Raw genomic sequence first — 144,179 nt, forward strand, 5'->3', positions numbered from 1 at the left:
ATCCTTCTGGAATCCGTTTGACCCATTTTGTAAGCCTTACCATTGTGGTGGAAGTCTCTTTTGTTTAGGTTAGCTTTCCCAGTTCCAGTCTGATAGCAGAGATCACAGAGAGTCTGCAACTCCAGAAGAATTTATACCATATTGTAAGGTTCACGGCTACCCAGAAAACTTGAAATCAATCAACAGCACAAAATAAGAGACTTCAAGCAGGGACTTCTCTAAGCAGCATTTTATTTGGCCAAGCAAAAGTCTGGGTGCTCACACCATGCACCAAGAGAGAGCAGGGGGGCACACCCTTGGAGACAAAAACACAGCCTTTTATAGTATTTTTAAAAAGGCAGATCTTAGTACCATTATAATAAAGATGAGTTTTACAACCAAAGAAACTTTAGCAGAATACATTATTCCCCGCCCTTGTTTGCTTACATTAATTTAAAGGAGTTCCCCCTAACTCTTATACCTTGTCAGTCCCTGCAGACCCTTGTTCTGGGTCCTCCTGCCTTATCAGGCCTCAGACTTAGTCTCTTCGGGAGGAGTTTTCCCTATTATCTGAGCTAGCTCGTCTGTGGTTAATTGCTTCCTCTTGCAATTTCGCTAAGTGCTGTTAGTATTGAAGCTTGGCTATAGAGAACTCTGCGCATGCTCTAAAGCTATGAAGTTAATGTTGCCAATTTAGATATTGATCCCTTCAATATACTAAGAAAAAACATTTTTGGGGGGCTTAGTCTGCTGCTTGAATTGCAAATTGCTTTATAAACTCTGGTTTATGCCACAATACGTGGGAACATACCTAGCTGTGGTAAATATAATAAACTATGGGTGAGGACAGGGTTCCTCAACCTCAGCAACTTTAAGATGGGTGGACTTCAACTCCCATGCTGGCTGGGGAATTCTGGGAGTTGAAGTCCACCCATCTTAAAGTTGCTGAGGTTGAGGAACCCTGGGTCAGGATGTTGTGAGAACCAAGCTTCTGAATAGAAGTTTGGTAAGTGCAGCTTATCAGAATCATAAGGTAAAATTTCCTTTGATGTGAGCCTGATGTCTAGGAAGTACAAGGTCACGTCCGTGCAATTTTCTTCTCAGCGGTACCGAAACGGTTTCCCACGGCCTCTTCTGGGATATTGTGTGACCTGCAGCACTAAAAAAAACAGGTCATTGCATTTGCTAGAATTCCTCCTTCTGGAACACCGTTAAAGCAACTGCCTTCGGTTTCCACTTGGTCTCCCTCTGAGTTTCTGTCAACCCAAAGGGAGCCTAAAGATGCAGTTTGAAAGTCCTATACAAACTTTGAGGCATTAAACAATGATGATAATAAATAATTATTCTAAATATCAAAGCAGGGCAAGCTACTGTATATAAACAGGGAGCAAATCCCACCCTCACTAGCACTGATGAGGTTACCTAGCTGGGTAATGAAATGTCTGCAAGCAAACAACCAAACTCAGAGAGCACCAAGGACTCCACAGTTCAACCCTGAGCTCCAGATACTCTCTTCTATTGAAACTCCCATTTATCATCTCCTATTTATCATGTTCATTTATGGAGAGACATCCATTGAAACAGGTTCGCTACTTTAATGTTCAGATGTTCTAAAGCAGTGTTTTTCAAAGTGGGCAACTTTAAGATGTGTGGACTTCAACTCCCAGAATTCGTTGGCGACCCCAACGAAGTACTTTCTGCGCCTGCGCACAGCGAAATAACCTCGGCTGCCAAAGGGGGCGCTAAAGTCGCGGACGCGGCCACGCTCCAAAATCAGAAAAAACCCGTTCCTGATAAAAGTACCCCCAGAGGCTTTGACGGAACTGTAGAATTTGCGCTTGCGCAAAGGCAAATAGGCCCACTTGAAAAGCCACCGTCACTGCGCAGGCCACCAGCTGGAGGGCGATACATCCCTTTGGTGGGAGGAGCTGCGCGTGCGCAGTGCAAAAAAGGTGAAAGGGTGAAAGGTGAATAAGATGGCGCTGCCCATGATCCCAAAGTGGTCGTGCTTTGCAGGCGGTAGAAAGGCGAGCTCGCGGTCTCTCCAGGCAAGGGGTCTGTGATGGGGCTTGCTGGCTGTCTGCCAGCCTTCCAGAGAAGGATCTGGGCGACATCCGTAGGGCTCCTTCAGGGACCCACAACAAGCGAGTGCTTTGGTGGCGTGCCCGGACTCCGCACAAGGGGGCTGTTTGGGGGGTGTCTGGGACGGGGACGGGCCTCCCCCGGGGTGCCATCGCTGAACCCCCGCCTCCACGGCCCCCACCGGCCCCTCCTCGGCCGTCCCCTCAGGCTCTCCTTTGAAGGACGGCCTCGCGGCTTCGCGAAAGCGGCCAAGCCGAAGAGCCTCCGGGATATCAAGGCCGCCGACGAGGCCGCCCCCATTTTCCAGTACGTGGGAGACCGAGCCAAGAGGAAGGACCGGGTCTTCGTGTGCGGCTTCACCTACTCGGGGGCTCTGGGCATCCCTTCCTTCGTCGTCCCGGATGCAGGGAAGAGGCGAAGGCGGATCCAGCCCACGCCCTACCGCCTGGAGGTGGAGGAGAAGGTGAGGGAGGAGGGAAGGCATTCTGGGAGTCCTGTCAGGAATGAGGAGCCCGGCGGGGGGGCAGCGCCTGCTTGACTTCAGTCGCGACTAAAACCCCAGGCGAGGTCAGACCTGGTGAGGGTTGGGATGGGTGACCACTAGGAAATCCCAGGAAGGCTGGTGTCAGCCCTTCGAAGTAGTCCAGACAGGAACCCAAAACCATGTGTACTAATACTAGCTTTATTGTAAGGTTACAGCAACAGCATCTTGCACATCTGAAAGCCCTTCTCTCCTCCTTCTTTTACTCTCCAGAGAACTAGGCAGGGTTCCTTCTGAGATACTTCCCACATCTCTTTTTCTTCTGTGGTCTGAGATACCTTTGGCACGATGGTTGCCTAGGCTAAGGCTCTCCCTCCTGTCTCCCAAGGTCATTCCCACATAGCATTACATCTGGCTAGACTGGGACATCAAAAAGGAGATCCTAGAGGAAGGCAAAAACAAGCCGCTTCTGTACTACTGTGTCCATGAAATCACCCAGAATCAAGCTCTAAAAATGGAGATATCAGAGGGTGTTGCTGTTGTAGTGGCCACCTAGGCGGTAAAGGATATTTCAGTACTGCACTTGTGAAGCTTTCTTCACAAAAGAAAGAAGATCCCTTTTATATCTAGCCTTTACATCCTCACTTCTCTCTAAATGAACAACTGATCTTTGAGGGACCCCCCAAAAAGCATGCTTTGTTCATAATAAACATAATAAAAAGGAATCACATTTCAGTATATGTCTCCGTTTCATTTCTTTAACACTGTGTATCAGTTTCTTAGAACAATATATGAATTGTTTTCACAACTATAGTTCAAAAGCAGGTTTTCAAGCAGCAGCTATCGCTGTCACAGCTGTTGCTAAGAGGACAGTGATTCAGCTTGCTTTTGACATCTCAACAGCATTCCTGTCCTTGAAAATGCAAAGGAGAATTACAATTGATTTTTTGAGTTGCTGAATATGAGCCTGATTAAGTTTCTGTATATTCTTCACTTTTTTCTGATTCAAAGAGTTGGGTAGAGCTTCTCCTTCCCTCTCTTTCTTGGCATTAGAAATGTGGAACTTGTGTTCTCTATAGATGTTATTACAGTGTATCTCCTGTTATACATGATCATTGCCCTGCTAGCTTTGATGGGAGTTGTGATCCAGAAACACTGGAAAGCTATAGGTCCCCCATCTTTATTGTATGCTTGTTTGTATCAAATGAGAGCTAAACATGTGTTTATATATTGTTTTAAAGATTTCTTCTGCTGCCTGTGGCTATGGGTTTACACTTCTGTCCTCCAAAACAATGGATATTAACAAGATCTGGGGAATGGGGCTGAATAAAGATTCTCAGATTGGATTTCATAGGAGCAAGGGAGATCGATGTAAGTATACAGAACTTTGCTAATGTTTGAAATGTTGCATGCTATCCTTGTTCTTTCACTTTCATGCTTTTAATGGGATTATTACATATTTATTCCATCCTTTAGTCATATTCCCAGGATGCTTGTCAGAAAAAAAATAAAACTCTTAAACAAAATAAAAAAAAACATAGTTGGTGAAATCAGGCTAAAAAGCACTCTGCAGGCTTAACATCATATCTAAAATTCTCAATGGTTAGGAAAATGTCTTTGCATGGTACTGGAAAACCATTGGGCAGTTCTCAGGCAAACCTGTTGCAGGATAATCCTACAAGTGGACCAGATGAACATTTGGCATGATCCAATAAATATTTCTATAGATAATCACTACAAATAGACCTTACATATGCTCAGAAGTATATGACTTGGGACAATGGTTGCCCTAGTATCTTTGCTGGTGGGCTTGTGGAAGCATCTTCCTGGCTGCTATTGCAAACAGGATGCTAGCTGTGATCAGCCCACCTAGAATGGCTCTTACATTTTTAGGTTTTAAAAATGAGCATTGCAAGGCCTGTTTAGGAATACATATTAGTACTAGTGATTGTGTGCGTAACTACAAATAATAATAGTTGTACTATAAATTGCAGAAAGTCTGAATGCTAATAATTGAACATCTTGGAGTAACTTAAATCCATTTATTGTGACTTTTGTTGAGGAGTGTGAATAACTTCTGTAGCAGATTAAAGGTGCCCTCTGTGTACATGCAATGCATTGTTCTTTATTTATTTATTTATTTTTAAGCTAAAGGCTATGAATATGTCTTGGAGCCAAGCCCTGTTCCCTTGCCATTGGCCAAGCCACAGCAGAGCAGAGTTTTGCAAGTGTCCTGCGGGAGAGCGCATTCCTTGGTGCTAACAGATGCAGAAGGAGGTGTGATGATATTCTTATATTTTATGGAAAGAGACTGACACAAAGTTAATACATAAACCTGTCAGGTTTTTAAATTACTGTTTGAAAGCCGATGTAGTGTAGTGGTTAAGTATTGAGCTTTGACCTGGGAGATCCTGGTTCAAATCCATCCTTAGCTGTGGGAACTCACTGGGTGACGTTGGACCAATTGCTCTTTCTCAGGCCAACCTATCTCACGGGGTTGCTGTTGTAGGGCTAAAATGAAGGGAGATCCATAGGAGTCCATTACCAGCCATGATGATGTCAAAATGTCACTCGTGTCATGATACCATCGCAAAAATGACATGAATTGTGCAATTTATGTCAGTTGTGTCATGTCTGATGTCAGTCCATCAATCACTGCGCAGCGATGTCATGTGGTTTGCCTCATCTGTGGATGCCTATAGGGAGATTGCTGCGTCTTACGCTCTTGGAGAAAGGATGGGATATAAATCTAAAAAAAAAAAGTTCTAAATTTGTTGATTCATGCACAACTGGCTGTATTTGCACATCACGGTAAACTATAATCTGTAGTTTAGCAATCACATCATCTGGGTTTGACATGGTGCTGAACCAAAAACAAAAGCTAGATTATGGCTTAGCATTAGGTTTGATTCAATCTTAGTCATTCTTGACTAAGGATTAAGTTGGCTAGTGGTGATTTTGTGTTCTTAGATCTTCCCTGATTATGGACTTTTGTTTTATAGGAGGTCCATTTTCTCAAAGTTTTACTGGTGGCGGGGAAAGGGGAATTGGGAGCTTTTAACCTATTTTACCTACATCTTCCCTACCTCCATCTCCAAAATCAATTCCTCATGTGCTTGTGTGAAAATCCATATTTGTAGTTAAATGCACATAGTTCTGGGAGCATTTAAAAAGAAAAATTAGTTGCACATTCCGTTCCCATATTTGAGGGATGACTGAATGAAGGGAGATCATTTAGACATCTTTCTGAGCTAGGCAGGATATTGGATATTTATCTGATGGTGTCTCATAACTTTTCTTTCAGTCTTTAGCATGGGCAACAATGCTTATGGCCAGTGTGGCCGAAAAGTAATTGAAGGTGAAATATACAGGTGAGAGAACCTCTTTGGTTCCATATAATGGTTCTTGCTGGTAGTGTATATCTAAGCAGGGTTAGTTGTTGTGAGGCCTACTTTGTTTTAACTGGAGCCCTGATTCAAGTTCCACAGTTGGTGTTTTGCTTTCCAGAACATTGACATCAGAAGTTATGAAAAAAAAGCACGATATGCTATCCTTGGCTTTCCCCTCTAATTATTGCTGCATGACATCTCCCACCAGTTCCAACAGGCAGCCACCCATGATGAAGGATGCTGAGAAATGTTGCTTAGCAACGCTTGAGGGCCATAGATTCCCTATTCCTGTTTTAAAGGATGCACAGGGCTCCTCTGAGCATCTAACATGTCCCTGGAATGGAGGAGGAACTGTTCTAGTATTACAACTGATGTAGATAATTTTCTTCCTGCTGGAACTTTGAAGGAAGAAAAAAGAAAAATTCTAGCTTAAGCATTTCCCCCTCTATCTGCTGATGGGAGTGCTCTGTACCTCCTGCTTAATATTCAACTAAGATTCTTTTAATTTCCTAACAGACTGATTCTGTACCATAGTTTCAGATACTAAACAGCTCTTATTCAGTGTTAGAAATGTGCTTTGTAAAATGTTGGAAAATAAATAAAAGCACTTTGAAACATTGTCAGTAACAGGCATTTGCCCTAACTGCATTTTTAAAAGTCCCAGCTGTTCACCTTTTTGATGACTTGTTTCACTTTCTTCTTATGATTTTTTTTTTTCTGGGCAAAATGCAGCGAGAGCCAGATCATTAACAGACTGCAAGGTTTTGAAGATAGAGTGGTCCAAGTAAGTCGTCTCTGAAAACCCGTATTCTGTCTTTGAAGGAAAACGTTCTGTTGTGCTGCATCAGCTTTTGTGTGTATCTTTGAAGAGGAAAATGCCACACCCTTAATTAGACCACTAATAGGCTGGTTTAGCACCCAGACCCTAGTCTAATTTCATGTGGTGTTTGGCCTAATTTCAAACCCCTAAAGCAAGAGATCATTTCAGAACTTGGGTAGACAAAGATTCCAGAAAGAGAGAAAAGGGTCTGGGAATGGGTGTTCCTGCTCACTTTTGGTTGGGCTCCCATCTTCTGCTTGCTTCAGCTCTACCCACCATTACCTGGATTTTCTCATCTTCCCTGGCTTTCTTCAACTCAGCACCCCACAAAGATTTTGGCTGTCCATCACCCATTGCTTCCTTGCTCAGCATAGGAAGGACTCAGGTCAGGAGAAGACTGGCCCACATTGGCTACATTCACACAACAGGCTTAACCAGGTCAGCTAAAGATGTAGTAACTGCATACTTATAACATGCTAAGTTTGATTAGTATTAAACTTGGATTCATTTATTTTGGGGTTTGCTCTGTTATGAGCTCAGGAAATGGGTTAGTTCATAATCAGTTTAAATGTGCAAACACAGCCAGTGAATATTAGCAACTCCACAGCTTTTGTTCTTTATTCTAGTTTGAGAAGTCTGGTTTCATTGATTGATTTTTATTTTTTTTCTTAGCCTTATATGCCATTCCAATCATATGTGGCTGGTTCTTGTAGAAGATCTTTTAAAATTTAATAATTCCACAGTAATTCATATGAACTATATGCCTGAGTTATAATGGAAACACCTGGTTAGAGAAGATTGTTTTAATCCTGGTTTCCTCCTCATACCTTTTTAACTTTGACTCAAGATAGAGCATAAGAGCATTTGGTTGAGCAGCAAGTATAGCATTTACATTCTAAATTTTTGAATAAATCTCTATTTTTTATTTTGCCTATAGGTTGCCTGTGGGCAGGACCATAGCCTCTTCAGGACTGAGAAAGGAGATGTCTATTCTTGTGGTTGGGGAGCTGATGGCCAGACAGGTGAACTTAACTTAACTTAACCATATTTAAAAGTGCAACCAAGAAAAAAAGAACAAGAAAGAAATAGAAAAAGAGATTTACAAGCTATTTAAAATTGAATAGGAATTTTCAAATTAAGTTAACGCTACATATAAAGGGGATTTTATATCAATTTTGCCCTTTAAAACTATTGTTAAAATCAACTCAATCAATACATAGCAAAGGCAGCCAATATGGTAAGAACTGTCAATCAGAATAAATAATAGCAATTTATCCAGTCTGATAAACGATGTCCTTACTATAATAAATCAGGCAAAATCTAATATTTTAAAGCCTTACCCTAAGAGAAACCTGAATTTTGTATCTGGTACAATTTCATGTGCAGAATTAAATTCCATAAATGATTTCCAAACTGAATTAAATTCAGTATCAAACTTGTTTTTTTAAATACAAAGGTTTTTTGACAACAGTGCCTACTTTTGTAGCTTAGTCTGTTATTCTTCTAAAAAAGAATTGTACGTAATTTCAAGTTAGAAGCATAAAGTATTCTAGCAGCTGTCAGTGTACGGTGCCAACTCTGTATACTTTGTAGGAATGTAAGCCTATTAAGAGAAAAACAGCTAGCAAGAAAGTCAACGGGAAAGTTGATATTTATTGTTGTTTCATTCTGTGGTGAATCACCTTCCAGAATTGCTGTGCTTTATGACATTGTCACGAAGTGTGGAAAAAATAATCTAATGCGATTTTATTTATTTATATTTCAAATTTAGTCACTGCCCATCTCACTCAAACAGCGACTCTGGGCGCTTTACAATAAAATAAGAATAAATACTGAATAAAATACAATAAATCAGTGCTCATAAATAATGTCTTCCAAGACACTGATGGTAATGATTGTTGCATTTCTAGCAGTTTTTTTGAACCAGCTCTTGATCATAGAAATGGAGACTGATTTTGCTTCCAAAGTAGAAGTGTGTAACTATTTTGTACCTCTTAAGCAAGTTACTTTGGAAGACTGAAGGGTGCTGTGTAAAGTGAATGAAAGGCCTAGGAATGGCTACACCAATTCATTAGAAATATATGCATACTTGAATAATATTTGCATTAGATAAGTATATATAGAATTGTAATTGTTTACTGTTATAATGACATATTAACATGTTTCCTTTGTTGTATTTCTTTCACTTTTTTGTTACAGCACTTTCTATGTGTTTTTTTTCTTGTAAGTAAGTAAGTAAGTAAGTAAGTAAGGAAGGAAGGAAGGAAGGAAGGAAGGAAGGAAGGAAGGAAGGATATCTTTAGAGACATGGATGAATTGGACCAGAGGTTATCAAACTGTAGTTTATAGAAGAGCTTCTGTCTCTGTCTCACTTTTCTTCCTTCTGATGATTGAGATTAATGCCATTTTGAGCTAGATTGGATTATATAGGAGGCCAACAACATTGCTGGTGATTTTCATAACTTGATGCAGCCATTAACTTCGCCTTAAACATTATTTATCAGTAATGAAAAGTATGAAGCCCTGAATAATTAATGGATTATGCATGCATTTGCCTCTGTCTGTTTGTCCATGTGTGTAGAAGTGAACAAATTTTCTTGCTCCTTTATCTCCTTCTCAGGAGTGTCCTCAGGATGTGGTCCACAAAGTCAAGATGGTGTCTGCAAAGCTGCCATCAAAACTCTGCCTATGTTTTGTGTGTGGTGCCGCCATCTTGACTTTGTGGACCACACCCTGCAGATCCTCCCACTTCTCTTTCAGTAGAATTGAAAGGCAGTTTATAAAATGAATTGCCCCTAGTGCCAGCTCCTGAGGCGTGGGACCAATAGTGTTGGACGAGGACTAGGGAAAAGCTCACAAGGTGACATTAGATTAGCCCAGATTGCTCAGCCTAGCCTACTTTGCAGAATTGCTGTGAAGATAAAACTGGCGGGGTGGAGTCCTCTATGCTTGAGGAACAGCAGTATGTAATTATTAACAGGTTGATTTGCTATTAGTGTATATATAGCACACTGAGTTTCCTTCTCTTTCTCTCCCAACTAGGCCTAGGCCATTACAACATAGTTAGTGTTCCCACAAAACTGGGTGGAGACATTGCTGGTGTCCGCATTACACAGGTCACAACCTATGGAGATTCTTGCCTTGCTGTGTCTGAGACTGGTGAGCTCTTTGGCTGGGGAAACTCGGAATATCTACAGCTAGCTTCTGTTACTGAGACAACCCAGGTTAGAATGGTTCCACTTGCATGACCTGGCAGGCCTTTTGTTTCACAGGAAGGGAGGCTGGATTGGTGGGGGTGGGGGCTACAGTTTTTGAAGGGATCAAGCATGCATTCATCCCATGGGTAGCATGCTTTTTCCAAAACTAGGCATGGCTAAGATTGAAAGATGGATGGGCGTGGGAGAAAAATGGAATTTCATTTCATTGAAATGCCAGGATAGTTATAGAATTACATGAATTAAAAACAGTGAATATCATTTTTCAGTTTGATCGCATTAAAAATGCAGATTTCCTGGTAACCTGGAGAAGGGCTCTTGGAGGCCTGATCCAAGGTTTTTGGAGGTCAGGGACTCAAGTTCTGGACTTCTGCATTAGGTAGAAAGAGGACGCTGGTCCTAATGCTCCATAAGCTGAGATCCATACCACGCACAACATAACTTTCCAGGCATCTACCAAAGATCAGCGATCCGTGAGGCTGGAGGTATAGTAAGAAGAAATCAGAGGTGTCTATTTCTGGAGATGCCTAAAGCAACATCCTCACGCTGGAGACATATTGCTTTACCCCAGGCTCAAATAGAGGTGGTGGCTGTATACGACTTTGTGACTGTCAGCCCTTTGAGGTAGGCCAGACCAGCCACAAAGCAGATTCCACAAGTTTGATGGAACCCTACTTTATTGATGTAGGTTACAAGAACGGAATCTTGAAACCCTGAGTTTTCCATTCCCTCTCTCTTATACTCTGATGCACTGTTTCTCAACCTCAGCAACTTTAAGCCATTTGGACTTCAACGCCCAGAATTCCCTGGCCAGCATGCTCTAGTGGATTCAGGTGCAGCCAGTTTAAGCTTCTGTCTCACATTTCCTCTGTTTTCTGGGCTGAAAGCATGTTTTTGTTTTTGTAATGGTTGACTCTCCATAGTTTCTCTATTTCTGTGGCTCTCTGTAGTGACCTAGGATCAGTCCTCTGGATACAGCTGTTGTGGGATGCTGAGATTGCAGCCAAGGGATTCCCTCCAAACAGTTTGCCAGGCCCAGCTTGCAATGCTTAAGGTGGAAAGGAGAGTCTCTGCTAATATAGGAGACCAGAACCTGATTAGTGGGAAACCCATGGTATCTTGACCTGCTGGTTTACTTGGTGGGGTTACTAATATTGGTAGCTATTGACCACACACTATTTCAGGACTGGCTTTAAATCAGGGGCGTGGTTCTCCAGGTGTTGTTGAACTACCATTCCCAATAGCCTCAGCTAGTGTGGCTGGAAAGTATCATTCTGCCATATCTGGAGAGCCACGGGTTCACCATCTTTGCTCTATAAATGGGGAAGAGAAAAGAGAATTAGAGTTCCAGACTCTTGAATGCTAAACCTACTTCATCTTTGCAGAGCTCAGAATGGCACAGTGCTCAACCTTGGTGTGTGTGTGTAAATGAAATTTCATAGATGTTAAACTGGACAAGCTTTGGATTTGTCTTTGTAAAGGAGACTATAATGCTTTTTTTCAGTTCAGTTCAATACAGTTTATTTATGGTCATTGACCAGTACATAAAGCTCTTCTTTTGAAAGTCCTAAAATAACAGACATTGTCATGTTCCAAACCTCTGCCTGTTGCAGGTCAATGTGCCCAGACATCTGCCCTTCAATATTGGGAGAGTGAAGGAAGCTTCCTGTGGTGGAACTGGCAATGCCATCTTAACTGGTGAGTCTCTTTGCAAGGATCATTTTTCCCCCCTAAACCAGAATAAGTAGAAGTGAGCAATATTGTAAGTTGCAGTTCTTTACTGTGGGCTGTGCTGGCCGAGGCTAATGAGAGCAAAAGGCTGTTTTTCAGTAAGTGGATGATCTACCTGTGAGTTCAAAGCACCTTTGCAAAGCATCATGTGTGCTGGTTATGTTAGCTGACTGTTTTCTGGTTTGTCTGCTACTTTGGAGGGCATGGTCCTAAAAATGGCTTAAAACAATCTAAGCCAGTAACTTTAAGATATGTGGATTTCAACTCCCAGAATTCCCCAGCCGTCCACACATCTTAAAGTTGCTGAGGTTGAGAAACATTGATCTAAGCCAATACATAAATATACTTGGAATTAAAGCAAACCAAACAGACTTACTAAGACAGTGAATACTAAGTCTTGCTGGTTGGTGCTCATTTGTGGGCAGCTTGATTGTGGAAGTGTTCCTACAGTCTTTTTGTTCTTGATAACGACTTCTAGGTGACAACTTTGGGGGGAATGGAGAAAGTAGAGAATTCAAACGAGAGAATAAATAGAGGCAACTTATATCCTGGGTAAATTGAGTTTTCCTGAGATTGTGGAGTCACTTCAGTAGTTGTCGTGCAATCCCTGGGAAGAACCTGTTGCACAGCCCTAGTGTTTAGATGCCATGCTGTTCATAAACTATCAATCATGATGAGGCTTATTATGGTGGCCTTGCTCACGCTATGTGTTAACACAAGGGCTGTGTTTCTGCAACACTTGAACCATGGTCTGCCCACCCATCCCATTTCTGTATAGGCTCATGTCTTGTGTGAAGCCAGCTGTTGTAATCTTGCCTATTTTTATTTCTAATAATCTAGAGGAAGGCCATGTTTTTGTGTGGGGCTATGGAATTCTTGGGAAAGGACCAAATCTTATGGAAACAGCCACTCCTGAGATGATCCCACCTTCCCTTTTTGGCTTGTCAGACTTCAACCCTGACATCTTTGTGGCCCACATCCATTGTGGATTAAACCAGTTTGCAGCAATCAACAGTAAGTATCTTAGAGCAAAACTATAAGTACATCTGTTTGCAAAAAGCCTCTATATTTAGTGAGAATTACTTCAATCTCACTAAAGGGGCTTATCTTTTAGTTGTCTGGGAACTTTTAAAGTTCTGTCTTGTTCCCAGATCTGGAGTTGATTTTTTCCTGTTTCTTATAAATTATATTGTTTTGCATAAGTTTCCAGTACTGATCCCAAAGTATCTTTTGTAGTAATACATTTGATTCAGTTTTTGCTGCAAACCTTAATTATCTGTCAGCATTGGTTTCAGTTCGGGTGCCTGACTTCAGTGCCATTACATGCCATATTTGTATCATGTCTGTGATCCAAATGCCCCATTGGCTGAGCTGTTGTGACACCATAGAATGTTAATCAATATCTTAACTGTTCAGTTTCAGTGTGTCAATAATAGCTTGTTGAGAATTAACTCATCTTGGAGGAACAAAAACCAGATTAAAAAATAACCGTAGGGTCTAAAGGATAAGAGAAAATATAGAGAAACGTGAAAGAAGTGAAAATATCTATGTAGAAGAGTGATGCTTATATGGTGTAGAAGAGTGATGCTTGTTATATGGAATAAGAGTTGGGTATGTCAGGAGGAAACTCACAGTAAGTTGGGTATTTAAGTATAGTCTGCTAAAACAAGAATAGGCTCAAGAATGAATGGATCCTGGGACTTCTGGGGAAGAAATAGTGAACTGAAGATGGCTCCGCCATCACAATTGAAGGATATTTTCAATATTTTAAGAGAAGACGATAAGTTACTAAAATTGTTTATACTTGTGATGAAGGGGAAGTCATTTCTTTAAAGATGTCTTTTTGTTACTATGTTCTTATTTTTTCTCTTCTATTTTTTTCTTTTCTGCATTTTCTTTTTATTCTTTTCTTTTTTAGTCTGTATTAATTTTTAGCTTTTTAATTGTAATGTTTAATAAAATTACTATATATGTAAAAAAGAATGGGTGAATGGGTCCTGAATCAATGTGGATTGAATGTGGAAGGTGATGATGAACTGGCATCAAGTGCAAGGTGGTTCATGAGGTATGTGACAAAAAGGCAGAGAATTGCAGGAAAAATATCTATGCTGAAATCCTCGAGGGAAGAAGAGGAGGGGCTGGGTGCAAGCAGCACACTGAGCCTGGGTTAACAAAACACCTTGGCTGTGTTCACATAACACGCTGTGCCTAAACAAATCAACTATTTTAATGGTTAATGTGACAGCCTGGTTCATATCATATGCTAAGACAAAGCCCGCTGAATCACAAACTCTCCAGTTTTAACTGTTTTAACAAACCCCACTGGGGTGTGCTTCAGAAGCTAGCATAGACAGGTACATCTGTGATTACACTACGCGTGCATTGCTTTAATGTACCTGTCAAAAATTGCTCATATAAAATTCAAAACAAAAGGGAGGCGCCCAGCATTCTCTTAGTGGGGGCTCAGATTTCCTAACCGATTTTCGCCCTTTGTTTCCTATAAATGACAATAGAAGTACTTCTTTATATTGCAACCTACAAGAGGTAGCAGCCCAGCAAAATGTGGGAAATGGTAATACCTTCCCCCCCCGCAAAAATAAAGGTTTTTAAACAACAACAGAAATAATATTTTGTGTTATGGATTAACATTACAGTATCCTATGTGTCAGCACACATTAATGAACCTCTATGTTGGTATTTATGGAAAAATAGTGAATTGCAGTCTTCCCAAATGTTCATTCCTCACAGCATACTACCCACTACCTTTCTGTCAGCATTTCCACGTCTTGAAATGTCTTCATTCAATTTCCCATCTTTAGTAAAGCTGTTGAAATTCATTTACTTGTTCTGTTTTTTCACAGAACATGCAATCATTCACTCCATTTTCTGCCTCAAATGCAGCTACCTCAATCTTCGATGCATTGGTTTTGAGACTCATAGTCTTCGTTGCTTCATATGATCTAGCTTAACATTTGTTGGAAGTCACTCAGATTCTCAGCCAACAGCGTGAAATCATCCACATACATGAAAGTATGTGAACAATATTCCTAGCCAATACACCTCTAATGTCACCATAGATGCTCCTTATAGCTCTATCCATATATACATTAAACAACCAAGAGGACTTCATACAGCTTTGACTTAATCCCTGCTCATGTTGGTCATAGTTTCTTTCCATTATATACCATACTAATCACGTTCAGCAACCAGACCAGTTCTCCATATTCACCCAAAACATTCCATAATGCGAGCCTACTCTCTTTATCATAGCCTTTCTCACAATCATACGTTTCTCATGGGCCTAAAGAGCAGAAATCTGATGCGAACATCTCTTTCCTGGCACAAAGCCTCAACGCTTTCCCCAAATTTTACTCATGGCCAGTTCTTGTATCTGTTCAATCTGGGTTCTGCCACACAGCTCCCCAGGCACGCTTAGCAAACAAATACAGCTCCATTTATAGTTAGTGGGCATGGTAGGGTGAGGGGGCTGCTGCGTTCATTTTTAATTAGATGAAAAAGTAGAGGAAAATCTGAAACGGTTAACTAAGGAAACTGATTGTAAATACGTTATCCCTGAAAGTCCACAAAACCTTGAGTGACATGATTTTTTTCTATTGGTTTGCAGATCGCGGAGAACTCTTTATATGGGGCAAAAATGTGCGAGGGTGTTTGGGAATTGGCAGAATGGAAGACCAGTACTTTCCCTGGAGGGTAAGAAACATTATTATTTAAATGTACAGTGGGGCAAAAAAGTATTTAGTCAGCCACCAATTGTGCAAGTTCTCCCACTTAAAAAGATGAGAGAGGCCTGTAATTGTCATCATAGGTATACCTCAACTATGAGAGACAAAATGGGGAAAAAAATCCAGAAAATCACATTGTCTGATTTTTAAAGAATTTATTTGCAAATCATGGTGGAAAATAAGTATTTGATCAATATCAAAAGTTCATCTCAATACTTTGTTATATATCCTTCTTTGGCAATGACAGAGGTCAAACGTTTTCTGTAAGTCTTCACAAGGTTTTCACACACTGTTGCTGGTATTTTGGCCCATTCCTCCATGCAGATCTCCTCTAGAGCAGTGATGTTTTGGGGCTGTCGCTGGGCAACACGGACTTTCAACTCCCTCCAAAGGTTTTCCATGGGGTTGAGATCTGGAGACTGGCTAGGCCACTCCAGGACCTTGAAATGCTTCTTACGAAGCCACTCCTTCGTTGCCCAGGCGGTGTGTTTGGGATCATTGTCATGCTGAAAGACCCAGCCACGTTTCATCTTCAATGCCCTTGCTGATAGAAGGAGGTGTTCACTCAAAATCTCACGATACATGGCCCCATTCATTCTTTCCTTTACACGGATCAGTCGTCCTGGTCCCTTTGCAGAAAAACAGCCCCAAAGCATGATGTTTCCACCCCCATGCTTCACAGTAGGTATGGTGTTCTCTCTCCTCCAAACACGACGAGTTGAGTTTAGACCAAACATTCTACTTTGGTTTCATCTGACCATATGACATTCTCCCAATCCTCTTCTGGATCATCCAAATGCTCTCTAGCAAACTTCAGACGGGCCCAGACATGTACTGGCTTAAGCAGGGGGACACATCTGGAACTGCAGGATTTGAGTCCCTGGCGGCGTAGTGTGTTACTGATGGTAGCCTTTGTTCCTTTGGTCCCAGCTCTCTGCAGGTCATTCACTAGGTCCCCCCGTGTGGTTCTGGGATTTTTGCTCACCATTCATGTGATCATTTTGACCCCACGGGGTGAGATCTTGCGTGGAGCCCCAGATCGAGGGAGATTATCAGTGGTCTTGTATGTCTTCCATTTTCTAATTATTGCTCCCACAGTTGATTTCTTCACACCAAGCTGCTTGCCTATTGCAGATTCAGTCTTCCCAGCCTGGTGCAGGTCTACAATTTTGTTTCTGGTGTCCTTCGACAGCTCTTTGGTCTTGGCCATAGTTGAGTTTGGAGTGTGACTGTTTGAGGTTGTGGACAGGTGTCTTTTATACTGATAACAAGGTCAAACAGGTGCCATTACTACAGGTAACAAGTGGAGGACAGAGGAGCCTCTTAAAAAAGTAGTTACAGGTCTGTGAGAGCCAGACATCTTGCTTGTTTGTAGGTGACCAAATACTTATTTTCCACCATGATTTGCAAATAAATTCTTTAAAAATCAGACAATGTGATTTTCTGGATTTTTCCCCCCATTTTGTCTCTCATAGTTGAGGTATACCTATGATGAAAATTACAGGCCTCTCTCATCTTTTTAAGTGGGAGAACTTGCACAATTGGTGGCTGACTAAATACTTTTTTGCCCCACTGTATATGCCGCCCAACTCCCAGCAAGTCTGGGCGGTTTGCAAATGCTTTAAACAGACAGTAAAAAACAAGAAGGAACAAAAGAAGGCTAGAGATTGTAGAATAACAGCCTGGGTAAAAACAAAAGAAAACAATCTAGGTTAAAAGGAGGCTTCAGTCATCTTCACCAAGGCTTGGGTGAAGAACTTCAGGCCCCTTTGCAACCCCAGCAGGGTGGGGGCCATTCAGATCCTGGGGGGAGCCTCATTCTAGAGCAGTGTTTCTCAACCTTGGTGACTTTAAGATGTGTGGACTTCAACTCCCAGAATTCCCCAGCCAGCATGGCTGGCTGGGGAATTCTGGGAGTTGAAGTCCACACATCTTAAAGTCACCAAGGTTGAGAAACACTGTTCTAGAGTATTTTGAAGAGTATTTGTTTTTAAAAAAGATCCCACTGCAACTGTAGGAGGATTGGCAGCAGTGGCCTAAATAAAGGTGCCCCATCAGCAGATAATGTCTGTATTCCAGTATCCTGGGCTCCAGGAGATGAATTTGGATGTTCTTGCTTTCGATTCATTGTAGCTTGCCATGTGACCAGCATATACTATTTTTTGCCACAAGGTTTTTCCTGTTTGATTCTGGTCCTTATTAGAAGCTTTGTTTGTTTCAAACAACCACTTAGTAAAGCACAGTAGAAGCTGGCCTCTTTGAAACCTGGTTTCATCAAGGTTAACCCTGGTGGGTGGGCTCAGCATTTATCAAAGGGGAATGTTCCCAAGGCTACCTCCCAGTCATATTGGTGAAGGAGTGAGTGTGGGGCAGCGGACGGAAGCCCAAAGATGCCAGGTTGGTCATAAATTCACAGAATTAGGAGTAAGGGAAACCTGGGCCACTAGGACAGCTGATCTGGCCCATGGGGGCCCTGTGTTCTCCCTGCCAGTGTAAACTGTCCTTGGCTGTGTTCTTATCTGGTTCATCTGCTCTGCATCTTTTCCCATTTGGGAAAAGCAAGAGGGATTAAAATACATTTATCTCTGTGTCAAAAAAGGATATTCTGCACACTTGTCTATGGAGAAAAGCATTTCCTTTTCTGTGTAGTAGGTGAGGATAAGGTGTGATCTCCTGACCTATCTAATGAACAGAGGGGGAAAAAAAGCCAAATCTGTTTGATTGCTTGTTTTCTGGAAAGTAACATCAGAGTGGGGCTTCTATTCCTTAAAAGGAACACCCTCACATCCAAGCTGCTAGACCTGCTTGAGGTTTGAATCTGGCCTTCTGAGTTGTATTCAGGTCCCAAACCCTAGTTTAAACCATTGTCAAGCGTGATGTCTGATCATAACCATTACAGAGGGCTTAATCCTCTGTGGAATGAATTTGGAGATGCTTGTATGATGGCTGTCACATTTGATGTCCGTAAAGGGTTGGGATTAAGGTTGCACAGGGTGCTGCAAATGGCACCATTTTAGCACAAAAAGAAGGGTTTTGAGCCTCTTTCCAATGCTCTCCACTCATCTTCATTGATCTTGCCCAACAATTCCTTTGATGTGACTGGAAGCGTTCCTTCACTCAGCAGATAGCTTAACCTAGAGCAGTGTTTCTCATCCTTGGCAAGTTTAAGATATGTGGACTTCAACTCCCAGAATTCCCCAGCCAGCCATGCTGGCTGGGGAATTCTGGGAGTTGAAGTCCACATATCCTAAACTTGCCAAGGATGAGAAGCACTGATCTATAGAATTGGCTGGCACAAGTTCTGACGATGGCCAAAATATTTAAAATAGGATGAGACTGAATCACAGAAGAGGTTTTTTAGTGGCTTTAAGTCTTTATGTAATCTTCAGTTGCTGGAGAATCTAAGGAGGGGTGTATTGTTATCCACATATCTGTTCTTAGCTTTGCAAAGGTTTCTGGTTGCTTAGTGTGAAAAGTGGAATCCAGGCTCAAATAAGCCTTTGACCTAACCCTGCCAGAATTTTGTAGCCCCCCCCTTTTTTTTAAGTGCCATTATCTTGCAGCTTGGCATCTACAGTAGCTATCATTAGTGACGTTGTATACTACTCAGGCTGTGCATGCTTTGCTAATGACTAACAAGTGCTTTGAACGTTGCACCAGCCCAGCCCCTGTGTTTGCAGGCACTGTGAGAATCTGAATTAAGAGTTGCCTTGACTTTAAGCAGTGGATTCCTTAAAACTGGCAGCAGTATTTTATTTTTTCAGGCTCATGAACAAGTCTGCAAAAGACTGGGCTGCTTTAGAAATAACCAAGGGAGCAGTGCTTCCATGAGGTCCAAACCACTTCTTCTGAATTATTTTTGAAATGTGCATATCCCCACTAAATATACAATGAGGCCCCTAAACCAGTTGGAGCAATTCCAAGGGAGGAAAGCCAGAAGCCAGGTCTTCCGGTGGGGGTGGGGTGGGGTTTAAAAAGAAGTCAAGATGGCACCATGCAATGGAAGACCCATGCCTTTTTGACATGGGATGCACCTAAAAAGGGTGGGGCTTCAGTCACAAGCTTCGTCTTGACCTTTTTTTAACTTCTCCCAGGGGACCCCCCATCTTCCTTGATGGTGCTATTCTATAATAACATTTAAGCCTCTTTGGAGTCCCTCAGATAAAAAGTCTGGTAAATAAAAATCTGGTAAATAAAAAGTGGCTTTTCAGAGCAGGGAATTTATTCATGCGGGATGGACACATGGCACTCTTTGGCAGCCAGTGAACAGAACCACCAGGAAGCTTCTACCCAGGGCTGTGTGGATCCTGTGTATTGAGGTTCCCCAGCCGCTCGCACTATTTTGGCAGTCAAAATCTGCAGTCGCAAAATCTACATGGCATCCAGTATGAGAGGATAAGGTGCAGGGCACTACCTGGTTTTGAGGGGAAGCGACAGACACAGATGAACTCCCTGAACCCTCTGCTGGGCCACCTTGAGTGGAACCAGATGGTCCACATTAGGGGCCATGAGAGGACTTGAACGTAAGCACATTTGCAGATTTCCAGCTTTTGTCATTCTGCAGCCTGGCGTGGGAAGAAAGTAAGTGGGGCTGCCAAGAAAAGGACAGAAAGATATTGAGATTTGCTGTAAGCCAGGGAAATAGATGAACGCAAGCAGATTCTGATTTTCCTTCTCCTTTCTTCTTTAGGTGACAGTGCCAGGTGAGGTGGTGGATGTGGCCTGTGGTGTTGATCACATGGTCATTTTGGTTAAATCCTTTGTTTAGCAGTGTTCCTGCATACTCATGCCTGTCCAAATGAGTGGGGAGCCAGATCGTACGAGGCTCTGCTGGGGCACTGGCGCTGGCCTGTTTCCCTGACTGAAGCCAGGAGGACCTTCGTGAGCCAATTCGGAGAGACTTAAGTGTGCAGCAACAGTAGCCCAAGGAGCAGCTGAAGAAAGTGCAAGCGTGGCAGTGGGACATTTATTGCTAACGCCAACTGTCCTGGGTTCTTTCCAAACAAAGCACTCCTGTTTTCTCGGGTAGTGTTAGCGTGTTGCTGCTGTGAGGTCCTGAAACAGCACCAGACAAAAGAATTAGGTCTGTTCAATAGTGAAGGAGGATGTGCTGCACTGCAGGATGACCTGACACTTCCAACAGCTTTGGGAGGTACTTGTGGACCCTCAGTCTATTTTTTTTAATGAACTGAGTCTTACAAGATCACCGAGAATCTCGTAAGATTTCAGCATAATCATGTGAGGTCATGTGAGATCTTATGAGTCAGATTTGGTGATCCCAAAATTTATGAAATTTATGCCATTGTTTAACTAATAAAATTATGTATCTAATGCCAAAAATATTGCTGATCCAACACGTATTTGAGGATAATTCCTGGGAGATGAACCCTGCCTCTAAGTAGCTGTTCCGTTATTGTTCCTTCCTGAAAGAGTTCCTTTCTGAGGCCATTTTCATGGAATTCTTCCCTGGCCTGCCCCTCCTGATGTCATTCCCCCCAAAGGCTGTTGTGCGCTTCCCCTGTCTCAAGATTCCAGGTAGATTTGCTCAGACATACCAAACCATGCATCAGTGCACATGCTCTTAATGCAAGGAGGAGGCTCTCACAAAATTTCCTGGCAAGAGAAACATCATTTTCAGCCTCTGGTTGAGACAATCCAGAGGTCCCAAGTTGGAATTAACTTGAAAGCAGCACACAGACATTGGAAAACTTTTTTTTGTTGTTGTTGTTGGTGGATCAGGTTTGTCAGCATCCCCATTGCTTTGTCTGATGTGTCTGTGAGCAGGAAAACTAACAGCTCCAAGATCTGAACCAGAACAAATGATGAGTAGTCTTAATTGTGGCTTACTGAAACAAGCCAGTTTCAAGCTAAGGAACCTGAAGGGAGATTTGTTTTGCTCATTTATGTTTCCCACTCAAGGTTGAACTGCAGTTAATCGAAATGGAAGCCAGACATTGCTTTCCTTGCAGCTGATTCTTAAAGCTTGGTTAGGAAGCAGGAAGAGCCTTCCACTGAAACTGCTCCCCACCTGCCAGAAGGGATCATAATAGCACTTTACAGGCTTGGAAGCTCTCAGACCAGAAAAAAACATCAAGTCACATTGAATCCTGGAATTTAGTAGCCCTGTCATTACAAGGGAGAGCTGCAGCAAATTCTGCATTGTGGAGTAAAATTAACTGCAATTCTTACCACTATTCCAATGTCTGGCTGCTAAGTTAGCAGCTGCGAAACATATTCAGACTTCATTTGATAGTTCATTTAGAATCTCTCCCTCCTCCCTTCCCCTAAGAATATATTTTAAAGATTTTTGGGTGTTTCAGCAAATCTTAAGATTGCCTCTTCAGCTTGCAGCTAGCTCCTCTTGTGCCTGATTTTTGATGCCAACAATTGGTACCCAAAACATGAACAGAAATGGAGTAGATTATTGTTTGCACCTAGTAGAAAGCAACATGAGCATAAAGAGGGGAGAAAAGATGGGGACACCAAAACTTATTTAAATTTTGCACCAAAGATGTATTGGGAGGCTGCAGAGGGCTCTTAGAGGTATACAATTGCAGCGACACAGGTGGTTTTTCTAAGTATTCAGAAATTGTATTTTTCATTTCCAAAACACCACAGCCTGGGCTCAGCCCTTTAAATAATCCTCAATAGCTCAAGGAGGAATTACACAAACAAAAAATCAAAGTACCTTTCCCCCCACCTTGCAGCTGAACCGGATGTAAGACAGTCTTCTCCAACTTTATAGTCTCCGAAGGAGTTGGGGCTTCTGCTCGTAGAGGGGCTGGGAATTGAAAGAGTTGTAACACCCACATCATCTGGAGGGCTCCAGGTTGGTGAGCCCTTGGGTAACCTGGGCCAGTAACCCATTTTTTACAGACGCTGTTGCACCCCTTCCTGCACACAAACCTCCCCCTCCCAAGCTGGTGAAAAATGAGACATATCATGCCGGTTGAGAATTATAGGTGCTGTAGTCCAGCACATCTGGAGAGCACCGTTACTGGAATAGGTAGAAACAAACGGATGCAAAACGAACTCAGTTTTAAGCAGCCACCCTTCACCCAGACAAAGGAAATGCTGCAGAAATTCTATGTTAGGCTAGACTACTTGGGCAGGCAGCTCAGTCTTGTCTTCTCTGGCTTGTCAAGATCTCAAGCAGGGAAGGATCATTTCATTTGGACCTGCCCTGGAACTTTTCCAGTGTGCAAAATATCCCTGCTGATCGATGTGCCAGTCAGCTCCTATCATCAGTGACATCTCCTTGCAGTTGAAGGCCTCTCTGTTGTGGAGAAACAGAATGCAGGATGGAATATGCTTTTTTTTTGTTTTTTTTGGAATCCAGAAGACTTCCTTTTCATTCCTCATTTTGTGGTTATATTTCCGTATAATAATATGGAGGAAAGCAGAGAGGAACAGAAGTCCCAAGATAGACCCAAACATACATCCAAGGGAGCCTGGGACATACAGGATTAGGCAACCTTTTTTATCATTTGGGAATGCGAGAGCATGTGGTAGCTGCAATTACAAAATGGCTACCGGGTGTGTGTTCATCCACAAAATGGCAGCCACAAATGACATGGGTAATCCCAAATCATCTGCGAGTGAGCAAATAGATGAGTCTGGTATGAGGTTTTCTGCCCGTTAGCTACCTTTCAACTCAAGATTCTGTAAAAGAAAGTCAAACAGGGAAGGAAGCCTGTTGTGGCAACAAGGTAACAGTCTAGCTGTACAGTTAACCATGGTTTTCTGAATTAATCCAATTGTCTATGTCAGCACAACAGCCAGAATTGCAAATTAACCAGCCAGCGTGTGTATTTCACATTCATTCTACTTCCAGCTTGTGCAGACCTTTGTCAATGGTCATCTTAACACACTGATACTATTTTAGCCAAAACTTTGGGATAAAAGGCTATTCACAAATCATTCGTTATATACATTACCTGGTATTTCCATTGATAGAGTTTGTGAAGACTGCCATTAATGAAGATCTATTTGTGGCATTAAACACATTAAGGTTATTCTTAAAGATGGTTTTCCAAAGGATGTCCTAACATGTGTGACCTAGTGTCCCCCAGTACATTTTGATTTGGTTTCAAATCCAGAGCTTTCTATTCCTCTGTTTTCCTATCAATGGATGTTTTACTCTTTTCTTCTACTTCCTTCCCAGTAAAAACTGGAGCATTCAATTTCATTCTTCAGCTGAACCATTAACAGCACAACCAGAAGTGTTCCTGAATTTCATACTAACTAATGTGTGTAGGACTATAGTTTAAAATGGTTGGTTTACTCAAGAGGAAGCAACGCAATTCAACATTTTCCTCTCATAAGTATGCTGTTCCACCATCGATTCATAGTCTTTTGTCTCTCTTTCCCTGAAACTCATATATTGGCCAACCTTTGCACAAAAGGCTAAAATTGAATTGCTGAGAAATCTTGCTTCTGGTTGCTGACCAGCACCCTGGCACTGCCCAGCCAGGTTGGGTTACCTTGGAAGCAGCAGCTGGCAGAGCACAGCTGCCAGCATCTGGGAGGACAAGAGCCACCCTTTTTCATTGGAGGCAAGTCAGGGCCAGGACAAAGACCACTGTACACTTGGTTTGGTTTAATTTAAATGAACTTAATTCTGTTCCATTCACATGATTACTCCCTACATATTAAACAAGTTTCCCTATTGGTCACATTAACAATCTTAATTTAGTGAGCGGCAATGTTTGGAAGAGCTATACATGCTGCATCCGAGGCTTTGGGGGGCCATGGTTTGAGCCCCTGGGCTAACATAACCACAAACTTATCAGAGTGGAAAATCTTAGTGTTATATCTAAACATGGGCTCTGGCTTCTTGCTCTTCTAATCAGACCAGCTTTGTAAATCAACTCCAGACTGGGGATTTGCTAGAGCAGGGACAAACCAAGAGATACGGGGCTGGGCATGAAGCTTAATCAGGGCTCAGCAACCTTTTGATGAGACAGATCTAATCACTCGTGATAGCAGGGACACACACAGAAAAAGAGATGGATTTTGGCATTGTCACCTGAACTCTCAAGGAGATCTTATGAAATCTTGCTAGATTTGGCCATTGCAATTGAAATGTCTTTAAAGAGCTGTTTTGAATTTTATGGACACCAACGAGGAATGCCACAGGCCGAAAGGTATCCGTAGGAGCTTGTGGCTGACTCCTTGAAAAGCCACGCTGGTTGAGGAATTATGAAAATTGAAGTCCAACACATTCACAAGCCCCGGTTGAGAAATGCTACGTGAAGCCTTCCTGTTCCAGTCATTTCTGGGTACATTACCCAATCTGGCTAGCAAGAGGATCCAAAGGAGCATGAACGCGCTGCTTTTTTCTGATCAATTGGAATCATCGGCAATTCCAGCTTCCCATTTTCAGTGCGAATACGACCGTAGCGTATGCCAACTACACCAACCAAAGGAAAAAAACAAACAGCGTAATAGTGACATTTCGCTTCAGAGCTGAATGCCAAAAAACCTTCACAGTGCTTTAATCCCAAAGATTCTTTCTTCATCTCCTCCCTGCCTTGAAGATATTTTTATTACTATTTCGTAAAAAGCTATTGGGAGTTAATTGCCTATGCAATAGTCTTTTGTTTCATCACTTCTTCGTGGCATGACAATATTTCTCCCATGCTCTCTTTGGAGTAAAAAAAAAAAAAGAAGAAGAAGAATCTCCCACCCCATTCCAAGGAAATACTGAGAAGAATTCTTTGTCATAAAATACACCTGGGTCCCATTCCGAAAAAAATCCTAATATTTTTCAGGTTGACTGACTTGGAGTGCATTGATAACACCGTTGATATTTTCTTCTGGTACCTGTGGGGAAAAAGAACAAAAGGAGGCTCAAGATGGTAAACTGGGATTTGGGATTGCTTCTGCTGACCAGATTCAGCCAATCTAGTGTGTTCATGCTGTGCTGTTCTGGGTCCCCACCAAGGTGGCCCCCATGTTATCAAATGCTTTGCGTGTGTGAGGTATGGGAAGCCCCCATCTTGCTTGCATTTTGCAGAGCAGGGAAGCCGTTCTGCTCTAATGGACTGTTGGTGTGGATGGTGGATCTGGGCCATGTCTTTTGGCTTATGTTGCATTAGCTTGGGTTTATTTTTCTAGTATGTTGTTAACTACTTTCAGTTCTTGGAAGTAGGCAGTATTGATAAATTGTAATTCTTTTGGATTATGTTATGATGGTTTTATTCTTCTATTATGTAAACCATCTTGTGTCATTAGAAGTAGGCGGTATAAATAAGTTGCAATAAATAAATAAAGTTTAACTGAAATGCAAAGTTCTAAATATGAGAATTCATAATGAGCCAATTTGGGGTAGTGTTAAGGTGCTGGTTTGGAAACTGGAAGACTGTGAATTCTAGCCCTTCCTTAGCACAGAAGCCAGTTAGGTGATAGAGGTAGTCCTCGCTTAACGACCACAATACGGACTGTAAAAATTGTTGTTAAACGGGGCAATTGTTAAGTGAGTTGCACCTGATTTTATGACCTTTTGGGCAGTGGTCATTAAGCAAATCATGTGGTAATTAAGCGAATCATGCAGTTGCCCACTGATTTTGTTTGTCAGAAGCCGGCTGGGAAGGTTGCAAATGGCGATCACAGGACCCCAGGACACTACAACCGTCATACGTGAGCCGGTTGCCAAGCGCCCGGATTGTGATCATGTGACTGTGGGGTGCTGCAACAGTTGTAAGTGTGAGGACTGGTTGTAAGCCCCTTGGTTCAGCACCATTGTAACTTTGGTTGCTAAATGAATGGTCATTAAGTCTGGACTACCTGTATTGAGCTGATCTCTTTCTCTCTCAGCCCAATCCACCTCATAGAGTTGTTATAGTGGGAAGATGAGGGAGCATTATATACAGTGCCTTGTATAAAATAAAGGTGGATATAAGTGTAATAAATAATAATAAATAATTTAAGTGGGCACTGTGATGTCCTTTTGTAGGACATACTTAATGTCTAATCTGTTTTCTAATCATCTGTTTAAACATATTTTAGGCAACTAATCATATAAATGATTTTTTGCATGGAATACATCAGTCTACAAATATTTCTGATGATAGAAATGTGGAGTGGATCCAGAAACAGTGACACTTAAACCAAGGAAATGAATGGAAGCTAAGTATGTTATGACCCGCTCATTTCAGTGAGTCTACTATATTTTGAATAAACCTGGCTCCAACCCATCATTTTTAGATGCACATGTCTTAGTAGAAATTTAGACCATCAATAGATTGTCTGCATAGGAAGAAGAAAATTAAAAAACCCACAACTTTGTATTTCCGGCCACTGCTTGCATTCCCTGATCTGGAGCTCCCCTGTGTTTTCATTGAAGTGTGGGAAGGTAAGGAGAATTATGCAATGAACTGGCCCCTTGTATCAAAGGTAAGTGCAAAAGCTCTACACTCCCCATATTAACAGTTCACAATTTTTTCTTCTCCTTTTGGAAGGAGAAGATAAACAACTTACTTTTTATTGAGCCAAAGGAGAATGATCAAACCCAAATCTGGAATAAATATTTGGTGTTGCACGAGCAGGAATGAAATATGCACAGAGAAGGATTCTACCTTAGCCTTCTTCCTTGCTTTGATAAATTCTCTGCCTGGAGCTTATTTATGGGTAGACGAGCATTTAGTAATGTGAGCCTCCACCTGAACAGGTAGGACCCAGATGCAGATGTTATCACATGAGTGAGAAATAGGTCAGTGTGTTAGTTTTGAGACAGGAGTTGATGGGCTTATCTCATTGCTATGGTTAATGTTCAAGGAAAGTAAACCCAATGAATCTAATCATTTGACCTTCACTATCTGAGATCATGTTGACTTTCTGCTGTTAAGTATACACGACGGCTTCCAAGCTGGAAAAAGAGGGTGATGCTAATAGCAAAGAGAGTAAAAAAGGAGGAGCAATTTTGGCTTTTCTGCTTAAGCTTTTAATGGGTTAAAAGGTCAGGCAGTGGAAAAAAGCTTAATGCGTTGTTAACAGGAAAAATAATGGACACCCCCATGAGAATGGGGTGGGGGGTGGAATACATAATACCTGGCTTGAAAAGCCAGTTCCATTAATTTGTCCAGGCCGTGGTGTCAAATAAAGAGAAAAACTGTTGAGAACTTGTGTTAGAAAAACAAAAACAAAAAACAAAACTCCCCATAGTGACTAGGTAAAGGACTGTAAGCAAACAGGGACAAAACAAATTCTGCATTGAAACTTGCTGGGAGTGAATTTGCATGCATCGTACCCATGAGATTTATGCTGAACGAATGCGAGGTGGACAAAATTTGGCTACAGTTGGTTCTTCCCTGGGGAAAAAAATGTTTTACATTTCCTTTTTAAAGTGTACAGCGTGGCTGAAGATCATTCCAGGAGGCACTGGGGAAGAAACCTGCATTCTTCAAAGAGCCCCAAGGTTTTGCAAGTGTGCCTGGCTTTTTAATGATTAAGGAAAGAGGAACAAAAGTCCCATAACCAACACACATACTTTTCAAAAATAAATCCAAACTTCTTTCTAATTTCTTTTTTTTGGGGGGGAGGGGTTACATTTTTTTTAAAAAAAAGGCAAATCAGTACAAAAATGGATCGTCATCCCTACTGACAAGGGAAATTTGAAAGGTTTTGAAGCTTCCGGTGGAAAAGCCAAGAGATCAGGAGAATTTTTGTTCGGTAGCTTCCCTTTATATATCCCATACAAATAAGCAACACAAGAACTCTGGAGCCCTCCGGAATCTTGTTCTTTCTTATAAGGAAGATTAAGGAAATGCCTGAGGCTTAGTTGAAAAAAACACGATTCCAGCATCTCCAGGTAAGATTATTTCTGAATCTATGGACAGCTGCTTACTGCTCCATGCAGAGAGGCTTCCTCCACCTTGGGGTTCTCCTGACATGTTGGCTAAAGCTGTCTGGAGATACTCAACACATCGGAAAGGCAACGGACTGAGTAAGAACAGCATAGACATTATTGAACTCAATGAACTCACCAGCGCGTGATCAAACTTAAAAGTACTGATGTAATAGGCAGGGACGTCTGCGGCAGCCAACGGCTCAGAGATCTGGGCCACAATTCCACACTCATCTGGAGAGAAGAAAAAGTTACAGCTTCACGTTGGAGAGCTGGCTGCACTTCTCTGAGCCCCAGTAACGTCCAAATGAATTTACAGCAACACTCTATTCACGTTATTCGGAAACCTCTGCTTAAGTTTAGGCATCAGAAACCCTGTCAAGCATCATTGCAAGAGAGATTTCAACAATTCTCCCCCATCCCCAAGAACTTGTGAAATTTCAAAGCTTGTGGAGTCTGTTGCAGACTTATCTGGAAAGTTCAGGCAAAACTAGTGAAATCTCACCAGACGACCCATTTGAAATCATCTTTTTTTCCCCAAAAAACTTAACTTTAGAGCTTCACAGAGGTCCACTTGTAAGCACTGCATTGTTGGTAAATTGGCTTTACTGTTAACGCAGAGGCATGCATTTGTTTCAATTTGCATGGGACACTGGACCATATTTTCACTTGTCCTAAAGAGGGTGCCAAATATAATAAACAGATCTAAATAGCGACATGGGTTTTATCAATTCTACCAGACCGTTATTAATTAGGTGACGAGATGGACAGTTGCATCCTTCCTACGGTAGCAATTCTTTTTGGCCCCTCCAGGGCATTCTGGAAAAATAAAATGGTGGACAGTTGCAGCAGCGTCGTGGCTGTTTCATTAAAAGGAAGTGATGGAAGATGCTAAGAAGTGGCTCCTGAAGTTCGCTGTGAAGCAGCAGACAGAGGGATCTGCCCTTCCCGGCCTCTGCAGCCCTTTAGAAACACCGCCCTTCAAGGTGATAGGGATAAGATGCGAATAATACATTCTAAGAGATATTTAGTTCAGTCCCACTTGTTATCATTTGGAGATAGATATACGTGAGGTGATTTAGCTGGGGGGGCTCGCATAGCTCTGGCACTATTTTTAGAGTAAGAATTAGGATTTCAATCTTCAGAACTTGTTTGTTAGCTGGTTTTGAAACAAAGCAAAGCCTATCCCTCTGTGTTACGTGCCTGAGTGAGGGGTGTTCCAGGTGTTCTGGCCCGGGTTTTTTTACCAACCTATCTATCAGTGGGCAAGGATTATGGGAACTGAAGTCCAAAATTCTAGTAGGCTGAGAAATGAAGGATGGATGTGGTTCAGTTAACTTATCAATGCTATTTTAGTCTTCAGTTTCCCCAATGTGGTACATTCCAGATGTGCTGAAGCTACAATTCTCAGTATTCAGAGCATCTAACAACGGTTGGATTTTTTTGTTGACTTTCTGTACAGAAAATGGTCACAAGCAATAGTAAAAACTTGAAAGCTTCATTATCACTGCACTAAGTGGTCAATTTACTTTGACACTCTCTTAGAGGCCTCCTTCACCCCTGTGTTGAAGGATGTCCCAGATTTTATGTCTTCCTCCCTTCCCAGCTCCGTTATAACAAGGGCAACCTGGCATATTAGAATTGTCAACTGCAGAGATTGTAGCAATGACAATACCATTGTCTAGAAATCTTATTTTCCTGTAGCATACCTATAGCAAACCTTCCTGTAAGTAGGTTTGCAAGAAGAATTAATCGTTGCCATCATGTAAGACTAGTGGGCAAAATCTGCCTGCTTTTTCTTTCTGTCTCTGAAAAAGGGATGTTTCCAGAAGATCATCTGGAATTCCCTGCTGTGAGTTGTCCCTCTCATGTTGGTGGTTTCCTTGGCCTCAAAGCATTTGTGAATGCAGGGGAGAGCAGTTAAACAAGTCATAAACAACCATGCAGGCTACAAAGTACATAATCTTTATGGTAAGGAGAAGGTAAGAAGAAAGGAGGGGCTGAGAGAACAGGGGAAGCCTGCAGACTTACTAATGTGGGATTTATTTATTTATTAAAATGACTTCCACCAAGGCAAAGGAAACAGAGGAAGTTTTTATGTAGAAGAAAATTCTAGGCCAGGGTTTCTCAACTTCGGCAACTTTAAGATGTGTGTACTTCAACTCCCAGAATTCCCCAGCCAGCTACTCACACAACTTAAAATTGCTGAGGTTGAGAAACACTGCTCTAGATAATAGCAAGAAGGCTGCAATCAGGGCCAGCCCTACCGTTAGACTGAATGAGGTGACTGCCTCAAGCAGCAGACACTGAAATATGATTCAACTTATTTATTCAGGCATCTTCAGTACATGGAACTGGGCTAGCCAGAGGCATCATCTTAACCTTTTGCCCAAACACCAAAATGTCTTTGCTGGGCCTGGTTGCAATGGCCCCTAGCTGTGTGGAAGTCATCCAGAACTAGGTAACAATTAAAATGCGGTCACCCTAATCAGGCCAGGATGAGAACCTTCAATTCATGATGCCCATCAGCCAGCCATACTCTTTTCCATGGTACTTCATATGCCATGGCTATTCCCCCACAAGAGTTTTGTCACTTGTAACTGGGTTATTTGGTTCCTCTGCTCCCCCAGCTTGCTTTTCAACATTTTTTCTTATTCAAGTATATTTTGCACTTGAAAGGTTCCTCCAGGTTCCTCCAAGCCAGCTGCCACTTCCTTCTTGTGCACAAATGATGTCGTTTTGGGTTACATTAAACAGAGATGCACATCTTGAAGTTATAGGACTGCCCTTCCCCAAAAGCTCTTCCAAAAGTTGTCACCAAATCGTAATTCTTAACATGACCCAAACTGACAGTTGTAAAACACATGAGGAGCAATCCTATTCACTGTATTCAACTGAGTTGGCACTAAATCAAATTTATATGTTGTCCTGTGAGCCCCCCAGCACATTATTCAAAGATCAGTGTGGCTCTTGGCCTGAAAAAGGGTTATGTAATCCTAATACAGACATTGCTCAAATCTCAGAGAGATCTGGATTCAATCACCATTTGGCCATGAAGCTTTCTGAGTCACCTTCAAACAGCTATTTTCTTATAGTCTCCAATGATTGGGTAACAGAACTGCCAATCAAAACACATTATTGCAGGGTACCTCCTCCCAGTTTATATTTTTGGGAAAAGGGAGAACTACGAGGAGAGGGATTTGAGAGAAGGGGTTAGGGGGAAGGTCAGACTCTGAGCCTAAGAAAACTTCCATCTCTCTGTGACAAGTTTATGAGCAGATATTTAATGCCAGAGGAGGCAGGGATGAACTTCCTATAGATCACGGTTCCTCAATGTTGGCAACTTTAAGACGGGTGGACTTCAACTCCCAGAATTCTCTATTTATTAATAGTAGATTTAATTTTGTCATTTTAATTGAGTAACTGTTTTGTAAACTGCCCAGAGTCATTTCAGGGCTGGCTGGGGAATTCTGGGAGTTGAAGTCCACCCATCTTAAAGTTGCCAAGGTTGGGGAATCCTGCTATAGACAGGTTGTAATGTTATGGGAACCTGTTTGCAACCCTTTTAAAATTATTCAATAAAGTTAATGTTTAAATGAGGGATCCAATTAACCAAGTGACTGTGCAATTTTATATCTTTCCCAAGTTCTGCCTTATCATGTTAGAGATATATGGAAGTAGAGGAGAAAAAAGAACTTCCAAATAAGGAAAGGGCTTGATAATGACAACAAAACCAACAGATCCTTTAGAGCAGTGTTGTCCAAACTTGGCCACTTTAAGATGAGTGGACTTCAACTCCCAGAATTCCCTAGCCAGCAGACAACACTGCTTTACAGATATCCCTGGGCTGATGGGATGATCTTCCTTTAATCTGAAGGGAAGGGAAGGAAAGGATCCCCACAACAGAGAGGGGATGTGACATAACTGAGCATACTTCACAATGTGGCTGCAGGGACAGAAAGAGAAACTCCACGTTCTTTGATGGATAGAAATATATGAATAAGCTTCTCTGGATAGAAAGGCAGACTCAAATAAATAATAAATAATGAAAACACTGCATTCTATCGGCTTTATATCCACTTCCCTGACTATCAACCTGCTTCTAGATTTATTTTATTTCTTTATATATCAAATTTGTCACCGCCCATCTCATTGAAATGACTCTGAGCAGTTTACAAAACAGTTAATCAATTAAAATTACAAAATTAAATCTACTATTAATAAATAGAGAATAAATAGATCCAAGAATAATTGGCAGTCACTCAGGGAGTGTCATCAAGACACTAGCCACCCCCAGGATTGAGTAAGATTGTTATCCCCCCACGCAAGCCGGCAGAGCCAGGTCTTTAATTCTTTCTAGAAGGCTGGGAGGGTGGGGGCCCGCCGCACCTCTGGGGGGAGAATGTTCCAAAGGGCGGGGGCAACGGCAGAGAAGGCTCTCCTCCTGGGCCCCGCCAGCTGACATTCTCTCGCTGACGGGACCTGCAACGTGCCCTCTCTGCCTGACTGGGTGAGACGGGTTGATGTGACGGGGGTGAGACACTCCCTCAGGTAACCTGGACCCATGCCATGTAGGGCTTTAAAGGTGATAACCAACACTTTGAATTGGACCTGGAAGCAGACTGGGACCCATTGCAGCTCACGCAATAAAGGTGTTATATGTGCCGTTCTTGTGGCACTCAAAATTGTCTGCGCGGCTGTATTTTGAACCAGCTGTTACTTCCGGATACCCTTCAAAGGTAGAGCGCATTGCAATAGTCTAGCTGAGAGATGACCAGGGCATGAGTACTGACTGGAGAGCCTCCTGATCCAGGAAGGGGTGTAACTGGTGTAACATACAAAGGTGGGCAAGGCCCTCTTGGCTACAACTGCCACCTGCTCCTCAAGCAGGAGTTGTGAGTTCAGGAGGACCCTCAGATTATGCACCGGGTCTGTCTGGGGCAGTGCAACCCCGTCCAAAACTTAATGCAAGGTTCTGGCATTATCCTTTAAGTAGTTTAAACTGGGGATCAATAATGGTCAAATTTGGTGTTTTCCCCCAAAGGCTCCCATAAAAAGGCTTCTCCCTTCATGAAAGACATGACCCGTCCCACAACACCATTTACCAAAAGGTAAACTTGGCAAAGTTGCTTCCCTCTTCAGCTGAAGTTATTTAATGGATGATAACCAACACTTGGACTAAGTTTGGAAACACACAGGAGTCAGCATTGGTGAAAAGTAATTGGAGTACAGGTAGTCCTCGCTTAAAAACTACCCGTTCATCAACCATTCAAAGTTACGATGGTGCTGAATGAGGAGGCTTACAACTAGTCCTTGTAGTTGCGGCTATTGCAGCATTCCTGCGATCATGTGGTCGCCATTTGCGACCTTCACTGCCAGCTTCTGACAAGCAAAGTCAATGGGGAAGCTGGCAGGAGATCATAAATGGTGATTACGTGATGTTGCGCTTAACGACTGCATGGGATTTGCTTAATGATGGCAACTGGAACTACTGCAACTGCCATCGTAAGCATGTCGCTTATGACCGCGTTGCTTAGTGAAGGAGTCGCCAGTCCCAATTACTGTCGTTAAGTGAGGACTACCTGTAATACTTTCAGAATAATGAGTCCTCCTCCTCAGCCTGGAGGAGCATTTAGCAACAGTGGCAGTTTTCAGATAATCTTCCCAGAGAGACACACTTTTTGACATTATAGGATGCGTTTCAGCAACAGCAGTAAAAAAAAAAAAAAAAGGAAAACCACAAAGGGAGAGCAAAGGGGTTTCTCTTGATCCAGATGAGGCAAGAGAGAAAGCAGTGGGCCAGAGGCCAACCAGTATGATATGTAACATACCAAAGCCGAGAGGTTGCCCTCCGATGCGAACCATCTTCCAGAGTTCTCCTGATGCGCTTGTAAACAACAGATTATTAGGAAATCTAAATAAAGAAAGAGGGACAGTAAAGAGCAGAAAAAGAAAGAAATGTCAAAACAATATATATAAATAGAGGCAATAAATTCTTTGTTTAATAATTCAATGGTGGCTGAATGATGTCTTCAATATATATATATTTTGGTCTTGAATCAACAGCGCTTGATTTCAAAGGATGGTTTAGTCCAGGAAAAGGCAACATTTCTGTCTCAGGGGATATAACTGGAATTTTGAGCCCACCTCAGGAAATGGCTGCCATGGGAAACTTGTCTTTTTACAAAATGGTTGTCATTGTGCGCATGGCTAATTATAAAACATCCATTTTTCAGACGGTGAAGGAGCTCCCCAGAATGCTCCTATCCCACTCCAGTCAATCAAATCTTTATTACGGTCATAGACCAGCATATATCCCACTCCAGAGGGGCCTAAACGCATTCCTGAAAATAAGTGTAATTCTAAAGACTAGCATATTGACTGTGCAGCACACCATTTTTCTATTTGATTTTTAAAAGAAGAATATTTTAAAAAACCAGGAGAGTTATGGAGGCATCAACAGATGTTCCTACCACAGAATTAACCTTGTCGTATGATTTTGAATCAGTTGTTTTTTGTTGAGAGTTGGATGGCATACAAGTTTAATAACAAATTGTTATTGTTATTATTTCTGAATCTCACTCACTTTGAGGTAAGATAAAAACATGGTTATACATTCTGAGATTGGACTTAATTATTCTGGGACTCATTCACTTCTTGACAATGCACATAACTTTGAGACATCCAAAATTGTGATAAGCGTTTTAGGCTCTATGACAGTGTTGTCCAAACTTGGCCACTTTAAGATGAGTGGACTTCAACTGCTGGCTGGGGAATTCTGGGAGTTGAAGTCCACTCATCTTAAAGTGGCCAAGTTTGGACAACACTGCTCTATGAAGATTTGTGACGCCAGTTCCAGCCCTTACCTTTTCTGCGTCTGTACATCCATCACCAAAGAAATGTATCCCTCAATGAGAGAAAATGAGAAAAAACGAATGTGTTCAGAATCTTCATTACCTGCCACTAAATCTTTTACTCTGGAGTAAAGAAAGAGCCAAAGACAAGCATGGTTAGGGTCCATTCAGCTTACACAAAGTCTACTAGATATGGACTGAGGCTGTCAAATTACTGTTCCTAGTTAATCATGGTTTGGAGATATATTCATAATGGATTTATGGGTTCTTCCTCTGAGCAGTAGAAAGTCGAAAGGAGTTTTTCTAAACATCACTTCTCAAATTGTGGGTCTAGACCCGCCACTGGGTTTCAGCATTGCCTATAAGGGCCCTGAAACCTATCTGTTCCTAGACAGCAGTTGAGAGAAGACGTTCTAGGCAAATGGCCTGGAGGTGTGATCTTTTCAATAATAAAAATACATTATTCTTTTCTTGAAGTTAAAAGTTCCCTCACAAAAGTAAATGATGTTGTCTTTCAGTGATAATTATTTGGTGCTCCAGCCTTCTTCAAAGTAACTGCCATTTAGGGATTTTCAGCCTTTTGTAATACATCCAAGGGATAGGAAGTTTGAGAACCTATTTTCTAGATCATGTTCCCTTGGAGTTGAAGAAGACATGGCATATGCAAAATAGCTCCCTAGAATCTCAGGATGGATACATGGCTAGTGTATTGCAACCCTACATGAAAAACAATCAAATCTAGCTGTAACTTCCCTCTGAATGGGTTGGATAACAACACTTGCTGGCTGGGGATGACCAGAGCTGTAGTCCATGACATCTGGAGGCACTGGGCTAAGGAAGGCTGGTCTAGTTTGAGGACACATTTATTGAGGAAAGATCTACCCTCATCCCACTGTTATGAGAAATATTCATAATCTGATTAAAATAAGCACATTTAGAAGAGAAAAGAAGATCCCCTAGTTGGAACATACCCATTGGAGTAAAACATGACATCCATAAGGAGTGTAGCAACAGAGGGAAGGGTATCAGGGTCCAAGCTGGTGACACAGAACATGTTACTCGGACTGGAAAGGGGGTGGATGACAGGCCTCTGAACTGGAAGAGAGGGAGACCGACAGCAAAGTCTAAGGTTTCATTCTTAATGAAAGGATAAAACTGCAGCACGGATCCCACCATTTCTAGCAGCAAAAAGATGAAAACATCTACAGTCAAAACAATGCCAACTTTTTTTAGAGAGAGAAAATTAGCATGACAGGGAGAGCCTTTTCTTGGCATGCTAGTTTTCTACATGCAAGGAACATGGAATATTCAACCATCCCCACATCCTGGGTTGCAGACCAATGGCAGATCTATACAGTCTAGTGTATCTAGGGTTCCACTGCAGCGGATCTCCTTCCTGCTTTCCAAGTGTATGGGTTGAGAAACAGATCTGTCCTTGAAAAACCCTGTACAGGTATACCAACTGTTCCACCATCATTGCTATTGATAGTAGTAACCAAAAAAGAAGCATGTTGGGGAACGTTCATGATTTGCAGAATCCGCTGTTCACCCATTTCCTTGACATGACCAACATCAGGAAAACAAATGCATTAGTTCCAGAATGGGAATGTGAATTGTCCTTGCCTTTGGAGGTGAGAGAAAGGAAAAGAGAAACTCTTTTCTAAGAAAGAAACTAAGCTAAGAAGCTCTTAAAAGGTAGCTGAAAAGTGGGACAGGAATGGAAAAAAAAACATTGCTCTGGTAAACCTCTAGGCCTAGATCTATATTCAAGGCTGGAATGACACAGGCTGAATTTCACTGAGGGAAAATGCTGAAAAGCAACGATTCTTAGACACTTATCAGTGCTTTTGAAACATACCAACATCCCCACAGAGTAGGAGCAATCAGCTTCTATCAGTTGGATGAAAAAAGAAGCATTGACCCTGAAGTGGGACAATTGAAGAAGGCAAGGAAGTCCTTACCCAGTTTTGGTTTCATAAATCCATTGGTTATCCCAAGGTTATCGGCTGCCACGGTCTCCCCATTCACGACCCTGAGGATGGTGAACTCAGAAGCCAGGGTGTGCATGACAAAGGCCAGGTCCCTCTCGCGTACCTGGGGAAAAAACAAATTAAATCTCCTTAGGAGAATGAACACCTGGTCAGCTTTCAGGAATTTAACTCTTCATCAGTGGAATCCATTAATCTGGGGTAGAAGGCTGGGAGCTCTTGTAGATCACAAACATTTGCATTTGGTGTGTGAAAGCCATCAACAGATTGGGCTGTGGTGGCCATGTTTGTATTACCAGGTCACTGCCCTGTTTCTGTCTTTGCTTCACTACAGATGGGTTGAGATAACATGCTGAATTATTAGCCCTGGTTTTAAAAAAATACAATTGCAGCCTTCACGTAATATGCTACACCTGAATAACCACAAATGTTGTATGATGCCCTCAACAGGATGGCTTGGTTCAAATATCACTGAAAGACAAAAGAACCACATACAACCCAATTCCACTGTAATACAGACTAATATGTTGTGTTTGGGCCTCTTGAAATGTTCGACTGACTAGGTAAGATTTCTGAACTATTCAGAATTCTGAACTACTCACAAATGACAATTAGGTAGGCTTCTCTGTAAAGCATTTCATGTTCCTTATTCACAATCACTTCACAACCAAACCTTTCCTGTATTACTGGAAACTCTTTAAACCTGCTGAGCGTTCCAATTTTGCAACTGGTTGATGAATATTGATTGTTAAGCAAGACGCCTGTTGAATATACACATGATCACAACCTGCCACAAAACATTGCAGGACAAAATGCTGTCGGTCAGGATCCCTTCTTCCTAGTATTCCATTTCCAACCCCTATTCCTAACCCACAACAGGCAGATACTCTATCTCCACCAAACGTTTTATTACACTTTGTTACAGGTAGTCCTCATTTAGCAACTGCCTCATTTAGCAGCTGTTCACAGTTACAGTGGTGATGAAAAAGTAACTTTACAACCATTCCTCATATTTACGATCTTCGCAGATCTGTAAAGCAAAGGAAAGCTGAAGTAAGACTGTAAGCACAGTCGCAGTTTCACGTAGTGACTGCTTCGCTTAATGACCACGTTGCTTAAAGAAGACTACCTATTTTCAAAAAGCATTCAGCATTCAATTCTTCTTGAATACTTTTGGATCCTTGCTCTGCATAAGTGATTTACAACTATCAGCATTTGTTGCTGGGAAATAGAGGGAATGCTTCAGGTATCTGTTTCAGTGTTTCATCTTTTTTTTAATTAAAGAACGTTTTTTAAAAGGCATTAAAAAATCTGAAGCAGCAGCAGTACAGACATGCTTTTATAGATACATGTGTGCAAAAGACAAGATGCATTGCTCCACTTACTCAGAGAAGTTGAGAAAAGTCTGAAGGATGAGAATGTGAGATTCTAAACTTTTAACCAACAATCAAAGATTGGCAGATGATTTCAAAATATGGGCAGTAATTAATATGGGGTGAGATGGTTGTGGTTGAACTGCTATCCTTGATAATTAGGGAGAAATGCATAGTATGGTCTTCTGAGCCCAGAAGTTTGGTTCAGCTTGGTTCAAGAGAAGCAAACTGGAGTGTCAAAGCTAACTATCCACATTGCAGTAATTTATCATGGATCCAAGGAAAAATCAATGGGAAAATAGCACAAGAATTTAACTTTACCCCTTCAAATGTATGTTTAACTCTTATTAGGACCTTGGTGGAAGGAATATGTCTTCTCCCAGTATTTGCTCACATCATGTTTCCTTACCAGAATAAAGTCTGTCTGATAGGTGGAGAGCATAAACACCGAGATATTCTGATTGGCTAGTGGAGCTATGACTGATTTGGCAATTTTGGTTACACCAATGGGCTGAGAGCCGGAGAAGCCACCTCCTCCTGAGACCACGTTGAGGGCCAGCCATGTTGCATCTGCTACGCTCAAGTGTTCTGATGAAGGGAGCTCTGAAATTGAAAGGTGGAAAAGCAGATATAAACACATTTTATTTATTGACTTCCAGGGATAAGAACATAAGCATTACCCTGTTGGACTGGACCCCTGGTCCATCTAGGCCAGCAGTCTGTCCTCACAGTGGCCAACCAACAGCACAAGGAAGCCCATTAGTCTCCTAGCAGATGGCCTTCAGAGGCAATCTCATTGCCATCAAGGCATTGGTGCCTATGATGTCCATAAATTGGTCCAAACCCTCTTTGAAGCCAGCCCGGGTGGTAGCCAGCACCACATCTCGTGGATGAACTGAACCACAAAACAGTAAGGATGTTCTGAAGTACAATCAACAAAGAACATTCCCAAATATTTTAAAATCAAACTACTGCTCAAGTGTGAGTGCCTTCTTGGTCCCACAAGAATAAGTTTCTTATATCTGAGCATTCAAGGAGTATTTATGCAATGTAAATCACCAAGACTACACAATAACAACTTACCATGAGACCTTCCAGAGGCCAAAAAGCAATATTTTTATCCAGTTGTGAGAAAGATCTGTATTAGTCTAGTTACACACACACGCACACAGTGGGAATCATGACCACACATGTCCTAAAGTCACAGGAAGAGCATTAAGGTAGGATCAGGATGAAGACTGATCTAAACCAGCACTATGTCATGCAATGTAGAGATGCAGCTCCAGGATTCTGATGATGAGGACAGTGATCCACAGTATTCTTAATCTTTAGCTTTTTATTCAATCCAAAGTTTTGTGAACCAGAGTTGGCAGAATTGTCTGGTTACAGCCAAGCCAGGAACACTTTTTTTTTTAATGCTAACCTATTTAAAGGTGATTCAAACAATTTAGCATTTAGCCTATTTCTTTTCTTTTTTGAGACTTGGGCAGCACCTAACTGGCTTTGAACTTGAGAAGCTAAGCAAGATCAGACCAATTTAGATTTAGATGGGAGACCATCAGGAGATCCCAGGATTATGAGCTAGAGTGAACAGGGAAAAAAAAAAAAATCCAAGAAGGCAGTGACAATCCACTTCCATACTTTGGCCAAAATAGCCACGTAGACATGTCCTTATAGTGAGCAGGAGCTGATTTTAACTAATGGGAGACTACAATGTTGTTCTCCATTCTGATGGATATGGATTTGCAAGGAGATTTTTTTAAAAAAAAACAAGGCCCCAAGCAAAAGCCTTCTGTAGCGTTAACATGCCTTTTTGAGTGACCACCTGCCCCCAAATCCCCCCCAAGAAGCTTTAGATTACATCCTCTCCCTTTACCCCGTATCATCATTATACCCATGTATGGTTTAAAGGCCACATATATTGTGCTGTGATGACAAAGAGTTTGCTCACTCTTGGCAGACAATCGTAAAAGCCCGGTTTAACAAAATGACACTGTTAGCACGCTATCCTTCCAAACACAACACAACCGTGAGAAGCCACAAAGCTGTGTTACAACGAAGCAAAGTGCGGCCGATAAAAATGAGAAAATAATGTAATGTCAAGCTTTCTTAAAGAAAATATTCCAAAAGAAGGTGCTGTTGCATTCCCACCTTGGCTGTGGAGGAACAGCTGAGGGGGGAGGGAGAATGCCACCCCCTTTCTCTCACTCCCGTGCAGTTGCTTTACTTGTAGGAGATTCCTAGTCACCAAGGCCAGCAGGCAAGTTGTTAAATGAAAGGATAATCCAGAATGTTGGGGGGTGAAGGTGACAGAAAATGGGACACAATTAGGAAATTGGGAATGCTAAAGTATCTGATTGCGTGATGCCATTGCAGAATATTTGCAAGCCTGGTTATTAGTCTAACACAGTGTTTTTCAACCTTGCAACTTTAAGATGTGTGGACTTCAACTCTCAGAATTCCCCAGCCAGCACGGCTGGCTAGGGAATTCTGGGAGTTGAAGTCCACACATCTTAAAGTTGCCAAGATTGAGAAACACTGGCTTAAGCAATGCCCAGCAGCTGCAAGGTTTTATGCCTTTCATCCTGCAAATTCACTTTAGAGGGTTCCTTTTTCCAAACTCTCTTCACTTTTGTTCTTGGTGATCTTAGATTCTCAATGGAGCTGCATGGCCCAAAAAGAATTACTGGGGAAGGCATCACGGGGGTCAACGGAAAAATTAATTTGGCCTGACGGGAAAGTTTTGAAAAGATTTTCCTGCACAGAATGGATTTGTCAATTGTAGGAAGCAGATAAATAGATATACCCTCAAATAAGAAAAGCCATCCAAGTAGAGTTGGGGGCTGGTGCTTTTAACTGCCTGTCAGCAGCCTGCCAAACTGTGTTGCTAACATTTGATAGCAAAATATGGCATAGTGATTTTTCCCCCCCTCCTTGTGGGGGCTGAAAAATGAAGCAAATTAGATGAGCAGAGGCTTTGCAGGGCTTCTGAAGTCCATAAAAAAACAGACAGAGCTAGGATTACACTGTCATGGCCACCATCTTGATTTCTGACCACACTCTTTGGACATCCCTGCCCAAATTATAGTGTTTCAATGAGAACAGCTTAGGTTAAGGAGAAACAATGATCTTTTTATGAAAAGACAGAGTTCTATTAAGTTCTGGAGCAAACGGGCTTGCATATGTATACCCACACAGATATGTGTCAGGGTGTGTGTTTCCACTGACCTTTGGTTGCAGAATCGTAGTAAAAACAGAATTGATCCCACATTTATTTATTTAATTGATATCTATAGCCGCCCATCTCAACAAGGGACCCTGGGTGGCAAATCATGTTTCACACATGATTCAAATCACATTTGAATCACACACCCAGTGATGGAATGAGGGCTCCATAACTATTCCCCAAACAATGATACAAGCACCGAGAGTCAACATTTACTAAGAAAATACATTACATTTAAATAATGCAGTGCTTCTTCTGTGGTTAGCAACTTCCCTTAGGAGCCCTGCATCCAAATAATGATTAAAAGCTTTCTTTTTTTAAAAAAAGTCCAAATTGCAAAAGCCATATTCTGCATTAGCTTTCATGGATATGTGGAATCTGAATTTGCTAAACTACTGCAATAAAAACACAAAATCAAAATGATATTCAATTTCCCTTAGACCAATACAGGTAGTCCCCAATTTAAGAACGGGTTCCATTCCCAAGGTCTGTCCTTAAGTCAAAATTGTAAAAAAACTGGAACAGTATTAATGTATAATGCTGTATAAGTAGTATTGTGTAATTAACTCGAACCATTGTGCATTTGACTTGAATCATTGTGTATTTAACTCAAATTTTGCTACAATGGGCTCTGTTCTTAACTATGGGTCATCTGTAACCTGGGAGTTCTTAACCTGGGGACTACCCGTACTGCAGTGTGTCTTTATTCTGGTAATCAAAGCAATGTATTAGGTATGTGTGTAAATATATATTTGCCTGCATATGTATATATTATGTTTGCGTAATTGGGTTTCACAACTTCCACAAACCAAAGTTTGCTACCCTCTTGTTTGCCTAAGCAGACTGCATGTCATACACAAGGCAGCTATTGTTAAAAGAAAAAAAAATAGAAAATGATTGAACTGCAATTTCTGGACACTGTTCTTGGCAGGCTGATGGATGGAAAAGTACAATTCAGGTTTAGAGTAAAAAAAAAGCAGAGTTGAGAATGTGATCCAGAGTACCCAAGAATCACCTCCTAATTGAATGTGTGGGTGGATTTTTGCGTCCAAGAGACTGTGAAATATACAGAGTACAAAAAGTGCCATGAACTCCAAAACACAACATTACTGTATTAGTGGCTCCAGGAGGCAAAAGAATTTATTAAAAAGGAAATAAACAAGCAGGATGTTCAAATGTTCTTCACCCAGGCCTTTGGTGAGGGAGACTGAGACCCCTGGCTGCCTCACACTTGCCATCTTTTTGATCTTTAACTTTTATCTTTGATTGATTCGATTGTCATGTCTTTGTTTGATGGCTGTGAGCTGCCCAGAGCCGTTGAGAGATGACTCTGGGCATTCAAGTTTAATTCATTACATCATATTAATACTACTTATAAGATATCACTCCCCCTGCCCCATTGGCAATGATTCTTCCCACTTTCAGAACAAGTTCAGAAGTTCCTGGCTTTTTCACCCGTGGGAGAGGTCTTAGAAAGGTTCACCTGGCAAAGCGCCACCAAGGCAGACCACCACCCGTGAGTAGATTTTGACAGGCCCACGGGTGAATGGCCACCCAGCAGCGTTCGCAATGAATTTTGCAAGTAGTTTTTCCAATTCTTTTCTAATGTGTTTCTCAATCTCCTTTGATATTACTATGCTTCCATTTGGTTTGCAGTTATTATCTTGGAATTAGTACTGCGCCTGGTTGTGGGAGCAAAACAGGTAGGCTCAAAGGAGGGTTTCTGTATTGTTATGTGGGTCAGATATAGCACCTGTTATAGCTCACAGTTCCTTTGCATTCATGATTTTGCACTCATTAACCTCTGCCTACTGCATCCCCTGGCTCCCTACATCCTGTTCCCCTGGCTCCAGCCCCCGTCTCTGCCCATCCTGCTCCCTGGCTCCACCCCTGGCCTCGTCCATCCTGTTTCCTGGCTCTGCCCCTGGCTTTGCCCATCCCACCCCTGACCCCGCCCCTGGTCTCTGCCCATCGTGCCCCCAGCCCCACCCATCCTGTTCCCCTGGCTCCACCCCCATAGTCTCTGCCCATCCTGCTCCCTGGCTCCACCCCTGGCCCCATCCATCCTGTTTCCTGGCTCCGTCCCTGGCTCTGCCCATCCCACCCCTGACCCCACCCCTGGTCTCTGCCCATCGTGCCCCTGGCCCCACCCATCCTGTTCCCCTGGTTCCACCCCCGTGGTCTTTGCCCATCCTGCTCCCTGGCTCCACCTCTGGCTCTGCCCATTTTGCCCCCTGGCTCCTCCTACCTTGGCTCTGCATGCCTCTTGGCTCCACCTCTCTAGATAGCCCACCATGTCCCCAGGTTTGGCTTGCAGTCCGCTGCCCTTTATGCCCTACTGTTAGTACATCCCCCACTCCCATTTCCTGCTCTTCACAATATACTTGTTTTTCTAGTTTTCTGGTCTGAATAACTGCTGTCCAAATGTATTAACTTTCATATGCCTGCCAAGAAACATCCAAGCGCAAAAGGTAAAGCTGTTTACTTAGCATATAATATTCTATATCATATGTAATTTTGGAACATTATTTCCACTCCAGGTTTTGAGTTCTCAAAGTTCATCAAAAAAACAAAAAACAAAAAAACCCCCAACCTAACACTTCCAATAGTTTTGGGCTATGTAATCCAAAAGCGTGTGATGAAATAATAGGTCAGTCAGGCACAACATTATCCAGCAAGCTAATTTTTAGGAAAATATTTTGAAAGGTACCCCATATAGTTGAGTAACACATACGTACATTACATCTACTTTGGTTCTACCACCTTACTTACTTTGCTAAAAACAAATACTGAATTTTCTAGAATTGCACTGAAGCCAGAGGCTATAAAAAAGGAATCTTATAAATTAATATAAACATTTTTATACCCCATCTTTTTATATGCATGGTATACCTGCTTTCTGCAAACTTTAATTACAACCTCCTTTTTCCTTTTTGGTTACTATTTATTGTTACATAAATCCTATTACTAATATCATGAATCTGAACCAAAGCAAACTACAGTGGCAGTATTTAATAAGGGCTGGTTCACCCACACACGTATGTCACTTGATTAAATCAGCCCTGACAGGCAAGCGTGTGGACTAATTTCCTTGAAACATGACTAGTTTTTATATATTTTTGTGAGTTGCTAGCTATGAAGTATAATAGAAACAGGCATTATAAACCGAGGAAGAACACGTTTTTGAAAAAAAAAAATAGGGTGCATATACACTTTCAGAGGCCTGTGTATGTATGGTTGTGTAGCACTTTGGTTTATAAGTGCGGTGATCATATTTCCTTGGAAAAAATAAAGGACAAACGTGAAAAAGGGGCAAATCTCAAAGAGGTTCATAAGAATAAAAAAAAAGCAATTGTTTATCACTCTGCTTTACAAAGGAAAATTCAAGAGCACAACCTAGAAAAGTTCACAAAAACACATATTCTAATAAAAATATCTAACATCAAACAGTAGGCATACATTTACAGCATTTAAAAAAGACAATTCAATTTCCATATTTTTCACAGGAATGTGAAATGCCATCGGTATGGTAAAAGTTAAATGACCAGAATAAAGGACAAAAGTGAGTTTTTGAAAAATAAACAGATCTAAAGGTTAGCTTTCTGAAATAAAGGACTGTCCTTTATAATAAAGGAGGCATGGTCACTGTAATTCTAAGGCAAACAGGTCCTCTGGAGCGCGGGCATGAATGCAGCACCCCTCCCCTTTGCAACTCCCTTAGAGCAGCTGTGTCTTTTTCTGGGACCGTGTGGCTGCCCTCTGCAGCTACCGCACAATCCTGGGAAATGAGATGTTTGGTTTTAAGGCGTTGCAAACAGGTGTTACGCTGGCAACCCTTTGTGCTCTGAACTGCCTTTTTGCCTTCAAACACACAACCCTAAAACGTAAAGGTCTACGTTGTTTTTGCGGACCGAACTTATAATACATGGGGATCTAGCAGCTGATGGTTACATAATTTATTTTAAATTAGGGTCTTCGATTCTCATTTGTTCAATAACAGCAGCAGCAAAATAATTTCTCTCTTGCCCTAAAATATACAGGTAGTCCTCACTTAGTGACTACTCGTTCAGCGACCGCTTGAAGTTATGATAGTGCTGAACAAGGAGACTTATGACCGGTCCTTGAAGTTGTGGCCATCAATGTCCCCACAATCACGATTGAAATTTGGGCGCTTGGCAACTGGCGCACAATTATGATGGTTGCAGCATACTGCGGGCACGGGGTTGCCATATGAGACCATCACTGCCACCTTCCGACAAGCAAAGTCAATCGGGAAGCTGGCACTGCAAATGGCGATCAAGTGATGACTGCAACTGGAACTGTCAGAACTGCTGTCATAAGTGGGTGCAGTCATGTGATTTTTCACTTTATGACTGTGCTGGTTAGCAACGGAGTTCACAGGCCCAATTATGGTTGTTAATTGAGGACTACCTGTACTGCTGAGATTAAAAAAACAACTTGGAGGAACAGGAAGTGGAATTCTGTGTGTGGGAGGATCCATTCAGTTGGGGAATTCAAAACAAATTCCTGGGCAAAGACTAACTTAACTCTAGAGCCGTCTGCACACTAGTGACATTTGTTCTCTTGTTGGATCCCCCAACCCTCCTTGAAATGATACAAAACCTGTCTTTATTACTGTTCTTTTGACACCATGATGGTGGTGTGATTCTAGAAGACCCTACAAGTCACTGGGGGGGGTGTGTCCCGCTGAAGCAGAGGTCTTCTTAGACCTTGAATTCTAATAATAACAGAAAGCCAATAAATGCCACAAGCCTCTGGTATATATTGTACCTTCAGATTCTTTTCTCTTAGCACAAGGGGGAAAAAAGACTCCTAATAATTAAATTAGGAGTCTGTTCTTTCAGCTTTAGGCCTCTGCTGAGTTATTGAAAATCCAACCTTCTGTTTTCATCAAGGCAAAAATAAAACAATGATGAAAGAGAAACAATAGTTGGGAAGGAAGGAGCCTGGGGCCTAGCTACTTGTGAGACTTTTGATTGACTGATTATGTGTCATCAAATTGTTGTCGACTCTTAATGACCATAGACAGATTTTCTCCAGGAAGATTTGCCTCAAGCTCAGGGTTCCTCAACTTTGGCAACTTTAAGACAGGTGGACTTCAACTCCCAGAATTTCCCAGCCAGCCTTGCTGGGAGTTGAAGTCCACCCGTCTTAAAGTTGCCAAGGTTGAGGAACCCTGCTCAAGCTGGTCCTTCAGGTTTTCCAATGGGGCACCCATCGCCACTATAACTGAGTCCATTCACCTTGCTGTTGGCTGTCCTCTTCTCTTTTCTTCACCTAGCCCTAGCACCTTAGAACCTTCTCATCTATGAGACTGCTTCTCTCCAATTGTTTCTGCCCAGCTGGCAAGATCTAACTGAGTCGTCATGCTCTGGGTCTTTTCAGCAAAAGCAAAGGCCCCTTACAGGATCCCAAAGTCAGGCCTTCTTTGTTGCTGTCCTAGACCTGTGGAAGATCATTCCTCCCAAATCCATGAGGTCCTGACCCTGCTGTCATTTAGAAAAGCTGTGAAGACCTGGCTCTTCCAGAAGGTCGTAGGGTAGGGTGATTTGTAATTCTGCTTAGTGAGTTATATGGCACTGTTTTTCTTGATGTAGGATGTATGTGTGGGAATATACACACATATATATGCTGGTGTAGACACTTTTTCTTCTGTCTTTAGGGTTTATTATTGTGTACATCACCTAGACCTGCTTTGGCAAATAAGGAAACTAATAAATCGATCAAATAAAACAAACAAATAAGTTGGTATGTATGAATTGGGTAAGGAATTGCATTGTGTACTAGCTCATAGCCTCTGCTGTTTCAACAGCAATCTTGCTTTAATTAAAGTACTCTAGCAAGGCATCCCATTTGTCATTAAATTTGCAAAGATACATTTAGTATGTGTGGAGAGGATGTTATTATTACTCAGTGACCAGCAGGTTCCACCAACTCATTGATGGTGATCCCCCCTGCTTCTCCTATGTTACAAGTAGGCCCAAACACTTTTCCCTGACTGTGTACATGGGTGGTGTACAAATATGACAACAGTAACAATAATAAGACACAGATAAACTCCTGCATTGTTAGAATTAATTTGGAATGAATTCTTCCTCTCTGCCATCATCCTGGACTTGGAAACTTCAGGGAAGTGCTAATTTTGTCTAACTAGCAAGGGTAGATAAAACAAACGGATAACGTGAGCAATAATTTCAGGAAGAATGCAAAGACCCTGAAAACAGATCCCTCTAAAAATCACCTGAGGTGCTAATAAAGTTTCACAATCACTTATTCATCAGCACAAATCATTATTGGGTGTTGCAGTCTCAAAAGTGTTGAGCCTGCTATGAAGCAACCCTAGGATCCTCAAATAGTAGATTGAGAAAGCTCATCCTAATCTTCGCAATTTCAAAGATTTTAAGAAGGAGCAGTTTCTTCAGACCAATTTCAGGATGGCTGAAATCAGTTCTTTTGTTTTTAAATAACTGAGGTAAAGCCATTGACTATGTTGGCTGTGATTTTGAGAGTTGCTGCAACTGATGTGAAGGCTGAGGAAGACTGAAGTGGTGCTGAGGATGTTCCACTAGACCTGGAAAAAGGCTGAGGGAAAACTAGGAGACTGTGTTTCCTCCACTAAACAAAAATGGGAGAGAGTACTGAGGACACCACCTTGAGTTTCTGGAGGCTGGAGAGTGAATGAATGAATAAATATATCAATCTATATGTGGCAGCCATTCAACTTAGTTTGATGAAATGGTGACATTCATTTTTTTACACTAAACTCTCCTGAGCCAAGACTGCCTCCCAAAGCTGTTTGCAATACAAATCCATTCAATAGGTAGAATAGTTATATTTTTTCATGCACTTATTTATTTTTGTGCCTTCAAATCAGCGTTGAGTCTTGATGACTGCCTGGACTAGCCCCTGCAATTTTCTTGGCAAGATTTTTGGAAGTGGCTCACCACTGTCTTCTTCCTAAGGCTGAGAGAGAAGAACTGGCCCAAAGTCACCCAGCTGGCTTCTGTTCCAAAGGCAGGACTAGAACTCACAGTCTCCTGGTTTCTAGTCTGGTGCCTTGACTACTACACCAAACTGGCTCTCTCATTAAGTCAAAAGTGGAAATCATGGGGGCACCTCAAAGGATATTTAAAAAGGGATGGACATTAGGTTTTTTTTAATGCTGGTGCTGTAAGAAATTCGAAGTTTCTTTAACTCATATGGTTTGGTCTTGTCTGGCTTTGTTTTGGTTTCAAATTACTACCTATGTCAGTGCCATTCTGGGAAGAAATACCTTAGTTAACAACCTCAATGTAACTTTTAGAATATAGTTTAGGAACTATATTCCTAAAACATGGAATTTGTCATCTTATAAAGAATGCTGGCTTTATCAAGCCTGGGGCATGGCAAGAGAATACATTTATGTAACTGGAACAAAACTTACTCTCTTGATTTTAAGGAATGGGTACAGGATATGAATTTTTTAATCTATTTTTGAAAAGTCTCTGTGTCCTAAAAATGAGAAGATGACACAGTATGTTATTTATGGTCTTGCTTTTAACAATACCCTACTTTTCTATAAAAATAGTTGACTTTGAAAATACAGAAGCTAAAAATTTGCATAGGTTCAGTGCTGTGCCCAATTCACTTTGGCATGAGTCAACTGTATCCTTGTAGCTAACATATACCTTTGACTGAAAATGGCAGACTCTTATCTAGGATGGCTGTCCTCTTCCACTGAGCACACAGCTCCAGAAGGATCACACATGGAGTGGGGAAGGAGGAAGGAGACACCTGCCTAGACAGCCAGATCAGCCATATCAACTCTGATGATCAATGGGGTGACAGATGTTGCAGCCAGATTGTCCTCACATCTGAGCCTTGTAGCTGATGGCCTAAATCCTTGCAATGCAATCCAAATTGTCTGCCAAGACAAACCCAAAAGTGACGCAGCTTCATTGCCTCAATCTGAATGCAATAAACAGTTTCTGCCTACACAGTTGTGCTTTGGCATCAGCTGTTTGGTTGTGGAAAGTGCCAAGCGTGGATGTGTCAGGAGGGATGCAGCAGAGCCTAAAGTTAAAATTAGGACCTTTGTACCATGCCTCTGTTTTATCTCGGGGATAAGCAACATATGTCAGCAGTATAGGAATAAAGAGCTCACCAGCTGGAGATTATGAAGAAACAACCAGCCCCTGAAATGTTGCTGCGTTAGACTGTTTCAGGTCCCTTTGGGAGCCAAAAGGCTAACAAGTTTATTGTGGCTTCATTTTTTGTGATCAAACTGACCTTCCTGAATTCTGAATAGGAACAGTGAGAGTTGTAATCCTGGAGGCTAGTAGACTGGAAAGAAGCAGGCTATATTAATATATTAATCTTCAGGTTCAATCTTGCGTAATTTTAAGAAGGTAAGAAGTCCAAAGCTCCCATCCTGGTGCAACATATTCTTTGTCTAAATAGCCAATTAGATGCCTTTGGGGTGCACATAAACAGGATGTGGGAGTCATACCCTTCTCCCACTGTTATTCTCCCTCAACTGGTATTTGGAAGCATGCTGACCGCACCTTGGAAACAACCTTTCAACAGACTTGCAATCTATGAACCTATGAATGTATGCAATCCTCTTTTAAAGCCACTCAAGACCCTGGCCATCATGACTTCTGCTGAAGAATTCAACAGATTAATTATGCCTCTTGTGAAGAAGTCCTCTCTTTGGTCTGTTCTAAATCTCCTTCCAAACAGCTTCATTGGATAGGCCCTGGTTCTACTGCATGGAGAGAGGAAACTTCTCCCTGCCATGTATGTTTTTACACATTGCAATAATTTTCTCCTCAGGCACCTTTTCTTTCCAAATGTGAAGACCAGAACTGATTTTAAACTTTTGGCACTGTTTTTTATGTTCCATTTTATTCTGCACATAAAAATCCAGAGATCTGCTGGATCAGGCCAAGACCCGTTATGAGTCTCACAGAGACCAACCAGATGCCTCTGGGATGCTCACAAGCAGGAGGTGGAGATATTTCCCTTTTCCATTGTTGTTCTCCTGCAGTTGGTTTAAGAGAGATTTTGCTTTCAACCTTAAGGTAACATTAAGTCTTCAGGATCCATAGTTCATGATAAATCACTCCTCCATGAATTTCTCCCATCTCCTTTGAATTTCTCTAGATTATAGCTGAACTTAAACTTATGTCTCCAATCCAGCCTGCTCTGAATCAGAATACTCCACAAAACTATGAATTATATTTTTATATGTATAAAATAATTGTAAACCATTCTCTCCCTCTCTCTCCCCCTCTCCCTGGTCCTTGTCACTTAAATAGAGGAAAGAAACAAAAAATAACCCTACGTAAATGTATTCATTTCTTAATAAACCGATTTTCACAAGCCTGGACATAATAGGCAAATTTTAAGATAATTAGATCCTGTAGAACCAGTTTGAGAGAAGAGGAGCCATTCTTTCCAATACAACTCTTTTACATTTTAATTGCTATTAATAAATCGGTAACATCAATTATATAGCACATCCTCCTAAATAATTTCCCAATACTTTTACTGCTCCATTGGAAATAATATAACCTATAATCCTTTCAGTATAATACAGTACTAACTGCTAAAAGCGTTTAAATTTTATCACAGTTTTAAAAAAAAGTGTGTCCAAGAACTATCTTGATGTAGATTATACATCAAGTTTAATCTATTTGGTATTAAAAACCAATGATGCAATCGCTTATGGAAATCGAGTTTCAACTTTAGTGCGAGATGTACTTGGAATCCTAGAATCTCGAAGTGGAAGGAGCTATGCCGAGCACTGATGCCAACTCTCTGCAGGAAATACCCCTGACAGATTGGGCATCCAGACTCTGCTTGATGTTCCAGTGAAAGGGAGCACACCCCTTCATCTGTGTTCCATATACATACAAAGACGTAAATATATATTTCTGAGATTGCTGCACCCACATCTTTTTCTGCTTTTGAATGTATTCCCAGTTAACTCTCAGAACGCATAGAAGCATTGGATGCATCATCAGTGATGTCAACCTACTGACCATGCAAAAAGAATGCTAGGTTTCAAGTATTTATTCAAGGTGTAGCCAACCCATCAAGTCAAATGGCCAGCTGCTCACAAGGATTGAAGCCACACATGATCTACTTCATTCTAAACCTAAAGAGAGCATAAGACCAGGCACATAAAAACCATGGCAACCCACTAAGTGAGATGCAGCCTCACCGCAGGAGTTCCTTAAGATTTCCCTTCACGATTACCAATGTTCTGGCCAATCCTTATGTAGCTAAAATGTCACCACAAATGAACATATAACAGGGAGACATCAATAGTCCTGCATGCTATGACCTTAGGGAAGGACATTCACTTAGGGAGAGCTACACGTGACTTGTGGGTTGCCCACCTGTGTCTTGGCCCTCATGGGAGAATCCTCCTCAGGCAATAGGAAGAGCCAGGGAGATTTTGGAAGACCTAAGTTTCAGCATACAGAGAAGGGGTGACATCTGTGAGTGTGGAATCTATGGTCTTAGATTCTCTCCTGCATTCTTCAGAACCACCTCTAAGCCCATTAAGTGATGACATTCCTAGTAGGCAGTCAAAGGAATAATGATCTATGGCAGAATTATTGTTGCTCCTGAGTAGCCTTCTTGAACCTGACTTGACAGAACCTAAATAATTATAAGCATATTAGGTGAAGATCTCATGCCTTTAAAGCTCTTCCTCTGGGAATAACCCAGTTATCTGGAAACTATCCATTCCTTGCATGATCCTGTGACCAGCTGTTTTGAGCTTTGACCAGGATGCCTGATACGACTTCTTGGCATTGGTATGGTACTTTGATGTTCCTTCTTTTTGAACCTCTAGTTGGGGGGAAATAGATACCAGACTGTTGGCCTGCAAGGCAGTCTCTGGTTTAGAAATCATGGCTTGCATAGAATAACATGAGTATCCTTGGGATAAAACTGGATTTAGCTGTGCTTGGGGCATACTAGCCAAAATATGCAAAAACCGACCTTGCCATTATCAGGAAATGTAGCATAAGTATGACCACAGATGGTAACCTAGACTACATGGACTTTGTCTTACCACATAGTGGGTAGCAAAGACCCATATTTATGGGCCCTTCTGATGTTGCCTATACCATATGAAAGATTGCACCTTGGAATATAAGAGGAACAAATGATAAAGAACATGAATTGATGAACAACAACAACAACAAAAGATACAGTGAATCTATGAAACTAAGGGAAAGGGGAAGGATATAACGGCTCTGAATAAAAGTGGTATGATCTTGTGGAACAAAATTGAGGAATACATGCAGGGGAGTGAAGATGTAGGTTTAAATTATGAATGAAAAGGCTAAGGCATATGTCCAAATGTATGAACTAGTATCACCTAGACTACGTGGGAGTGTAAGAAAATAGGAATCCATTAGATGGTGATAGTTGCATGTTATGCTCTATGGAATGATGCTAATGTAATGTGTTTTGGGGAAAATGATGCTAGAATCTTTAAAGCGAGGTGGTTTATTAGTCTAATAACTAACTATAGGGGGATTACTTTACTAAGCATGCCTGAGATGATGTTAGGCAGAATTCTGATGAGAAAAGGCAATGAACAAAGTTTGGGAAATATGTAAGTTTGTACCAGTGGGGTGTGTTTGTGCGTGTGTGTGTGCACATGCACATGCATGCAGGCCAGCTCATTGGAAAATGTGTGTATGTGAGAAGGAGAATTCATGGTATATTTGTTGATTCAGAGAAAATATATGGTAGAGTGAATTGATTATGTGCCATCAAGTCCTGGTGCTTTCCCTCTGGAATGAGATCCCACCTGAAATCCATGTGGCTCCCACCCTTTTGATGTTCCATAAGGCCTTGAAGACTTGGTTGTTCTCCCAGACTTGGGTTAAGATGCATGGAACCTCTCATTGGATATGTTTTGTCTATGTTTTTGTATAGAACCAAATCCTATCTTATTTGTTTTGTATGGTGTTTTTATGGTTTATTATATTGTGATCTGCCCAGAATCAGTTTGGAGTCAGGCAGTGCCTAAATTGAATAAAATAAAATAAAAAGATCCTTGCTTGGAAACAAAGTGATGCCAAGGATAATGCCAGAAAAATCGACCAGGGAGGGTAATCTACAGCTGGGGCATCACCACTGAAAAATGGTCTCTAAAGGTTAATCTATTTTGGCTGTTTTAGCTCTGAACTTCTTGCAATGAGCCAAGGTTGAACAAGACTATCTAAAAGGCTTCTTTAAAATGGGGAGAACAAAGACGCCCATAGAATCATAGAGCTAGAAGGGGGCTTTTAGGTCTCTTGCTCAGTACACTTCCAAGGTATACTGAAGATGCATCTTGATCTCACTCTCCCTGATCCTAGTTGAATACCTCATCCAATATGTAACTCTGGTTTCCTGATCAGTACAGGAATCTAAATGAAAGCATCTCTGATAGATGGTTGTTTATTTCCACTTGAACAGCTCCAATGAAAGACAGTCCATCACCTCTCTTGAAATTGGGTCTAACACTGAACTGCTCTGTTTTTAAGCTTTTGATCAGAACCTAGTTTCCTGTAAATTAAATCTATTATCCCTTGTCCTACATTCTGAACAATGATCTTCTGTATGACATCCTTTCAGGTATTGGAAAAGTATCCCCCCTTCCAGTTCTCTCCTTAAGGTGAAACATACCAATCATTTTCCATTCTTCTTCATGGGAGGTGGCAATTCCCTAATCTTTCTTGTGGCCCTTCTCTGAACCTTTCTTTTTTCTAAATCCTTCTTGAGGGCCCAGTATACAAGTTGGGGTGTGTCTAAAACACCCAGATCCAGTCTGATATGAAATGACACATCCTATCCTCTTTTGTTGGGTTCTGACCTCACTTAGAGGAGGACTAACCAGATCTGAAGTTTTCTTGTTTGGCCCTGCTGTGCCCTTGAGGTCAAAGGAGATCTCACCCTGGGTGTGAGCAATTCCTTATCCCCTCTTTAAATACATGCCCCAGGACAGGATGCCCAAGATATGTGAAGCTGAAGTAACCACATAATACAATCCAAACTTGTTCAGCAGGTCCCAGTGTTGCTATAATTAGGTTTGGAAAGATAACTCACCTTTGGCTGGCACTGTTTCCTCTGATCAAGAATGTGTTTACATGAAACCCTAAATCTGCAGAAGCCAAGAGGCAGCTCAGTTGCCAGTCAAGTGCCAGATTTTTTTTCAAGCACAGATGCAATGCAAGCCGCTTTCAAGCCCTGCTAATCTGATAAGATGCCCAGGGAGTTATGGGTAAACAGTAAAAGTTAAGAGTGAGACAGGTTGCTGTCAGTGCAGAGAGGGGGAGAACAATGAGACCTCTCTTGGTTCCCTGAGGCCAAAGGTATTTGATCCTGGTGGTGGTGGGCCGTGCAGGGAAGACTGGAATCACTAAAGCCACGCAGGGTCTGAGTTAATTTTTTAAAGATGGCTTTAATTTTTTTTAAAGGGAAGCTGGCCCACCACAAAGCAAAGGGACTGTAGCGTCATCTTAATTCACAAGAAGGCTTCTGGGCCCACCTAGGCTATACGGATAAAATGAGAATGGTGGCGATCTGGGTCTGGACACTGTCCACACCTGGCTTAGATATCAGAGCTGGATGGACACAATGCAGACTGAGACTACTTGGACTCTTTCCTTAGCCTTGAAGGCGCTGTGGGAGGAATCCATAACTTGAGCCCTATGTTTAGCAAGCCATGAGTGTGCAAATCCATCTCTGGCAGTCATATTTATGAATCCCTTAAATTGAGAGAGAAACAGAGATTCCTTTCTTTCTCTGGGAGGAGGAACACACTTCCCTGGATTAAAGTTAAACCAAAGTATATTTTTAGTTGCCACTTGATTATGTAAAGTTTATTATGTAACTAACCCTAGAGTTAGGGGCATTTTGTTTGGTTGACTTAAGGCATGGCAGCATTTTGGCTCTGCTGCCTAAAGAAAAGCCCTCCCCCCTGACAGCCTTTTAAAATAGCCAGTTAGCTCCTTGAGGCACCTTAAATCACAGATAGTCCAACATAAACATTCTGAAAAGATGGACCGACTATTTGAGGTATATATATGTTTGTATGCCTACATACACACACAAGCACTTTTTTCCCCTCCTCTTACGTCTCTCAGCTTTAGCCTAGAAAAAGGAATTAACTAGGCCAAAAATAGAAAGCTTAATTTGGAGATGTTTTCCTTCTCCAGTTTTTGTACCTATCTTACAAACAGGATATTTGCTCCTAACCCCCCTAAAACAACTGCCTTATCTTTAGGCAACCTCCTGGCATCCATTCCCATGTTGTCGAGCTGCCCGGAGACTGAAGCAGAAGGCGTTGCATTTTGCATTTAAAAGGGCGGTTTTTCTAAATCCAGGTTGGGCCGTTTTTTGAAGGCTGGGGGCTATGCTTAAGGTTTTGTCTGGCAGAAGAAGAGTTATGGAAGGCGGGGCAATGGCCCCAAATCAGCGGAGCTGAATCACAGATGTTAGCGGGGTTTCTGCTTTTACTGTTTTCTAGTTTTCTCCCCCTTTACCCCTGTTTTTGGAACTGTGTTACTTTAGCTTTAAACTCTGCCACTAATTTTTCAGCTGTTGCTTTCAGAGAATGCTCTGAGGGCTGCAAGAAAAGGGTTGGGGTGTACCTGAGTATGCAAGATGTCAACTTCTAAGAAGTGCTGTCTGTGTGTTTGTGTGTAAAATGTTAGAGTCTTTTGAACAGAGCTCAACTCTGGTGACCATATGGATATCTTCCAATCATTGTCTTGGAAATAATACGGAAGTGGTGTGCAACATTGCCTTCCTCTGGGAAAACTTTTCAACTTCTCAGTCTACCCTATAATCCTAAACTCTCCTAGTGGTCTCCTCCATGCAATGACCGGTTCTGATCATGCTTAGTAATCTTCCAGACCAGGCAAGACTGCCTAGGCTCCAACCCTGTGCTATATGTCATCTTGAAGAGCAAATTGCCCTAGACCACTAGATTCCAGAAGAACAGCATTTTTAATCATACAGCAGCCTAGTGCAGTAGGTTAAAAATGGGAATATTTAACTAAGACTGAAAGAGGGGTTTAAAACTGGCTCTTCCAGTCTAAATCTGTCTTACGCATAAGAATGTAACCAACTGAAGATCTCAATTCCCAGAATTCTTAGTAAAGGCCATGTTGGCTGTAGAAATCTGGGAGCTGAAGTCCACACATCTGGAGGGGAGTAAGGTTGTGAAAGGAGAAATTCCCCAATATTTCTCTTGAAGACTTTCAGTGCTATACCTACAGTGACCATGTGTCCTTTATTTCAGAAAGCTGTCTTTTAGATTTATTTAATTTAATTATTTATTCTCTTGGTTTTCCTCTTGAATTTTCCTTTCTAGAGCTGAGTTATAAACAATTTTTTAAAATCCTTTTTCAGATCTGATCCTTTTTGTGGGTTGTCCTTTATTTTTTTCCAAGAAAATATGGTCACTGTAGCTATACCAGGAGATGCCAAGGATCTTTTGCATACTGTATAAAGCATGTGCTCGGTTGCTAACCTCTGATTTAAAAAAAAACAGTCTAGTCCTTGTACTTCTGATTTAAAAACCAATTCAAATATAAACATCTGAAGCTCCTGATCTATATCAAGCCACCCCTGACTCCCACCCCCCCTTGAAAGCAGTTGAAGTATTTGTCCACATTAGCTACTAGCAGGTTTTCTCAATTTCGGTGGGTCTTTTTAGCTCTACATGGATATTTACATAGATACATAAAGTTTATTACAATCTGAGTTCAGAAACAAACAGTGAAACAGTAGAATAATAAAGTGAAAAGTGAATTTTTAGTTTAAAGAGTCCAAATGAAAATATTACTCACGTACGCTAGAAGTCAGCTGTTTACAGATACTCATGTCTTTTGTGCAACATTATGCATAAGAATGTTCTTATCCAACCGAGAACGATTAACATAAAATTCATCAGACTAGCCTGGACTATGTGATAACAAAGAAAAAAATACAGCTTCTTCAAGTGTCATTGTCAAAAGAGCAATAGAAGAACATGCAAAAGATGGAGCTAATCATGCCAACTCCACATCCCCCCGGGCTGCAAGTGCATGAATTTGGGTCCTCTGCATGACAGTCTTCACCCTGAACATCCTGACGGTCTCCAGGTTTTTGAACAAGAGTTCTTTCCCAGTCCTATTTAGACTGAACCACCCATGTGCAAAGGACACACACTTCTCCAAACTACAACAATCTGGATGACCACCAGGTGTCAGCAAAGTGTTAAGAGTTTTAAGTGCCCCTTTCCTGCCATCTGGTGTTAGCTTGAATTTGCAGTCCAGATTTCGTGGATCGATACGAACGCAGCAAGTTCCCACATCACCCCAGGGTGGACGATTGTTTGTTACACCAACTTCACAGCCTAGTTCTGTCAATTACAGCTCAGTGACTAAGCCTGCCTTTTACATCTTTGGGAGGGAAGGTCAGCTCTATTTCTGACACAGGTGTCAGTTTTATGAAAAACTGAGGAAAAAAACAACAAAAGGAAAGGAAAATATTCTATGAGAAATCGCAAAGTTTTTTTCAGCCAGCCATGGATTTTTTTTTTTTTTTGGTCTTCTGCATCCAAGGGTATACAACTTGAGAAATGCATATGGCTATACTGTGTTAACCAGATATCCTTACAGTAGTTTAAAGCTTAATTGTGATTTTTGATTTTTCCTTTAAAAAGTGACAGGGTGCCCATGGGATGTGGTCAAAAAAGTCAATATGGTGGCCATGATGGTGTGATGAAGCGCTGTTTGTTTTCTATGGGCATTGCACATAAAAACATGTGGAGCTTTGATTGCATCATTGTGGCAGCCATCTTGACTTTTTTGACCACATTCTGTGGGCGCCCCTGAAAAGTAATACATTTTATAATTTCATAAATAAGGATACATTGAAAAACTGTAATCTCCATGTTGTTTTAGATCCCTTATTTATTTGCATCTTAATTTTTGTTCTTTAACCTTTTATTCTTCTGAGGTCTTTTATCTCTCTTTATATTTTTTCTTTAATAATAATAATAATAATAATAATAATAATATCATCTGCAAGAAATATCATTTGCCTGCAAGCAAGATCTGGTGGGACCACAAAACAAAGTAATAGAAAATGAAGACGCTAAAATGTTCTGGGACTTTAGAATTCAAGCACACAAGAACTTGCCACACAACACCCCGGACCTAACAATTGTTGATAAGAAAGTAAAAAAAAGTCTGGATAGTGCAATACCTAGAGACAACAGAAGAGAAGAGAAAGAACTGGAGAAAATCACAAAATACAAAGACCTGCAAATAGAAGTAGAACGACTATGGCAAAAGAAAGCAAAGATAGTATCAATAGTAATAGGCATCTTGGTGCAATCCCAAAACATCTGGAATACCATTTGAAGACCATCGGCATTGACAAAATCACCATCAGTCAACTGCAAAAGGCAGCTTTACTTGGAACAGCTTCCATCCTGCGACGATACCTCTAACACCATCAAACAACATCTGCCTATCCCAGGTTTTTGGGAAGGACTTGATAGGTGGATAAAAATGTCAAATCCAGTCTAAACATCTGGCTGACTGTGCGACCAACAACAACAACAATAGACAGGTGTGTGGCTCCTGAATTCTTTAATTGCACTCTCCAGAGCAATACTTGCTGAATCGTGCATGTGACAGAAGTGCATTGATGTTGAATGTACCTAATTTAATTCAGTGGTTATATTAAAATTTAGCTTTTGTCCTGCCCCTGGCCTTTCTACGTTGTCCCCTACACACCAGTCAAAGGACAAAGGACGGCCTTGCTCAGTAAAACAACTGTGCATTCCTGGCACAGAGCTTGACGCTGCCCTGTTAGCAGGCTTGGTCTCTGTGAAAACCAACCAGGAGGCTTCAGCCCATGAAAGGACAGGCATGTTTTTGAGTTCGACAGAGATTTAGCAGGAGGAACAGGTTCCCTCCAGATGCCCTTGGGAGGCAGTGTAAATTGGAGCACATTTAATTGGCAGAGAACGACGCCTGAGATTTTAACGCAAATCAGATGTAGAAAACATCCACTTTCAAGAAGTGGCTATTTCAATGCCAGTCATCTAAAAACAAAAATCACATTAAATCTCACCATTATATTGCTGAATGAAGGTTTCATCAACAAGGGTAATTCTTTTACCAGGTCTCAACACCAGCTTTTGTTCTCCAGTCATACTGAAAAGGGCTTACCACCCCTTTAAGATCTACTCTCCAAACTTTTTCCAGCAGCCTCTGACAGCAGAGGACTGTGCAATTATCAGAATGAACTTCCAGAGCTTTTTCTAAAACAGGAGCAATAAATCATTTCCCGGGTCATTGACAAGCTCTCCTTGCTGTGGCAAGGGAATGAGATGGGAGTGAGTATTTCAGGTGAACTAAAAGAAGGGAATGAGAGAATAGTGAAGCAGATTTGGGGGGGGGGGTGTCTATGCCCATTGGTGTGTTTTCTTTTCTCTGATGGAATTCTTCACCAGAGGAGTTTACATTACAACACTTTTTGTAGGATTATTTGTATTTGTTTATGCACAATATTTATAGCCGCCCCAATCCATATAGGGTGGCAAATAATTATTCCAGTCTACAATAAATGAAAGCAATCAATAATAACAACAGCAATACATTCCTAATTAAAAGCTCAGGGTTGCACTTCAATTGGCTTAACACTGTTGTTCCAACAAGTTGAACCAATGTGGTCATATACAAGTGCTCTGCTGAGTTTCACAGAACTTACTCTCAAATAACATTGCAATCACACATCATCAAATTAATTGCAATGTTCTATTAGGTTTTGTTGCTTCAGATGTCTATGCTTTTTTAAATGCCTGTTTTTATGATGTGGTTTTAAACTAGCATGTTAGATCATTTGAGTATGAATAAACAGAACTGCAAGGAAGCCCCCCCCCCCAAATAAGATTGGGTATTATCGTGAATGATGCTGGTGTAAAATTTAGCCATATTTCCTTTCCTTTTATATAAAAACATACCTGTATGCTACCTACCTACCTACCTACCTACCAACATACCAACCAACCAACCAACCAACCAACCATAATGGCTTTCCTTGGGAGTAAAATTTTGGAGGTTGCCATGTTATAAATTCTTGAATTTCAAAATGATCACCATGTCGTTGCAAGTAGATACATACCACTGATTTTTAGGTGCCATTTTAGACTGCTTTTCCCAATCTCCACCAAAGGCGGTGGGATTTGCTCCTGAATGAGTAAAAAAAAAATCGCACAATTTGTTTATTCTCTACAGCTTTTAAATGACTTGAACAATGTCTCTGCTCTTTTCATTTACCCTTCTGGTTATCTTATTGATTCTCCTCTGATGCTTATGAAGTTTTATGAGGACTTTAACTTTACTGTCTCAATATTTACTTTAATTGCGCTGATACTGTCCAGCTCTGTTGTCTTCTTGACCAAAGCAGAGCCAAACTGGGAAATCAGTGCAATCAACAATGCCAGCACTTTGCTAATGTAGTATACATACTGAGATTTGCCTGGATATGTGGCAGGAAATGCGTTGTAATTCCATGATTAATTGGCTCCACCATTTGCCATCCCCTTATCACCTGGGTGCCCATTTATGGAAAACAGGAGTTTGCCTCATACCAAATCAGACCATTGGTGCTGATTGCCCACTTCCAACAAAGTAGTATTTTCCACTGGAAAACTCATTAAGGCTTCTTATGTGCTCATTCAATTTCACTTGGAGGAGAAACCTGAAGGATGGTGGTGACCCATAGAGCTCTGCTGCAAGAATGTCCCCTCCTATCCAGCTCCATGTCTGCCTTGCTTGCCAGACAGAACTGATCTTTGCCCTGCAGCCATGGGAATATCGATCGCGTGGGAAATCTTCCATAATGTAGATATTCCTATTGAAGAATATGAAGTAAGGGGGCGGATTCCCATGCTAACGCTTATGACGCTAGTCAGTGGTGATAATTAGTAGACAGTCGGATGCCACTCTGGAAGTCTTTCCGATGGAAGAGAGGGGACAAGTGACTCAAACAAAATTAAAAGCTGCCTTCTCTTTACATGTCTCCCTTATGGGAATACATTCCCTGATGTTATTTGAGGGGGCGACAAGATTCTCCTAGCTCTATCTAACAATCATTATTCTCCATTTCTTGGGATGCCAAAGCAGATGATGACTGAATTGCTGATTTATTTATTATGTTTATAGGCCACCCGACTCCATCCCAACTCAGTTTCTGATTTCTGTAGAAGCTGCCCCCAATTATAATGGCTACATCGCCTGGCAAGCAGCGGGACAGGATAGGGCCCCCCAAACAGTGAAATAGGTGCCAAAGGACATTTATTTCTGAATATTTGGGTTTCCCACTCCCAGTCCCTGTGCCTTTGGACCAATTCCCCACTCCAAAAATGCGTCCGGTTCTACTGCCATTTGGTTGCAGTGGTAGAAACATTTAATCAATAACCCCTGCCACGTGAGAGCACCATCCCTCAAGAATGGGAGGAAAGCAGATTGCCAGTGTGTGGGGAAGAGCCTTTAGTAGCTTGGAGGATCCTACTAACCTGGGAATGGAATTGACTCTATCAAGAATAGGCAAGTTGTGTCCTTCTACCAGGAGTGTTCTGTCAGCCTTGCAAGGTAGTCCAGACAAGGAGCACATCCAGAAGTAGTAGCGATTTGTAAGGTTATATATACAGAATCTTGCAAGTCTGCGAGTCCCCTCACCTTTACAGTCCAAGAAACTAGGGAGGGTCCCTTCTGAGATGTTTACCATGCCCCCATTTCTTCTGTGGACTCAGCTGCTGCTTGTCTGACCATTGTCTGGTCTGTGGTTCTCCCTCCTGTCCCCCAAGGTCATTCCCACATACCGTTACAGTTCTGAAGTGGGCTCTGGGGGACTTGTGAGAGTTCCTTGTTAAAAAAAAAAGTAGTTCGCTAAAATTTTATATTTTGATTATGGAGGGGAGGGATGCAATGTGAGAAGGAGCACCGAGGAAGCATTTATTTCACTGTGGTCTGCTCTGCAGGGGTAAAGAAATTAAGACAGGCACTGCAAGAGCTGCAGCTTGATCCTGGGTAGATGATGCTGCCTGGGAAGGCACTTTAGGAAGACCCCAAAGGGGGCGAGCTTGTACCCTCTGTTACCTGTCACACCTGATATATAGCAGCATAAATCATCTTTGTTTCTCTCAACTAACTTGGTTCCAGGAAACAGAAGGTGACAGAAACAAGATCTCTTTGTTTTTCCAGAGCCTCCTCTGGCCAGGATTGCTGTTAAAAATCAATGAACATCTCAACAACCAGCCCTGTGTGATATTACCCAATGTTAAATGTGGCCTTGACCACTGAAAGATTCCCAAAGGTTGTGGTGTCCCTGGATGCCAAAGTGACTCTAGATATCCCCCGGGGCTGCCACCAGGTTCTCTGTTCCCCTTGACTTTAAGATTTGTTTTTTAAATTCTTGAATTAACAATAAAATAAATACTAATAAATAAACAATAAATGGGAATCCAGCATGCTGCAAAGCAGCAACAGCAGCCTTTCACACAATTATGCAGAAATGCTTCTGAACCCTACAAACATTCTTAGAAAATAAAAATGTTGGGAATCTACACACTAAGGTTCCGCTTTGGAACTCCACTTGTCTCCTCTTTTTAAAATCTGGGGTGATTAAACACAACATAGGAGCTAGAAGGGGCTACTGAGATAAGAATTACCCCGGTACATAATACTAATTATGTACCGGGGTAATTACTAATATCCAGTGTGGGAGCTTTAAGAGGAGCACATGGGGTATCTCCTGTGACGTAGGTTGGACTGAGACACAGTGCCAACCAGAGTCATCCACTGAACTTCATGGATGAGAGTAGACTAAACCCAGAGTTTCCTTGCTTTTAGTTTGCCACTAATCATCATACCATACTAGCACAAAACATGGGTATTTCAGGACTGGCTATGCAGCCACCTTGTGAAGAGGCAAACTTTTCATAACTGCCATTTTGTGAGAGTATTGATGACGTGCTTTGGGAAATGTCAAAGCCCAACTACATCACAAAATGAGAGTGTGGGATTCATAATTAATTTGACCTAATTATATCTGAGAACAAAACCTCTTCAGGGTCAGTATTCAAAGAATTGCTCCACTATCACTCATTTCTGATTCTCATTTGATCTGACTTGCAGAGTCAAATGGAGGGGGGACTTCAAAGCAGAACAAGCCTCTGTTTTATTTTGAAGCTTTTTTCCCCTGGGAATGGCTTGACTCCTTAATTGCAGTATTCATAGTTATATTTATTGGAAGCTTGAAGATCAACTGATATGAGTCTGCTCAGTATACTGCAGTTGGGTGTCTAATTAGAGAAATTAATAAGTAATTCTAGATTGCAAGAACAGAACCCAGGAATCCATGTTTAAAAGAAGACAAAGTCTGTACTGATCCTACTGCCCCAGTAGTACTTTACCCAAAGAGGTAGGATTCCTCTTTGTATCCATAGTAAACATGTCTTTCTGCAAACTAATCAGTCGTAGCAGAGAAAGGTGGGTGGGCTCCTCCTCCATCCCATCGCAGGCTAGCTATTTTCAGGTTGGAGGTTTCAATTTAAACAGAAGACTGAGAGAAATAAATAGAATCTGCACTAAATGTAATTTCTTCACACTGAGGACACCTGAAGGTCGCCAGTCCTGAATAACAGTCTTTGTGGACGTGAAGGAAGGAAGAAGAGGGCGGAGAAAAGGTGTTTTCATCTTGCATTAGAATTCCCTGCACTGAAACTTGCTTTGGGACCTCCATCCACCCTATAAACGCGTACCTCCATCTCTTTTCAGCCCTTCAAATTGTAAGCCATTTCCTTATAGGCTTAACTAGATCGCATCAGGAAAGAACCAATCTACACATCAAATTCAAGCTCCAGCACAGACGTTGAGCCAGTTACTTATCACAATCACACTCCAACACAAATCTGGGCCAATTACTACTTTGTACAGTAAATACAAGGACACTCCTCTCCTCACATACATCTGTACATATATTTGAGTAGCGTGCCATAAGGAGGGCCCACCGCAGAATCGCACCTCTCCCCAGTAAAATTTTGATATATCCCTTCTAAAAATTGCTTCCAAATTGTCATCCCAACTTATTTACTACATTAACTCTATCTCACTTAAAACAAATCAAAATTTGTTTTTGTCCTCCATCCACCTCTTTGTCCTGCCCTTCTTACTTGACAGAGCACTCCAAAGGCACTTCTGACTCTAAGCCAGAGAAAGATGGCGCACTCCTGCTTTAAAAGACTTGAAAATCTGCTGTAGGCTTCTCACAGCCCCTGGCATAAGGCAAGTTGAGTCAAAGCACCAAAGAACCTATCGTAGTAGCAGATCAGGCATGCCTCAATTTTTATTGCTCTGAGTAAATTCTTCAGCAGGATTTTATGGTACCTCAATAGTTAATATATATAATTGACTAAAAAAGAACCTTCCACCTGCAAGACATACAGATTACAAAGACATGCTATTCATCAGACACTCCTGTGCGAACTGTGAAATTTCTGAATGATTAACCACTAGTTCCCTGCTCCAGTGAGAAAAATGCATTGTTAAAAGGACACTAAACTTCAGAAACTTCTCATTGTCCTCTTGGAGATACTCACTGTCCCCACATTTTCCAACTATAGAGGGAAGATACTATTTATGTTTCAATGGTGGGGATGGGAGAATTTGTCCACACGGTCTTCAACATGGATGGAGGAGACATTCCACAGCGTCTCTGCCAAAGTTATGCAGCTTTTGGACTGGACAATGAGCGAATGGGAGACTGCTTAGAAGATTAGCTGTGTAGTCTTTACAGAGGGAAACCATCTGTGTCAAGGATTGATAACTTACTGCCCCAAATTGCTTTCTGCAACTTCCAAATCCCCTCACTTTGCACTGCTGTCCACTCTATCCTTTGCCCCCTTGACAATTATTTTCAGTTTTGCATCTCTCTATAATAGTTTACCAAATGCAAACTTGCAATATATTTGAGAAGATATACTCACAGAACTACAGCTCCCAATATTCCATAGGAAGGAAGAATGCCCATTAAAATAGTTCCCCACATACTCCTATTCCAGATCTGCTTGCTATCTCAAATCTGGCAAACAGGGTGTTTATTACATACCCCCAGGAAAGCCCACTTAAAGTTAATTTAACTTTCCCTAATCTGGCATGCTATAGGTATGTTAAGACTACAATAGCTGGGAATCCTTGGAATTGCAGTTCCAACAAACCTAGAGAATGCCTGTGTGGGTAAGGCTAATCTAATCTATGGCCTTCACCATAAAATGTGATGAGAGCTGCTACTGATTGGCTGACTGTGCCGTCAAGTTGGTGTTGACTCTTAGCAACCACATAGACAGGCTATCTCCAGGAGAATCCAACTTGGTCTTTCAGATCTTCCAATAGTGCACTCATTGCCATTGTAATTGAGTTCATCTACCTTGCTGCTGGTTGTTCTCTTTTTCTCTTTCCTTCCACCTTTCCCAGCATCATGGAATTCTCAAGAAAGCTGGGATTTTGCATAATGTGCATAATGGTCATTTGTGCCTTGAATAAGAATTCTGGGTTGATTTGTTCTATGATCCATTTGTTTATTTTCTTGGCTGTCCATGGTATTCTCAGAAGACTTCTCCAATATCTAAGTTTGAAAACATAAATGCTCTATGTTGCTTCTTCGAAGTCCAACTTTTGCTTCCATAGACTGCCAGAAGGAAAACTCTTGCCTGCACGATTCTGATCTTTGTAGACATAGATGTATCACAGCATCTAAATAACTTCTCCAAGGCCTTCATTGCTACCCTATAAAGTGCTAGTCTGCAGCATATTTCTTGACTGCTGGGTCCTTTACTGTTGATAGTTGATCCTAAAAAGCAGAAGCTATTCACCATTTCAACATTTTTGTTAGCAATTCTAAGGCTGGTTGCTGACCTGATATCATTAATGTGGTCTTCTTTATATTTAATTTTAGTTCAATTTTTTCACTGCACACCTTGACTTTCATTGTTAGAGCTAGAGCCACTGTACCTCGCTAGTGTACACTGAATGAAGTTAACAAGAAGCATTCATTCACTTGGTCCAAATGTAATTTTTAAATCATGCAGACTGGAAATTATGGCAGTTGAAAGCTGTCTTAAACCATGATTATGCAAATCTTCCCTAACTTTATACTCCCATTAGCTTTCAGTCAACATGGCCGACAGTGAGAGTCCACAATGTCTTGAGGACATCAGGTTGGAGAAGCCCAATTTAACTATGCCTTGGAGAGTCCTGGTTGTGGGCAGCACTCTTTCTTCCAACAGCACAATGATGATGAGAACCCTCCAGCTCCATTTTGGATTAATGAGAGTTTGCTATGTTTTTTGATCCTCATCAGTTCACAGTACTTAACTACAGTTTGTTTAACCAACAGTTTAAGAAGCTGGCTTGTTTCAAGGAAACAGAGCTCAGCTGTCAGAAGTAGAAACTCCCAATTCCAATCTTGTGGTTATACCAAAGAAGAAAGGAGGGAGATAACCCGAAATGAGTGGCCACTCTATATCACCCTCATACTGTATTAGAGTGCACAACTTTTTCACTTAGGGCCCAATGTAGTACACTAAAGTTACAAACCTATTTAATGCAGCAGAAGGGGAATAACTGGGGTATGTACTCAATTCAACTACTTTGAGAATTACTTTAAATCAGATCCAGGTTTTTCCCCCTGACCATATCCAATCTTTCACTCCTTCTTAGGCCCACAACTATTGCACTACAGGCCATCAGGGAAGACAGTAGTTTTATTCTCAGCAGTTTTCCTTCTGGAATTTGGTTTGTGACCAATCCACTCACTTGGACGTTGATGCCTTATAAATACAGCTGAGTGAAACACAGCCTCTTTCTCATACCCTGAATTGTAGCCCAACATGGGAGAGAATATTATTTGAAAGAAAGGAGGGAGTGGAACTGGTACTCCTCCAGGAAGCGATCATTTTTAACCTCCCCAATAATTTGCAAGAATCATGCTATGCCCAAATGCCATTATTTTCCTCCTTGGAATGAAGCAACATCATAACATAGCAACATCCTGGGGTATCAGGGAAAAAGGAGAACAGAGGCTATAGAAGTGTGAACAGTGAAAGAGAAGGCAGGCACCTTTGGATCTTTCTTTGTTGTCAACTCCTTGCCACTGGATTGACAATTCTCTTTTCATGACTTGGGCTCCAGATTATAACCAGAACCCAAAGGGAGATGCAAATGTAAAGATTCCTTCAAGTCAAGTTTGATTCTTGGTGATTGCAGTCTTCACAGAACTGTTAAGAGATTATAACCATGATAGACTACAAATGAGAGTGGACAACAGGGCCTCTGTAGTTCTAGAAACTGGGGTCTGATGCATCTAGAGGAAATCAGTTTTTTTTTAAAAAAACCAACTGCTTCCCCATTGTTCTGAAATTTTCCAGAGATGAGGAACATCTTTGTTCTAGTGAGTTCTAGTCCTGACTTAGGCATGAAAGCAGCCCAACTCACCTCACAGGGTTGTTGTTGTGGAGAAAATAGGAGGAAGGAGTATTAGGTATGTTCACCGCCTTGAGTTATTTATAAAAATAATAAAGGTGGGATAAAAAATTTTTTTAAAAAACGTGGAGAAAGTGTTGGATGAGGTACCACACTTAAGTAAAGTTGGGGCCTCTTGACTCTCAACTGAGAAGTTAAATGATAAAGTAGTAATATCTCCTTGGAATCGAACTTAACTCTTGATGACTTCAGAGATATTTTCATGTACTTTTCTTGGCAGCAAAATGGAAGTGGCTTGCCATTGCCTTCTGCAATGCTTTTTTAGCCACTATTCTAGCCTACAGTTCTGGAATCTTGGTGGTCCTCCATCTAACCAAGTGGACCCTGCTTAGTTTCCCAGAGGCTGGCTTGGTAGTGCCATCTATTGAGTCACCAGAGGAGGAGACCATACCTGAAAGAGAGCAGTGAACTATCATGAAGGATAAACGCATAGATGTGTTGCAGCAAATCCAGCCTCATTTGAAGCTAGACAAAAATGTTTTCTCCAAACTCTAATCTTTGCATATATTTCCCTGTAAGCCTAACAGATTCATTCTTACAGGACATCCAACTGATCAGCACCATCACCTCTTCCTCCTCCAACTTCTCCTGATCCAGTTCATTATCTCAGGAAATAAATTGCTCCAAGCGAACTGTGACACGTGCGTGAGGGCGACTCTCAGGCTGCTGAGGCTATTAACGTTTAAGATGCAATTAGAAGAGGGGGTAGAAAATAGCTTTAGCAGAGCATTTCTCAGGCCATTAGTTTAAAGAATTTTCCACATAATTTCTCCCTGACATTCATAAGTAGAAAGGAAAAAAAAAATCTATTTCCTCTAGTTTGCTAAATGTAGCTTGATTCTAATCAGAAACAGTAGTGGCCATCTATTTCATATGCTCCATTACGTGATGCTTTTTCTCTAAGATATGACTATATACAAAAATGGTATTATTAGCAGAAGAGTTTGTCTCCAGATTTCTAAGGTTCTAGTCCTCATCACCCAATGATCTGTGCCTTTCTTCTTGACTAATTCTACCTTCATAAAAGCTATAAAATATGGTGGTCCTCCTTCCAAGAGATACACCATGGATACTTTTGAAATAGGAAGTTTAAAGATAACATCTTTTGAATATCTATGTCTTCAGTAATATTGTGATAGTAGACACCTATTCATGTAATTAATAAATTGATTCCAACTTTGGTAGAAATTAGATCCTTCCCCCCGCTTTAATATTCTTTATTTATTTATAGAATGCATAAGGCCACCCAACAATATATTACTCTGAGTGGCGTACATCAATAAAACAAAACAAAACAAAAGCCCAATGAAAATCAAACATAAAAAAAAATAAAAATAAACCAATATAAGCAAGCACAATCACACAGATAGCCAAGGCTGGGTATAACAAGCACTCACTCTCACAGCAGAATGGGTTCATTTAACATGATGTCCTGTTAACATCCTGGCCCAATGCATGGGAGAAAAGTCGGGTCTTCACTGTTCCACAAAAGAGTGATAGGATCAGGGCCAATCTAAGAATCTTGGAATGGGGGTGGAATTCATTCCAAAGAGCAGGCACAGCAACCAAGATCCCATTAGAGGACACTGCCTCAGAGAGGGCACCTACAGCCTGCCTACCCTGTACAACCTAGCGGGATGGGCAGAAATAGATGGGCATTCCCACAAATAACCAAGCCTTGTGTCACGTCAGAGCTGGCCCAAGCGACTTTATCTGAGAGATGCCTAGAATAATCCTCACAGGGGCCTTGTATTGTATGTGTTCTTGGGTCACCTTAAAGAAGGCCATGGGCTGGCAATCTATGGATGCAGTAGAAGTGGATAAATACTCAGGTTTCAATACTCTTTTTGTCATGAGGTAGTTCTTAACACGATGATGATGATTAGAATCAACAATAAAGATGCTGAAGTGGTGGATAGCTTCTGCCTTGTAGGATCAACCCTCAATAATAAAAGAACAAGCAGTCAAGAAATATGCCACAGACTAGCACTTGGTAGGGCAGCCATGAAAGCCTGGAAAAAGATATTCAGATGCTGTGATGTGTTTATACCTACAAAGACCAGAACTGTTCACAGGCCATGGTATTCCCTGTGAAGCTCTATGGAAGCAAAAGTTGGACTTTGAAGAAGCAGGATAGGAAGAGTATTGACACTTTCAATCTCTGATGTTGGACAAGGCTCCTGAGAATACTGTGGGCAGCCAAGAAAACAACCGATGGATCACTGAACAAATCAACCCAGAGTTCTCACTTGAGGCACAAATGACCAGGCTCCAATAATTGTATTTTGCAGACATTAAACCAAGACCCATCTTTTCTGAGAACTCTATAATACTGGGAATTAATGCAAACAAAGAGAAGAAGAGGACAACAGCAAGGTGGATGGACTTTGTCATAGTGGCGATGGGTGCCCCATTGGGAGAACTGAAGGACCAGCTTGAGGACACATCACCCTGGAGAAAATCTATGTGGTTGCTAAAAGCTGATTTTGATTTGATGGCACATAACCAATCAACATCCAGCCTCTGTGATTTGGTTTGTAATATGTTGTGTGACCCCAGCTGTATTCTTTATATTAAGGTTTAATTAACCCAGTGTTGCACACGCATAGTGGCTGGAACTGGACAAAAAGATTAAGTTCTAAACCATGGTTTACAGGGGCAAGGTTCATATGGCATACAAAACCAAAATCACTGGGTTTAGAACAATATGTGAACCCATACCCACCCACAGTTTATTTACTTGCAAAGCAATTCTTGGTTCCTTTTGACCAGGTGTTTGCAAAGCTCTGCTACAAGCCTTATTTGCACAACATTTTTCCCCAGATCCTAAATTAACTGCAGAAGCTGTGTCGGTACAACATACTGATCCACAAACAAGCAAACCACATTGATCTACTGGGTTGTGAGTGGTCTGTTCTTTCATCTGGATGTTCGCTAGATGGCAGGGAAGCGATAGAAAAAATACAAAATAAATAAATACAAAATAAAATACAAAAATAAAATACAAAAATAGTCATTGAGAGTCTGCTGGTATAGAAGTTATAATAATAACAACAACAAATGAACTTTTTGTTACTATCTAGTGATCATCCTAGCCAAGAAAACAAAAAAATGTACCATAAAACAAATCAATCCAGAGTTCTCACTCAAGGCACAAATGACTAGGCTCAAAATATCATATTTTGGGCACATTATGTGAAGATCCAGCTCTCTTCCAAGTCTATAATGCTTGGAAAAGTGTAAGGAAATAGAAGAAGAGGAAGACCAGCAGCAAGGTGGATAAACTCCATTATAGCAGTGATGGGTGCACTGTTGGAAGACCTGAAGGATGAGGATGGAGCCAGATTGTCTTGGAGAAAATCTGTGTGAGTGCTAAGAGTCAAGATGACTTGATGGCATATAATCAATCAAAAATCCTTAACAAAGGTTGTTATCCGTGTTTGGTTAGGTTCACTCTTCTTTTTCTGCCAGCGGAGCTCTAAGGATCTTTTCTGCTGTTTCATTTTCTGGAGCTTGTCCAAAAACCAGGAGACTCTCCTGGATGCACAAATACCAACAATCCACATAGGGACCATCTAATTGAAGGGCACCGTCACCCATTCATTTCAAGCAGCAACCAAAGCCTCAATCAAATTATACACCAGGACCTCAGGGACAATACCAAGCTCCCTCTGAAACCCAACTAGGTCCACAAGGTTCTTGGGGCAGACCAATTAAACAGGCCCTTCCTCTCTAAGGTGGGGTGCTGCCACAGAAAACTCCAAGGCTAAGAGGAATCTGTTCAAGGGAATAATAGTACCCCCACCCAAATCCAGATCACACTATAATTGCCCCAAGATAAAAAAAACAGATCTGATGTGTGTGGAGCCCTCGGTGACCTGGGTTAGGTTCATAGTTCCCACAATGGTCTTGAAAAGACCAAACTGCTTCTGACTCCATGCCCAGAGAAGGCAGGTTGAAATTCTTCAAGACCTAAAGTCTAGGGAACTACCAGCCTGGTTGTGGTGTCTAGCAGCTCAGATAAGGAACAGCTGGACAGCAAGGAGGCTGGTAGAGTAGCAACAATCTCATCTGATCCCTACAGTGGAACATCACAAACAGGCTTTCATATCCAGCTATCAGTGGAGCAGCACCCTGAAAGCTATGAGTTTCTGTTGAGGATGGAATATTAGATCTGTCTGAGCCCACCTAGGACAGAAATGGTAAGTGGTATTTGAAACAAATTGCTGCACTGTTTAGCCAGCCAACTTACCTTGCCCTCCTCCAAAATACTATATTCCATCCTCCTCTCACTGTCCATCACATTCTGTCAAATGAGGATGATATGGCCTTATTGGCCTGGATTTTTTTTGGGGGGGGGGATCTTACTTAAATATTTATCTTAATAATTTTTCATACTACTGAAAATATTGGAATTTTCCTAAATCATCCACTGTGGCATTAATAGTGTAGTTTGGCTACTGAAATGATCTGTACTTGGGAAATGAGCTTGAAAGTTGGTATGCTCTTCCTAGGTATTGGACTACTATTCCCATTGCCTTTGATTACTGACCATGCTGGCTGGGACAGTCTGAAAAGGTCATTGAACCCATTGAAGGGGACTGGTTTGGGGAAAGATGGAAAGTAGAATGATATAAATAGTATTATAACCTTCTGGGCTGGCTAACAAAATGAATAGAATGGGGGGCTGCATTAGCTTACCTAGAAAGCCTTCTTCATCCACTATGACTGTGTAGTCTTCAGGTGTCTCAGTCAGACTGAAAAATTTGCACCTGGAAGAGAAAAGGAGAAAAAACATGTTTAGCTCCCAGTGAACCATCAAGATTAATGCATGCTTAATTAGAAACCAGACTTTCCAAATAGATCTCAGTGGGACCTTTCCTCTTGTACTGTAGATGAGCTCAAGATTACAGCCTATGCCTTCCATGTGATGGACATTTACTTGAGAGTAAATTCCAAGAAAGAAAATGAGAAGCAGTCCTGACTAAACTTGTATAACATTGGGCTGCAAGGTTTTTGTGTGCGTGTGCCTTCAAGTCAGTTTTGACTCCTGGTGACTGCCTGGACTAGTCCCTGCAGTTTTCTTGGCAAGATTTCAAAAGTGGTTTGCGATTGCCTGCTTCCTTGGAAAAGAATCAAGTTAAGTTAACTTTAAAGTAAGTCTGCAATAGATTATTTTCTTACAAATGCACCTTTAAAAACACATTTAAGCAAAGAGTATTCCAGCTAGTTACACATTATTCAAAAAAGAGATTACACATTATTAATAGGATGTTTTTAAAGGGTTATGTGAAGGTGACACCTTGCCCACATTCTTCTACACACCTAAATTTCAGCTTGTTCCACTGGTTGCCATTCTTGGGAAATGACTGCAGAACTCTACACATGCTCAGGAATTCATAAAAGCCAACCTGCTCCTGATGTGAAGGTAATGTCTACTCTCCCTGAACATGTAAGCTTTTTCTTATTTTTTATTTTTTAAAAATGGAGACTAATCTTTGTGGTGTTCTGTGAACCCGATGAACTTCCAGAGAACATCATTAGCTCTAATGATCTCTGAACTGCTGGTGGATCATTCCTTGTCCCCTGTCAAAGAAGATGCCCCCAAATCTGCCCTCGCCATACACAATTGCTTTTCTTCCTCTGTAATAATGGTAAACACTGTGCAAAACCTTTCCTTTGCTTTTCTGATTAAGAATTTCCCAATTGCTCCTGCAAGACACAGAAACTCATTTTACAAGGTTCAGCAAGAAGTCACTCTTGGGCCGCAGAACTGTCATAAAAGCAAGCAGACATAACAAAACAAAATATTGCCAAGATGATGAGTTGGGGAAGGCATCATGGAAATCTTGAATTAGATAGATGCTATTGTGCTGGGATGACCAAAAAAAAAAAAAAAAAGTGGATCTTTTCTAGGTGATTTTCTGCTTTTCTTTATTGCATCAGCTATTTATTTTATTTTATTTCTGTACCACTTACCATTAAAAGCATCTCAAGGTGGTCTACCATAAATATCAAACAATTAAAACAGATATTAAAACCATTAATGAAAGCATATATTACAACCCTTTATAAATGTACAAAACAAAATCAGCAATAACGTAAAGAACAGAGTAAAAACAGGAATACATTTACAAATCTATCTATCTATCTATCTATCTATCTATCTATCTATCTATCTATCTATCTATCTATCTATCTGTCTCACCACCCACATACTCCCTGTTGAAGGGTAAATTCCAAGGTTCCTGTTCTGCTTTTTTAGATCTCCTGATCTTTGAACTAGGCAGCAGTTTAAATAGGGGGCAGTTAACCACTTCTATTGCATCAAATAAATAAATAAATAAGTGTTGTTGTTTTTTTACATGGTGGCATTCCCATTGTATAAGCAGCTTCTTTCTACATTTTGGAAAGGAAGGAGAGGACTGTGACGGTCAAGATGTCCTCTAAGCTGTGGATTTTGGCCTAGTTAGCATGTTTTGAAAGCATGTTTACTCAGAAGCCAGACCCAATGTACTGAATGGGATTTACCCTGGACTAAGTGAAGATGGGTTCTACAGCCTTAATCGCCATTTTCCCCTCCTCCTCTTGTTGATTTAGTTGCAGCAAGGAAGGATTTCCTGTTTTCAACCACAGTAGGAGAAATTAGAATTTAGCTGCGGAAGATGTTCAAGAAAAATATGAGAAATTAATTCACAGATGAACTTTAGGTCCCTATCAGAACAAACATCTGCAGGAAAGAAATGGGTTATTTTCACCTTTGAGCTCAGCTATCATCTGAAGATCAGGAATTCCTTCAGTTACACATCTTAGCCGAAGACTTAGTTTCATTCCTCAAATAAAAACACTACAAGTCAAGCTATGGAAGAGATCTAGGAAACTTCGTAATTTCCTTCACACTTGCTCATATGCAGCTGTGAGTTCTGAGAAAGTACTTGAGAAGCGAACTGTGCTGTTTAGGATGCTTCCATGCATAGGAGGCAACCACTGCTTTTGATAGAACATATGGCGAAAAGGGACCATCACACACTGCTCTGTTCTATCTGCTTTTGGGGATATTAGTTAATCTGACTTGCTAGTGGTATCCACCATTATTTTTTCTTCTGCCTGCATGAACAGGAAAGGGCCACACAAAAGATCAGAAACAACACTTTGTTTTAACCCAGGAAACAATGGTTAATTTATGAAGATGTCTCAGATTTACATCGTTCCTTGTTCACCAATGATGGCCGTTGAGTCTTAGCATGATTGATTACATTGGCTTTAACATTTGGACTTCTACATCAGTAGTGAGCGGACTTCAGAGGTGCAAAATCTGTTTTTCTTTTACTGATAATTCCAAGGTCACCCACATGAAGTCTGACATGTAGGACATATATTGGGTCTGCACATCATTTTAAGTTGGAGGTGCACAGCCTGACAAGCCAAGTGGCACAGTAGTTAAGGCGTTGGACTGGCACCAGAGAGACACAGATTCATGTCCCCCATCAGCCATAGAAGCTCACTGTGGGTTGACTTTGGGCCAGGCACTCTCATTCAACCCAATAGCCAGTATGGTGTGGTTAAGGTGCTAGACAAGGAGTGGGAAGACTCAAGTTTTAGTTCCCCCTCATCTATGGAAGCTCTCTTGTGACTTTGGACCTGTCATTCTCTCTCAGCCAAACTTCCCTCACAGGACTGTTGTGGGAAAAACAACAACAGGAAGACAGAGTGGTGCATGTGCCGTCTTGAGCAGCTGAAAGAAAGATAGGATATAACTCTGATGAACAATTAAATAATTAGCTAGTGCTGCAAAAGCTGCCTAAGAGAAAGATTCTTAAATATAGGTCTGAAGACCAATCATACTATTTATATTTAAATTAAAATGCATATGATCTTTTCAAAAGTTTTTGTCCATTTTCCATGGCACTGTGAGTAGAAGACAACCAAGTGAAGGCTGACAGTTTTAACTCAAAAGGGCAGGGATGCACAATTTCTAAAACCTGGATTGACAGCACACCACAGGAAACTGTTCTTTACTTAATTCCTGAGTAATAATTTCTTAGATTAGCAGACAGCAATTACTAATGCATTATGCATCTTTCAGTGAGTGTTTAAAAACTATTTTAAGTTCCTTTCTCCCTTTTCATATTACACAATTCACTGGGTGATGTGACAAACGTTCACACAGCCCAGTATTTTTCCTTCCAATTTCTCTAGAAAATGAATGCTCTCTTTCCTTTAATGTTCAAGTAAGCATATTTATGCACGCTGCCCAGTTGATGGTGCTGTCAGGGCAGGATTTTGGAGCAGAAATCTGGTATCTGTTCAACAGAGTGAGCAGAAGGTCTCCAAAATGCAGTATAGCAAGCTTCCTTTTAAGTAACCTTTAATGTCACTGAAGTAATATGTGTCATTGTTGCCCAAGAACAATAAAAATTAAAGGAAGCCTCCATTATGGGTTAATCATGCCTCCTTCTCCAAAACTCCAATGAAAACTTGAGTTTACTAATTATTATGGAATAATCACTGTTGGGGTGGTGGAACTGGATTTGACTTTGTGGAAAAGGACACTCTAAAAAAGAAGATTCCTCATTACAGGTAGTCCTTGTTTAGCAGTTACGATGGTGATGAAAAAGTAGCTTTATGACCAATCCTCATATTTATGATTTTTGTAGGTCTGTAAAGCAAAGGAAAATTGAAGTAAGATCATAAGCGCAATCATGGTTTCACTAAGCGACCACTTTGCTTAATAACCAAGTTGCTGGTCCCAATTGTGGTTGCTAAACGAGGACTACCTGTATAACATTTCATTGCAGGACCTTTTATAGAATATGAACCACAAATTAAAACTCAACTCATCCTAGAGAATCAATTTAAGCATGCTTGACATGGTACAACCTAAAAATTAAGCTTCGGATGGCCTATAGAAGGCCATAAAAAAAGATGAAATGGGTCTTCCCAGGCAGCGAGTTTTAGATCTTAAACACAGCCAATAGATAGAAATCTGCTTGAATTTGTGTCTTATTGCCTTTTTCCTTTTTGGTTTGAGAAGATGCTTAGATTGGTTTGGGTATTGTGCTTTTCATATACTGAAATGTCTGCAAAGTGCTTTGGATAGATATTTTTATAGTCTGTTAGGCTGGGGGAGGATGCATATTATTTTTCAACATAATAAAATAAATACTCCCACTGCCAAAATAAGTGGAAAGCCCACTTATCTCAAACATTTCTAAAGCTACCCTGCACTTCATTGGGATGATCTCGCTTTCCAACATTCTTAGAAGGTTCTTGAGTCACCTGTGGGGTTGCTGATGTTGTATTGTACATGCACAATAAGCATCTGCATCTGGGAGAGGAAACATCTGCATCATTGAACAACTGGTCTATCTGTGGTCAGCAAACTGAATGCCATAAAGGGAGTCAATCCTGCAGATTTAGACAGAAATTTCCACTGCTTACGGAAATGGATAACTCCATTTGCCAAGTGTGATAGTAACAACAATTCTATAAGCCCTCAAAGCTTTCTGAACTTAGGGTCTTCTTCTAAATGTATTTTACCTTCTGGAATCCTCTGCCCCCTTGGCTATCTTCTCTTTCATGGCAAACGGTGAATGAATTTTATGTGCTGTGACATGATTTCTGCCACTACAAAAGATAATCAGTGGATTGGGGTTGATGTGATTTTGAAAAGGACTTTCTTCCTCTCTGGTGCTCCTTCCATTGGTTTAACAACAACAACTCCTCATCCCATTTTGTCTCAAGGAGCTCAAAATTGGACTGAACAAGAGTTCTGCATTGGTCCAAAGTGAGCCAAGCAGCTTGAACCTGGGTCTCCCCAATTGCAGCCCAATACCTTCACTATTACATCAGACTGGCTCTTGGGATGAGTGACTGGTCCAAAGTCACCCAGGGAGCTTCCATGGCTGAGGGGGACTAGAACCCAGATCTCCCCACTACTTGTCCAGCACTTTTACCACAACTGCACATTGGTTCTTAGGCTGAGACTATGTGACTGGCCCAAAGTCACCCAGTGGGCTTCCATGGCTGATGGGGGGCTAGAACCTGGATCTTTCAACTCCTAGTCCAACACCTTCACTATACTGGTCAGCTCCTCAGGCCTTATAACAAACTATGGCTCAGAGATACTGGCCTGCTTAGCACACCAGGTTACTTACACCAGAGAAAGAGCATGGACCAAATTCAGACTTCATCAGACTATGGCTTTAGTTTAGAACCTGAACTATACTTCAAGATAATTTAGGGCAAGTATATGTTTTTGTTTGTTATTTTCTCATCAATCTTACCTCATGCTCATGGCACAATGTTTTCTCTGACTAATTCAGACTTCTCTTCAGAGGCAGCCAATCCAAATCATAGTTACAAATGCCACCCAGTTCAAACCATGTTTTCTCATCTGAACCGGAAGGCTGGTAGCAAACCACAGTTTGAGTTGGCATCATGACACATCCCAGTGAAACTTCATTGCGGCTTGAGATCCAAACAGAATCATTAAAACCAAAACCAAACCAAGCTAAACTGAAAACTTTTTTCCAGCCATACAAAATACCCAATTCATTTGCTCTTCCTGAGGCAACAGCCTAGAAGCCACACTGCACTTGTCAGCCAAATAAGCAACAACAGAGGAACAGGATAAATTAAATATAGCTCATGGGACATGCCAACTATAGATTAAGACGAATTAACAAATAGAACTTAAGTAATTCTGAACCTAATCATTTGCAAAAGGTTAAACTACCACATAGTTCATGGGAAGTTAAAATCTATAGTGGAATGACTTGTGTATTAAGTGTACAAGTCACATAGGCAGATGTAGCTCATATGGAGTCTATGTACCCACAACAATCAGGATCTGTCCTTCCTATAGCCTATCAGGCCTGAACTTCCTTCTCCCTACACACACCCTTTGACTGCTTCTTCCTATTTCACTTCTGCTCCCTGACCTCTGACCATATTATAACTTTAAACTCTGGAAAAAGCGGGCAGGGAAATATCCTTTTTCCCTTCTTGGATAATGCTACAGTGCTGAAAGTTATTCAGCAATCGAGAAACCATTTTTTTCATGCAGTACATAACTAATGCCTGAAATCTGCTGCTCTAAGTTTTAAGAAGAGCTACCAGTTTAGATGACTTTCAGAAGACTAGGTGGGCCCTCAATGGCCATTAAGCCACAAGAACTTAACAACAACTTCCCTTGCTCTTTAGGGGCAACTTCCCTATATTAGTATTTGCTACAGGCCATCACCAATAGTGGAGACTTATTGTCTTCACACCCTACTTGAGATTCCAAGAAACATCTGTTTAGTTTTCACTGGAGCCTAGACAAACTTTCTGCATGATCCAGGAAGACTCTTCTGATATTAATCTGTAATCGCAAAGGATGGAACCTGCATACACAAAGATAGTGTACCCCTAATTCCAGAATCTATGGGTGTACAAGAAAGCCAGTCTAGCCCTCAAACTCTGAACTCTTTTTGAATGCATGTAGGTATAACAAACAAGATGCTGGACTAGTTCAGAGATGGGCAGTCTACAACCACCATTTGCTACTCCAAGACTGGGCAGCTACACAATGACCAAATTCCAGTGGCGTTACTGGAGGGAGAAGACTGGGAGTAGGAAGGCTCCAAGGATACTCCCCAAATATCTACTGTGAACACATTCCCTGGAGGATTTAACAGTAGATAGAGATGGAATGGTTTCTTTCTGAAGTCTCCTGTGTAATTCCAACTCTTCAAACTCAAAAAGGTTGAGGCCTAAAAATTTGGTTCACCCTTTCTGGGGATGTCAGTGTGTCATCAGAAGGCCTCCTGTAACTCTCTAGAAAGCCAGAAGATAGAGGGGTGGCAACCAAGTCCTCAAACATGGGCTTCAACAATTAAGGCTGGATTAACTGTGACTCTCAAGGTGATGCTGACTCGTCCCAGCTAGTATTGCTAATGCTTGGAGAATATGGGAGATGGGTTCCCCAAACTGCAGCAGACTTTTCATCAGATCATTTGTAGTACTTCTAACCATTTTCACAACTCATAAAAGGGGAGCAGCTGTAGCCCAACCTGCCATTTTCATTTTCCTCTTCAATTTGTTTGTTTAAAATGGCAACAGCATTATGAAAGAGTCTTCCTCATCTATTCAAGCCTCCAACAGATCTACAATGATCATTTGTAGGCAAAGCCCCCCACCTCTTGTAGAAAGGCCTGATCTTTTGCTTCTTCCCTGTTGGCCTTGTTTTTAAAGAGAAAGCAAAGAACAGGCCGTGTAATATGATATTTGCATGTCTCTCATATGCTTCCCACCCTCTTTTGCTCAACAATCCAGAATAAACTTATTTATGGCACAGTTGTTCAGGTCAATATATATGAAATTTTGTGCAAATGGAATCTTCAGAACATCCAAAACATAAGTTAGGAAGCAACTGAGAGGGAAAGGAAGCTTGCAAGAGCTGGGAAAAGTTTTACTACTTAGTTTTATATTTTTTTCTACTCAGGACACTAACTGCTATGACAAAATGCCATGCAGACAGATTGCAAAACTGAAAACCATAAACTTGGCAGTAGATGAACAAAAAGGATGCACACACAAAGGGAATGGAAAAAAAGAAAAACAAATATTTTTTTATCAGAAGCATGTTGGCTGGGGAATTCTGGGAGTTGAAGTCCACACATCTTAAAGTTGCCAAGGTTGAGAAACACTGTCCTAGAGCTTCCACATTTGAGGGCAGTATCCTATATCTGGGAATACCAGAAACAGTTTGCCTAAAACATAGTTACTGTATGGTATTTGTTCTTACAAGATGTGGCAAAGCTCTTAACTGAGTCTACAAAGGTGTGAAGAAAAATAGACATACCAAATTAATTTAATTTCTAATTTTCTGCCTCTGAATCAGAGATATCTGCCTTACTTCTTTAAACTTTAGCAAGTCAGTTCTCTAGGACCAGTAGCAGCACATTCCCAGGTTCATCTGGAGGGAAACACTAAACTTATATTTTATTTTTATTTCTTATGTTTTATTGATTTTATTGTAATTCCTTTGATTGCTGTGAGCTGCCCAGATCATTGAGACTCGGGTAGTATACAAGTCCAATCAATCAATCAATCAATCAATCAATCAATCAATCAATCAATGACAATAGAATGATAGGTTTCTGCTCACATCTATGGAAAAACACTGAGGGTAACCCTGAATGAAGGTAATACCAAAAAGGGGGACGCTAATGACATAAATGAAAGAAATAACACTTTTAGAAACAAAATAGATTTTGTATCCATAACACACTTGTGGAAGGAAGATGTTAGACCTTTGGTATGCATCTTATTCCCAGGCTAGCTGACAGATTATTTTCAAACATGGTATTAATGCACAGAGCTGATGGCTGGCAGAGGATCTGTGGTGATTCTGCTAAAACATAACATCATGGGCTTCCCATCTTCATAATTTGAGAAAGAGAGAGCAGGAGGCACCCTCGGACTCAAATAGTAGGCTTTCTTTGCTGCCTCACTATGTAAATCTGCACAAGTTGCTGGCCTGCTCTCTGCTGGGCTATACACCATCATCATTCTTGCCATCTTTTATCTTTATCTTTTATTGATATTATTGTAATTTGATTGTTGTGAGCTGCCCAGACTTGTTGAGAATCGGGTGGCATACAAGTTTAATAATTATTTATTATTATTATTGCCAGTCATAAGCAAGGCTGTGCAAGGATGAAAAGCTGCTTCATACCAAGGTGGACCATTTTTCCATCCAGCTTGGACTATACTGTTCTACCCCAACTGGCTGCTGTTTTGGATGACAATTCCTATCACTCCCAGCTATGCTGGTTGAGCATGATGGAAAGTGTAATCCAAGGCACTGGGCATGACTGAGATTGTTTTCCCAGTTCTGTGTAGACTTCTTGTGGACTACACGCATGACCTGCCCCTTGCAAAGCATGTGCTCTATCACACATCTCCGACTTCTCCCTAGATTGCTTCTATTTCTATAGTTCAAGCATTTGGCCTCTTGGGTTCAGACTGAACTACTGTTGGACTATATAGCTCAGCAGGCAAAGTGTCTGTTTGGCACGGAGAAGGTTTTAAGTTCAATCTTTGCTTCCTCCAATTAAAAGGATCTTCTAGAGGGAAGTGGGAAAAGACTCTTGTGGTGATCTGACTTAATTCAAGCTCTCTTTGCCAAGTTCCCAGCTGTCTCTTACAGAGAAAAAAAGGGAAGATTTCCTCGCACGCAGATAAATAGTAGCCTAGTGTCACAGAATGCTGACCGACATGCTCTCACAACTCAAAAGTACACACACACAATGAAAGATAAAGCTAAACCATATGTTCCACTTGGCAAGTCTGCTTGGAATGCCAGGCTACACAAACAGAGTTGGTCCTCTCTGCTCTAAAGAGACAGCAAGAAAGAGGAGTCAAAAAAGGGACAAATGCATTCTGAGTAACTACAAAGACTCAAGAGGCTGTCTTCCCACAAACATACTTATGGTGGTCAAGACCCAGCAAATATATTTGCAGAACCTGTTTAGGTTTTTTGGTAGCTTAATGATGACGTAAGGCGAGTCTGTTCTGTAAACTCAGAAAATGGGTGGAGTCTGTAACCAAGTTGTGTGAATGCTGCCAGGTTGTGCAACTGGAATATGTCAGGTGTGCACACACACATGCACACCACTACTGAACTGTTTGGTTGTGCCTGATTGAATTTCCAAAGTTGTATTTTAAAAAATGCACATCTGAAAGGGGGAAATTGGGGACACTGGGAGTTTTTATGGACTCAGGCAATGATCATTTCCCACCTCCCCAGCCCCAAAACAAACCTAAGAATAGCCCAGATGGATCAGGCAAAAGGTCCATCTAATCACTGTGCAGCTTCCCAGAGTGAGCAGTCAGATGTCTCAAGCCAGGGATTAAAACAATATTTCAACTCCGTTGCACGTTCTCAACAAAGCTGCTGGAGTAGTTTACATTTATAACTAGCTTGAGGCATTGCAATCCATACCCATCTGGAGATCACAAAAGCTCTATGGGTTAAAATGTCTAAGACATTGCTTAGTTCCAAATGTGAGAACCTCTGAACTTCTGTCCCACTATCTTACCCAGAGACTGCCCTAATCCAGCACTGTGGACTCTATCCCCAGTGATTCTTGCTATATCCTATGGCTGCAAGTTCCACAGGTTAATCATGATTCATGCTTTCTTTTCTTCTCTGTTCCCTTCTCATGAATTTCATCCAATACCTCCAAGGGTTGTGAGAAACACTATATCTCTAATCTTAGTTAGTTATTTACTCCTTTTGTAAACTTCCATCAAAACTCCCAAGCTTGTTTATAAAAATGCTTCAGCTATTCTTCAGAGGAACCATCTTACACAATTTGGCAGAAGTGGGCTTTTGTATGCAAACCTACATATTTTGGGCTGACTTGGATTAAAAATAAAACTATTCCTGCCTTTTTTGATTATCTACCATCAAGAAGGTGTCAACTCTTAGTGATCACACAGATTTTCTCCATGTTGATCTGTCCCTAACTTGGCCCTTCAATGGACTCAATTACAGCAGAGATGGGTGAACTGTTGGAAGATGTGAAGGACCAGGTTGGAATAGATCCTCCTGGAGAAAACCTACTTATGTGGTTGCCAAGAGTCGACACTGACTTGATAACACATAATCAATCAACTTGCTCCTAGTCCAGCATTATACCACACTGGCTCTTGAGAGAATGGGAGAGAATGGGATTGGCTCATCCAGGGAGCTTCTGTGGTTGAGGGGAACCAAAACCTGTGTTTCCCCAACCCTAATCCAGCACTTCAACCACTACACCACACTGCTTCCAATCACAGTCCAGCAACAGTTGGAGAAACACAATCTCCCCACTTCTGTTCTATAGCATTGTGGGAAAATAAAACTGGCATGTTTTTACTTTGGTTGAATGAAATACAGGTAAAACGAGGTGGGTTTCTGGTGAAGCCCTTGAACATCTCAGATCTAGGACATACTTATCCATACCACTGACATCAACCATTTCAGAATGAGATCGGGGAATTATATGCAATATACTTTCCACACAGAAGTGGGGTAAAATGTAGTTCAACATCACTGACGATGCCTAGTAATGGTTCTCTAGCAACTAAAATCCTTGAGGCTGAAATCTTTTTTAAATGGGAAACCAGGATTGAAAGCATGAGCAGTGCTATTCAGCTATGGATCTCTCGCACTTGCTGTTTCAATATATTATTTACTTAGTGCTGAATTTAATTTTTGGCTTTAAATTCAGGGTCATATGCTAAGAAGCAGCATTCATGAAATGCATCACCACATACTTTAATACTCGAGAGCAAAATGTTTCTTTAACACTGAGCTTCCCAAAGTGGTGCTCGTGGGTATCAACAAGCTTAAAATACCTTTCTTCATATCTGTAAGCCTCCATGGATCACGCTTGATTAAAGTGGCCATGCTCCAAAGTGAATTTCTAAATGGTAGCTGCCACTTTTCTTTTCCAAATAAAATAAAGACCCCAGAAGCAATCACAGGAGATAAAAATGACAGGTGCCTGCAGCCCAGAGTCGAAGGAAAATTACATTGGGATCAAGTAGCAGGTGTCTGTAAAATGGGTATCCGAACCGAAAACGGTGAGTTCAAAAGACCTGTTTCATGTCTCATAACTTAGATTATTCCCTTCCTAGTCTTGAAGCTTTTGGGGAACAGCTTTCTTTAGCTCAGCCATTTTGTTCTTCCCTGTACACAAATGGTTTCCTTTGCACACAAAATGGCTGTTTTGTGGCTGAGCACAAGCAACATGGCAGCCATTTTGTGGAAAGGAATCCACCTGGGCGGCAGACATTTTACGACAGATGCTCAGCGCAACAGCCATCTATCACACTTAATTTGCTGATGTATTTATCACACGTTCATCCTGCCCAATGACAGAAGTTCTCCGGGTGGTGAGCAATCCATCAAAATACGTTATTAAAAAAGTAAAATGATATTTAAAAACAAAACAAAACAAAAACCAGCAGAGAGAAAGCACAACAGATGAGCTAAAATTCAGGAACGTCACATGTTCTTCAATAACCAAAAGGAACCCGCCAGCCCCAAAGGATAAAGCTCAAATAAATAAAATAATCAGCTACGAATCACAGAGCTGCCCAAAAACATTCTCAGCAAAAGACAGCCTAAAAGAGGTCTGTTTTAAGATCTTCTAAAAATTTTTTTTTCTTTCATTATATTTAGTCTGCATTAGTTTTTATCTTTTTAATTGTAATGTTTAATAAAGTTATTATAAAAAAAGAAAAACCTGTTCCACTTGGAAGCCTATAATGCAGTGTTTCTCAACCTTGGCAACTTGAAGAGGTGTGGACTTCAACTTCCAGAATTCCCCAGCCAGCTGGAGTGTGCTGGCTGGGGAATTCTGGGAGTTGAAGTCCACACGTCTTCAAGTTGCCAAGGTTGAGAAACACTGCTATAACTGTTTGGAATGAGAAGAACGATGGGACACCAGATCTTGTGCCCATCAGCTGAACTAATCCAGTCAGTGGACATTTAAGCAGGTATTCTAAAGCAGAACTTTAAAAAAAACAAAAAACAGGTTCAAATAGATTATGGTTGTTTTTGGAAATAAACTCTCCAAATCAAGCTTGATTCCTGGTGACTTGATGGAAACATCCAAGTAATTTCTTAATCATTCCTCTGCTGCCCTTTGGAATTTTTTTTTAAAAACTTCCCATTCCAGCCTACAGGCCTGGGATTTCTTGATAGTATCCCCTCCAAGTACTAACCAGGCTTGATCCTGCTTAGCTTCTGAGCCCTGGCTGGCCAGGTACTTCCAGCTGCTTACAACAAGGTAGCTCTCTGATCTGGACAGATACCCTCTGGAATGAGACAATGGGTGGCATATAAATTTAATTATTAATAATAATAATAATTATTACACTTTTTACAGCATTGCCCTATTGTCATACAGTACATTCTGCTGAAGCTCCTCTGAAATCAGTCACTGAAGGTGGAAACAGTACAAAATGGCAGAGTATCTATTTTGCCTGCAGAAGACATTGTCTTTGATTGCTGGAATCTCCCTACAGAACTGGAAAAAAGTCCTGCCTGAATATTGCTGGCTAAAAACAAACATCAACCCTCCCTATCTGGATCTCAATTTTTCTGGATTAAATTCGATGAAATTCCCCTGTCCTCAACAGCACCACCTGAAGTAGGAAGCTGCATTTTGCAGCCTGGCCGGTCCTAGGAATGCACATTTAGATCCTTGTGAAATTCAAAATTTAAAATTGCAGTGTTAAAAGATTTAAGAAAGGGGCACGTGTATGCATCTGTGTGAGAGCGATTGAATCTTACGGAATCTAAAGGCATTTACTTATTGCAGCCTAAACATTCACAGACTGAAGTCCAACTTATTACTTGAAACTATTTCTTTTGAGGAGGAAGGCAATTTAAAAATGTTATGTCGTTTGAATTTCCTTGAAGGGCAGCCTTAATAGGTAAGGAACTAGATGTTGCTGAGTAATGTACATGCCAGTTGCAACTGAGCGCTTCAGACTATTATGGTATCTTTGCATCAACCAGATGCTGTTAAAGAATATACACAAAAATACACAAAATAATGTCTCCTAAGATGGTCTTTTGGAAAGATGTGTACCAGCAGGAAAGTGGGTACAAGTATTAAGAAAAGGAGACTCCTATTTGCATAAAATTCAAATATGCTAATTTGCCTACATGGTTGTAGACTTAGAAATAAGAGCTGTGATTTAAATGGAAAGGCATGATATGTTGCAAAAGTGGAGAACGCTGCAATCAGTTGTATACCTGCACAGTCCAGGTGCTAAGGTCAGTGGGGAACTTCAAGACCCATGTTGCTTTCTTTCCTTTTGATCCTTTATCTTCCCACTGAATTTTCCATAGAACTGCTTTCAAATATGGCAGCTCTCCCAATCTGGTGCCCTCCAGATGTGTTAAGACTCCAACTCTCAGTTCTTCTAGACATCTGGGAAAGCTGGGGATGGCAGTTCAAACACCTGGAGGCCACCAATTCAGTGAAGGCTTATTCTCCTCTGTAATGTTAATCTCTCTCATCTGTTATGTGTGCTGCCCAGCCAGAATTCAACATTCACTGTTTTCCCTCAGAATGGGCATCACAGAATTAAAAGGTGGACTGAGCCAACAACTGCCCAGTCGCTGGGAGATGTACAAATTTAATTAACAACTGTACTGGTGTTGTTATTAGGATCAATTTTATATATAAAAAGCAAGGATCTTCCTATATACATGCACAGAATCATAAATATGTGGAAAGGCCTTGGAGGATTTCTATTCCAACCACTTTCTTTGATGCAAGAAATCCATAGCACCAGAGATGGGAAACTTCAGGCCCTCCAAATGTTGTACTACATATACCAGCAGCCCCAGCTGAGAAAACCAGTGGGGAGGAATAATGGGAGCTGCAGTTCTGCAATATCTGGAGGACCATGGATTGCCCAACTGAGTTCTAGCATCCAGGACAGAGAATTGTCCAGACTTTGAAGGCCTCCAGCAAGGAGAGCCAATCATTCTTCTAGGCAAGTTTCTAGGCCAAACTACTTTTAGCATCAAGACCTTTCTCTAAGATTCAACTCAGATGAGTCCATCTGTAATTTATGCCCATCAGTTCTGGGACAGCAGATAGCACGTCTCTGTCCTCTTCTAGAGGACAGCATTTCCAATCCAAAGTATACTTCTCTGCCTCTTCCCACATTTTATAATTCATAATGCTGTCATCCAATAAATCCAAACAGTTGGGGCACCGGCTATTAGCAGCAGACCCAAATGTTTTGAAAAGGTTCACCAAAGATCCAATGTGTCCACTAGATCCAACACAGACTCTAAAATGGGGTGTTGGCTGGCTATAAAATCCATCAAGCCCATCCTTAATCCTGCCAAGACTTTTTTTTTTGGCCTTTGCTAATAGTTTTCTCACTTACCCAGTCCAGCCACTTAATTGGCTGCATTTAACAAAGCCAAGCAGTGGAAAGAATAAATACATAAATCCAGATCTTGCCTGCCAAGCAAGAGAAGACAATGGCCACCAAGACATGCTTCATTTCTTTTGGGTGGAATTAGGGGATTTATTTCTGCATGTCATGAAATCACGTACCCACCGTTGCAACTTCTCATTCCATTCTAATCACATTAAATACAACTGGCACCATATCAATCATCTGCCATACAAACTTAAAATTTCCAGCTACCTATCCCTACCTTTCATTATTGGGCATGGAACAATGATGCGGGCAACATTTTCTTTAATTGATCGGTTAAGAATTTGAAAGTTATTTAAGAGTCGTATGAAACAATTGACAGTATGACTCAGCTTGCATCCTCAAATCTGTCTACTTGAAAGCTGATTTCCCTGGATTCAGTGGGGATGACTCTCTAGTAAACATGTTCAGGATTGCAGCTTCAGTTGTATGTGCAATGACAAACTCGTTTCTGGACTGCAGCATTTCAGCTGTGTGGAGACTTCACAGGTACCATAAGATAAATTCCATATATAATAAAAAATTCCTGCGTATCAAAACAAGTGTAGTAGGAAGAATTGTGGAATCTGCTGCCAGCAGCTGTGTTTATGGCAGCCGATCTGTACGGCTATAAAAGATTTTAAAAGAGGGTGCGATGGATTCATGGAGGTTCAGACTATCAATGGCTATTAATACCATTGTGAAACCTCATTTTAACTGATTAACTAGGGGAGAGGTAGTTGTTATTCCTGAAAGTCCACTGAATCAAAGTGTATCATTTGCATAATGTCATCATTATGCAAATGACACAAATTGCAGCAGAATTTGGTGTGTTGCATGCAAAGTCTGGAAAATCAAGGTTTTACTGTATAATGACTTTTACTAGGCAATAAGCCTTACATGCTGCTTGCTGGGAAGCAACAATGACAGGGATCTTTCAGCCTTCAATTGAAGCTTGCAGTTCCCTTAAATCAGTGTTGTCCAAACTTGGCCACTTTTAAGATGAGTGGACTTCAACGCCCAGAATTCCCCAGCCAGCATGGCTGGCTGGGGAATTCTGGGAGTTCAAGTCCACTCATCTTAAAGTGGCCAAGTTTGGACAACACTGCCTTAAATGCATTCAGGCAGTCCCTGTGGGCAGAGTGATGGACTTACGGGGATGAGGACCTTTTCGGCAGGGCTGAACTTCTCAAGGATTCTGGCCTTGACTTTTTGTGGGCAAACTAGCTGCTGAAGAACCTGCTTGAGTTTTCTGAACGTAAGATATGGCTGACCAGGAAAAGATGAGGGGGCCTTTCATTGCTGGTTCGACCACTATAGGTTTCTCTCCTAGGGGAAGGGAGCTGTGTGGCCTAATGAGAAGAGGACAAAGCCTTGCTGGAGAAGCCCAGGTTGCAGCTTAAAGGCTGCGCGATGTTATTTCTCAAAGCACCTGAATAACAGGGAAGTATACAAGAACTGCCGTCTGGTTTGACTTTACTGGTAAATTAAAATTTGAATACTTCATAATAGAAATCAGCATAGGCAAATGTTATCCAAACCAATACCTTTTTAACCTTTTGTCTGGTTTTTACTTGTCAGTATCTTTTTACTGGACGGAGGAGAGTTCCTCTTTTTGGAAGCAAGCAGAATGGAGAGAGATACTTCCTGTTTTGCAAATGGAGACAAACCCTATTTTCATGTTAGCTTTGAATCAGAAACCTACTGTTTTTATTGTGCTTCTGATGAAGTTCTCATTTTCCTTTTCAAAAAACAATGCTCTGTTTACTTCCATTGTTTGTTGAATTGTATTCTCTTTTTATTGTATTCCAGTTTCTTAATTATTAAGAAAAACAATCAAATGAAAGAGAAAACTAGCAAGCCAGGGAAAAGAAGAGCAGAGAAAAGTCCAGGACAGTCCCGAAACCTTATTTTTTCCAAAGTACTGAGGAACACTAAACTTTTCCATGTAGAAACTGGTGTTCCAGGACAAACTTCCTCTTGAATACTTGCAGCTTTCTACGTGCAAGGATATATACCCATACACACACATGTATGTGTGTGTGTGTGTATATATATAATTATATTTACAACATTATGCATAATTACTTGCATTTAGGTCTCCGTAAACATGCATAGGACTGCATGGCCCGTCTCTGCAATTTAGTTTCAGTGTTTGAAACAATAAACATGCACGCAGGATGACCCTGCAAATGAGAAGAACTAAGCTATGCTGAGGCAACATTTAGAGTCAGTGGGCATATCTGGAATCTGGGGAGCATGTTGTGAACCAAAAGGAAACAAATCAGAATGCTCCCCACCACTGCTGTAGCCCTTGAGTCTTTTCTACCGTCTCAGTTTATATACATTTTGTTTCCCCTCCAGGCAGGTGGATATGCTTCCCAAAAAAGCAGAGTTGCACCAACCTACTCATCCTTTAAAATCAGTAACTGAGGTCCTTCTCCTTGGCTTCCTCTGAGCAGTTATCAAGCTGGTTAACAAAAATCGGGGCCTTTTCCACTGTGGCCCCATCACTGCAAGTTTTAAGAAAGCCTACTCTTATTTGGTTTTTCTTGAAAGGGTTTTACTGGAACATTCTGACTTTAGCTTTAATGGACTCTTTTTTCAATAAAATGCCACAATATTTGCCACTACTTAATGGTTTTATTATAAGTTGATGATTGGAAGACACCTCTAGAGTAGCATGTATGTCCTTAAAGGTGGACATATACTGGAAATATTTTTAATGAATAAATAAGTAAAAATCACCATCGTGTGGCTCAACTGCAAAGCACATCCTGTTCATGTGGGAAGCTCAATGAGTGCAGCCTAAAATCACATTAGCCTTCCTTGCAGCTACATCACACTGCTGGCTCATGTTGCTTTTATGACTGAATTTGTGTTGCAGGAATTAAGACTGGAAAAATGAACAGCACTGAATGTTGGCATTATCCATCAGGCAGGGCCACTGGGAGAATGAAACCTGGCTCCATCCACTGGATGGAGAAGGAGAAGCTGCAAGCAACTTGCTTCTCCTTCTTGGTCAGAAAGAACAGCTTCCAGTTGCTCCGGATGAAAGAGACAGACCGCGTCCCCATCCGTCAGCAAAGGAACAGGAACCACTAATTGATCTTTGATGCAAGAACACGAACAAAGGAAGATCATCCAGGCCTGAATGGCACAGACCGGTCTACTTTTAGCTCACCACTCTTTTTTTCCTTTTTCTTCTACTTCCCTTGCCTTATGTCGCTGGTCTCTTTTGGTTTGTTTGTTTTGTTTTATAAGTCTGAGAGTTGGGTTTTATTCTCTCTCTTTCAGGAGACCAAATTGTGAAAAGCACTGTAATAAATACAGAAAGAAAGCAATCAGACATTGTAAGTTTATGAATGGGATAGAAAAAAAAATCAGAGAAGTCATTTCCTTTCAAAGCACCAGTGAAATATCCAGTGGACCAGAGACAGCCCAAACCGAAAGGAAGCATATCTTCATCTAGGGCTTACTTGGTGAATGGAACTTCCTGCTACCAGATGCAGAGATAGATTCTACTTTAGCTTTAAACTGTTCCACCATCGGTTAAAAGGATCTTAAAGAGAATGAAGGAAAAGCTCATTTCAATCCAGTTCAGTCCAATGCCACGCGTAGGTTGGATTCACACAACACTCTAAGCCCATGATCTGCTTTGCCATGGTATAATCTCCACTGGCTGAGCTCACACTACTTGCAAAGCCACTAGCCTTGAATGACCAACCATGATAGTTAGGTTTACAAAATAAATCCCATTATGGAACAGTGCTCTATATGAAATAGATTACAGAGCCAGTTTTGGGGTAGTGGGATTTGAAGGAAGACCGTATTTAAACAATTTACATCCAAGCATTCTATTACTAGGCCTGTAAAGCAGGATATCTAACCAACACATAAAAATGCAAATGCGATAATCTTAGGGCTTTTAAACATTTTAAACTGTAGATTGGGTAACATACACAGATTCTTCACTGCTCATGCTAGTTACTGTCCTGGTTATTTAAAGTTTAAAGACACATGCCAGTTCAAGGTGGAAGCAATGAGACAAGAAGAAAAAGCAAATATATACTGAGAATTATTACTTCTCCAACTTTGGACCAGTTTTGGACTTTGAAGAAGCAGGATAGAGTTCTGAAGCTTTTGAACCTTGGTGTTGCAGAAGACTCATGAGAATACCACAGATAGCCAAGAAAACAAAAAAATGGGTCGTTGAATAAATCAACCCAGAGTTCTCACTTGAGGCACAAATGACCAGGCTCAAATGATCATACTTCAAATACTTTATGTGAAGACCTAGTTCTCTGGAGGAAGCTCTAATGCTAGGAAAGATGGAAGAAAGGAGAAGCAGAGGACAACCAGCAGCAAGGTAGATGGAATCAATTACAATCGTGACAGATGCAGCATTGGAAGATTTGAAGGACCGGGTTGGGGAGAGATCATCCTGGAGAAGGCCTACGTGGTCACCAGGAGTCAACACCAACTTGACGGCATATAATCAATCAATCAATCAATCAATCAATCAGTCAATCAATTTCAGCTTATAATGTCTATACTACTGTAGTGACTTCTCCCTGGACTTAAAGGACAGTATCTCCTTTTGCCAACCAGTGAGTTCTGGATATCAACAAAATGGGAGCTGTCTTCTGCAGAACCTTCACTGGTTTTCTCCCCTTTTTGATTTGTGAAGTTTTTTCCCCTACAAATTCCATGCCAAGGTCTTCTACTGTACTTGCTTTTCTCCAACCCAGCACACGCCAGATCTCGTCAGATTACAACAACTAGAAGTCTAAGCCAGCACAATCAGTCATGCTAACTGGGAATTCTGTGGTTTGTAGTCCCAACATGTCTAAGAAAAGGAAGTGCCAAGGGTATGAAAGACAAAAGAATATGTGCTCAGCCTAGCAGCTAAAACAAATGTTATCACATTCTCTGCCTGTCTCCCTTACCTCCAGCAAAGAATGCAAAGCATGGGGAAGCAATGGTTTATTGTTTAAGTCTGGTTTCCTCTAGATGTATCAGACTTCAGTTCCTAGAACTACACAGGCCCTGCTGCCTGCTCTGTCATGCGTAATCTATCATAGCTAGAGAGCATAAACATGGTGGCTTGTTTAGGTTTGGAGAAAACTGGAGCGGGGAATTAGATTTTCACCTTGCATCAGATTATGCGTCTCAAACCATATGATTTGGAAGGGAAAGGAATCAAGGACTTAATCTGAGTCCTAGAAACTTTTTTTTTCTTTTTAAATAGAAGAGTTACTCCTTTAAACAGCTAAACAAAGTACTATTAGAGACAGTTCTAAAATATCATTACCTACTTCCTATCTTCACAGAATATGTATTATGCTGTTCTGGGGTAGAAGACCTCACAGCCACTGAATGATGTGTTAGATTTACATCCCACCCTTCCTTCAAGACCACAACAGTCTTGTGAGGTAGGGTGAGCAGCCTAAAGTCACTGAGTGATCTTCTGTAGCTAAGGGCTGATTTGAACTGGGTCTTGCCAGTGCCGGTCCAACACCTTATCTGCCAAAAGTAGGGTCAGGGCAAAAACAAAATTTAATTTAAACAGAATTAATTTACTGATATGCAACAGCTAGCCAATTTTGGTTGGTATCAGAAAAGTCACGCAGGGTCAGATTATTATTATTATTAGGTTTTTATCCTGCCTTTTTAATATATATATAACTCAAAGTGACAAACGTGCCTAATAGTCCTGCCTCTTATTTTCCCCACAACAACAACCCTGTGAGGTGGGTTGGGCTGAGAGAGACTGACTGGCCCAAAGTCACCCAGCCGGCTTTCATCTGCTTAGTATTTGGATGGGAGGCCACCCAGACATCGCAGGACTGAAAGCTGGATTGGGAAGTTGTAAAAATCTTTCAGAGGAAGTAACTTCAACATCACTACCAAAAAACATGTCCACATCCATGCTTCCATCAAGATTCAAGCCCAATTTGAAGGAAACTGTCCAATATCTTCTACCATGTTAACAATTACACTTCAGCAGAATCTTTGAGAGGACCCCAGAAGTCATGGTTGCTCCAGCATGCCCCAGCTCTAGAAGTTCCATGTCCTTGGAAGCATGCACACGTGCATGCATTCCTGGTAGATATAAACTGTGAAAAACTTTCCTTTAAGGATTAAAATGCAGGTTCTGCAATACGGGTAGTCCTCACTTAATGATCCTAATTGGGACCAGAATGTCTGTCGCTAAGTGAAGCGATCATTAGGCGAAACATGTGACTGTACCGCTTAGCAACAGCAGTTCCAGTAGTCCCAGCTGTGGTCGTTAGGCCAGGACCGTGCTGTTGTTAAGCAAGTATGTCACACTTCTCTTGCTCTGCCACGCTCGCCTCCGTTTCAACTCCCCCCACCCCTCTATTTCCCCCCATGCAAGGCTTCAGGGAGGCTCCATGGAGGTCTCACGAGACTTCAGGGAGGTGGCACGGAGGCCTCGCAAAGGGCCAGCAGCTGCCTTGGCCAGGCATACCACATCAGCAGCGGGAGGAAGAAGATGGCAAAGGTCAGCTGGGGCAGCAGGGGTAGGAGGCGGAGTGCAGGGTGGCCAAAAGGGCAGGGGTGAGGGGGATAGGCGGGCAGGGGGAGTTGAAGTGCACACTGTGGTCATAAATGTGGGTGGGCTGCCAAGCGCCCAAATTTTGATCATGTGACTGCGGGGGCACTGCAACGGCCATAACTTTGAGGACCAGATGTAACTACCATTCGTTCAATGCCGTCACAACTTCAAACAGTCGCTGAATGAATGGTTGTTAAGTGAGGACTACCTGTATCTACCTGTATACTGATACTGTCCTTTAAGAGAATCCACAGCTGAGGTGTTCCAGAGTTCAAAGAGGGCAGAGTGCCAAAATAAGGTATTACAAGTGAAGTGAAGACCAATCTGGTGCAGGGCTGGAACCCAGAAGAGTCATGCTTAAGCCACAGGTAGCAATCTGGGGTGAGCCAGGAAGCCTTCAATTCCTTCCCACTTGGAGGCTTCCAGTGATCAGTCCAGGATTTTCCTAAAAAACCCCTACTATTTGCAGTTCAGTGATGTACCTCCTGGACTGCTACACAGATTCAGTCATTCCCAATAACCACAATTACAGTCTTGGAATTAAACCCAGATATAACCCTGATGACAGTCTTGGAATTGGGGGGAGGGAATCATGCCCTCCCCAGGCTTTAAACCCAGTGAGTGACCATCAACCAATCACCGCCCCTTTTTCCTGTCAAGGATTATGTGGGAATAACTGATTGGAGGCCTCAAGTCAAAGGTGGGAAGGTCTGAAGCTAGCAGTGGGTGGAGTTAGAAACAAAAATGGGTGGAGCTTCCCCTTCCCACTATGGTGGTTTCTTTTCACTGCCTAGCTGGAAAGGGGAACATCCTGTGGTCAAAAGTCTTCTAAAGTACCCCTGCACAAGAGCAAAATCAGACTAATGAATATTTAGCTATAAACCTTTCCTCCTTACTTCCTAGCACATTGTAGTTCTTAAGACATTTCTTCCTAGCTGGAAAGGAGACCACAGGGAGAAAATACCTTAAAGCAGTTGAATGCAAAGTGAGAAGGGAAGGGGCAAGAGATGTGCCCCACCTGTCATGAGCTTGTTAAAGATTATTCCTACCCTATTTAGCCAAGCAAGTGAATATTATAATATATATAATCACAACAGTGATTTGGCCCTTAGTCCAGCAAACCTTGCAGGGTTGTTCTTATGGATAAAAGGCAGAGGGAGATCCTGTTTGCAATTACAAACTCCTACAATACAATATAAACATTCTGTAATGAAATATGCTAAAATGGGTTGGGGAAGCCCTTCCATGGAAGGAGATGAGTGAAAAGAGAAGAGGATTTTCTTTCCCCCACTTGATAAATCAAAGAGAAAAAGGATGTGCCTTTCAATGTAGGCTGTTCAAAATGAAATAGCCAATAATCCTGTATGATGCCATCTTCTGCCTTGCAAATGAGTGAATAAAAGTTGCTTTCCCTATCTATCCATCCTTAAATAATAACTTCATAAGTTTTTTTTAAGAAAAAGCTTGAAGTGTTCAAATCTGAGAATTCCACCCTGCATTACAACACAAATTGGTACAATCCAGGATTCTATTGGTAAAATGCTGTATCCAGCAGAATTGATTGGTAAAGCAGCAGTTCCTGGCTATACCATATCAGGCTGACAGTGGGGGCTGAAATGTTTCAATGCACCTTAACAGGCTGGGAGGACACGATTTCTCTACAGAGAGCACCAGCATGCCAAAGAAAGGATTCAACGTTTGCTTAATTCTGAATGAACAGGGAGTTGTTTTTCATGGAGGAACTGCAGAATTATCTCAGCAGGTGGCAGCACTGGGTCAATTTTGTCTGGATGGAGAATCTAAACAAGTATAAGCCTAAACCTGGTTATACTTGGATGGGAGACCACTAGGGAATCCCAGAGCTGTAGGCTAGACTGCAAAACAAAACAAAAAACACCCCCCCCCCCTCACCACATCCCAGGAGACAATGGCAAACCACTTCCATGTTGCTGCCCAGAAGTGTATAATCACCAAAGATCAAGTTTAACTCAAAGGTACCTTACTTTGCTATAGAAATATGCAATTGTTAACCGAAGTAGCATAATTCAGGAATCTGTTTTTTCAGTTGGCTCTGTCCCTGGTATAGAATAATTATTCTGTCCCTAGGGCAATTATGTTATTGCAAGGCGCATGGGAAAGTACCAAACTCTACTGGAAAGGCTATCACCTCTGTAACATCAGAGTTAAGCATTCCATTACAAGCTTAACAATTTCATCCAAAGAATTTAGCGAGGCAGCTTTTTGCCCAGTAAAAAAACAAAACAAAACTGATAATAAAATACCATTTGAAAGCCTGATTTGAAAAGTCAAAGAAAATCACTGGAAAAAAGTTATCAATATTACTAAGCTCCTAACAAAGCAAAGAATCCAACTTTTGCATTCCCTTCGGCATGTGTTTTCAAGGATTTGCAATGTGTTAAGCTAGGATATAAAAGGCTGTTGTGCTGAGGTCTGAAATGCAATATTTTTAGACAAGGAGGATTTAAAGGTTATTGGTGACATTTTAAAAACCTTTGGGATGCTTTTCCCTCTCCCATAACACCAAAGATTAAGAATGCAACGAAGGGAGTTCTGTTGCCGTCCATCGGCAAAAAGGAACTGAGCGTTTTAAAAAAATAATTCTGTTGTTATCGTATGCATAATACCCAGTCGAGTTATTCAAAAGAAGCTGTAAACAAGTTAGCAGTGGTAACATTACACAGCAAACCACATCAACTGCCAAGCCACAAATCAAAGGGAAATTTCAACCCACTGAAGTTTTCACTGGAGATAAAGGGCAATAATGAAATTAAACTGCAAACATCCCCATTTAACCAGGCAGATTAAGATGGAAAGAAAGGGGGGGGGGAAGAAAGATTATCTTTGCATTTTTAATTTGCAATTTAGTTTTAACATGCACACATACACTCGTTTTATTAGCAGCTTCCCTGAGGGCCATCAGGGGTGTGTGGTTATTAAAAATGGTTTTTGAAGGGGGTTCTCCTCAGCATACTTAAAAGGCTACAAGCAAGAGACGAGAACTGAGTTCAGAAATGGTTTTTCTCAACTCCATCTCCTAGTCTAACTGCATTAAATAAACAGAGGTGGGTGAGGAAACCCATCTTTCTATTTACTATGTATTTGCAAGTCAAATTATTTGTGTGGGGGTGCGGGGGGGGGAAGGTAATCCAGGGATTGAACTCGCCGGTCCAAAAACACATTTTTATTTTGTTCTGCTTATTCATACACATCTATTCATCTAGCTAATCCAGATCTCTGACTTCCGTGAAAAGAACATTATTCAAAAAGAGAGAAAGAAAATAAGATTGCAGGGGATGTGCCCTCCCCCCCCCGCACACATTTATCAATAAATCCTCCTGTTCCCCAAACCTGACATGATTTTAACAGATAGGAGTAAGATATGCAACACGCAAATATCTCTCTTTCTGCTCCCTCCCGTTTTTATTGCTGTTCTTTGTTGTCCTGGGCGATGCTCCTTTCTGAGTTGTTGTTTAGACACTTGCACCTCATTATTATTAATATTCTTATTATTCTTATTCTTTTTAAAGCTGAGCTTGGAAATGGATGGAAGGGGGAGCCAGAAACCCTAACGCCAGTTTCCTTCAGCAACATCTTTTAAAGGAGAATAAAAAAATCGACTCCACTGGGGGGGGAGGGAAGAAGGGGGCGTGTTTGTGCAGAAACTCAGAGTCTCTATTGAAAAGATACTAGAAAATGAAAGAAACCATTGAGAGAGCTTCAGCAAGAAGCTGGGTGCGAGATACGTGTCTGGGTGCGTGGACACATCCACACACAAGTGTGTTAAAGGGGTTTCGTCTCCTTAACACTAAACCCTCTGTACCCCCCCGCCCCCCCCAGCCAAAGCTCTGGTGCCTGCAACTGATTTCCCCCCCCCTTTTTTTTTAAAGGCTCTTTCTGTGTCGCTTCCTTTGCAGCGCAATTTTCCTTTGCTTTTCACATTTTTTAACAATATGTGCCAACAATTGTTAGTTCTCAAGGCGCTTACCTGGTCTTGGAGGAGAGGAACGCCAGTTTGATCAGTCCATAGGTAAACAATTGGATGCTCTCTTTCGCTATACTCGCTACTTTTAAGCGGTGCTCTAAAATGTGCAATTCCATCTTTTTTTTCTTTCTCATTTGTAGTTCATCTGTTTCGATGCTCCGCTTTCTTGTGGGCTGTTTTTCTCTCCCCCCCTCCCCTTACTCAACCAGAGTATTTTTCCACTGTCTTTCCTTTTACGTTTCCAGCGCAGGCAGAAAGAAGCGGGGGGGGGGGGAGGCTAATAATGACTTTAGAAAGGGGGCGAAATATGGTATTTATTAAAAAACAGAAAGAAAATGGGGGGGGGGGATACAGGAAAGGAGTTGTTGCTAAGTCCAGAAGAAGTAGAAGGAATGAGGAAAGAAAGCAGCAGAGGAAAGAAAGAAAAAAATAAAAGGGGGGGGCAGAAGCTGGGAAGAGAGTTGGGAGCTCCGGAGTGCAGAAAAGCTGCTGCTGTTTCAGAATGTAACAAACAACTTGCCAGTCAAACGAACCCTCAGTGGGCATGCGCACAGAGCGGAGCTTGGTGGGAAATGTAGTTCGAAGGGCGGAGCGCAGCTGAGAGGTTTTTTTTTCCTCCTTTAAATAGGCAAATTGAAAAAAAGGGGGTGGCTGCTTCTCAAAATAAGAGGATGCATGTATTTTTTTTCTCTATTGATCTTTTGCTGGATGGACCTCACGCAAGCTTGGACCAATTGTTTCAGTTTCCTGATTTTTTTTTTTTTATTACTAAAAGTAGATGGTTTTCTTAATACTCTGTTAAATGCAACTTTAGTGCCTGCATTTTGTGAAGAATGGGAAATTATAGAGGTCCATCTATAGCGTGATTCCATGCAAGTTAACTCAGGAGTAAGCCCCACTGTGTTCAGTTAAATTTACTCCCAGGTAAATTGTTTTTTCACCGAAGATAAATTCCTTGTTATTTTAAAGTATTCTGTATTCTGTATATGTAAGTATGTCCTATGATTGCCGCTTTTATTTCTCAAAATATTGCTGGACCTCATTCAGCTGAAAGTCTTCTTTTGCTAAGCATTGTTTTTTACTTTCTTGGAGAAAAACTGCATTATTAATGTAGGACAATAAATAATATTCTGGTCATAACTCAGAAATGATTGAAAAATACTCTGAATATGCTTGTAAGCTATTAGTTACAGTAACAGTACAAAATACATATTCAGGCTATGTATGAGGTAACTTGAGCAAAAAATAAAATGAAACTGAGTTGGATTAATAAAGATACTTCCTTGAAATGGATTTTAAGACTTTTTTTCCTTATAGCCAACATAGTTACATAAACCATGGCTTCTGTTGCGTGAACCTAGGCACCGTGTGTCTTTATACTTAGACTAGGCTTGCAAACATTAGGTTTGCCATAAGAGACAATATGATCTGGTAAATGTTGGTGTTGTGGCATATGGCAGGCCTACCTCTTCAAGTGCTGTTGTGCCCCACCTCATTATGGAGTGTGTGTGGGGTGTGTGTGTTCCTGAGAAGGATGAGCAAAAAACACAAGGGGTTTATGCTAAGAGTATGTAGTCCCAGCAGGGTCACCCTAGGTGTGAAGATCATCCCAGCTGCCCAGCTAAACCAAGCAGGCACCTATCTTGGGCAGCGTGATATAGGAAGAAGCCAGAGGCAGATGCTCACTTTAGTGATAATGGCAAAGCCATCAATTCATACTGAGCAGGAGAAGGCAATGGTAAACCACTCCTGTATTTTACCAAGAAACCACATGGAGAGACAAGGCAGACTATATAGTGCTGGGTGATAGGCCCCTCAGGTCAGATGGCACTCAACGTGCTACTGGGAAAGAGCTGAGGACCTTTTGGAGTCCTAATGGTATTTATGACATGACTAGATTAAAGCCCTTGGGATGTCTAGTTGCTGACATTGCCCTGCAGGAAAAGAAAATCAGAAGCTGCAAAGAGAATTACAGTGGGAACATGGAATGTAAGCAGCATGAAGATGGGAAAGCTCAACACGGTGAAAGACAAAATGAATCAACTGCACATTGACATCTTAGGCATCAGCAAATTGAGATGGACTGGAACTGAACACTTTCAGTCAGAAGATCATACTGTTTACTACTCAGGACATGAAAAATAAAAAAGAAGGAGTGGTATTGCTTTCATGGTCAGGAAGGATACAGGAAAGACAGCACTTGGCTATAATCAGTCAGTGACTGAATAAAATCAGTTAGACTCCATGGACAACCCTTTAAAATTCTCCAAGTTTATGCCCCAACTGCTGACGCAGAAGAAGAGGAGGTTGATGAGTTTTATGGTCAAGTTCAATCTGAAATCAACAGAGCATGCAAGCAAGATGTGCTGCTTGTGGTTGGAGATTGGAATGCCAAAGCTGGAAATATTAAAGAGGAAAATGTACTGTAGTTGGACTATATGGCCCAGGAAACAGAAATGAAGAAGGGAAACAACTTATCAGCTAATCCAATTATTTCATCATTACTAACAGAGTTTTCAGATAACCAAAACAATGCCTATATAGTTGGACATCATCAGATAGAGTGCACAGAAAACAAATTGACTATATTATTGGTGCAGGAAGGTAGAAGAGTTTGGTTATAACCATGAAGGTGCGGCCAGGGGCTGACTGTGGAACAGATCATGAACTGCTTGTGTGCAAATTCCAAGTTAAGCTAAAGCAGCAGAAGAAAGCCAGCCAGTGTTCACAATATGATCTTGACCATATATCAACAATTTTCAAGGAGAACATCAGGTTTTGCTTTGACGTCCTGAACTTCATTGATAGGGAATCAGAGGAACTGTAGAATTAAATCAAAGAAATTGTTAAGGATGAATGTGAAAGTAGATGGCAAAGACCAAGAACAGAAAAAAGCAAACTGGGTGTCAGACCATATGGTGGAAATTGCCAAAAACAGAAGATGCTAAAACCAAGAAAGATAAAGGTCTCAGAAAGGAACTTAACAAAGAATGTCAGAGAGCTGTTAGAAGAGACAAGAAATAGTATTACAAGGATATCTGAAAAGATATCAAAGATGGAAACAGTCATGGAAAAACAAGGAAAACATTCCGAAAAATCTCTGAATTCAGAAGGAGGTTCCAACCTCAGATTGGTATAACAGATACCAATAGATAGATAATAACTGATTTCAGGAAGATCAAACAAAGATGGAAGGAATATGCTGAAATTGTGTACAGTGGAGATGTCAACACCCAAGATACCATTCCCTGCTTACAAGAACCTCTGCTACTAGAAGATGAAGTTAGATCAACACTCCAATCATTATCAGATCAGAAGATTACAGGAATTTATAGAATGTGTACAGAAATATGGCAAGCAACAGAAGAAGAAGCTGTAATATTTCTAACCAGTTATGCCAGCAAATCTGGAGAATGACACAGCGGCCAACGGATTGGAAGAGGTCTACATACCAATACCCAAAAAAGGAGATTTAACAGAATGTGCATACAATCATATCATATCCTTAATTCCGTATGCTAGCAAAATAGTGATTAAGATCATCCAATGCAGATTAGAGCCCTACATGGAAGAAGAGATGTCAGATGTTCAAGCTGGATTTAGAAAAGACTAAGGAACAAGAGACATTATTGTTGATACATGCTGGATAATTGAGAAGGCCAAAGAATACTTTGTAGTCAATGTGTGCTTCATTGATTATAGAAAGGCCTTTGTTTGTGTCAATCATGCCAAGCTGTGGTATGTGCTTAGAAAAGTGGGAATCCCAGAACATCTCATTGTCATCATGTAAAATTTATACACAAGAGAGAAAGCCACAGTAACGGATGGAACATGGCGAAACAGACTGGCTCCAGGTTGGCAAAGGACTGAGACAAGGCTGTATACTCTCCCCTCATTTATCCAATTTATATGCTGAATATATATTGAGGAATGCTGGATTGGAAGAAGATAAACTTCGTTTTTAGTTTGGAGGAAGAAACATCAATAACCTGTGTTATGCTAATGTCACTACTCAGGTGAAAATGCAAATGATCTACAAGCTCTAGTAATAAAATTCAAGGAGCACAATGAAAAAATGGGACTAAAATTAAATATAAAGACCAAACACATGACAACAGGTAGAGCAACCAGCTTTAGAATTGATAATGAAGATGTTGAGGTGGATAACTTCTGCCTTTTAGGATCAGCTATCAACAATAAAGGAACCAGCAGTCAAGAGATACACCGCAGACTAGCCCTTGGTAGAAGAGACATGAAGGGCTTTGAAAAGATATTCAGATGCTGTGATGTGTCTATACCTACAAAGAGCAATGACACCCTATTGACATGAAAGTTGGATTTTGAATAAGCAGGACAGAAAGAGTATTGATGCTTTTGAACTTTGGTGTTGGAGAAGACTCTTGAGAGTTCCGTGGACAGCCAAGAAAACAAACCAAAGGATCATTGAACAAATCAACCCAAAGTTCTCCCTTCAGGCACAAATGACCAGGCTCAAATTATAGTACTTCATTTTTATATAAATGTTATTAAAAGTTTTAAAAAGATAAAAACTAATAAAAACTAATATAAAGTAAGAGAGAGAAGAAAGGAAAAGAGAAAGAGGAAAGGCAAAAGTGCAAAAAGAAAAGATGAAAAGAAATATAAAGCAGAAGCTTCCAGTTTTCTTTGCAGCAGATACAAGTATGATTACAAAATTGTCTCTTACTCTATTGTTGCAAAAAGAAAAAGCTCTTTTTTTCCTATTATCTACTTTTTTTCCTAACCACTAAAACCACAAATCATCAGTTCATTTTTTTCTGTTTCATGCAGAAGATCTATAAGGGGTTTCCTGTCAGCAATAAATGTAGATATTGTCTTTTCTCTAATCAGGGAATTCAGTTTAGCCATCTCTGCAAGTTCCATCATCTTCACCAACCATTCCTCTAAATTAGAGTACTTTAAACATATTATGCAAAGATTTAGCTCTCTGGAGAGGCTCTGATGCTGGGAAAGGTGGCAGGAAAGAGAAAGGATGACCAGCAACAAGGTGGATGGACTTAATCACAGCAGCAATGGGTGCACCATTGGAAGACCTGAAGAACCAGATTGGAGAAGATCATTCTGGAGCAGTGTTTTGCAACCTTAGCAACTTTAAGATGAGTGGACTTCAACTCCCAGAATGCCCCTATGCTGGTTGGGGAATTCTGGGAATTGAAGTCCACTCATCTTAAAGTTGCTAAGGTTGAGAAACACTGTTCTGGAAGGTTGACACCAACTTGATGGCACATAATCAGTCAGTCATCTTGATCTTTGCAATTCATACTTGGTAACCCTAGCTTGATATTATCTACAGCCAATGGGACACTTTTTAAATCACTTCTGTATAATGGCTACGTTCACACAACACACAACTAGGTCAATTGAAGAAGTAGCTGTGTTTATACCACATGCAAAGCTGAGTTAGTTTTGACTTTCATTAGTTTTTTTTTTTTCCGACACATAACATTTGTGTGACCCCTGCCTGGCAGTATATTGTGGTTCAATATACTAGGGGTTTAATTCCTTAACTGGGCTGGGCAGATGCAAAAACAGACCATGGTTTATTGAGTAAGCCACAATTGTCTGGGTTTGCATAACACACTATGCCACAAATCATGATTTAAAATCCACAAGAGCTTGGTTTACACATCATACAAACCATACATTGGGTTTCTACAATACACCTAGCCTGCTATGAACTATTTGTGGGCATGGAATTTATCCATAGGTCTTGGGTCACCTTACACATAAAAGTGGGGTAGCCAGGTTTGGTGGGAACACAGTAGTCATTGTTTGTGGGATTTCAGTGACTACTTCAGATTCCTGGCTGTGTATGTGGAGGCTAGAAGAATGAGTTCACTTTGAAATACTACTGTCTTTCCAATACAGATTATATATAGAATTGGAGTTGAGGAAGTGACCCAATAATAAAACTTAGAACGAAGCTTGCATAGGATGCTCTGCTTTAACCTTGTTTTGACTCAAGACATAGATTCACATGACATGCTAGAGCTACTAGGTCTACATAGCAAGATATCCAATGATTTACTGAATTAATTTAATTTTCAGAGCCTGTTTGACACCCTGAATCATAAACTAACCACATGGTTGGGTTTACAGAGCACACAAAATAGTGGTTGACTAGTCTGTGATATAGTGTGTTTCATGAATGCAACCTAGGTCTTTCATTAATCTGGGTTATGGTTTCTTTGATTTTGATTGTGTTCTATGAAGAAGTCATTGGCAGTTATTAAGGCTACTATATATAGACTGCAAAAATCTGGGTGGCTACTAAAAGTACACAAAATCCCACCTTTCTGCCATCTAGTGGTTGTCTGGATTTCTGCAGCCTAAATCTGCTAGCCTAAGATATACTCCACATTACATCTTGGGATAGCATGATGTGTGCATCCATTCAGGGTCCATTAAATGGTTGGCTGTTGTTTAATGTTCCTCCTGCCATTGTGGCTAGTTTGCACAATATTTTAGGGTAGTCTAAAATGGGGTTCAGGGTGTTGTGGGAATCCAGCAAAGGGTTTAGCATGTGGAAAGGAACCAGTCTAATAGCTTAAACCACAAGATGGTTTAATTGGGTGGTCACCTGAACATAGCAGTTGAGTTGTGGAGTCCTTGGTGCTCTCTGAGCTTGCTTGTTAGCTTGTGGACATTTCATTACCTGACTAGGTAATGTCATCAGGGCAAGGGAGGGTGGGGTTTGCTGCCTGTTTATATACAGTAGCTTGCTCTGCTGTTTTGGTGGAGGTGTGGTTTCCTCCTTGGTAGTTCCTTGATTAGAGTATTGTTTTCTGCCTGATTGTTTGTTTGGGGCTGATCCCAGCTTATCCAAATGTGGGCTGCTGGAGAGGATGTGTTCTAGGCTTTTTGTTCCCCTCCTAGGTTTTTTTTATTGTCTCTTTGAATGGTTTGTAAATGTGGTTTATCTCTATGTGTCTGTTGAGGGCTGATTTGTCTGAATGCCAGGCTTCCAGGAGTTCCCTAGCATTTTTGGATCTGGCTTGGCCTAAGATGCTAATAGTTTCCCAGCTGAACCTCAGGATGAGTCTGTCCATGTGTTGTGAGATGAAGGAGTTTTTGTCCTGTCTTCTGACTGCCGTTGGTGTTTGTGTGTGTCCTCTGCTAGTCTTCTGCCTGTCTGTTCCCTTGGGTTAAGGGCTTTGAGTGTGGTGAGAAGCAAGCCTTGCAGGTTTTCAAAGCTATGCCCTGATCCTGAACCGAATTGATATAAATGGACACCCCTCCTTGTTGCTACAGGAAGAGTTGTGATGCTGGTTACAGGAGGCTACCACACCAGGCATGCCAAGATTGTGCTGAGCTCAGCAAGGCTGAAATGTTGAGAGGAAGCAGGAGCGGCTGGCAAGGACCCAGGACTCCCCAAGGCTTTTGCCATGTTCCTTCCCAGTCCTCCCACTTCGCTGTGGCTGCTCTTTGAACAAAGATTTCCGTTTATCCTCTGCTTGGCTGGCTAAAAATCTCCAATCTTTACAAAAAAAAGCCCTTTACAGAAATGGAGGGGGGAAGTGGCAGATATAACATTGCAATAAATGCTAATGCTGCATATCTCAGAGATGCAGAAAGTCTATATGTTTTGCTCCTCCCTGACATCCGGCCCCCAAACCTCTGATTTGGGATAAGATGTTGATTGCTTGTTGGATTTAATATCTTGTCCTTCTTCCTGTAGGTTCTCAAAACAGCTAACAATTTAAAACAAAATAGAAATGATTCAAAACTTGAAATGGAAGTTAAACGCTGAAAAGGCCTGGCTAAGATACAAGATAAGGTTGTAACTTTTTCCTGAAAGTTGAAAAAGCAAATGATCAATGTAAATCTGGAGGGCATGCATGCCATAGCTTGAAAGGGATGGAGAATGCAGTCTTTTTGGTTTTGCTAGGGTATTGGGGGAATCCAGCCATTGTGGGTTTATAAACCATGGTTGTGTGAATTCACCCAATTGAGGTTTATTCAATAAATCACGATTAGGCAAACATCTTCCTTTAAGCTCTCAGAGCGGAGAGATACAGATGTTATGTTATGCCCAAGTAGAAGGGTTTACATGACTTTCACCAGCTCCCCACAGAGGGGTGGAATTTCTCTATTTTTGCTAAGAAAACAACACGGATGTGTCTGTAGAGTCACCAGGAATTCAGCTTAACTTCAGGATGTCTTTAAATGCATAGAAAGCACCAAATCACTAAGCGTCAAGTCTTACATCTGTATCTCATTGAGCCTCCATGGAGCAAATGGTAACATCTGGCACTTCCCTGCCCTTATTTCCAAAACACTCCTGCAAGATAAATTAAACTCAAAGGCAATAATTAGCACTGTATTATCTGAGAAATGATTGTCGCTAGTTCTCTCCAGCCCTAAAGTGGGCTGTACCTGATAGATGATATTATATTTAATACATTGTTATGCAATGGAATTTAGTCAATGAACTCTGCATTTGTTTAGGCACACTCATACACAAAGCTGATGTATGTTGCACGGATCCTAGTTTGCACAGCTATATGGATCTGTTTGTTCCAGGTTAAAATCTGACTTTGCAGATCTTTTATGCAGTCCCTTCAGCACAGCCCTTTTGGAAACTTACGTCAATTTGTATTGTGCTTTTTTATCTGGCAATGTTCTAGGCCAGTGTTTCTCAACTTCAGCAACTTTAGGATGTGTGGACTTCAATTCCCAGAATTCCCCTGCCAACATTCCTGGTTGGGGAATTCTGGGAGTTGGAGTACACAAATCTTAAAGCTGCTGAGGTTGAAAAACACTGTTCTAAGTATACAAATAATCCAATTCACATAATAAAGTTGTGAGAGGTTGTGGGAAGGCTAGGGAATGGCTGGAAAGGAGGCAGGCAAAACCAAGAGAGCTAATTGGCAGCTTATCTCATAAATGACAACTTAGCCCAGAAGAAACCTGGGAAGAGGCATTTTTAATCAAAGAGACTCCACTTTAATTAACTATCACTATAAATGACGATGGAAAACTCCTCTTACAGATTCCAAAATTCTGTATTTACCCATCAACTAGCATTAATGACATTCCTAAAATGTCTGTAGTTCTTGCTTCCTTGATCTTGCCCAGCTGAGTGGGACTTCCCAAAAAATGACTTTCAGAGCAGACCGATGGAGGATGCCTAATGAAAACAAAAGCAGACAAAGGTCTTGGCTAGGGAAGATGGGAAGATTCATATATGCCCAGTGGGCAGGGGTGAGTTTGGAGGAAGGGAGGCCAAAGCCAAGATGGTGTGACCATGCATTCGAACCCTGGTCCTGTGTACCTTCATGCAATGCCAATGCATCTACAAAGGGGGAGGATTTTGATCACATGGTTGTGCCCACTATCTTGGCTTTCTGCCCAGCCCCCCATGGATGCCTCTGCCCATAGACATTCTGAAATAAAATAAATTCTTAAATGAAAGGAAATAAAATAAAATGGGGGGGGGGAGTGGCTATAGCCCTGCATTTGGAATTTGTTTGGAAATGTGTTCATCTGTCCAGGAATGCTGATGAGCCTGGAAATAGGGTACATCTTGGAAGAGTAGAGGGAATGATGAAGTGAGCAACCACATCAATTTGCATTCAGATAAATCAGTGGTTGTATGTGACTATCTATGACCACCATGGCAGCCATTTGGTGAGTACATGTTCCTTTCCTTCCATTATCTATTCCTGCCAAACCGTTGTGTTGCTTTTTAACCTTGCTTCTGGGTTCTGGCTCTTGATTGTTTATTCCCAGCTCCCTTTCACCCCAGATTGCAGCTGACACTCAACACTAACATGAAGCAAAGTGGAGGATAGCTGGATCACCAATATGGATTAAATTCCTTGATAGACTTGTGTTGCTGGAAAAAGATTCCAGATGTTTGCTGGGCTGCTTGCGTGCAAACTTAATTTCTGTGTGTTTGAACTACACTGGTGTCCTGAGAAAGTAGTTATTGTTAAAGGGCTGAATATTTTGATCCATTTAGTTTGTCGATTAATCAACTCAAGTTTGGGTTAATTAACTAGAGCATGGTAATTTTAAGTCAGAGGAGAATGAATTGCTTTGTGTTAGTACAATAACTCACTATAAAGAGATAATGATGTCATGTTCCTCCAGCTCACACCCTCTCATGTTGGCTTACTTAACTAGGGACAGCAGCTTAACTGAGGCTCTTCATATTGTCTGAACTCAGAGCGGCCTTATTGCTGGAGGCAGAAGCTGGAATTTGAAACTTAGCAAGGTTTGATTTTGCATTCTGGCTTCTGCAAAGCAATGGTGGCGGACAACCTGAGAGCAGATGAAATGATGAGCCACAGGTAAGCTTCTATTCCTGGTTAATGAGGCATATATGAGACATGTGTGTTAAGGACTATGGAGATAGCCTTGAAGAAGGAATTTGAGATCCTGTTATTGTATAGTTTCACAGTGATGTACTGTTGTAATAGTTCTTGTGGTATCTGACCTACCCTGAAGGGCTGACAATACATGAGCAGGATATGATGAGGCCACATACATGCTTGTTAACCCTTTACAACAGGGTTCCTCAACAACAGGGTTCCTTGCTGGCTGGGGAATTCTGGAAGTTGAAGTCCACCCGTCTTAAAGTTGCCAAGGTTGAGGAACCCTGCTTTACAATATGTGCGTGGTTCACTGAACCACAAATGAGCCAATCACCTTGCACTTTTAATGCAAACCCAGCTAGCATAGCAAGTTAATGGTTCAGTGTGTCATGTGAACCCAGGCAACTGAGTTAACCCCTGTTGTGAACATAGACTTTTTCTGTAGTCTAGAAGCTTTTCAATATGCATCTGTGGTGGAGCATAGATGAAAAATATGCTAAAGAATATGACATGCCATTCTTACTAAATTGTAGGTTTCATCGAATCAGAGTTGGAAGGGGCTATTTATAGGCCACTGAGTCCAATTACCTGCTCATTGCAAGAATCCAGATTAAAGTCTCCTTGACAGATAGCTTTCTAGCCTCCACTTGAACACATCCAGCGAAGGGGGACCCATCACCTCTCTGGGTCATTGGTTGCACTGTCAAACTGCTTTTATTGTTAAGAAGTCTTTTTCTAGCGTTCACTTAGAATTTACTTTCTTGCAATTTAAATCCATTATTCTATTTCCTGCAGTTCGGAACCACAGAAAACAGGTCTTGACCTTCTTTATGACATTCTTTCGGGTTTGAAGGCTTTTGCTTTATCCATCATTTTTTCCTAAAGGCTAAACAGATGCATTTTTTAAAATTTCTCTTCATAGAACATGATCTATCCTTGGCTTTTTCTGAAGCTGGTCCAGTTTCTGCAAATCCTTCTTAAAGAGTATTACCCACACCTAGACAAAATACTTGAGGTTGGTCTGGCCATTATAGGATAAAGTGGAGCTGTTATTTTCTGTGATTTGCAAATGATGCTTCTGATGATGCAACTTAAAACTGCATTTTCTGTTTTTTTTTTTTGAGAGTCGTATCACACTGCTTGTTTATATCTAGTTTGCTATTCCAAGATCTTTTTCACAACTCTTATTAGCAAGTCCCCATCGATACCTGTGCATCTGATTTTTGTTTCCTAAATGAAGAGCTTTGTACTTGTCTGTGTTAAATTTAATTTTGTCATTTTTTAGTCCATTTCTTTAACTCACCAAAATGGTGTCATGCTGAGTTCTGGTAATTACTGCATTCTTTTCATGGTATGCTAGATCAATATCTTTATGGATTTACTATTGAATCTTCTCAGACTACTGGCCGGTAGTTCTCTGGATCCTCTTTTTTCCCTATTTGAAGATAGAAAATATGTTTGCCCTCCTCCTTACCTCTAACATTATGTGTAAAGTTTTGGCCAGATCATCTGGAAGTTCCTTCAGTATCCTATGATGTAATTCATCTAGCCCTGGAGATTCAAACTTCTTCCAAGTCAACAGATATTCCTTGACCATGTTTCTGTCATTTGCCCTCCTCCTTACCTCTATCATGTGTTGTTTTGGCCAGATCATCTGGAAATTCCTTTAGCATCCTATGATATAATTCATCTAGCCCTGGAGATTCAAACTTCTTCCAAGTCAATAGATATTCCTTGACCGTGTTTCAAACTTCAGTCCCACCCCTTCGTTCTGGTCCTCTAATTTGCCTGGTGAAATATTTACCCTGCTGTTGGAGAAGACTGAGCTGAAAGTCAATAAGCAGGGTGGGCTTTACTGTAGTTCAAGAGCCTCTCCACTTCCCTTGTCATCGTGTGAGTGTGTGTGTGTGTGTAACTGGAGAACTGACATATGAAGATCTCCTTCCACTTCCCAACCAGAAGAGAATCATGCCCCCCTCTCTGGTAAGACAACCCACCTCTATAGTGTGGATCAGGTAGTTGCATAGGGTAAGTACATTTTTCACCATGTCTAGAAGTCTTTGAAAAAAAATTGCATGATCCTAAAGATCAGGTGCTGCAGTGTGTGGTCCATGGTCAGTAAGCAGAACTGGGCACTTGGCCCACTTCTTCCCCAATAGTTCTCTAACCCCACGGATCAGCTCTATTGGATCTGAGAAGTGGTGGCTAAAGGGGTGCTTCCCCCCCATTTCTCTTGCCATCCCTCAGAGCCCTGGCAGGTACAGGGAGAGGACTTCTTTGGAAAAACTGGATTCTCCCACTGCCAAATGGTCAATAGCCCTGGAAAACTGGCCAGGAGCCAGAAGGGGGGCCTTGGTCAATCAGTTCTGGGTAGGTGTCAGTCAGCATGTATGCCACAAATCACAGATCTTTTCTGTGGCATGGTTGGTGCTGCAAGAAGAAGGAAAACAGTTTAAAACTAGAACAGCTTAGGACAAACATAGGCTGCTTCTGCAGTAGGCTGGGGAATGAGTTGTAGGCCACATCATGAAGATAAGTTTTCCTAAAGTTAATAAGGCATCTCTATGGTGTGCTTAGCAGGATATGAGAAAGAGTCCTGAGCCTTCTCTGTCACTAAATATCATGTTAAGAATAGTTGATCCTCCACCTTCTCCCAACCACTGAAGGAGAAAGTGGTCAGGAATTTTCTGGAAGAAACATACCTGGCAGAGTTTGTCTTCAAGCAATATTGAAATAATTAAATCCCCCATCTTGAAAAACTCATGCCTCTTTGAAAAACTTGCATTTTTTGGGGGGAGATATCATTCACATGGTAGTTGTTGGTTGGGCAGGTGATTATGTTGTTGTTGTTTAGTCATTAAGTCGTGTCCGACTCTTCGTGACCCCATGAACCATATTGTGCCAGGCCTTCCTGTCCTTCACTGCCTCCCTGAGTTTGCTCAGTTTCATGCTCATTGCTTCAGTGATGCTATCTAACCATCTCATCCTCTGCCATCCCCTTCTCCTTTGGCCTTCAATCTTTCCCAGCATCAGGTCTTTTCCAAAGAGTCCTCTCTTCGCATTAGGTGACCAAAGTATCTGAGCTTGAGCTTCATTATCGATCCTTCCAATGAGCAATCAGGGTTGATTTCCTTTAAGATTGACTGGTTTGACCTCCTAGCAGTCCAGGGGACTCTCAAGAGTCTTCTCCAGCACCACAGTTCAAAGGCATCAGTTCTTCGGTGCTCAGCCTTCTTTATGGTCCAGCTCTCACAGCCATACATTACTACTGGAAAAGTCATAGCTTTGACTATGCGGATCTTTGTCGGCATGGTGATGTCTCTGCTTTTTAATATGCTATCTAGGTTTGCCATAGCTTTCCTCCCAAGGAGCAAGTGTCTTTTAATTTCATGGCTGCAGTCTCCATCTGCGGTGATCTTGGAACCCAAATAAATGAAGTCTGTTACTGCTTCCATTTCTACCCCTTCTATTTGCCAGGAATTGATGGGTCCAGATGCCATGATCTTCGTTTTTTTAATGTTGAGTTTCAAGCCAGCTTTCGCACTCTCCTCTTTCACCCTCATCAAGAGGCTCTTTAGTTCTTCTTCATTTTCTGCCATTAGGGTGGTATCATCTGCATATCTGAGGTTGATGTTTCTCCCTGCAATCTTAATTCTAGCTTGTGATTCTTCCAGCCTGGCATTTCTCATGATGTACTCTGCATATAGGTTAAATAAGCAGGGTGACAGTATACAGCCTTGTCGTACTCCTTTCCCATTTTGAACCAATCGGTTGTTCCATGACCGGTTCTAACTTGCTTCTTGGCCTGCATACAGATTTCTCAGGAGACAGGTAAGATGGTCTGGTACCCCCATCTCTTTAAGAATTTGCCAGAGTTTGTTGTGATCCACACAATCAAAGGCTTTTGCATAGTCAATGAAGCAGAAGTAGATGTTTTTCTGGAACTCTCGTGCTTTCTCCATGATCCAGCGAATGTTGGCGATTTGATCTCTAGTTCCTCTGTGAAACCCAGCTTGTACATCCGGGCAGGTGATTATAGACATCAACAAAAGTATTGCTTTTTATTTGTGTTTTCTGGGAAAGTTTTTTTCTTCTGTGAAATAAGGATCTGTTTTTCATCTTAATCTTATTCTCAGGGGGCCTGAGAATGTCTTTCAAGATTCTCTTCACCAATATTTTGAGCTTATTTTATTATTGGAGGCTAGCTTGTGCCTTCGTTGATGTGTTTTTCTATTATTCTGATGCTTCTCTGGCTTACTACATTCTGCAGTCTGAACCAATGCTATGGGAGAAATTTCCTCATGATGGATTCCCTTGACATTTTAGTTCTGTGAAGAAGTATTTGCCCCCTTTCCGATTTTCTGAATTGCTTTATATTGTTGCCATGGCATATCAGAGCTTCCTATGAATCCTACTGAGATATTAAAAAATCTAGGATCTTGGTGGTGAGATGTTCATTGTAGTGGGGTAGTCAAAGTTGGTGAGTTTTATATTGGGCAGGGCTGGCCCAAATCATCACTGGTAGTTTAATGAATTCCTGTAGAGAACATAGGGAGTGGCCTTGAAGGACAGGAAGAAAGCTGCTACCGAGGCAATGGCCAGATCAGCAGGGCTTGAGGCCAGACCAACTTGAGAAAATGTCTCAGACAAGCCCTTCCCTGGTTCACAAGAAGATGGAGGGAGGGAGGGAGGAAGGGAGGGAAGGGGGGGGGGGAACACATTCAAACTTGCAAGATTCTGTTACCAATAGAGGAGAAGTAAGATTCTGTTACTATAGTAAGAAGTATAATAAGTATAATAAGAAGTAAAATTTTGTTACTATAGCTTTTGTTAAAAAAGTAGTCCTGACCTCTACAGGGTTTCTTAATCTGATCTACCTTGTTGGGCTGACAATTCCTCAACAACTGGCACATTACATGTTAGATGACTTTGTTTATGAAAGAAACGAAACACGCACCAATCTTTGGTATTACTTGTTCACGCGGACTCCCTTTTCCACAGAATCGTAGCTCTTTACCCACAAGATCAACCCTATCCTTATTTTATTCACTTGGCTTTCTTCTGAAGGTTATTTAAAATTTCTGTTATTCTTTTTCCTTTTGCGCACAAGCACAGTATCTTCTCCTCACACTAAGGGTGGCTTCTACATTTCTCTAATACAGGAGTTGATCCTGCGTATCCCTCTTCTAAATCTTGTGAGATCTTACATGGGATTACCAAAATCTCTTATCATGCAAGATGGCCAACATTCAGTGTCATTTGGGGTCTGGTAAACTGACCCCTGGTTTCTTTCAGCCCTTAATTTTTAACCACAATCTCTTATTCTGCAAAATCTTAGCCACAATAATGCTGCCATTCTTAATAGAGAGTTCACCACCTTCTTGCCGAAGATATCTGGGAGCTGTCATGCAGAAGATGAAATAATCGTCTCTCTTTCTCCAGGGGCAAGACAAGAATTAACGGGTGAAATTTCCAGGGTTTGGCTAAATATTTTGAGAAGCGTATTGTGTGAAACCCAGTGTGCTTGGTGCACTGTATTGTGTAAAGCCAAAAAGAATGAATTAATTCAGTAAGTAGCTGAAGCAATAAAGACCTGGATCTTTAAGAGATCACTTGAAGACTCAAGTCCAAAATATGATTGTCCATAACTCTCCTATGTGTTCTTTCCTTTTATTTATGCAATTGTGATTGATCTTTCCTCCATCTTATTTATTTATTTAATTTGTATGCCGCCCATCTCCCCCAACGGGTGACTCTGGGAGGCTCACAATTAAAACCAAAGACCCAACCCATTAAAAAACAATACCATATAAATAATTAAAATTAATTAATCAATTAAAATCTGACTATAAAAACAACCCTATACATAAATACTAAAAAAAAAAAAGTTCAGGATGATGGCGGGGGCAAGGTCAATTACCCCACAAGCCACTTCCTCTGACGGGAACCCCCCTCTGGCCCCCAGGCCTTCTGGCATAGCCAGGAGTTCACATCTTTCCTGAAGGCCAGGAGAGTGGGGGCACACCACACCTTGGGAGGTAGGTTGTTCCATAGAGCAGGGGCCACTGCAAAAAAGGCCCTCTTCCTAGATCCCGGCAATCGAAATTCCTTGACAGGTGGAGTCTGCAACATGCCCCTTCTGCTGGACTGAGTGGGGCAGGCTGATATAACGGGCGAGACGGCTCCTCAGATAACGTGGTCCTGTGCCATGAAGGACTTTAAAGGTGATAACCAACACCTTGAATTGGACCTGGAAGCAAACTGGCAACCAATGCAGCTCGCATAACAGTGGTGTTATATGTGCCCCCCTGGGGCATTCAGAACTGTCCACGCCGCCGCATTCTGTGCCAGCTGAAGCTTCTGGATACTCTTCAAGGGTAGCCCCATATAGAGCGCATTGCAATAGTCCAACCAGGAGGTGATCAGGGCATGAGTGACCATGCAGAGGGCCTCCCGATCGAGGGAGGGGTGTAACTGTTGTACAACATGAAGTTGCACAAAGGCCCTCCTAGCCACGACTGCCATCTGCTCTTCGAACAGGAGTCGTGAGTCCAGAAGGACCCCCAGATTACACACCAGGTCTGACTGGGGTAGATGATAAACTCCTAGACCTTGAGGCTCCCCATACCCGCATCCACTCCGTCTTACCAGGGTTCAGTTAAAGCCTGTTGTCCCTCATCCAGGCCCCTACAGCCTCCTTATTTTCTATATTATTATTATGACATTTATATCCTGATGATTATACAGGGAGTTTTATTTGGATGTTGACTACCTAGATCAGTGTTTCTCAACCTCTGCAACTTTAAGATGGGTGGACTTCAACTCCCAGAATTCCACAGCCAGCCTTGCTGGCTGGGGAATTCTGGGAGTTGAAGTCCACCCATCTTAAAGTTGCTGAGGTTGAGAAACACTGACCTAGAGCCTCTGGCGCTGGGCAGGATATAAATGTTAGCAAATAAATAATCAAGCAAGCATGTTGTGTGACGGCAGTCTCTATGAATAACTCCAAACAGCCTTTGCAACCAAATATATTACCATGATTTATGTAACTAAATAAGCTCCTGCTTAATCACAAAGCACTTCATGAGGCAGGAGGCGTTCCATTTCACCCCACCTATGCACGCAGTGCTTCATTTATTTCTTTATTTACTTTCCCATTCTGTCTCTTTTTGGCAATGTTGTTGGTTTTGCAACATCAGCACTAAATTGTCATTGCTGATTTCATCCCCCATTAATCTGCAGGCTAAATCTAAATACTTTGGAGGGGTTTCCCCCCCCCTTTTTTTCCTTTTTCTTTTTTTAACAAAGCAGCCGTTTGAGCTTCTGGTTGGCTAAAATATGAGATAATAACATGGTGAGATAATAATTCTGTGGAACTGTTATCGCTACTGCTTCCCTTTTTAAAAAATATCCTTGGTAATGTTGCTAGTCTATTCAGAGAACGATAATTTTCTTTACATTTCAGAGACCCAAAACTTGGTGCTTCCAAATATGATGGATGGAAGAACCACAAGTGCAATATTTAATTGTTGGACTAATTGATTGAAACGTTTAGCAGGCAACAGATGTTTTTAAAATGGCCTGTTCTTAAATACAATTGCTTATAGCTGGGAGAAAAGATGCAAGACTTCTCTCTAGATGTCTGGGAGCTGTCGTGCAGAAGATGGAGCAATCGTCTCTCTTGCTCCAGGGGGCAAGATGAGAATTAATGGGTAGAAATTTCAGGTTTTGGCTAAACATTTCCTCAAATGAAAGCTGTTTGTCACTGCAAGACTGCCAAAGGAGGTGGTAAAGTCTCTTTTGCTGGAGGGATTAAAAGCAGGGGCTGGATTGCCATCTGTTGAAAATGGCATAATTCCATCCTTTGCTGAACAAGAGAGTTGTACTAGACCAGGGGAGGTATTCTTTTTTAACTTTACTAGCTGGCAACACACCCGGCTAATTCTATCTAGGCAGGGAAGCTAAGCAGGGTTGTGTCTGGTTTAATATTTGGGTGGGAGACAACCATAGACTTGACTTAAAAGTTGAAAAATAAATTCTGAAATAAGATAAGGGAATTCATTTCTGTAATGCTCCCAATAAAGTTATTTGGATGGGCCTATGAAATTAGCAACAGCCAGTTTGATATTGTGGTAAAAGGTACCAGGCTAGAAACTGGGAGACCGGGAGATCTAGACCTGCCTTAAGCAGAAGCCAGCTGGGTGACCTTGGGCCAGTCCATCTCTCTCTCAGCCCTAAGAAGGAGGCAATGCCAAACCACTTCTGAAATCTTTCCAAGAAAACTGCAGGGACTTGTCGAGGCAGTCACCAGGAATCGATCTGACTTGGTCACAACTTTCCTTATGGCGTTGCCCCTGACTCAAAGTAGACATTATTTTTAGATGTATAACTGTAATTCATATACATCATTCAGGGTACTTTACATCCATTAACATTTGTGGCAAATGAGAAATAATTTTAAAAAGAAATAAAAACAAGTCTAACAACAATGATAAAGCAATGTCTAGTAAAAAAATAATCCAGTAAGAGCAGGCAGAGAAATAGCACTTACAGCTTTAGGTAAATTTTTACACTGTGACATTCTGATCATAAACTCTGGGGTATCTGGCCAACCACAACATTCAGTAAAGAATAAATGAAAGCTAAATGAAATAGCCAGAATCTTGCAACACTTCTCATAAGGCTTTGGCATTCTCACAAGAGATCTTGTAAGATTTTACGACGTGTTGTAATATTTAAGCGTTCCTGTGAAAGATCTTGCAAGACTTTTGGACTGTGTTTTCTGAAAGTTTGCAAGATTTCAGGCAAAGTTTAATTCATTTTTTAAAAAAAAATATTTGTTGGGTCTCCTGTGCCATCCTGCAAGGAAAGGTTGACCCTGAAATATTTATTTTACTTATGTGTTAGATTTATATCCTGCACTTTCTCCTTTGGTTTTTCCCTAAAACAAACTTGTGAGCTACGTTGAACTGAGAGACAGTGTGACTGGCTTATAGTTGTCCAGTGACTTTCCGTTGGCTGAAGGTGGACTTGAACCTGGATTTCCCCAGTCTCCATCCAACATCTTAACCACTACACAATACTGGCTCCCCATTGCTAGATAATTTCCATCAGACCCAGCTGGTATGACAAAGGACAATGGGATGTGCAGTTCTGAACATCTGGCAGATGCCAGGATGCGTACTCCAGCTCAAGGCTGTCACCAGAGGGCAGGCCCCTCCACCTGTAGCATTCCAGCCGTTCCCTGGTTGGCTTTGCAGCTGTGCAATGTTGTTACTGCCTTTGCATAGCAAAGTCAATTAAATTAGGGCTTTGCAGTGTTGCAGAATGAGGCACTGCAGAAATGGTTCTACAGCAGCAACACTTGATCTTGAGTCAGGTGATTCCCCACTGGTGGACACTCCCATCTCATCCTAGCTCCTGGCAATATTGGTTCCCCTACACCTGCTGAAATTCAGATATCTTGGCTCCAGAGGACCATTTTATCATTTTAAAAAGTTCTTTATCCTAGGAAGTCCTCAGATGTGCTGAAATCACAGACAAAACAGAGGATTGTAGGGGGAACGTATCTCTGGCTCTCTGCTGCTTTCTACACTTCCTTCTTGGTCAGCTGAAGCGTTTGTTGGCTCAATCATTGAGCTCTTTGACTTAACAACAAGGCAATGGGGATATTCTTGCATCACTGTGTTTTGCTTTGTGTTTGGAAGGGTGAAATCAGGGCTGTGTGTAAGTTCCTGGAGAAGGTCACGTATAAGCTTTCTGGAGGACAGGGCTGAAGATTTGGTCCCATTTGTGAACCTCTAGTGAAGAGCAGTGCTTGCTACCTTCAATAAAAATCCATTCCTTGATAATGTCATTCTTTTACAATGTCACATCAAGATCATATTGGGATTTGTTGAACCCATGCATGAAGAACTACTTCCTTCAATGATTGTCAGCTCTTTTAAACTTCATTTCTTTTTCTTCTTACCTTGCAACTGGTTTATGATTTTAAAAGGTACCTAAGTCCTTCTTGGATCACCCAGAGCCATAACAAAATGTAAAGGGGAAAATCTCTCATTGGAAGTAAACTTTCAGCAACTTTTCATCCCTATCTTTTTATCCTCTTTCTTTTACCTCACACTTTCAGGAGGATTTGGCTTCACACAGCAGTGTAGTTAACCTGCATCTTACAAATGAACATGTTTCTGTTCCCATCTCCTTTCACTGTCTCCTTGGTTGGAAGAATGAGAAAAGAGGTCAGTAAGAACCACACAAAGACTGACACCATGGCTGTATGACAGGTGGCTGTAGCCACCAAGGGGCTAATGTGGGTCTTGGATCTATTAATATTGGCTCAGCCCTTGCTCCAGGAGAAACATTGCAAAGCCAGTTGTGAGGTTGTGAGTTAAGGGTAAATGGTTTCCCACTGGCGAGAACTCCTATCTCTGGGATCTTTCACTTCCTCCTCTAGGCCACCATCTCCTTTCACTGTCTCCTTAGTTGGAAGCATCTGAAGAGTGCCTTTCCTACCTCCTTCACACAGTGACCAGTTGAGATTTCCCGTGTTAGTTTCTCTTTGTTATGAAAAGCAAATTTGGAGAAAGAACACAAGTGGTTTATTCTGGCTACCATTTTTTCTTCTCTCCAATAGGCCAGATGGAAGAAAGGCCCCAACCTTCTGGGAGGACAATAATTATATTCACTACTGACCACTAGGAAGCACTACAGAACCAGTTCCGTTCTTATTGGAACTTGTCAGGCACAGATAGCTCCATATATTAGAACTTGCATATTGTATATTAAATCCTTTACTGGGATCTGAACTCACAGGTCTTGCACTTTGATAAACAGTTGTGTGGTAGTACAAAATGACAGAGTTTTGGGATAAAGCTGGTCTCTGTGTTTTGGAGGCATGATTGCTGCACAGATATGGCCCTGTCTCTCAAGAAGGAGGAAAGACATGATCAAAATGATTTTGGGCTGTGATTTGCAAAATAAATGGGAATGTACTACTGTATTTTAAAGATATAAATCTAGAAATGATGACTACAGCTTAAAAAAAACTGCAATACATCTCACTATGGTGGGGAAGGTGGTAATATGGCTTTCTTGCTCTATCTGCTCTCCAAGTGCTGTGGATGGGCCAATGCCAGATCTGTTGTTACCTCTTTTATTATCCTTTCAACCAGAATTAACTTACACTGAAATAGAGGACACTTAAAATGAAATCGGCAGCTCTTCATTAGAACGATGGTGAGGAATGCATGGTTCTCCAGAAGTTTGCTTGTTTGTTTATTCATTGAATTCAGACTCAAAAATGAGTTTTGTTTATAGCATGAACAGATGAAACATGATAAAAACATACAACAAATGATTGATTTACACACCATGTGCCATGGTGCCCATTCCTTCCCCAAATGCCCTCTGGAGCAGTCTTCAATGAAGATGTTTGTCCAATTTCCAGAAGTTACTCAACTAAACTCTCACCTTGATTCTTGGAGAATCAGAATGGTGGGACACCGCATCTCTGGGCTTTGCCCTTTGAAAACACAAAGACATTCTGGAGTAGTAGAAAGAATCCCAGAAGAATAACATGTTAGCAAGAGCAGCTACAACATCCATTTTCTGAATAGGTAAGCCCCCTCCTCGAAGGAAATCCTATAGGATGGTGTCAAATTCCAAAAGGTATCCAGTAACCTGAAAAGATTATCTGTCCCTGGAGTTGATAGTCCTCATGGTGAATAGCAAGAGAGTGATCTTCTGTGAATCTCCCCTCTCTTATATCTTATGCTTACAAGGAAAGGTGAGATATACATCAAACAAATAAATAATTGATAAATAAACCTTTAAGAACAATTGGTTGAGAAGAAGATGGTAGCACTCTTCAAGTTCCTGAAATACTGTTGACCAGAAGGCCATGACTTGTTGTAGTGGCAATGCGGAAGACCATTGTTATTTTCAGGCTTTTAGGTGACATGGTTCGATTTCTCCTACACGTGTTAAGAAAGCTCACTTTGAACCATAACAATGTTAGCTGTCTTGTTTTTCACTTTTAATTAGAAATGGGGGGTGGGTGGGGAGAGAAACCCTCAGGATTGTCTAGGTTAAGCACTAGCTTATCTATACAGTTCCCAGGCTCTTGATTCTTTTGATGAGGAGGTATAACATCTGGTCAAGGTCACTCTCAAAGCCCCTGACTCCAAAACAGAGTCATGGGGTTGCAGGCCAGACTTGGATAAAAAGCCCTGGCATTGCCCCTGGAATTGAGACTGTGGACACAGGTCTTGGGATTAGGAGCTGTGTTATCTAAGCCATCTTGGGGTCTATCTGCTGTCACCTGCTGGTAGCTCCTGACAGTAGGGGAAGAGTTTTATCATCTTGCTTGGTATGTTTTTATACTATGCTTTTGTATTTCTGTTTAATGCTATCTGCTAATTCTTATATTTCTGTTTAAATCTGTTTGCTAGAGTTAACAATAAAGCTTAAAATCTGCTTACCTACTGGCGTGTTCATTGTCTCTGGATCTAAAAGAACTAAAAGAACCACTTGTTTTGCACCTGGCCAATGCTTTGACAATTGGCAAAACACTTGTTGACTGTTTCCAGAGAACTGAAGATAGAACAATGGTATTAAGTTATAGGAAGGCAGATCACAGTTAAATATTAGGAAAACTGCCCTGATAGCAAGAGCAGTTTGACAGCGGAATTGAACAGCAAAGTGTTGAGCTTTGCTTTGCTTGACATGTTGCAATAATCTGGAAGTAAGGTGACGACGAGACAAAATTATGCCCGGCTCATCTCCTGAGGAGGAATGTTCAGAGGAAGAAGTTTAGGATGCTAATAATTATTGGCTTACCTCCAGTAACCCCCCATAATTTCAAGTCATATTTTGAGCCTCAATTCTTTCCTTCAGGTCCCTCCAAGATCAGGAAATCAGCAGGACACCTGAGGGGAAGCCCCAAGTTGGCTTTGAAGCCTTCATTTAGTGCTGGGAAGCTCTATCACCAGAGATTTTCCCATAAGGATAGGCCTGAGAAGACTCAGCTGATGACTAAGAATAATAGTCATACCAATAACCTCTTGGCTTATTCCTTTTCTAAAGAAGAGTTGGAACTCTCAGAGGCTGGAGAACCTGAGGAGCAATTCCAAGCCATTGGAAGGTCCAAATCTTTCATCAAACAAGGTTCCTTTGATCTATTTTTCATGAGGTGTTTTTGTCTCATAGACTTTTTCGTTGTGGCCTCCAGAATCCCTCATGGTACTCTGATGAATTTTGAATTCTTGCCATGTTGAGGTGGAAAACACATTAAAACTATAGTGTGACCCTAAAACTGGCATGTAGCAATTAAAAAACAAATACCTCAGCCTCCAAAAACAATGAACTCCCCCTGCCAGATCATGCCATCATGTATGATGTGGTTCCACACCCACTTCACCTTGCTTGTTGCAGCACTCACTATTCCAAAACTATTACACACAGCCCTTGTCCATCAAAATATTGTGCACTCCTGTTCAGGGTTTCAAGACCCCCCCTCTGGTCCAGTGAGAGGCTCTGAGTGACCTCTCAGTCTTAAGGAGTGGGTCTGAAGGGCCAAGTCCACGCAGCTACCTGCCACTAGAACGAAAGCAGAGGCCTCTTCCGGAGCAAAAAACTACCTAAAAATTGCTCTCCTTGTGAGAAGGATACCCAAGACTACTGTAGATCCATCCATTCCAACTCAGCCATTGATGCCATATTAGCTGGCAATGTGGTTTTCTGGTTGTGGGATCAACATGTGAAATCAGATTGGATGTGAGTGATCTTGCAGGATCTTCTTTACCGAGCTTTTTCCTCCAGTTCTCCTTGGAGCATTTCCTCACTTGTAACTAATTGTGGTGCAAATGTACCATGGTAACCTTTTTATTTTACCATGTCCCTGTGACATTGCCTTCATCTCATCCTTGAACTGTGTGAGATAGACTTAAGGCAACCTTAGCTGTTCTGGTTTTAAAAACAGTGTTTCCCCCCTTAAACCAGCAGCAGCCCTGACAGTGTCAAAGTGAATAAAACCTAATGCACTTTGCCAATTATTCTTTGGCTGTGCAGTGAGATGATAGTGATCCACGGGGTGCCTAGGATTTATTGGACACTTTGTTCTGGTGTGGGCAATTCCCATCCCTCAGGAGTCCCCTCAGTTGCCTTGTTTCCCCTTCTAGGCAGAAGGAGCTGGGCCCAGCCAGTAGCATTTGCAGAGGGGTGATCAATATCATCTACCTGGTGGATGGAGCATTGCAATTAAAGCATCACATAGTCAAAAGGGGTGCAGCTTGCATGGCAATGCTCTGCTCGCCACCTTCCTGATTCTGTCCCTCCCCCCCCGCCGAGATGCCACTGGGTACAGCTACCAGCCAACTCTATGCCTTCCTTCAGCTTATGGTACAGCCGTCTGCAAACTTGTTTTGAGGGCAGTTTTTAGCACTCTTTCAAAAGCTGCTCTCAAAACAAGCCTACCAAATAGCTGGTTTTCCCACTTTATCATTATGCTTCCCTGGCCCACCTAAATGGGCATTTGGCAGCTGTGGGGAGAGAAAGATTGCAGGGGTTTGAAAGAGAGTTTTCCTGCTTCCCAAGGTAGCTCTCCCAGTTTTGACAGGGCAGCAAAGCAGGAGAGGGGGCTCAGCCCTCTGTCAAAACTCGCCACCTCTCCAAACCCCATCTGTACATCAGTGTCCTAACTGGCAGTTAGCTTCCTACTGCCGGATCCTGTTCAGAAAGCAAGAGGGTAGCAAGGCCAGACTAAACCCAAATCACTGTGCTTAATGTGCCCTGTATAGGTTATTTGTGGGATATAAAATATCTTGCATAAAGACCTGTTCAGAGCAGAAACTAAGCATACCTAGGTTATGTTTGGATCCAAGGTTTTTGACTACCATTGCTACAGCACAGAATTTGGCTACCTTTCTAGAGATTTTGCTGTCCAATCGTTTAATAGGCTGGCTCTCCTGAGGATATCTGCCCATCCTTCTAGGTTAGATAGGGTGGGTGTTCTAGGTCCCCTCCCTTAAATGTTGCCACCTGATGGGACCTCAGAGGCACGTCTTCTCAGTGGCCACCCCACCCCAGCCCTTGAGAATAGCCTCCCACCTGAGATCCAAGGGATCCCTAACCTTTGGCTTCTGCAGGACCGTGAAGACCTGGCTCTTCCTCCAAGCATTGGGCTAGGATGTGGGTTGAGCTGGAGGCTCCTGGGGGAAGGGTACTTTTGTTTTTAGCTGTGTTTTCATGGATTGTGGGGGGCCACCTTGAATCATTATATAAGATAGGTGGCCATATGTCCTGTAAATAAAGAAAATAGAGAACCATAATGTGGACAACAAATTTTAAGCTGGCGTAGTTTTCTACCAATTTAAGGATGAAGATAGTACTTTAAATTGACAGTGGGGAGAAGAGCCCTTAGATCTAGCTTTGTTAAGTGTTCTTGTAGTATTGCTGACTCCTGAATTTTGATTCAGGCCGTTTATTGTTTTGCTCTGGGTGCAAGTTCCTTTGATGATCTGTGGCTCATCTTGCAGCCCTTCAACCTTTCATCACACTGGTAGTGTTTGCACAATGGGCTAAATTTTAAATTATGGTTAATTAATCACAATTGCAGTATTCTAATAATAAGCTTAACCAAAAGAAACCATATTGTGATTTAATATAGTAGCCTGCTCCACACATAACTTATCACAGCATACTCAGTGTTCGGATAATATATTAAGTTAGAAATTCTGGGGAATTCTGGGACTTGAAGTCCAGACATCTTAAAGTTGCCGAGGTTGAGAAACACTGGCTTACTGTACAGTTAGTTTATTGTTCACTGTACTGCATGAACCCGATGAATTGGGTTGAATAAATGACTGTTAACCATGTAGAAGTGTGTCGTGCAGAAGCTTTGTAATTTGTTGTGTTTTGGCATAGCCACTGTAGATTGAAAACCATGGTTTATAGTTTGGCATGTTGGATGAACACCATGTTTGTGGGACACTGAAGCAGGACAGATAGAAGCTCCTCAGACATTCCTGGATCCTGGCTGATAGTTCTAGAGGCATCTGATGGTGCGTGTGTGTGTGTGTGTTCAAAACAGCCCCATGCTGACCTGATGCAAGCTCTGACCCTTCTGTGTGTGCCTTATGTTATCGCATGGACATATTAAAGGATGTTGCACTGTGGCAATGTAGTACCGCTTTCATCATTTTGATGAAAGTGCTGGATCCTGTGGACACCTCCAAATCATTCCATCCTGAGCTTCACTGTTATAGCTTCCATACTAAGAAATGGACTTGCTCTTATATGTGGAACCAGAAAGATGACTGCAGATCCAAACCCCAATTGAACAGCACCCAGAAACAAAATGGTGGCCATTTTAGATCTTTTATCCCAGTGAAATACCAAGGACCTTTATTTCTGAGTCCTTGGCTGTCAAAAATGACCCTGCTGATGGGGCAAATCTTAATATACTTGGAACAGATTCTCTGACGTGCATGATTTCTTAAAGTGCATGGATGTGATGGTAATTTCCTGTGAACACATCACATTTGTGATACCTCCTGGCCTGCGTCGAGAGAATATCCTGGCTTACGTTGATCAGTACCTTGCTACAGTACTTTTTTGGGTCTTTAGACAGCACAGTGGGGTTTCAAAAGGCTACAGCTGGCCACTCAACTTCTCTTAGGTTACTGCTGATAAGGCAAATGTGCCCTCAACATTGTATTTGCAGAGGAACCAACTCTGCAGTCTGGAACTTGTTGCTTAATCTTTTATTTGAGTTAAGAGGCAAACCTGCGTATATCCTCCTCTAGCTCCTAGCTGTGGAGGTTGTCCTGTAAAATGGAGATGGAAGTATGCAGTAAATACAGTGCCAATGTTGTCATTCCTCCCTTCTTGATTTGCCTTCATACAGCAGATGGAAGATAGCAGATTTAAGAGGTGACGGTAAAATCTGTGGTCCTCACCATTCTGCCCTTTCAGATTGAGTATCATCTCTTCACCCTGTTATCCCTCATCTGAGGTGACCACCTAGCTTTGTATAAGGGTAGGACTGGTCCTATGTTGTGTTTAGGTTGTAACACCCACAACTGAAGCCAAGAAAGGGAGCTGAAAGAAACATGCAGTTTAACAAGCACAGAATAGTGGGATCCTGTGCCCACAAATGCTTCCCAGAAACTTTTGAAGACAGCACCCACTTAATTCTTTTTCTGAGAAACCCCAGGGATGTGTATGTTTGTAGATATTTTAAAAAAGAGATTAAAATGACACCACTCCTGCTTAATCCTAGTGATTAAAAGCCAGCCCAAACAAGCAAGGTTTACAACATTAAGATTTCAAGGGCTGTTTGGTTAAGGGGAGTGTCGTATAATAGTCTAGAGTGAACTACACTGATAAGATACTTGCTTATTATTGTTATATTTTGCTGTGTAGGAACTTTCCTTTGCATCATCCTGCACCATTTTCTGGTTCTTGTGCCCCTTATTATTTAATAGATTTCTGTTTATTTATAACATACACAGGGTGTAACAGAACTAATAATAATTTAACACACAGCTTGGCAATTTTTTTCAAGTCCCAGGTGCATAATAACCCTGATGCATTATTATTATGTTTTAATTTACAGTCAGGCCAAAAGGAAACAAATAATGCTATTTTTAACCAAAAATGAAGTGTTAAAAGAATATATTAAAAAAGAGTCTATAAGATGAGCAGAATTACCACAGTATTAAGTTGTTATTATTATAGAATGTACAGTCTTAGAGCAAAAAGGTAGAACTGAGATAAAAAAATATATTGCATAAAGGCCTGTTCAGAGCAGAAAATAAGCATATCTGGGTTACGTTTGGATCCCAGGTTTTTGACTACCATTGCTACAGCACAGAATTCGGCCACCTTTCTAGAGATATTGCTGTCCTAATCATTTAATAGGAAGTGTGGAATTGCCTGTTAGGACCAGTTTGGATAATCGGTGAAGAAATGAACTTGGTCCTCCAAGGATGATAAATGGGGCATTTTAAAAGTACTGTCTCAATTTAAGTGTCTTGAGCATTTAGATAGGGGGTACTCCTGAATCTCCCTGTCAGTACCTTGCAAGGTAGATTATTCAAGCATGCCAGAGCGAAATTTCTCCTGTGTGAGGTTGTAAATAGGTGATAAATATATTTTGGGGTGGTGAATGTTCAAGCTTGCTATAGTAGAGATGGGAAGTGTTAAGTGCATACATCAAGATCTAGGATTCCCCATTTAATCTCACTTCAGGCTTTATCTAGATCCAGCATAGATAGGGATTGGGCAGTGTTTCTCAACCTTTCAGATGGGTGAATTTTCAGACCCATCTGAAAGTCGTCTATGCTGGCTGGGGAATTCTGGGAGTTGAAGTCCACCCATCTGAAAGTCGTCAAGGTTGAGAAACACTGGACTGGGGACTGAACCTGCAATTGACCAAGGTAGATATTGTTTATTTCTTCTGCAAAGAACTGAATCTGCCTATCATACAAGCTGGGCTAGAGATTAGCCACCATAGATTTGTATGAGCTGGTACATAAACAGAGAGCCTTCGTTGGGCCTCAGCAGAAACTCATCCAAGCACATTTACAATAGAGCGAGGAACTTGGAGCAGACATCTCAGGAATTTGGACTGTACCATACTGTTTCTAATACTGATGTAAAAAACAGCCCAAATCTCTTGAATCTCTTGAACGCATTCCCAAGTCTCCTGCCAGCAGATGAGAGATGTTGAGATTGACGCAGTAGTGTTAAAAATAATAAATTAACCATCTTAGACTCTCATCAGCCGTTAAGAGCGGCTCTTCTTTTACCAACAGATTTCAGGAGTTTATTATTTGCTGGGCTGATGGTTAAGAGCACAGCCAATGATCTGTGCATGAACTAGCTGTCTTTGATAAAGATCTCAAACATTCAACATAAGGCATCTATAATCCATATTTAACTCGGAGGCTAAATCCTACGAGGAGCAGTTAAAGGAACTTGGTATGTTCAACTTAACGAAGAGAAGGCTAAGGGGAGACATGATAGCAGTCTTCTAATACATGAAGGGATGTTGCAAGGAAGAGGGAGTAGATATATTTTTCCTAGCAGCTGAGGGTAAGACAAGAACCGATGGGAGGAAGCTTTAGAGTGAGAGATCCAAACTAAAAATAAGGAGGAATTAAGCAGTGGAACAGCCTGACTTGTGAAATTATGGTGCTCCGTCACTGGAGGTTCTCAAGAAAAGACTAGACAGCCATTTGGGATGGTCTGAGGATTCCTGCATTGGGCAGGGGGTTGGCCTAGAAGACTTCCAAGGTACTTTCCAACCCCATGATTCTAAGACTTGAATGTGGATCTCCCCAGTGCTAGTTCAGCTCCTTAACCATTACACCCCACTGGCTCTCCAAAGTATATATGAATTACATAGTACATCCCTGTTTAATGTTGTCATTGAAACCCTTATACAGTGGTACCTCGGGTCACGAACGCTTCTGTTCACAACCAGTTCGGGTCATGAACAGCACTGTTCACAAAATTTTGCTTCCGTTCGTGAACTCCGCATCAGGTGACGAACAGGATCCGTGGCTGTTTTCCCTGCTGTGACACGTGGTCGTGGCTTCCTGTAGGGAGGGGGACTCTCCCTCCAAACAATAACCGCCTCCCCACCTGCCTTCCTGTCCTCCATGCCTCAAGCAAGGTTAGCGTTCTCTCTCTTCATAGTGTACTGTACTGTACTTTGTGTCATATTTTTGTGGTTTAAAAAAAAAATACACATGGTTCAGAACAGATTAACCATATTTACATTGAAACTTATGGGAAAATTTGATTCAGGTCGCGACCAAAATCGGTTGGCGACCAAATTCGTAGGGGTCAGAACGGATTAACCATATTTACATTGAACCTTATGGGAAAATTTGATTCGGGTCGTGACCAATTCAGGTCGCGACCAGAGTCACAGAACGAATTAAGTTCATAACCCGAGGTACCACTGTATTTGCACAGAATTTTGGGTTCTGATTTCTATTAAAAATTACTGTTGCCTGCCCAAGAACTTAGACCTTCAGATTAAAAGTCTGATGGTCTGGTTGAAATATTCAGATGCAGGTAATCCTTATTTAGTGACCACAATTGGGATTGGCAACTCAGTTGTTAAGCAAACTGATCACTAAGTGAAACTGCGGCTGTGCTTACAATCTTACTTCAGTTTTTCTTTGCTTTACAGACCTGCGAAGGTTGTAAATGTGAGGATTGGTTGTAAAGTTACTTTTTCATCACCGTAACTGCGAACAGTTGCTAAACAAGGCAGTTGCTAAATGAGGACTACCTGTACTTACTTCTGAATAGTGTTTCTGCATAGTAGCAGCTTTTTTAGACAATATCTTTGCTTACTATTAATAGACATATGGGCAGACCTTCAGTCCCATCATCATGGATGCCATCTTGACTTTTTTGACCATATTCTGGGACACCCCTGGTTCTAAGCACCTACATTGCTTTTAAGCTTGTGCAAGGATGCTTACACCCTCAAAACGTGGGTTATTCTGAACCAATACAGCACAACATTTCTATGTTGCTTAAGTGGTTTTTCTGAGAAAGCTACAAAAAGCAGTGTTAAAAAAAAGCTTGACTAAGAACAGTGCTGTTCAATAAATTTAAATGGACTTATTTAAGCTCTTGTTTTGGCTCTAAGCCAAAATAAAGGAACTTGAGTTACTGCTATTTAAGTGTTACTTATGGAAACAGTCACTTGCGTTAGACAGCCTCTGTTCTCACCTCCTGCAAGCAAAGATTTTCTTGTTTCAGCAAATCTTTTGGGTGGAGTGGTGTTGATGAGGCTTCAATTATCGAGCTGACTTGTGATTCTGATGTGTCTCCGTAGTTTGCCTCTGATAAATGTGGGAGTTTTTTTCTCTTTTTTTAATTGGGTAAGGGGTTGGATTTATGTGTGCTCATTTAAAATGCTGGTATCGATTTTTGGTTTTTTCTTTTTAAAACCTCCCCCCCCCCTTTTTTTTTTAAACTGCTTATCTTGCTGTTCCTCCAGGGTTCTACCGAGTCATGTTAGTGGAAGACAAATCTCAAATCAAATAAATAATGAGCTTGCTTTTTATCTTTAAAAAACAGATGGCATATTACACGTGCTCGTGCACAGATGCAAATAAGACAAAATGAAACTGAAAATGCAGCTTATTAATAGCAACGCTAGGGGTCAGTGTGATTCTGTGATGTTGATTCATTAAGCGCTTTCCTATTTTAACCTTCATTAATAAGAGAACTCTGGGTGTGTGCAACCTCCCGCACAGGTAAGTTGTTTTTGCATTTATTCATACACTTCTGTAGAAAGTGTACTCTCCTTTACTATTCCTAATTTTAACATTTTGCAAACGCACCTCCTAGTTGTTTGTTCGAGAGTGGAAACGTCTAATGAGATGCTGTAGGGCCAACCATGCGCCCGGTTGATGTGCAAGTTTGTACCTCCGATGTTCGGCAGGTTTGGGACCCGTCGTTTGAAAGGCCTTAGGACACTGTTGAGTTTGATCTAATGGGGGCATCAGGATGGGACTTAGGGGTGAAGATCCTAAGCTTTCTTTGGGCAGAATTAGCACCACATGGGCCCAAACGCAGGAGGCTGGTTCGTCTGATTTTGAATTAAGTGAAATATATACACTGTAATCTGAAAGTAGGGAAGATAACACGCCATTAGGTCCAGTGTCAGAAATGATCTAATTGCAGTGTTGTTTTAGTCGAGGTCCTAAATGTATTTTGTTTCACCTGGTTAGTAACAACTTGACAATAATGGTAGATACACGTATATTTGTAATAGAACTCCACTGTATTGACTGTGTGTGGATTTTGCTTATTTTAACTGAAGAACTGTGCTGAAGAAGTCTCAGTGTTCTAGTTCTCCTTCCGGGATGTCCACAGGAGGGTCAAAAAAGTCAAAATGGTAGCCACAGCTGTGCAATCAAAACCCCTCCTCTTTTTTACATGCATTGCAGTTTGATGCACGGTTGTGGCTTCCATCTTGACTATTTTGAACCCCCTGCAGACCCCCTGTTCCCTTTTTCATTCCCTTCTCTTCTCCTCATTTTATATTATTTCACTGACTTATCTGCTTACTTACAGGGCTTGTAGGCTGTTTCAACCACCACTGACTTTGAGTGGCAAACAATTTCCCCTCCTCACCTGGGTTAAATACAACACATGTACAACACTTTTTAAAGAACAAACCACAATCCATAACATTACATAGATACGATCTCAGGAGTAAAATACAGTCGGCTCCTCCAGAGGGTATTTGAAAGCCAACTCTTTACAGACTTTCTGAATTCCAAAAGGGAGGGGGAAGTTTCTGCAGATGGCCGTCCTGAGTGAAGGGACGCCCCCTTCTGTGCTGAAAGACAGAGGGGAGGGGGTCTGTCTTGCTTTTACTTTTCTGCCAACAACTCTGGTTGCTTTTAGGCAGAAGAATAACAGTGAGACCCTGATATCTGTTGCATTCATCACGGTCCATCGAATCAATGATTAAAAAAAAAAAAAGGCCCCAAATCTCACAAAATGGCCAGAACTCACAAGATCTCAGTAAGACATTGAAAACTTGAGATTTAGTGATCTTGAGATTTAGTGATCTTCTAAGATTTGTAATTTTTTGAGCGGGAGAATATTGTGCTAGAAAAATTGCAAATGCTGAAAGAAAGAAAGAAAGAAAGAAAGAAAGAAAGAAAGAAAGAAAGAAAGAAAGAAAGAAAGGTGGAAAGAAAGAAAGGTGGAAAGAAAGAAAGGTGGAAAGAAAGGAAGGTGGAAAGGAAGGAAGGAAGGAAGGAAGGAAGGTGGAAAGAAAGAAAGAAAGAAAGAAAGAAAGAAAGAAAGAAAGAAAGAAAGCAAGCAAGCAAGCAAGCAAGCAAGGTGGAAAGGAAGGTGGAAAGAAAGGAAGGAAGGAAGGAAGGAAGGAAGGAAAGAAGGAAAGGAAGGAAGGAAGGAAGGAAGGAAGGAAGGAAGGAAGGAAGGTGGAAAGAAAGAAAGAAAGAAAGAAAGAAAAGGGTAGAAAGAAAGATGGAAAGAAAGGAAGAAAGCAAGCAGGCAGGCAGGCAGGCAGGCAGGCAGGCAGGCAGGCAGGCAGGCAGGCAGGCAGGAAGTTAGTTAGTTAGTTAGTTAGTTAGTTAGTTGAATAACATATTTATAGCTTTCCCAATCCATTTTCCCTCTAAAGGAGGGAGGTGATTTTTGGCCAGTATACTTACATCTTTTGATATATCTTTTGATGTTTTAAAATGCAGTCAGTCTGGTTTTCATTTTCTTGATAGCTGCTGTGTTTGTCTTCAGACAGACTGCTTCCTTTCTCTGAGGAATCTCAAAAATTGTGATGAGGAAAGAATGAACCTTTACAGTTTTTTTTTTTTTAATGTATGACATTTTAATGTTTTGATAGCATGTCACCACCAGATGTCCCTGTAACTTCACCAGCAAATACTGTATTAGAAAAACCCTAAATCTGTCCATCTCGTACTGTCTATTGTGACTATTCTTCTCACATTTAACGCTTTTCTTTAAAGAAGGAATGAGAACTCCAGGAATTCTAACAACGAGCAAACATAAAATATAATTTTGGAATGGCTAAGTATAATTTGAATTAACAAAACATTTCACATCCTAGAATGGGGGATAACTAATTAGAAATTAGCAGGGTTTTGGAGGACAGCAATAACTAAAATTCTTCTTAAGACTTTTTTCATTCATGGCTGATTATTTAACACCATGATTCACAAATGCTGCCCAAACAGCCATAATATATAGCTGGCAACATATTTTATGTTAATATAAATATGTGGCATCATATTTGCCATTAGCTTTGCAAATAATAAACCACCTTTATTTGGGCTAAAAAAGAATAAAGCTAAAATGACGAACAAATAAATAAAAGTAACTTGCATGATACAACCTGCATGATGTTAGGCAAGGAAAAAGTAGATCCGGAACCAGAATTAGGTGGGTTGTCCTCTCTTTCTCTGCCCTCTTCTTTCTTCAAAAAGCAGCTGGCTTACAGGAAGTGGCAATGATCTCTTACAGCAGGGTTCCTCAACCTTGGCAACTTTAAGACCACTGGACTTCAACTCCCAGAATTCCCCAGCCAGCAAGGAATTCTGGGAGTTGAAGTCCACCCGTCTTAAAGTTGCCACAGTTGAGGAACCCTGTCTTACAGGAGCCTGAATTGCCCTCCCACAGAGGACTCTTAAAATTAGGCCCAGGGCTGCATATGACTGAAGGTGCAGCTTGCCCACCCTCATTTAAAGTCTGTGAGAGAACAGACAGCTGTAGAAGTGCCCAGGGATGCCATTCTCCAGATGTGGCACTTATTAATCTTGTCAAAATTCTGCCTATCTTGTAGAAGGTGAATATTTTAGGGAAGGGATGGGAGGGGTCCTTCCTGCACCATTTGTTTTCTGGCCAAGTCTGAGTTGGCTTGGTGTAATGTGGAGCTCATGACTTCATAACTTTACTTGGCTGGTTCCATTTCCTCCCTGAACTGGAATCTCCCTGGGAAGTACCATGATGTGACTTTGACAGTCACTGAGACCCTAGACTAGAGAACAGAAGCTGGTAAATGAAGTTGGAGATGAAAGAAGTTGTAGTCATCATCACCATCCTCCTCCTCTTCCTCCCCCTCCCCGATTAACCTATGCATGGAGAAAAATATAGTTATGGAGATTCATCTTATGGCTTATTATGGAACAAATGAGGTCTTCTGGGAATGGTTGCCCTTTCCAATTATTTTGAAGAGTCGTCAGAAGCTCTTCAGAGAGTGTGTCCCTGGCTGATTATCTTGGCATTTGCATGGTGGTTAAAATTAGAGAGCAAATGAGGAGTTGTATGTGGATAAATGTCTATCCATGTCACATTACTGATCTGAGGAACAGTGCAGCTTCACCCTAAAGTATCGCTCCCAAAAAAGACAACTGCATTTCATTACCTTCTTTTCTCAAATGCATGGATTCTTCTCCTCCCCATCCCCCTGGGGTACCAGACACCAGGAAGAAAATATATCAACTAAATATTTAATATAGATCTAACAAATTGTTGATTGTTTTTATATCCAGCACTGTGCCTTGCACTGTTGGAAAATATTGTTGAATAATGGATGCTGAATGCACACCGGTCAGGCCACCCTTGTCCCAGTTTCTCTTTACTCAGTGAATGTGAAGTAGCATAATTATAGTCTCCCATAGCATCTGCCTGGCCAATCTTGTAGGATTGGCATGCTCCAGGTTCCTTCAATTAAACAATGCCATCTATTGGGACCCTGGAAACGGCCCATCTGGAACAAGGTTCCCCCAAGATCCAGGTGGCCCCCACTCTGCTGTTGTTTAGAAGAGTTGTGAAGACCTGGCTCTTCACTCAGGCCTTTAGTGAGGGAGCTGAGACCTTTCGCTTCATCACACTTGCCATCTTTTATCTTTACCTTTTATTGATTTGATAGTGATTTCTTTGTTTGATTGTTGTGAGCTGCCCAGAGTCGTTGAGAGTCACATGGCATACCAGTTCAGTGAATGATTATTATTAGCAGGTGGCCCAAAGAAAAGATGTTGTTATTTTGGGGCATGAAGTGAATTTTGGAAGTGGAGGGCTGCAGAGCCCAGATGAATTTGAGAAATTACTTCAGTGGTAAGGGCAGTTTGACAGTGGAACCAGTTAACCAGGAAGATGGCCAGCTTTCCTTCAAACTCCCATCACGTCAACCTGTCCCACCTGGTCAGGCAGAGAGGGCATGTTGTGGTCTCCACTGACGAGAGAATGTCGACTGGTGGAGCCCAGGAGGAGAGCCTCCTCTGCCATTGCCCCTGTCCTTTGGGATATTCTCCCCCCGGAGATGCACCAGGCCCCTACCCTCCCGGCTTTCCCTCCCGGCTTTCCGGAAAGGACTAAAGACCTGGCTCTGCCAGTATGCCTGGGGCAATAAGAGTTCCAATCAATCCTGGGGGTGGCTGGACCCTGATGACACTCCCTGAGCTACTCGCCAATTCCATCAATTCTTGGAATCTATTTATTATTTATTTAAGACTGTTTCTATATTGTATTTTAACTGATTTTGCCTTCTCTGTAAACCGCCCAGAGTTGCTTTTTAATGAGATGGGAGGTGACAAATTTGATACACACACACAATAAACAAACTCCCTTTCAAGCCATTTACTAGGGAGGCTTTAACTTTGGTTTCCTGCCCTGAGTGGAGGGCTTGGACTTGTTGACCCCTACCATTCCTGTGACTGTAAGAAAACTTGGTTGTTCTTGTCTGCTGTGGTCCGTCACTGTTTGCTTGTCCAAGAAGACCCCAGAATACAGCATTGTTCCAAGTGCATTCTGGACAAAATGGCAGCCAGCCCCAGCCAAAAGTTAAGGGAAACAGTCATTCACAATAGCTTGATTTTATTTGTGCCATTGGATGCTAATGTTCCTGCCATTGTGAAATCTGATGGGAGAGGAATGCCCATGTTAATATCCAGTAGGATTTTCTTCCTTTTTGTATTCCTAAGCTGGGCCTGTTGAAATCTTAGATAGCTTGTCTTTTGCTGAGCCTCCGAACTGTTGGTGTCACCTGCTCGGTGAAATACCTTTCGACTTTGGAGGGATGGCATCCACTCAGGCTGGCTATTGGATCCTCCAGGAGAGGAAGGAGGATAAGAAGGAAATAATAATAATAACAATGATAACGACAATGACAAAATAGTCTGGATAGTGGACGTTGCAATACCTGGAGACAGCAGAATAGAAGAGAAGGAACTGGAGAAAATCACAAAATATAAAGACCTGCAAATAGAAGTAGAACGACTATGGCAAAAGAAAGCAAAGATAGTACCAGTAATAGGCGCCTTGGGGGCAATCCCTAAACATCTGGAGCACCACCTGAAGACCATCAGTATTCACAAAATCACTGTCAGTCCATTGCAAAAGGCAGCTTTACTTGGAACAGCTTCCATCCTGCAACGATACCTTTAACCCCATCAAACAACAACATCTGCCTATCCTAGGTCCTTGGGAAGGACTCGATAGGTGGATAAAAATGCCAAATCCAGTCTCAATAGAAGAGAACGTGTAGCTGAGGGTTGAACTGCAGAGTCCTTGGGGTTCTCTGAGCTTGGTTGTTTTCTTGCAGACGTTTCGTTACCCGGCTAGGTAATATCTTCAGTGCACTGAAGATGTTATCTAGCCGGGTAATGAAACGTTTGCAAGAAAACAACCAAGCTCAGAGAACCCCAAGGACTCCACAAATCCAGTCTAAACATCTGGCTGACTATGCAACCAACCATCGTCGTCATCATCATCATCATCATCATCATCATCATCATCATCATCATCTATTTATTATAGCTGCCCCACTCCAAAAAACTCTGGGAAGTTGTGTAATAATAATAGAAGCTGTGTAATCTATATTCTAAAGTCTCCCCACCCAAGCAAATTTGGTCTGGTAATTGTGACAGTTTCACTGCCCCAGATGTTTCCACAATGTAAACAACTTCTGTTACTGAAAGTGTTAAAACCTGAACAGCAGCTCATGTTAGTCATATGTAGTTTATCCTGTATGAACAAAAGACACGGAATATTTTGGTGTTATAAAGAAGGGCATGAAGTATCATGAACGCCCTAGTTTTGAAGTAAACCAGAAATTAGTTTTATCGCCAAAGCATCTGTCTGATAAAGAAATGACTTGCATCTGGTATGAATCCAATATTTTCCTGTATTTGTATTTTTGCACTGAAGCACCATTTGGTGGAAAGATTGGATACAGCGTTCAGAAATGAAATAAAAGTATGCTAGGAAGAAAGGTAGATTATAATAGATTAAATAATTTATTATTTATTCCTGGCATGTATTGAAAGTTACCTGAATCTAGTTACTTCCATAAAATAATTTCACTGTCTTGTTTGGTAAATAGCTCTCTGTTTTGATAATAATGTTCTTCTCCCTCCTCCCCATTTTTTCCTTACAATATTTCCAACTGCCGATGTCCTGAATTTTCTCTATATAGAAAACTAGCGTGTCTGGGGTAAGGCTAGGGTAGCACGTGTCTTCCTGATGCACTAGTTTTCTAGGAGCAGGGACTGTTTTCTTTATAGAAGAGCAACTAATATGATGAGGTAAAGATCAAACTCTTCCCCCTGAAATGCTACATTTTTATATGCAGCAGACGTTGGAAAGGCTGGCAGTGAGGTTTGTAATCAATCAGATCGAAGTTTGTAATGCCAGTGAATGTGAGACCCCAACTTCTTGCAAGTCCAGCTCTTTCCCTGGCTCCGATAATGAAAAATGCTGGCCTTTATTGGAAGGATGTGACAGGACGAGTTGAGGATGTTGCCAAGATATTAAATGACACTCCCCGAGGAAGGTGATGAATGTATGGGAGCAAGAAACGGACAGAGTAAGTCACACAGTTATAAGCACATCATCAGTTGATATATATTACCGACAGCTGGAAATATTGTGAGGAAAAAGTGGGGAGGAGGGAGAAGAACATTTTTATCCAAACAGAGAGATATTTACCAAACACAGGGCAGTTAGTGACATTATTTTATGATTTTGGTTCACATCTCTTGATATGATCATCACAAGCCTTTGAGGAGAGCCATAAATGAACTTTTAAAAAGATCATTCCAGGATTTCAGGAGCTGGTAGTTGGAACTAAAAGGATCACTGAGAATTTCTGCAGAGAGCTCACTTTTTCACCTGTGATTAATGTTGGTATGACATCACAGTGCTACCTAAAGTCACAGGTAAATTGATCCTGTACTGAGAGGCCTGAATAGGTGGAATGCAGCATTTTTAATATAAACGTTTTATTAAAAATGTTTAAAAAGGAAGATAAAAACTAATACAAGCTAATATAAAGTAAGAAAAAGAAAAGAAAGAAGTCAGAGAGAAAGCTAAAAATGCAAGAAAGGAAAAAAAGGAAAAGAAAAATAGAAAAGAAAGGAAAAAGATACAAAGAAGTGGCTTCTGATCTTCCTTACATCAGTTACAAGTACAATTATAAATTTACCTCTTACGCTATGGTTACAACATGACTCTCTTCTTTCTATATCTATCCTATCTAATCATCAAAACCATAAATCATAAGTTCATTTTTTTCTATTTTATACAAAAAGTCCACAAGGGGTTTCCAGTCAGTAATAAACATAGATATTGTCTTTCCTCTGATCAAAGAAGTCAATTTAGCCACCTCAGCAAGTTCCATCATCTTCACCAACCATTCCTCTATGGTGGGTAATGCTGAATCTTTCCACAATTGCCTTGAAAACTGCAAGGACTTGTCCAAGCAGTCACTGCAGAGTCGGTAACGACTGAGCGCAGATTAAAAAAAAAAAAATCCCATTTATGCAAAGGAAGAACTAGTGGAAACCAAGCTGCATCATTATACTGTAATTTTATCAAGAGTCATTCGGAAAGTGGGCTTAGCTCCTAGATAATTTCGGATTTGCTGGCTACGCAAGGACATGATAGATGGCGTGCTACCTTCAATTGGACAAAGCAACAATCAGTTATCCCAAAGAAGGCTTCCTTAGACTGAGAACGCCCAAAGCACAATTCATTGCTCGAAAGGATCAAGAGAACAATCCATTTCATTCAAGGCACCAGTGCTGCTAAAATTTAATCCTTAGCATTCCTTCAGTATTTTGTGTTTCCGCCTTATCCTTTCCACCTTATCCCCCCATTAGTGATCCAGTGATGCCAAAGGATAGAAAACAGTGGAGAAAGACAGAGAGAGAGAAAAAAATAAATATTGATAATGCAGCAAGATGAAATTTGAAGGCATCTTAAATAAGCATTGCTGAATTCGGTCAAGGTTCATCTGCATCCAGCTGGATGCCTCTGGAGACCTAGGAAGCAGGAGATACCCTCTCCCTTGGGCCTCTGACCATTTGTTTAATTGTAATGGGCAAGATTCTGTTACAATAACTCTATAATAAAAGTAATATTAGCCTGCATGATTTTGGTTTCCTAGTCTGATCTACCCTGAAGGGCTGACATCAATCTTGCAAGTCTGAATGCGCTTTCCCCCTCCCTCCCTCTATTTTTGTGATTACTAGGGAGGGTCTTGTCTGGGACGCTTTCTCAGGTTACAATTCTGGCTTGGACTCAGATTTATCTGACTGTTGTCCTGGCAGTAGTTCTTCCTTCTGTTCTTCAAGGTTATTTCTTCCGCCCATTACAATCTCCATCAAAGGTGGTGGCTATCTGTGGAGGCATCTGTGGAGTGGTGGCAAGGGGTACAGATGACAAACGAGCATTGCGCCATTGTGATGTAAACTCTGCCCTGTGCATTGTGACATTGCATGTGTGCATGCTCATTTTGTCCTTTTGATGAAAGCATCGGATCTGGTGGACACTTCTGATTTAGAGGTTTTCTGCCTCTGGTGGTACAAGCTATCATGACTTGTAGTCATGGAAGACCTCCTTTCCATTAATGAGGCTAATCCCTCTTCAAGGATCTTTGAGGATGCTATTCAAATTGAACTACGTGCCGTAGAAAGAAGTCTTTTCTTTTATCACTACAGAATCTCCCCTCTTTGAGCTTCATTGTAGCCTCTGATTTTAGTACCACCAGAGATGAAGAAGACTTCTCCTTACTCAGTGTCTTGAAGTCAAGTTAAATTGTTCGCATCTTTATCACTCCTCACCCCCTTAGCTTATTTCCTAAACTTAAAAAGCTTTAAATACTGTAGCCTTTCCTCTTCCAGCACTTTGATAACTTTGCTTGCTCTTCATTTTTTTCCCAGCTCCACAATACAGTATGTGTTTTCCAATGCACAAACCAGAATTGTATACAGTATTCCAGATAGGATTGCATGAAAAATATAACACAGCACCCAAGGCAGAAGAACAAATGATTAAAAACATCAGAGGAAGCCTATCACAACATTAATTAAAATTAAACCATGTTAATTGAGATTTAAATGTAATGTATAATCAATATTGCTTCAGATCCTACCCATTTCTTTGTGCAAACTGTATCCATTTTTAGAGCCTGGAAAAAGTTGCTCATCCCCTGTGCTAGAGGCTGCTGCTTTGATTTACAACATGTCAGATTCTCATTTTTCCCCCCCTAAATATGAGACTGTGGGATGGGGGGGACTTGCACTGTCTGTCTCATATTAAGGACCTTGGTTCTGAAACAGATGGGGTTCTTATGATGATGGTGACTTTGGGGTGTCTAGTATTTCCCCCCATGGCTCTTCTGCATATTGTGGACTTTGAGAGTCCATAGGTGATTTTATTTTTCCATCATTCTCCTTCTAGGCTGGTCCTGAGAGACTGCTGGTGTCATATGTAATCTTGCTACTCTAGAAGGATGTTTGGATCCTGTGATTGTTCTTTGGTTCCTTTGTTTTTGTAAGGTTTGATGATGGTTCATATTTTAATGTTGGTTCCCCCCCACCCCTCGGAAAGTCTTGTGGGATTGAGCAAGATTTAGCAAATGAACGAATGAATGAATGTGCGGGTGTGTTTGTCTTTTTTGAGATGGCAAGAGCAAAACGTGAATCCAACCTTACCTTCTTCAACTGGGCATCTTTCAAATGTGTTGGCATAGTGACTCCCTGAAATCTAGGCCTGTTGGGAATTCTGATGTTGCTGTCCTAAACACAGTGGGAGGACCCTGGGCTGGGAAAAGCTATCCCATACTTATGGACAAAGCTGGCATGTGACAATTCCAACAGCAGTGGGGGGGACTGTAGTCGCCTAACAGTTGTGTAGAAGCATTGGATGCCTTTGTCAAGGTTAGAAAATGATGCCAGAGCATTTCCACAATATATGTACTCCTATTCTTTACTGGAGCTTTTAAGGCAGTATTTGAGAGGGACAGAATGCCCCAGAGCTTGAGTTCTTGAAATGATTTTTGACAACTGAAAATCCAGGAACGCAGACAGACCACAACGTTCTGGAAGGCTTTGGGGATGCAGATTGATTTGCTACAGGATGGAAGCCTGAAGAAGATGCCAACTTGGAGGTTTCGCTTACAGTGTCTTGGCAAACAAAGCAGTCTCTGTTGTTTCAACCAGATAGTTAACTTTTGGATAAAAATATCCTCAGTCTTGGATATTATGCCACCAGTTCCAATCTCCCTGTTAAACTTGCCTCTTCGCTTTGGGCAAAATGGAATGTGACACCATTATTTAGTTTAAGCAATGCTAAAGTGATATTAGCTCTGGGATTTTGATACTTGCAAGGGCTTGAACACTTATCCACGTGCTGTTTCTCCCACCAGGGCTAACACACTTGGTGAAGAACCAAGAATATTAGGCAGTTTTAAAAGTACAGTATATCAAAAAACTGGAAAGTATCCAGAGAATGGCCATCTAGACGGAGGAGCAGCCTGGAGACCATATCCTATGAAGAAAGGTTGAAGGAACTGGGTGTATTTTAACCGGGGGGAAAAAGTAATAATGAAGAGACGATATGGAGGCCACCTAAAAGGCTGCAACTTAGGACCTGTCCCCAGCTCACTTAAAATGCTCTCCATCCATCCTTGAGTTGGCAGGAAACAATTCAACATTATGAGGTTTTCTGTCTGACCCTTCCCTTGTCTCTACTGAGACAAGTCACTGCTGGTCACCTGATCTCCCTCTAAAGTAGTGGCTTAGCAGATTTATATACTTCGAGGTTGCCCTTTGATGGTGTCAGAATAAGGGAGAAAATATTCTTTCATCACTGGTACAGCTAAGGACAACTTAAGCCTCCCTCACTGATTAGCTGGAGATGAAATGAATGCAACTTTGTGGGGACAGAGTAGAAAAAAGACATTACCAGGGCATTTTTCTGACGTGTTTAGGTGCAAATGAGGACATGGTCTTCGATGATGAAGCACATGTGTTATCTGTTGCTCCAAAAGAGGGATGCAGCCTAATGGTTTCAAACATTAAGAAGAATGGGATGGTATCAAGCATTTGGCAGTGAGACAGATTGTCTCAGAAGGTGGTCAGCTGTTTTCATGAGAAGTTTTGAGCGGAAACTAGGTGGCCATCTATCCAGAATATTAAAGCAGATTTTCTGTGCAATAGGGACACCCATTCTGCATGGAGAATGGTCTCAGATTCATTATGCAGCATCTTTAGGTACATCTACTGAATGAGGGAGGGAGCTGGGCCAAAGAATTGACTAAACAAAAGAAAAGTGACTTGTCTGAGAGCCTAAATTCAAGGCTGACTTTGGGTCTGAGTTCCAAAATACAAATCCAGCCTTTTTAAGCTACCGTTTTCTGCTCCAGCAAAGAGGATCAACCAACTTGGCCAAGGCCAGAGTTTGGATGTGAGCTACCAGCCAGCTCCAAATGCTAAGCCTCTTGCTTCTTCCCAAATGTCACAATAAAATGCCAGTTCTGCCCAAGGCAAACTGGGGTTGCTTATAGAAATATATGCACTTAGTTGTTTTGTTCAATAGTCCTAATATTTTAAATGGAAGAATGTGGATTAACAAATCAGAAGGAGCAAGAAGGTTGCCCATGTTAGCATCCAGATGTTCCATGTTGGGGACTAGGAAGGTCCCAAGTTGATTAAGAAGATTTTCCTGGTGTTCAGCTGAAGTCAGCTTTTCCATTTCCAGTCCAGCATTTTGGAATGATGGGGAACAGGCCATGGAATGCAACCAACCCATCTGGGACCTGAAAAACTCTATCATAACCCTTCCCAGTTACCTCTTCTCAAGGCTAACTTCAACCCGTTCCCACAACCTCTTTTAATAAAGCTAGTATTTCCAGTCCCCTATTCACCTTTGCTGTCAGTCTTTGAACCTATTTGAGGATGTCCAAATGCAAAGCGTGGTGCCCAAAACAGCCTGCTCATCATAGAATAGAGTGAAATAATTGGGAAACTGTACTCTGTTGATGTCATCTAGAATTGTATTTGCTTTTTATGCAGCTATATTATTCCACGGGCTTTTATTCTGACCCACTCCAGAATTACTTTCTGAAACCTGACTGCCAAGCCAAGGTAGCTCTCATCTTATCCCTATGCATTTCATTTCTGATATAAAGAATATTGTATTTATCTCTTCAATTCCATTCTGTCATTCTCTGACCAGCTTCCTAACCTATCCAGATGGTTTAAGGTATTATTTCTGTCTTCTAAGGTGTTATTTATCCCACACAGTTTTGCATCTGCAAATTTAATAACTGTTCCCACCCTTTTCCCCCTAGCATTTATTTCTGTGCTTTGACATTAAGAAAGCCACATCCGTTGTCAGTTTCAACATAGTGCAAAATGTCAGCCTTTGAAAAGGTGACAATTGTTGGTAGTCCATTTGCATTTGCTAAATTAGTCAGAAAGTGATGTGGTAGCAGCCCTGTTGGATTTGCTGGACCCTGTTCAGAGGTGAGGGCCTTCTGCCCTTTTCCATTTCCTGGTTTAAAACTCATTTAAATTGTGCTGATGTAAAATGTGCCAATTTATATGGAATCTAACCACTGGCTGGCTTTGTTCACACAACCAACTTAACCAGGTCAGGTAAAGACCTAGTGGCTGCATTTGTACAGGTAGTCCTCACTTACCAACTGCCTTGTTTAGTGGCCTTTTGAAGTTATGAGTGTAAAAGTGTAAAAAAAACTTTGTGACCAATCCTTGCATTTATGACTGTCACAGTGTCCACCCAGAAAAGGTGTTAATTCAATAGCTGGATTGTGTGTTGTTTGAATGTAGCCCCTGTGTTTTTCATTTCTCCCCCTTTTATCAGGCAACAGAGCTATCAACTTTCCTTTCTCTTGTTTCTCCAAGGGGCTGCTAGAGGGTAGAAGAAGAAGAGAAACCAGAATCACTTCAGAATCTTTCTTTAAAAAGTTATGTGTGAAGCTGAAGTTGAGGACCTTCTAGATTCCCTTGCAGCTGGTGGTCCAACCACAGCAATGTCACCACTTTGCAAATCTTAGTTACATTTTAAT

At 41.3% G+C, this 144,179-nt stretch overlaps 2 protein-coding genes across 3 annotated transcripts; one reads left to right on the forward strand and one right to left on the reverse strand.

Moving 5' to 3' along the window:
• Window positions 1-1,920: 1,920 nt before the first annotated feature.
• On the forward strand, window positions 1,921-22,121 carry RCC1L (RCC1 like). Its single transcript, XM_007421192.4, has 11 exons — window positions 1,921-2,524; window positions 3,784-3,913; window positions 4,691-4,819; window positions 5,847-5,913; window positions 6,664-6,715; window positions 7,689-7,773; window positions 9,794-9,975; window positions 11,580-11,664; window positions 12,538-12,711; window positions 15,323-15,408; window positions 20,131-22,121. Exons 1-11 carry the CDS (start codon window positions 2,042-2,044, stop codon window positions 20,206-20,208), a joined length of 1,551 nt encoding a protein of 516 aa, XP_007421254.2. The 5' UTR covers window positions 1,921-2,041; the 3' UTR covers window positions 20,209-22,121.
• A 1,912-nt stretch (window positions 22,122-24,033) lies between these two features.
• Window positions 24,034-99,411, reverse strand: CASTOR2 (cytosolic arginine sensor for mTORC1 subunit 2). 2 transcript variants are annotated; one of them, XM_025170071.2, is made up of 10 exons: window positions 98,928-99,411; window positions 86,116-86,208; window positions 73,051-73,121; window positions 38,912-39,105; window positions 37,103-37,235; window positions 36,113-36,236; window positions 35,154-35,264; window positions 34,119-34,201; window positions 28,427-28,521; window positions 24,034-25,265 (listed from the first exon to the last, which is right to left on the reverse strand). In XM_025170071.2, exons 1-10 carry the CDS (start codon window positions 99,056-99,058, stop codon window positions 25,200-25,202), a joined length of 1,101 nt encoding a protein of 366 aa, XP_025025839.1. In that variant the 5' UTR covers window positions 99,059-99,411; the 3' UTR covers window positions 24,034-25,199. The 2 variants fall into 2 exon arrangements, with proteins under 2 accessions (XP_025025839.1, XP_007421235.1); XM_007421173.4 differs by lacking the exon at window positions 86,116-86,208 and having other exon boundaries at window positions 98,928-99,407.
• Window positions 99,412-144,179: the final 44,768 nt, after the last annotated feature.

This window comes from Python bivittatus, unplaced genomic scaffold (genome assembly GCF_059951505.1).
Source record: "Python bivittatus isolate LINGU-HERP-01145 unplaced genomic scaffold, Pbiv_v1 ctg000690_np1212, whole genome shotgun sequence".
In the NCBI taxonomy this organism is placed as follows: Eukaryota; Metazoa; Chordata; class Lepidosauria; order Squamata; family Pythonidae; genus Python; species Python bivittatus.

Excerpts from the sequence above, each read along its gene's own strand:
- RCC1L (XM_007421192.4), top strand. The coding sequence starts at position 2,042 with ATGGGGCTTGCTGGCTGTCTGCCAGCCTTCCAGAGAAGGATCTGGGCG. Across the intron at positions 5,914-6,663 it reads ATTGAAGGTGAAATATACAG|CGAGAGCCAGATCATTAACA; the intron begins GTGAGAGAACCT and ends GGCAAAATGCAG. Across the intron at positions 6,716-7,688 it reads TTGAAGATAGAGTGGTCCAA|GTTGCCTGTGGGCAGGACCA; the intron begins GTAAGTCGTCTC and ends TTTTGCCTATAG.
- CASTOR2 (XM_025170071.2), bottom strand. The coding sequence starts at position 99,058 with ATGAGAAAGAAAAAAAAGATGGAATTGCACATTTTAGAGCACCGCTTA. Across the intron at positions 73,122-86,115 it reads GCTAAGCAGGATCAAGCCTG|GTGCAAATTTTTCAGTCTGA; the intron begins GTTAGTACTTGG and ends TTTCTCTTCCAG. Across the intron at positions 39,106-73,050 it reads GGATGAAGAAGGCTTTCTAG|AGCTCCCTTCATCAGAACAC; the intron begins GTAAGCTAATGC and ends TTTCAATTTCAG.